Genomic DNA, 141,216 nt, shown 5'->3' on the forward strand with positions numbered 1-141,216 from the left:
ACCAATCTTAAACTGGCACTCAGCATCTCCTGACTGTAATCCTCCATCCCCAGACTCAATTTCATGTCTTCTCATTCTCTTCAAACCACCAACATTCTTAGATCATGTCCTTGTTTCACTGAAAAAACAACAGCACTAAGAAGAGAACCTCCTCCACTCCTCCACCAAATCCACCATCCAATCCCTGCTTCCCCAAACACACATTACTCAACTCAGGGATCTTCAGTGATTAACTTCATGTAAAAACTTAAATAATGCTATTTTTTAATCTTGACTTTAGAGATGGTTGACTTCCTACAATGGAAGGAGTTAGCTTCTCTTAACTGTCTTTCCTGCAACGTGTAATCACCCCCACCCTCGACACCCACATTTCCTCTATTAGTCTCCCTAAAGAGTTTAATATAATATTGGCTGAAACCTGCATTCACAGTTTAGTATAACTATGTTTACCATTTGCTGTTGAGCCCTTTATTAGTTTATGACTATATTTCCTTTAGGTATAATTGTTGATTTTTCCTGGAGTTAATAATTGAATTTTTTTTCATTTGATTGGTTTTCTATGCTCCTGTCACTACTTCACTTCCCTAAGTGTAAAGCTCTTCCCAACAAAGTCATGTGCATCAGGCAGTATGCTCCACTTTCTCTTAGAGATGATCCTCTGGGAACCCTGTCTTCCTGCCGTAGCTTGGACATTTCCTGGATTCTGAATAATATTTTCCTCTTCCTTGGTTTTCTCTTGATAAAGCCTGTCCTTTAGTAGCCTTCTGAGCTTGAATATCTAAAATGTCTTTATTTCTACTGTAATATTATCAAATATATATTTGGTCTTTGCCTCTGCGTTCTGACATGCAACTCCTAAAATCCTTGGAATCTGCAAAATGTCTTTTTATATGCTAGTAAGATGACTGATGGCTGGCAGCACCTATGTAGTTTCAGGATAGGGACTGGTCATCTGAAAGACCAGAACATGATCTAGAGGGGTTGGAACTTTGAGCCCACCCCCTAAACTCCCAGAGGCTGGGGGAGAGGGACTGAAAGTACGTTGATCATCAGTGGCCAATGATTTAATCCATCATGCCTGTGTAATGAAGCCTCCTAAAAACCCAAAAGGACAGAGTTCAGAGAGCTTGTGGATAGCCAGATGTGTGGGGGCTTCCAGAAAGGTGGACAAGAACATGTCCACATGGCGGGAGAATGGCACACCCCAGCACCTTGCAGACAGAAGCTCCTGCTCTCGGGACCCTTCTAGACCTCACCGTGTGTATCTTTTCATCTGGCTGTTTATTTGTAGCCTTTATCCTCTGTAATAAACGTGTGTTTCCCTGAGTTCTGTGAACTGCTCTAGCAAATTAAAGCCAAGGAAGGGGTCATGGGAACCCAGAAGGACAGGTAAAACAACCTGGGGCTTGTGATTGACACTGGACGTGGGGCTCAGTCTTGTGGGACGAAGTCCTCAACTTGTGTGATCTGCTGCTATCTCCAGATACACGGTGCAGGACTGAAGCAGATACCTGGCTGGTGTCTGCTGCAGAACTGATTGCTTGCTTGCTGATGGGAAGAAATCCTTTACATCTGGTGTCAAAAGCATGTTGTGAGAGTAAAGAAATGGGTTTTCTTTTTTTTTTTTTTTTGACTTATCCTTATGTTTGATTCATCATTTGAATGGGAATAGAATTTTAGATTGCAAATCATTCCCTTGTGTTTTTGCTTTTTTGTTGCCAGAAATTCTTGAGATCACCTCTATTCCTGATGGTCTCAAATTTCTCAACAACATTACTTGATATGTTGCCTCCCCACCCCCTCACCAACCCCTGCCCAATTTATTGTGCTTGGTATTTTGTAGTCCTTTTTCCTAGTTTTTATTGCTATTGAACAAATTATCCAAATATAGTAGCTTAAATTTGCGGAGGATTCAGCTGGGCAGCTTTCTCTTGGGATCTCTCATGCAACTGCAGTCAGGTATTGCCTGAGGTTACAGTCATCTGAAGGCTTGACTGGATCAGCTGTCCACGATGGATCACTTGCATGGCTGGAGGTAATGTTGCACTGTTTTCCTCAAATGTCTGGCTCATGCTGATGACAGGGCTCTAAGGAGCTTGTTGGAAACTGTGTCAATGGGTACACAGCCTGACAGCTAATAGGTTTCTGTTTTGCTACTGGGTCATAGTTGCCAGTGTTTGCAGGATGTTTCTTGTGGACCAGCTGCTCCAGAGGAATCCTTCCACTTCTATCTCATGCTATCTGGCTGAGTGGGAGAAGTGAGCCTGGACCCACATGTGTAGACTTTCACTTAATTCCTCTGCTTTCAGTGGCCCTCAGCTATGCCTCATGCCTGAGGTCACATCTACTCTGATTCAACTGCAGGCTTCCTCCACCCAAGAGAGGGGAATCTATGGTCACACTGTTCTTACAAAAATTTTCCACCAGTTATTCCAATTTCGACACCTTCCTGGTGTTCGCTGGCAGGACTGGTCTCTTTCTTCTTGACTTCACCCACAAATATTAAGTTTCAACTTTGTCTGGCTAAGTCAGTTATAACTTCTTCATCCATTCCCTGCCTCTGTAATTTTGTTGACTTCTCTTGCTTACTGGTGTCTCCTCTCCCATTCTTTGTGGGTTTTTATGTCTTTTATTACTTAAGTGAGTAGGGTTTGGGCAGGAAGTGGAAGTTAATGCCTATGCTCAATCTGCCATGTTTAACTGGAAATTTCTTTTAAAACTGCCATTAGAGTTTTCTCCCCATGTCTCCTGAGATAGCTCGTCAGTCACCAATACATTGCTTTGTTACATCCAATAATACTTCAGTCTTCATTTTGCAATCCCTTCAAAGCCTCAGCAAAGATCACCATATCTTCACGTATATTATGTCTACATATTCTTCTGGTTTTCCTTCTCTCTGTGGCCACTCCTCTATACTGGAAAAGGTTGGTGCCCCAGGGCTCCTGCTGGAATTCTCTTTTTAGTATGTGCATTTCCTAGTTGATCTTGTCCAATCTCATGATTTCAAACACTACCTGAAAGCAGATGACTCCCAAATACCTGTCTCTAGCATTATCTTCTCTCCTGAATGCCAGCCTACTCAGCATTTCACTTGAATATCTAATAAGCATCGCTAGTATAACTTGTCCCTACTTAAACTGAACTTTCCAATCAAACTTTCCCTATTTTAGGCCAGATGTGGTGGCTCATGCCTATAATCCCAACACTTTGGAAGGCTAAAGTGGGAGGACTGCTTGCGGCCAGGAGTTCGAGACCATCCTGGACAATGTAGTAAGACCCATGTCTCTAACAAACTTAAAAATTAGCCAGGTGGCCGGACGCGGTGGCTCACGCCTGTAATCCCAGCACTTTGGGAGGCCGAAGCGGGTGGATCACGAGGTCAAGAGATCGAGACCATCTTGGTTAGCATGGTGAAACCCTGTCTCTACTAAAAATACAAAAAATTAGCTGGGCATGGTGGCGCGTGCCTGTAATCCCAGCTACTCAGGAGGGGAAGGAGAATTGCCTACCCTACTCAGCTGAGGAAGGAGAATTGCCTGAACCCAGGAGGCGGAGGTTGCGGTGAGCGGAGATCGCGCCATTGCACTCCAGCCTGGGTAACAAGAGCGAAACTCCGTCTCAAAAAAAAAAAAAAATTAGCCAGGTATGGTGGCACAGGCCTGTAGTCCCAGCTGTTCGGGAGGCTGAGCCCAGAGGATCACTTAAGCCCTGGAGTTTGAGGCTGCAGTGAGCTAATGATTGTGCCACTGCATCCCCACCTGGGTGACAGACTGAGATCCTGTCTCTAAATAAGTAAAAGACACCTTCTCTATTTTAGTAAATGACCAGCACCATATACCCAATTGTTCAGACCAAAATCCTCAGAGCCTTAGAATCTGGCTTAATAAACAAGCTGGATGTGGCAGTATGTAAGCAGATAGAAGCATTGTTTTTTCTCATGACTGCCCCTAGAAGCTTACCTGTGTCAATTCTCAGACGTATTTTACAGTTTTTTCTTTTCTTTTAAATATGAAAAAGGTGGGTTATTTTACTCATAAAAAAGTCCAGTCCACTAAAATATCAAAACTAAAACTCTTTTCCCATTGAAACCTCTTCCCTCACCTAGCTTTGCCAGATTCAGAGTCTGAGATTCCATGCAGGCTGAAGCCCCTTATTCCTCCTCTTCATGTTTCTACATGGAGGGATTTACCTGGAGAAAAACTTTCAGTCTCTTTCTGCTTCCAGAGAAGTGGAGTGACTATTTGGTTGTATTTCAGAGAACAGATAGGGTGGAGTGCGCTCAGGTCCCTCTGAGTGTTCTTTCTGGGGTCTGTGGTTTGACTGGGGCGCGGGGCAGAGGTGTCTTCTAGTCGGCACTCAATTGCATAGAGCTTGATGAGGCAGCTCTATGGCCCAGAGGCTGGGGGATACGTTTTTCTGATTCAGGGGTGATTTCGTAGCCTGACCTCTTGCTTTTTTAAATCTTGCAGATTTAAGCTTTGTCCTTCAAACTAGCTTTTTATTTGTGGCAAGGCTGACATTTTGATATCCACCCATCTTATCGCTGTGTCTTTTTCATTTGTTTCTGAACTGGGATAGGAAGAGTTGAGTATCCTCGATTGTGTAAACCCGCTATTCCACTGCGGGAAGGTGCCTGCGGGTGGTTTTCCTTTTGTCCACTCTCCCTTCCAACTTTCGGGCAGGAATTGAGAGGTGGCTGCAGAGACGCTCATTAGGCTGGGGCAGTAGTGACCGGATGTTAGGGATTCTGTGGGGCAGATGCAGACGCGCTGGGGTCTTCCGGGTCCTTGACCTGACTTCGGGCCCACGGTTGCAGCCTGCAGACGTCGGCCACGTTTCCAGCAGCCACGTTTCCACCCCCCCCCCCCCGACAGCCCTGATGCGCCCGGCTGTCCCTTCCAAGCGCGGTCACCTCCTTCTGCTGCTCAGGTTTTCACCTTCAGTTTCTCCTGGGGTCCCCCCGAACTCCAGCGGCCCCGTGAGCTCTCCCGCGCTTGGCCCCGGCCGACGACGCAGCCCTTCCCCGCCCGGGGCTCCAGGGCTTCTGGCCCCTCGGCCTCACCACGACGCACACACGCCCCGGGCGAAGACCGCGCCGGTCTCGGCTTCCCAGGGACGCCCGGCGGCGCCCTCCGCTCCTCCCCGCCCTCCGCCTGGTCTCGCCCGGGCGCCTCCTGCCCGCGCCCACTTTACCTCAGGGCGGCCTCCCACCCCCACCCCGGGCCCTGGCGTCCCGGCAAATCCTGCAGCGCAAGAGCGACTCCCTGCCACCTGACCTCCGCACCGTCCCTCGCTCGAGCCTCGCTCCCCACATCGTCCTTCCCTCTGACCTCCGGCGGGACCCTCCTGACCGGACCCTCAGAGATACCCTCACCTCAGAGCGCGGCGCACCGGGCTAAGCTCCCGGGACACACTGCCCCTGAAGGCGCGCGAGAGGCCCCGCCCCCTGTCGCCAGTCCCACCCACCTTCCCCGCCCCACGCCCCACCCACCGGCCCGCCCCACGCCCCCCCACTAGCCCCACCCACGCCCCCCCACCGGCCCCGCCCCTCCGCCCCCGCCAACAAGGCCCTACCCACCTCCCCCCGCCCCGTCGGCTCCACCCGCCAGCCCCGCCCCTCAGTCCCCGCCAACAGGGCCCCACCCACCTCCCCCCGCCCCGTCGGCTCCACCCACCACCCCGCCCCCACCGCCCCACCCACTAGCCCTGCCCCTCATGCCCCGCCCCACTCCGCGTGGGGCGCCGCGCGCTCAGCCACTGTGGTCGCCTGGCACACCCCGGGCGCACGCTCGCGGGGCTCTGATTGGTTGCGCGGGCATCGGCCCACCTGGGCCTGAGCGTCGGCCGAGGCCGGCGCCTGCGTAGTGCGCGTGAGGGAGGCGGGGCCGGGCGGCCTGTCCGGGAGCGGGCGGCGTGCGGCGTGCGGCGTAGAGCTCGGCCGCGGCGACGGCGGGCGGCACGTGAGTCCCCGCGCCCCGGGCCCCTGGCGAATGCGGGGTGGTCCTGGGTGCTGAGGAGAGCGCGCCGCGGGCAGTGGGCCAGCGGCCGGGGGGGCGGGGCCGGGGTCGCTGATGGCCGGTGGCCCTCAGGTGTCTGCGGCGCCGAGGGGGCCCCTACAAGACCGAGCCCGCCACTGACCTCGGGCGCTGGCGGCTCAGCTGCGAGATGGGCCGGCAGACGTGGACCTACCTGCAGGACGAGCGCGCCGGCCGCGGGCAGACCGGCCTGGAGGCCCACGCCCTGGGGCTGGACACCGTAAGTGGCGTCCGCGAGCGCTGGGACCCCGCGGGGCGCTGAGCGGGGAGCCGCGAGGAGCTGGTTTCTCTCGGAAGGGTGGGTGCTGCGAGCGCCCGGGAGAGCTGCGAGCGCGGCCCCTTCGTCTCCATGTCACGCACAGGACACTCCTGATGTTGTTTTTTAGCATCTTATTTTGAGATAATTTCTGACTTACAAAGACACTTGTAACTTTTTTTTTTTTTTTTGAAGACGGGGTTTCACCATGTTGGTCAGGCCAGTCTTGAACTCCCGACCTCAGGTGATCCGCCCGCTTTGGCCTCCAAAGTGCTTGGATTACAGGCGTGAGCCACCGCGCCCGGCCGTAATTTTGTTTTTATGCACAAAAAGTTTTTGGACCCAGTGTCTTAGTTGCGTGCGTTGTAAGAGATTTGGCTGGTCTCCGCCAAGCCCTGGCCGCCGTGGGAGAGGCTGTGCCATCCTTTGGGCCCTTTCTGAGAGGCTCGAGTCCAGGACCCAGGGGGCATCCGTGCCCCGCCCCACCCTTTGGTGCCTGGTTTATACAGACATCTTGGAGAAGTTGTGAAGAATCCGTGACTGGAAAGTAAAGCAATGAAAATGTGGAACTGTCCTTTTACTTTGCTGAGATGTGATACGCGCATCAGAGTTTCATACTTTTGATGGAAACAGCTGAAACTTTTGCAGTAATTTAGATTCACTATTTTGACTTGGGCTGTGTGTGAGGAGGGCTCCTCTGGCCGGGCAGCAGGACCCTCAGCTCGCTCTCTCTCTCTCTCTCTTTTTTTTTTTTTTTTTGGTCTCTTTACAGAAGAATTACTTTAAGGACTTGCCCAAAGCCCACACCGCCTGCGAGGGGGCTCTGAACGGGATGACGTTTTACATGGGGCTGCAGGCTGAGGATGGGCACTGGACGGGTGATTACGGTGGCCCACTTTTCCTCCTGCCAGGTAGGAGTGTGCTGCCCCAGCCTGAGGGTGCGGCCACCCTGGGTCATCCTTGGGATCCTGGCCCAGCCTGGTCTAGGGTTTTGATGAAGAGGTGAAAATCCGGGAGCTTACATAGGAAAGGACTAGCAAACTCTGCCCCGTGTCAAAGTCCACCTGCTGTCGGTGCTAGGGGATCAGCTAGCCTTGGCCATGTAGGATGACAGGCCCTCTGATAAGGGAAGCAAGTGGTTCTCTAGGGGTCTGTTGCCTTGAGGGAGGAGGAAGGTGGGCTTTGAAGTCTCAGCACAGAGTGGGATGGGCATTCCAGGTGGAAGGCCCAGCCTATGCCAAGGGGCTGTAGGTGGGCCGAGTGGTGGGTGGGAAGCTGATAACTGCTGTGAACTTATCTTGAGCTATTGCAGGGGAGCTCATGCAGGGGAGCTTCAGGTTCAGGCCAGTGAGTAGGAGGGGGATAGCAGTTGGACTGCCTGGGTACTGAACTGCTTTGGCTACACGAGACTATTTTGCATCCTGGGAGTGTTTCTTCACAGAAATCCTCAGCCTTGTAAAATGGGAAATTCCCTACGCAATAGGACCTTTTCCCTAGGACTTGTGATCACATTGTTTCACTGACGTGAGTTCCTACATAAGTAGGGTTTCTTTCCGTGATAGCTCATTGATACGTCGTTTTCTTTTACCACGCTGTCGATTTAAAGTTCTTATATACCTTCGTCGCCTTTCTTTTTAAAACATCTCTTAGCTGTGTCTATCCATTTACTCATCCAAATTGCCTTTATCCTGATTCTGTCCCAGAATAAAACCTGTTGGGACTTTGAATGAAGTTGCATCGGGCTTACGTGTTAGTTTGGGAAGAGTTGGCCTTTAATGTTAAAAATGGTTCCATGGTGTTTACTGCAGTCCAAGCCCTCCTCAAGGCCTGCTCTTCTTTTAGTCCTTAGAATAAGCCTAATGGGATCCATTAGGAAACCGAGGCATATTTATTCCAGGCCACCAGACTAGCAAGACGAGCACTGGGATTCCATCTCTGCTTTGACTCCCAGCCCTGCTGCCACCTGGACTGTACAGCACTGAGTTTTTCTGTCCTGGGATTTGAGGGCCTGTCGTTAGGGGAAGTTGAGGTGCTCTTTCTTCCCTTGGCTCATGGTAAGACGATGACATAGAGTTGGTCAGGAGATGAGTCAGCCTCACTTTGCCTCTGTAGCCTCATCTGTGACTGGATTGGAATCAGGTTTGGTTATGTGCAGTGTCAGGCACGCTGTGGTGTTTGGTCAGTGGGGTTACAGTGTTGTTTTGTTCTTGCTGCTTTGGCTCTGGGCTGAGCTTGCTGGGACCCTTCCTGTGGGCTGGCTGTGAGTTGGGTCTTTTCTTCCTTCTTTCTGGACTTTGGAAAATGCTCCTGGAGTCCACGATCCTGTGTAGACAGCTCCCGTCGAGTGTGCCTGTGTGGCACTGGCAGCACTGTGGTGAGCACTGAAAGGGGTCTGACCTAGCCCCACCATTTACTGGCTGTGCCTCAGTTTCCTTGCCTGTAAGATCAGGAAGATGCTGGCTCTGCAGACCGGCTCTGCTCCTGTCTGCACATTTCCCTGTCCTAACAGCATCATAACTGATAGGAAGAGACGGGCGTGTTTTGGGATAGCTCATTTTATGTGAACCCGTGCAGTGTTTCTCAGCCCATCTCTCCTTCCAGGGCATGTCTGTATGCTTTGTCCACTAGGGCTTCTGATGCTCTAAGCCAGAGTCAGGCATTCATTCCATGGCACATGTGGCTGGGGTCTGCCCTGAGACCTGCCCCATGCCAGGCTCTGGGGGCGCATGGCTGATGGAACCAAGCATGGGGAGTGGAGGTGGAGGGTGGCCTGTGAGCACCGTGCCTGAGAGGACCAGGCTGGGGACGGAGGTTCTTAGTAGATAATATTTATTGTCGCTCCCTCCCCACTGACATTTGCAAAGCGGCATATGCTTATAAAAAATCTATGAAACAGAAAAATATGAATAAGCAAGTAGGTATTACCCCATCCAAGGGTGAGCAGTTTTGTATTTTTTTCCCAGCAGATGTTAAAGCAAGACCAACACTCTCCCCTCATGGAGGGTCCACTGATCTAAAGTGCTGGTTCCTTTTGGACCTTCGGGGCACTTGGGGGAGGCCTTCCTGAGGTGCTGTGCAGTGTTTGGTGTTTCTCTGACCCAGAGGGTCATGCGAGCCAGGCGTGGCTGAGTGGGCTCTGCAGGCCCTAGGCAGGGAGCATCGCCTGTGCTGTGGCTGACGTCTTCTCTGGCCCTGTGCCCAAAGTGCCTGTTGGCCTGGGAGGAATTGCCTTTCCAGGGGTGTTTTTATGGGAAGTAGGTAGCTCCCTGTTGGAGTGGGGTACTCAGGAGGAAAGGGGCCTGGTCTTAGCAGCGATGCCCACCTCCCCAAAGCGAGGAACATCTCTCCTGCCACACAGGCCTCCTGATCACTTGCCACGTGGCATGCATCCCTCTGCCAGCCGGATACAGAGAAGAGATTGCGCGGTATCTGCGGTCAGTGCAGCTACCCGACGGCGGCTGGGGCCTGTGAGTGTGCCTGCCCCGGTGTCACTGCACACGCACGTGTGCGTTCTCATGTGGGAGATGCTTGGGTTTCCAGGCAGCTGCCAGGGGGGTAGGAGGATGGCAGCTATGGGCCTGGGGTCGGTTGGGGAGAGCCTAGCAGGACGGGAGTGGGCTGAGGCTGTGCAGGTGGGGCCTTGGCGTCATAGTTATTCCTATATATGGTCATAAAGAATCCCATAGCTATTCACATTAATCATAAATATACGTATAGACAATCGTGTAATCTTTAATCTCACTAATAAGTCTCAGGTCAAGAAGTATGGAACCGAAGTGGTGTTGGGAAAGAGGTGACCCTAAGGTAGATACTCTAAGCCCTCTGTCACGCCCGCATAAGGGCTGCTGGAGGATGCCTCGGCCGTGCGGCAGTGCCAGCGCTGGGAAAGTGCCTGCTGTTTAGCCAGCTAGGGACGGAGACGTCCAAGATGACTGAGACGTCGCCTTCCTCGGGGGAGTGAGGAGAAAACTCCACTTCTCCAAGCTCTTGTGGTAGGCCTGGCGGCTGTCAGGGAGGCCTGCAGACATCCGGGGGACTTAATTGTCTCTGTGTGACGCTGTGCCTCAGCGGTCACGTTCCATGTCTACTTTCACGTTCTGCGTCAGCACCTGGTTCTTCTCTTTCTTCTCAGATAAGAATTAGTAATAGTAAAATAAATTTTAATGTCCTTGATATTCTTGACAAGTGTGAAAAAAGTGCTGACGCCTTAGGTTTTCTCCTCGCCTCGGCTTCTTGAAAATCCTGAGCCCCTGTCTCCAAGACATGTGACTTACCTGACCCTGTCACTGACCACCGTTGCCTCAGCCTTTCTACCCTGCTTCCTGCTTAGTACTCAGTAAAAGTCAGAGTGTCCAGGCCCTCGGGTGCACCGCTGGTCTCCAAGATTTGGTAGTGGTGGACCCCTGGCCCAAACTCTCTTTTCTCTATCTCTGTGTCTTGTGTCTTTATTTCCACAGTTTCTTGTCTTCACACCTGGAGAGAAGGACTACTTCATGACCTGAGACTTACTAGTAAAATTAGAGATGATATGATTGTATATATGTATATATTTATGATTACATGTAAATAGTTATGTGATTATGATTATATATAGGAATAACTATGTAACTATATCTCTAATTCTTTTCTAATTCAGTATTTATATGAAAACTGACTGAGGCCTCAGACTCTTGCCTCAGCTCTTGCAGGGCTTCCCCACACGGACTCTGGGCTGGCAGCAGGTGGAGGCAGCTGGACAGCTTTCCTGCAGCGTGGCACACACTGGGAGCAGAGCCGTAGCCCAGAGTGGACCGCCCTCGGGAAGGTGTCGAGCAGGCGGGCTAGGTGGATGGAGCGGGGCTCGGGTGGCGTGGGAGGTGCATGAACTGGAGAGCGGCCGCTCAGGTGTCTCCTGTGTTGGCGTGTTATGTCAGGGTAAGGGATGTTGGCATTTTTAGTTTGCTGAGGAAACTCCAGAAAGTTTTGCTTTATTTCTTAGAAGTAAGGACAGATACCAGTTTCCCACCTGTGCTCTGCTCCCGTAGGCACATTGAGGATAAGTCCACTGTGTTTGGGACTGCACTCAACTATGTCTGTCTCAGAATTCTGGGTGTTGGGCCTGATGATCCTGACGTGGTACGCGCCCGGAACCTTCTTCACAAGAAAGGTATGCCCCGTGCAGCACGTGCTGGGTCAAGGGATCATGTCAGCTCTATAACGAGCTCTCACAAACGAGATATAGAAAGGTGCACCTCCAGATGAAACAGTGGGCAAAACACATCAACAGGGAATTTGTCAAAGCAGAAATAGGCAGAAACTGTTTAACTGATGCATAATTTCTTAAAAAGCAAATTGAGAGCCAGGTACAGTGGCTCATGCCTGTAATTCCAGCACTTTGGGAGACTAAGGTGAGCCTAGGAGTTTGAGGCCAGCCTGGGCAACATAGTGAGACCCTGTCTTTACAAAAACAATAAAATATTAGCCAGGTGTGATGGTATGCACCTGTGGTCCCAGCTACTTGTAGGCTAATAAGGCAGGAGGATCACTTGAGCCCAGGAGTTCTGGGTTGCAGTGAGCTGATTGTACCACTGCACTCCAGCCTGGGTGGCAGAGTGAGACCGTGTCTCTTAAAAAAAAAAAAAAAAAAGCAAAGCAAATTAAGACAACCAGGTAATTATTTGTTTCCTGAATTGACCAAGACTTAAACGAAACACATTAATATGTTGCTTGAGGAAGAACACAGAAGCCACCTTCTGGGGGCAGCCTGGCTGCAGGCGGGGGCAGCCGTGCAGCTTGCACCTGTCAAGCCTGGCCTGGCTACCTCTCCTCTTGCCTGTCGGCCCTGACGGTGATTTCAGCCGAGGGAATCCATGGCTCCTGCTGCTCCAAGAAAGTCTAGCTCATGTTGTGGCTCTGCAGAGCCTGGCCTGGTTTTTGCCCCCGGCCTTTCCCAGACCTTCCGTAGCCCATCATGCCTGCCTGCTCTCTGCTGCATGCACAGGGGTGACCTGTGAGCTCCTCAAAGGTCCTTACTACACCAGGGCTCACCATGCACTGGAGCCTCTTACCTTCCACTCCCACCCCGGTGGCTCACAGTTGCAGTGTTACTTCTTCGAGGGCCCCTTCCTGACCTGCCGTGCCAGGTGGAGTGTCCTGTAATGCATTCCCATGAGACCCTGCCTCCTTCCTTCATGAGCTTGTCACTCTTGTCATCAGTTCACTGTCAGCCTTTGGTGTCTTCGATGCTGTGTTCCCAAGGCTGCTGACTGGTTCCCCGCCACAGTCCTGGCGCCTGCCTGGTGGAGGAATGTGCTCAGGCTGCACTTCAGCAGCTTCGTGGGTGTTGCTGGCTTTTGCATACCCTTTGGGGTTTGGAGCAGGGACTCCTCAGCAGTATGTTTAGACAGCATGGCTGTGCCGGAACTGAGTGCTGCTGGAAGTGGCTCTGGCACGTGGGGCCAGTGTGCCGGAGCTGCTCTGGAGTCTGGGGCTTGTCATTGTTCCCGTGCAGGACCAGTCTGCCAAGTGGACATGACAGACTGGGGCAGCTCAGGCTTGGCTCAGAGTGCGAGGCTGAGTGCGTGCTCTGACTGCCGCTCATCGCCTTCTCCAGGCACGTGTGCACCTGGGCCCCTCGCTCGCCTGAGCACTGAGGTGTCCCTGGACCTTCCAGGTGGCTGTCTTCATGTGCTCCTTCCTGGGGCCAGGGGTTGGAAACACCTCTCCTGGGGCTGGAAACACTCCCAGGAAAGCCACTGGTTTCACCTAGGGGCCGTGCGTCCAGGGCATTTCTGAGCACTCTGGAACCTGCTTCTCACATGGGCTTGCAAGATCGCATGAGGCTGCCCTTGGCTCATGGAGAGGGGCACGCTTGACTCCTGGAGGGCGAAGCTTCCCAGCTACAGACAGCGTGGGCTCTGCTGACAAGAAGCAGATGACACGGGCCTATTCTCTTTCCTCTCAGGTGGTGCTGTGGCCATCCCCTCCTGGGGGAAGTTCTGGCTGGCTGTCCTGAATGTTTACAGCTGGGAAGGCCTCAATACCCTGTTCCCAGAGATGTGGTATGCCTGCTGTTGGCTTGGTCGTCGGGTGGCTGCTGCTTCCCTGAAGAGTAGAGTGACAGGGACAGTGGTCAGGTGCAGGCTGTTAGACAGAGAGGGGTGGTGGTTCTGTGGGTGGGTGCAGTTAGGCTCCCGGCAGGGTCCTTGATCGAGCTGAGTCCTACAGGGATACAGAAAGGGGGTTCCCAGCTTGGCAGGAAGGCGGCTGTGCTGTGGATGGGGGTACCCTGAGTCAGGCTACAGGCAGGGTGGGGTGGCTTGCATCTTGTGGGAAACTGAGCATCTGTAGAAGTAGAAGGAGCTGTCCCTCCTGCAGCCTGCGCAGGGGCGTCCCGTGCTGCTGTTGCTGACCTTGTCTCCTTTGCTGTGGAATGTGAAACGTGTCCCAGCGTCACACCTCACCTGCGGACCCAGTGTGCTTGCCTTTAAAAGATCAGTGTTTGTTTTTCTAAACAGAACCGAATGCTTTTAAATACCCAGCAAAGCCAACATTAATTTCTTACTATCTAGTGTCTTTTTTTTTTTTTTTTTTTTTTTGTGACAGAGTCTCGCTCTGTCACTCAGGCTGGAGTGCAGTGGCATGATCTCAGGTCACTGCAACCTCTGGCTCCTGGGTTCAAGTGATTCTCCTGCCTCAGCCTCCCAAGTAGCTCAGACTACAGCCATGCGCCATCGTGCCCAGCTAATTTTTGTATTTTTATTGGAGACAGGGTTTCACGATGTTGGCCAGGATGGTCTTGATCTCTTGATCTCGTGATCCGCCCACCTCAGCCTCTCAAAGTGCTAGGATTGCCTAGCCTAAAAGTAAACTTTAAATTTTGGAATAGTTTCCAATTTCTGGAAAAGTTGCAAAGAGAGCCAAGAGTATTCGCTGGGGCCCTCACCCCATATTCCCCTTGTTGATGTTTTACGTTACCAAGGTATGTTTGTTGCAGCTAAGAAACCCACAGACAATCCTAAGCATTTAGGAGCTCCCTCACCTGGCTGTAGGGTACAAAATGCTAACTGAACCAGGAGGTGCAGCTCCTTGGGGAGTGCACCGATGGCTCGACTGTCCCCCTCAGCAGCACGGTTGAGAAATGCCGCAGGTGCACTGATGCGGTGGGGAACAGCCACCCACCTGTGTCCGTGCTTGGAAGGGCCCAAGGTGTGGATCCTGGCGGAGTGGCAGGCTTCAGTCTTGCGGGTCTCCCACTGACTCCTGCTGTTGCCCCAGGCTGTTTCCTGACTGGGCACCGGCACACCCCTCCACACTGTGGTGCCACTGCCGGCAGGTCTACCTGCCCATGAGCTACTGCTACGCTGTTCGGCTGAGTGCCACGGAGGACCCGCTCATCCAGAGCCTCCGCCAGGTAGGACCTCATCAGGGAACAAAGCGAAGGCTTCTGGGGCTGGGACCCATAGGGCCTGGGGCTCCTGGAATCTCACCACACCTGTCCGCTCACCTGGGGGCCCTGTGGAACCGAGAGCCCTGTGAGCACAGTGGGCCTCCACCTTCCTCCAAGCTCTGCCCAGAGGGGACTCGTGCTATGGGACAGGCAGCAGCCGTTGCCCGGGGTTCTTAGGGGGACATCCAGGACTCAAGAGATGCAGGAGGCAGATGTGCACTGTGTCCTCAGGAAGCAGGCCCTGAGGCGGGGTTTGAGGTGCAGGATGTCTATCAGGCCTGCCCTGGGGAAGGAGGAGGGGCAGAGGGAGGAAATGAGCTTCTGGGTAGGCCTGGGGCTCATGGAGTTGGGGAACTCCACAGAGTGGTCCGCACATAGCCACAATGGCCAGGCCTTCATGTACCTTCAGGGTCAGTTGCTGGAGGGCCCCCCGACACACACCCAGGAAGGGGCTGGTCCAGGGCCCTGAGGGTGGGTGGTGGGAGACTGCCCCTCCCGGTTTGAGCCAGGCTAGCCAGCTGCCCCCACCAGGAGCTCTATGTGGAGGACTTCGCCAGCATCAACTGGCGAAGGGGCAGAGGAACAACGTGGCCCCAGATGAGCTGTATACACCGCACAGCTGGCTGCTCCACGTGGTATATGGTGAGTGCCTCCTGAGGGGCTGGCAGGGCAGCCTGTGGTCGGGCTGTCCCACTCATTCATGAACTCATCCTCTGCCAGTGGCACTGGGCCATCTTTGTGCCAGGCCCCAGGAGGCGGGCCCTTCCACCGAACCGGCAGGGCTGACTTCCAGTCTCAGGAGCTCATTCCGAGCAAGGGTGTGTGTAGGAGGTGTGGGGCGCCCCTCCTGGGCAGGGAAGGAGGAGCTCAGCAACCAAGTCTGGCGGTGGGGAAGGGGAACCCTGGGGAAGGGCAGGTCCAGGTGCGCGGGGCTCCAGGCGGAGGCCAGGGTCCTGGTGCCTGGCGTCCACTGACCCCCGTCCCCTGCAGCGTTCCTCAACCTGTACGAGAGCCACCACAGTGTCCGCCTGCGGGAGCAGGCCGTGCAGCAGCTGTATGAACACATCGCGGCTGACGACCGATTCACCAAGAGCATCAGCATCGGCCCGGTCAGTGCCTCCGCCGGCCTCCGGCTGCAGCCGCTGGGGGTTGGGGTCCAGAGTAAAGTCCATGAGCTGGGAGTAGGGTCTCCTGGAGCCTAGTGCACCGCCATCTGGGAGGTGGCCCTCAGATCCCACAGGCGTTTGAGGACTTCTGTCCTGGTTCCCTGCACGCCCAGCTCAGCGAAGCCGCCCCCCCACACTCGACCCTCCCTCCTGTTCTCCAGTTGCTCTTGTCCTGGGGGGTGCCTGGTCCTCTCCTGGAGGCCCTTCCTGAGATCTTTCTGGCCAGCTGGGAGGGGCGTTTTTTCTCACTTGGTTCCTTCCGAATTCCCCTCCCCAAATAGTTGATTATTTGTCCTTCTCCCAGGGGGTTTAGAGACGCCCAGGGTGGGTGGGAGTAGCAGGGTCCTCGGGTTCCACTCCTGATTCCTCCTGCCTAACCAGGGACTCGGACCTCTCTCTTCTGTGGGGCCCGCGGGGGGCCAGGTATGGGCTAGTTCAGTGACCTTGGAGGGTGCAGTCCCCGGGCTGTGCTGGCGCAGGGCCGCCTCCTGACAGAGTCAGCAGCCCCTGGGCTGTGCCGTAGCTGCTGTGGTGTAGTGGGTTGGCCTTGGCATTCTCTGGATGTACCCCGGTGGCACTGGGCCACCGAGTCCCACCCTGATGCCGCATCTCGGGTTTTCTGGGCCTGATGCCACCTCAGTGAATCACAAATCCCGACTGACCTTGCAGCAGGTCCTCTGTTTTCCGGTCAGCAGTGACGTGGTTCTGTGTGGGTTTCGGTTCAATCCCATATAGAGCACATCTGTACTAAGCACGTTAGAAACATGCTTGCAATTGGATCTTGACTTGTAAGATCCATAAATAAGAAGTTGGGGCCTCTGGAACAGTCTGCTCTGAGGAAGGAGGGGAGCAGACATTTCCTGCTACTGCAGTCCCATGTCCACACCTCTTCCTGGACCCCTCGGGCCCTGCCTCTGTCCCCTGTGTTGTTTCTAAGGCGCCTGACAGCCCATGCCCCTCTGGTTGTGGGCTGACCCCTGTGGCTTCTCCTGGAACCCTTCACTTCTCACTGATGGAGTGCGGTCCCTCCTCATCCTAAGCCAGGCCATGGCCTTAGCTGACACTGCCTGTGTCTGAGTCGGGTCCTGGGTACACAGTTGTTGTCCATCCTCGCTCGGTCCCGCCCGTTAGAGCAGAAGGCCCCTTTCCTGGCCCTGAGTGAGCTGCATGGGACCCTGTCCCTGGGGGCTGCTGTGGGTCTGGATCAGAGCCCTGACAGGGGCGTGTCTCCGGCAGATCTCGAAAACCATCAACATGCTTGTGCGCTGGTATGTGGACGGGCCCACCTCCCCTGCCTTCCAGGAGCACGTCTCCAGAATCCTGGACTATCTCTGGTGAGTGTGGCTGGGATGTGCTGGTGAGGCCTCTCAGTGCAGCCATACGAAGGCTGGATCTGAGCCTTGGCCGTATCCCAGTGAGGGGGCCACCACAGTGCCATCTGGGAACACCGCCAGGGAACACCGCTAAGGAACACCACCAGGGAACACCACCAGGGAGCACCCACCACCAGGGAACACCACCAGGGAGCACCCACCACCAGGGAACACTGCTAAGGAACACCACCAGGGAACACCAACAAGGAACACCGCCAGGGAACACCAACAAGGAACACCACCAGGGAACACCGCCAGGGAACACCGCCAGGGAACACTGCTAAGGAACACCACCAGGGAACGCCACCAGGGACCAGTAGTGTCACCGAGGGTTGTAGAAGCCACCGAGGGTTGTCTTTGACTTGGAAGATTTGCCACCCAGTCGAAGAGTGGGGTGGTCCTAGAAGGTAGAGTGAGGAGGGGCGTGGTGGGCAGCAGGGCAGATGCAGGTTGGCGTCAGGAAGGCCTGTGGACAAGGGGAGCTTGTCAGCCATGGAGTATGCCCTGAAGGTGGGCCCCTGTCATGGATGGCACAGCACGGTCCCATGGTGGGAAGCCCTGGTTGGTCCCACAGCACCGAACACAGGCAGCAGGGCTGAGGCGGCCTGGGGTCGGGGGTCGGGGGTTGGGGAGCCTCCTGCCGCCCTTTGGCTTGGGTGCGCCCTTCCTGGGTGAGTGTGTCCTGTCTTCTCTAGCGTGTGGGCCTCACGCCCAGGAGTCTAGCAGCCCAGCTGGGGCGGCATCCAGGCCAGTGCCAGGCCTTGGGGGAGGGGACAGATGCCCTCCCTGGGACCTCCCTGAGTGCAGGGTCTGGGTAGCCGGCTGGGCTTCCAGCTTTCTCCTCGTGCCTGACTTGGGCATTTTTGTCCTCACAGGATGGGCCTTGACGGCATGAAAATGCAGGTAAGGGCTGCAGGACTGCGGCTGCCGGATTCCTTTGCAGTCATTTCTACCCTTCATTACTTTTCCTTCTGGGTTCATTAAGATGCAGAAATAACTCCTCCTGGACCAAGTCCCGGCAGCGTGTGACCGGACGCTGAGTCAGTCGAGGCCTCTGGCTGTGTCCCCGTGGGTGCCGTCGGTCCCTGTGTGGGTGCCCACAGTTCTCGAGTGTCTGTCTGCAGCTGTCCTGTTTGCTCTTTGCCCTGATGGTCCGAGTAGGCCCACCCGTGTAACGACAGACCCGGAGCTGCAGACGCTCTCCTCTTGTTACCGTGGCAGGAGGCGGCTCTGGTTAGTGGGGGCCTCTCCTCCATGCACTCTTTTTGCTGCTGTTGTTGAGATGGAGTCTCGCTCTATTGCCCAGGCTGGAGTGCAGTGGCTCAATCTCGGCTCACTGCAACCTCCACCTCCCAGGTTCAGGTGATTCTCCTGCCTTAGCTTCCCTAGTAGCTGGGATTACAGGCATGCAGCACCACGCCCGGCTAATTTTTGTATTTTAGTAGAGACAAGGGTTTCACCATGTTGGCCAGGCTGGTCTCGAACTCCTGACCTCAGGTGATACGCCTGCCTTAGTCTCCCAAAGTGCTGGCATTACAGGCGTGAGCCATTGCGCCCAGCGACACTCTTAAGAGGCTCCTTCTTAAGGTTGTGGGTGCACAGGACAGGAGCCTGGAGGGCCGTGGTGGCGTGTGGCTGGGCCTGGGAGCTGCCTGGGAACTTGCCCTGAGTGGGCTGGAACCCAGTCATGAGGGGCACCAAGCACGAGGGAGGGAGGCAGGCAGCCATCGCCACGTCCAGGGAGAGGAGGAGCAGGCGGGTGTGCTGGACACTTGGCCACGTGGCGATAGTCGGTTTCTTTCTGGATCCTTCCCTGAGCTTTTAGAAGATACAATTGTTTCCAGGCACGGATGCCTGACCGTGTCCTTGCCCTCCAGGGGTTGTGCGTCTGCCACCACTGTGGAGGAGGCCCGAGGTGTCTCAGATTTCCCAGAAGTCTGTGGGCTAGAGTAGCCGAGAGCTGCGTTAGGAAGGGCCAGCGCTGTGTTCTGCTATACGGTCTGTGACGTCGGAAGCATCCGCCTGGGTGTGGCCTGCTCCGGGTGGAGGTTGTGGTGGTCTCCAGGTCATTGCTCTACGGAGCGGGTTGGTCATCGAGGTGGGAGGAGAACAGCCCGCTGCACAGGAACCGTGGGCTCCCTGCCTGCACTGTCTATGCCGTGTACTGCGGGTCCTTCTCTACGCCGTCCCGCTCAGCGTCTAGATTTTGTAGATGGTGCTGTCCTGGGTGTGGCCCTGGGGGCAGCAGGGCAGTGTTGAGGGCGGGGTCCTGGCTGACCCTGGTCCTGTCCTGGCTCTGGGGGCCCTGTAGACCCCAGTTCTGTCCAGCTGGGCTGAGCCTGTGCCCCTTTGTGCATTATCACAGTGGGTGTGTCAGAAGCCCAGACAGTGTTGCCCTGTGTGTTGTGGTCTGGTGAGGGTTATGCCCTGCGGGTCTGTCTTCTGTCCCCCACCTGGTTCAGTGTGGAAATGTGGAGTCTCCAGAGGTGTCCGGGGTGTCATGTTTGTGATGGACACACAGGGGCCCAGCACTGCCCGCCCCAGGGCTACTCTTGATGCCAGGTTTCCCCAGCCATGGGCTTTCACCCAGCTGGCCTTGAGCTCCCCCGAGGCTCCCTGGACACGGTCCATGTTTTGTGAAATGGTTTTCTAAACACATGCAAAGTGGATGAGTTACATGAGTAACGGCCCCAGAGCAGGCCCTGGCCTCCCTGCCCCTCCCTGACCAGCCCCCCGCTGCGCCCTCTCTTCAGTGCACCTCGGGCTAATGAGGGCCTCTGTGTTTTTACAGAGTTGCTCTGTGGTTGTCACACCCAGCAAACTTCACAACGGTTCCCGGGTGTAGTCCTCACGTTGCCGTTGGTGCGTGTGAGTCAGGGTTCAGGCCAGGCCCACACGGGCCTTCGCGTGTTGGTATCTGAGCTCCTGTTCGTCCACAGCAGTCTCCCGTGGCCTCTTTTCTCCTCCCTGAAGGGCTTCACGTTCCGGATCTGACCGGTTGCTCCCTCTGTTCTCTGAGTTTTTGTGAACTGGTCATGCACTGAGGCTTTATCCCGTTGTGTTTCTTTGGCGAGAGTGCTTTTCTGGTGGTCGCTGGCTCGTTCCTCCAGTGCATGACGTCTGGATGCCTCTGCCCCCTGCCGCCCCCTGCCACCATCCCCATGTCTGTTGCGGTCAGTGTCCAGCTCTGTCTCACTGGGGTTTGGTCACCGGCCCTTTGAATTGAGACCAGCGTATGTATCTGGGAGTCCAGGTCCGGGGTGACATTTGAGGTAGGGCCTTCCCAGCCTTGTGCAGAGTTTCCATCACCTCAGGTATACTTAGAAATGGGGTCATTTCCAGGCATCACCATGACTGAGGTGCACTGCTCTGACTGGGCGAGGGCAGCTGGATGCTCTGTGTGTGGGTGCTTGAGCCTCTGGGGGATTGTCCAGTCCTACAGGTGTCCTGAGAGGGACACTGTCCTGCCTGGTGGCCCATGAAGAAAGGTGGGGTTCCCTGATCCATGTCTGCCTGCAGGACTCAGCCTTCTCTGAGGCCCTTGTCAGCCATGAGGGGTGCACAGGGCTCAGAGCCTGAGGTTGAGTGTTGGCTGGATAGGAGCCCCCGCACCCAGCCCTCGGGCCTGTCAGCTCCTGGAGGCCGTAGGTGGGAGTGGGGGAGGCTGCTGCTGCTGTAACGCCCGTCTTTTGTGTGTAGGGTACCAACGGCTCACAGATCTGGGACACTGCCTTCGCCATCCAAGCTCTGCTAGAGGTTCGTGGCTCATTCTCTTTTCTCAGCCTCAGCTGACCTTCCTTCCTGTGCACATGAGCCCTCGCGTCCACCTGAGGGCAGCACTGCTGGCCACACACTTGTGGCTCCTTGAAGTTTCCAGTGACCTGGGCTCTGGCCTCTGGTTTGAGATGGTGGTGCTGTGGATGGGGCGGCCTTGCCCAGCAACCCTGGGTGTTGGGCTGGGTCAGAGGCTTTGGGAGGGCAGGAGCTGGAGGCCGTGTGCGCAGGGGAGCCTGGTGAAGGCTGTTTCTCAGCGTGGGCAGGAGGGGGACTCCAGCCTCTTGGAACTGGAACTGCTCATTATGGGCATTCTCCAGCCAATACTGCAGAGAAACAACAGTGGATTTTTATGCTGGTGGGAATGAGGTTGGTGGGATTCTGAAGGTGTTTCTGGAGTGCCCTGAGGGCTGGGCCATTCAAAGGACCTGCCCACGCCGAGGTGCTGGAGATCCTCTGGGCATAGACGCTCACTGGGCAGGTGGGGTGCTGGCACCCATAGATGGTCTCTTCTGCTCCCTTCCGTCTTGTCATATCTCATGGACCTTTGATTTTTTGTCTTTAAAGGTAAGTGCAGCAAGAAACCCTGGCACTCTCTGGAGATATCTGCCAGTTTCATTCTGGTTCCCAGTCGGGGCAGGATGTGGCCAGGACCATCGGGGACCCACTCAGCCATGGTGGCCGTGCAAGGGCGGCTCAGCCTCTCTGTCCTGCTGTCTCTTCCAGGCGGGTGGACACCACAGGCCCGAGTTTTCGTCCTGCCTGCAGAAGGCACATGAGTTTCTGCGGCTCTCGCAGGTGAGGCCTGTGCCTGGGGCCCTGAGGGGGCTGAAGAGGGGGATCAGGGCTGGGATCTCCTACAGGCAGAAGTGCCCGCCTCACCTCCACCCTGCCCCGTTCCCTGCGCTGGTTTCTCAGGTTGCCCCTCCCCACCCCTGTTCCATCCACCCGTCCTTGGGCTGGCCTCACCCGGAGCAGCTCTGTGAGGCTTGCGGGGTGCCTGGGGTGCTGGGGGTGCTGGCAGTTCTGCATCCTGCTCCCGTTGGAGCCATGGTGTGCAGGAGCCAGGCACAGGTAGGGGCCATTTACCCTGAGCTGCGCAGCCTAGACTCCACCTCTGGGTCTCTGAAGCACCTTCTGCCCACAGAGGTGATGCCAGCCTGTGGACGTTCCCTCCTGAGACTGTTTGCAGCGAAAACCCCTGTCCATCCTGCTAGATCAGCTGCCCACAGACGGTGCCCCAGCCCCTAGTTTGACCTCAGTGTCTCACACACGCCTACACCCCAGTCTGCAGCCACAGTCATCCCATACATGCGCCCTAACCTCCCATGTCTCCCACTGTCCCTGCCACGGCCTCAGCCAGTGTCCTTCTGCCTGGAACAGCTGCCCCTCTCCCCCCCAGCCCGTCTCACCATGTCCCTTCAGATGTCATCAGGACGTTGCTTCTGCAGGCCCTCTGGGTGTTCCTGGCCTCCGTGTGGCCAAGGCTGGCACTCGTCTGGGGCTCAGGGAGGGGAGGGGCGTTGTCCTGCTGTGGCTGACCCTACAGCGGACTGCTCCTGCCTCCTGCCTCCTACCCAGGACTTGCTCTGGTTGATGGAGACTTGGGGAGGTTGACTGAACCCTACTACAGTCCAGGCCTCTTCCCTTCTCATTAAGGCAGGAGAGACGGCCCAGGAGCTGAGGTCCACGAAGCTGGGGTTGTTTAGGAGGCAGCGGGAGCCCCTGGCAGAGCACACCACAGAGGCCTGGGCCACCTCCTTGCCTCCCGGCCAGTGGGGAGATCACAGGGGAGGCACGTGCCTCCCGTCTGGGCTAGTTTCAGCCCTTGCTGGCCAGTCACATTTCCCAGCAGCAGTGGGTGGTGAGCTCTCGGTTTGGGCCCTTGGTGCCTCGCAGCACCAGCGGGGGCTGTGGCCGGCACGTCCTGCCTCTCCAGTCCTGCCCCGTCTGTCTCAGTGATGTCCCCGGTGCTGACATGTTCTCTGCTTCCACATTCGCCCTCCATGCTGCCCAGGTCCCAGATAACCCTCCCGACTACCAGAAGTACTACCGCCAGATGAGCAAGGTATGCGGGAGCCGGCCCCGTCCCTGCCCCGTCCCTGCCCCGTCCCAGCCCCGTCCCTGCCCCGTCCCTGCCCCATCCCCCGGGGAGGCTGCCCTCAGCAGGTTGGTCCTTCCCTTTGAAGGCGGGACTCTTCCCTTGGCGTCTTTGGGTGTGCCTCGCATAGGGGCCCATGCCTCATGTTGCTGAGCTGCCTGGCACATGGGGGCACCATTTGCTTGCACATGTGGCCGTGCCTTAGAGCGGTTCAGGTGGTCATGGCACATATAGGCTTCAGGACGCCCTGTAGCCAGGGCGTCCGGGGAAGGCAGAGGGAAGAGACCTCAGCCGGGGTGGGCTGTGACCACAGGTGCGTTCTGTTCTGTGAAATTAGGCATGAGCACAGCTGCTGCTGCGTGTTTACAGTGGGGGTGGGGGACACCTGTGCCCCGTCCTGTCCCGTTGTGAGATCTGAAGGTGTTGAGGGTGTGAGCTGCCGCCCTGAGGGTCTCTGTGCTGGAAGCTGGAGTTCCATCTAGATGTGCCCAGCTTGGGCCCCTGGCCGCACCCACACCTTTGGTGGATAGGCCCCCGTCCTGACTGGGTGCTCTGTGGTGGGGAGTGATGTGTGTGGCTGTGGGGTGGCTCCGAGGACTGGGGTGTGGACACCCTCAGCCTAGGGTCACGGGTCGTGTTCTGCAGGGCGGCTTCTCCTTCAGCACGCTGGACTGTGGCTGGATTGTTGCTGACTGCACGGCTGAGGCCTTGAAGGCCGTGCTGCTCCTGCAGGAGAAGTGTCCCTATGTAACCGAGCACATCCCCCGAGAGCGGCTCTGCGATGCGGTGGCCGTGGTAAGGCTGTGGTCCTAGCAGTCCCGTCCACAGCTCATGTCTGCAGATGAGCTGCGTGCTCACCTCCACTCCCACGAGCCCGACCCCCCCACAATCCGGCCGGGCTGTAGGAGCTTGTCCTTGGACGGCGTTTGCATGTGGAGAACTGTGAGCTCTGGCTGGACCCCTAGGGCTTGCTGTGCTGTTTGCACAGGGCCCTGCACAGCAGGGCTGGTGTCCAGCTCAGCGCGATGCTTGCGGGAGCCGGTGTGGCCCCCGGGTTTCTCTCTGGTGCTTCCCACTGGGTGTCTGAAGGAGGAGTTTCCGTTGGTTTTGGTGCCACATTCTTTCAGCACATCTGGCTGTTGCGTGTGTTTCTGGCAGCAGCACACACTTGGTTTCTAAGTCATGGGCACGTGTAGGGGCGTGTTCCCAGGTGGCTGCGCGTGGAGGCCCTGACGGCTGAGGTTGCAGCTGCTGCTCGGGGCACCCGAGGGCTTGGTTAACGTGGAAATCGGCTTCTTGCCCCCGTTCCTGCCCCACTGGTTGTCAGCCCTAGTGTTGCCTCTAGAAAGCTCCACTGTGGCCTGGGCGTCTGCGTGTGCTCATCGTGTGGGTGAGTTCTCGGGTGCTCTGTGATTTCAGCTGCTGAACATGAGGAATCCCGACGGAGGGTTCTCCACCTACGAGACCAAGCGTGGGGGGCGCTTGCTGGAGCTGCTGAACCCCTCGGAGGTCTTTGGTGAGTGGTCGGCCAGCACCGTGGTACACAAACCCTGGAGCCAGCTTTTCCCCCTTGCCCGAGGCTGCAAGGGCCCAGGTTCACCAGCAGATCTGTCTGGAGTCCTCCCTCAGCCCAGGCTGTTCTGTGTTCCTCCATCCCTAGGGGTGTCCGGATCCCTGTGTTGTGGATAGGAGGGCATCAGGTCAGGCCTAGGGGATGGGATGGTGGAGGGTTCCAGTGAGGTGCACAGCCTGGGCTGGCTCCTGCTCAGTCCACAGGGCTTATGTTCTGTGGAGGCTGCTGTGTGTTGCGAGCCCACTTCGTGGATCCCAGAGCGCCTGCAGGGAGGTGTCTGTGGGGACTGAGGGGACCCACGTCATGGGCTGGTAGGCTGCTGTGTGTGCATGGCTGCCACTGTACTGGTCTGGGGGCAGGATCTCACCCCTGGTCCACCTTTGGGCACCTCACATGCCCCCTTCCTGGTCCCCTACCCATCACACATAGCTTTTTGGGCTGGGATTGCAGCTTTCTGCTGCATTCCCCTCATCTTTGCTCTCTCGTAGTACAGGTGTGTGTCCTGGGCCGGCCAGTGTTTGCTCTGGAGGTTGGTCGGGGAGGCAGCATCCAGGCACGGGTTCTGCACACAGCGACACTCTTGCTTGTCGTGATTTGGCCTGAGTTGTAGGCCCTGGGCAGCCAGGGTGAGACTCAGCACCTTGGTTCTTCCTTCCCTTCCCCAGGGGACATCATGATTGACTACACGTATGTGGAGTGCACCTCGGCCGTGATGCAGGCACTTAAGCATTTCCACAAGCATTTCCCAGACCACAGGGCAGCCGAGATCAGGTACGCAGGGCCTCGGCCCAGGATGCTCTCACTCAGTGTGGGGGCTGCCAAGTTGGGGGCCAAGGCCCTGACACAGCATTCTGTAGCACAGCCCTGCGGCCCATCTCAGAAACAAAACTCACGTAGACGTGGGAGCCTGCAGAGGTTATTGAATGCAGTTATATGCCCTAAAGCCTACAAAGTATCTACTGGGGCTCAGAATAGCATAATTACAACACAAAACTGGATTTTCTCCCTATCTTGTAATAATGTTAAAAAGACATTTCATCCGCGGCTCCACCTGTGTTCCAGTAGCAGTTTTTAAGGGTGGCAAATATTCAAGAAAGTGCACAGGTTGATCTTCTGAAGCAAACAGGTCCCGGTGCCAACGTCGAACATGGCGATGCCACCAGAGCCCTCAGGCGTCCCCATGAGGGGGCCGCCCGCACGCCTGCCAGGCTGTGGGTTTCTGTTGCTCGCTCTGAACCTTGTCTAGGTGGAACCCTGAGGTGTGGACTGCGTGTTGCCTTCTCATCTGCTCGAGGTTAGCCAGGTGGCTGGGGTAGCAGCAGCGTCCTCTCCCTCGGGCCTCTGGTTGAATGCAGGTGCCGTGCTGTCTAGCTGCCTGTCCTCAGCACCGGGGAGGATTTCAGTCTGGGTTTTTACGAAGCGTCTCCTGTGAACACTCTTGGCTCCTGGGTACTTACTTCTCACGGTCATGTACCTCGGAGTGTCGTTGCTATGTCACAGGGTACGTTAAAGGGCATGTGGTTTTTGCGGGTTCGTTATCCTACTATGATTACAGTTTTTACTTTTGTTAAACCTGGTGTAGACTCACCTTGGTCATGATGCACTCTTTATATAGTGCTAGATTCAATTTGAGGAATATTTTGTTAGGAGTTTAACAGCTCTGGTTACTAGAGACAATGGTCTATAATTTTCTTTCTTTTTTTTAAAGATGGGGTTTCACCATGTTGGCCACCAGGATGGTCTCAATCTCTTGACCTTGTGATCCGCCCACCTCGGCCTCCCAAAGTGCTGAGATTACAGGCGTGAGCCACAGCGCCCGGCCTATAATTTTCTTTACATAAAATTATATGAAATTTTCTTTACATAATGTCTTTGTGAGGTTCTCCTGTTAAGATGATACTGAACTCAGAAAAGCAGTTGGAAAATGTTTTTTAAAATACTCTTTGGAAGAATTTATGTAATGTTTGTAATATTTTTGCCTTAAATATTTGGGAAAAATTACTGGAAATGTCAGTTGGGCCTGGAGTTTTCTTTGAGGAAAGGTTTTAAATTAGAAGCTCAATTTCTTTTTTTTTTTTTTTGAGATGGGTTCTTGCTCTGTCACCCAGGCTGGAGTGCAGTGTAATTTCTTTAATAGTTTATAGGACTGAGTAGATGTTCCATTTTTGTGTCGGTCTGGGAGTCTTCCTTTTTCCACTCAGTTTTATACTGATGGGCGCAGAGTGTTCCGTGTCCTCTTAGATGGCTCTGAGCTCAACGCTGACATCCTCTTCTTTCTTCTGAGATCTTATGCCGATCTTTTGAAAAACAAAAACAAAAACCGTCTTAGTCTTTGATTCTGTTTTTTAGGAGAGTTTATTTTTTGTTTCATCAATTTCTTTTCTTTGTTCTTTTCTTTTCTTTTTTATATTTTTTGAGGTGGAGTCTTGCTGTGTCACTCAGGCTGGAGTGCAGTGGTGTGATCTCAGTTCATTGCAACCTCTGCCTCCTGGGTTCAAGTGATTCTCCTGCCTCAGCCCCCCGAGTAGCTGGGAATACAGGTGCTCGCCACAATGCCCAGCTAAATTTTTGGTATTTTTAGTAGAGACAGGGTTTCACCATGTTGGTCAAGCTGGTCTCAAATTCCTGACCTCAGGTGATTCACCTTCCTTGGCCTCCCAAAGTGCTGGGATTACAGGTGTGAGGCACCACACCTGGCCTTTGCTATTTTCTTTCTCCTTTATTTTTCTAACTTGAATGCTTAGATATTTGATTTCAGGTTTGTATTGAAATATGCACTTGAGGCTATAAACGAGTTTTGATATATCGTTCAATTAAAACTGTTGTTTGGTGCTGGCTGCGGCAGCACAAATACTGAAAGTGTTTTCTGTTTCTACTGTTCTTCTCTGACCCTGAGTTACGTGGGAGTGTGCTGCTTCTTTTAACATCTGAGGATATTCTGGTTGTGTTTTTGTTGGAAGCCGTGGGTGGAGCAGGGGTTTTCTTGTGCTTCGCAGGTGCAAGCACTGTGTTCATTGTCTTCCATGGCCTGGCACGGCCTTTGGCCACGTGCTGCCCGGCGGTGTGGAGTGGGGTTGGCCTGGCACGGCCCTTGGCCACGTGCTGCCCGGCGGTGTGGAGTGGGGTTGGCCTGGCACGGCCCTTGGCCACGTGCTGCCCGGCGGTGTGGAGTGGGGTTGGCCTGGCACGGCCCTTGGCCACGTGCTGCCCGGCGGTGTGGAGTGGGGTTGGCCTGGCACGGCCCTTGGCCACGTGCTGCCCGGCGGTGTGGAGTGGGGTTGGCCTGGCACGGCCCTTGGCCACGTGCTGCCCGGCGGTGTGGAGTGGGGTTGGCCTGGCACGGCCCTTGGCCACGTGCTGCCCGGCGGTGTGGAGTGGTCGTGCGTTGTCCTCAGCCACACTCACAGAATTGGCCTTTTAAAAAATATATTACCTTTTAAAAATCACTGTAATAAAAGTAAAGCAGGTGCTTTACAAACAAGACTTGCAAAATACAGAAAAATGCAAAGAAGAGGCTAAGTTGCCCCCTCCTCGCCCCTGAGTAAGAATCTGCCGCTGCTGTTGGTCTGCACATTTCCATGGTGGTCTGCCGCCCCTCTTCAGGCCTGGCCCACTCTGTGCCTGGGTGGGGTTTCTAAAAGCCCCACCATTGAGCGTGCTCCTCCAGCACAGGCGTCGTGTCATTTCACTCGGTAGCCTCTGGGCTGTTTTTCCGTTTTCATTGTTGTTTTTAGCTTTTTCCCCAGTTTAACCTTAACCGGTATTTTCTTGGTAAATATGTATTCATGACCATTATTATTCCCTAGAGCTGTATGGCTTGGGGTCTGCCTGCCTGGGTGGGCCCCCAACCCTCCCTCTTCCTGGCTGACCTGGCCTGGTCACTTCTCTGCCCATCTCTTTCCCTGCCTGCATGGGCAAGAGTACAGCCTGGCAGAGTGGAGGGACTGTGAGAGGTGCCAGGGAAGCGCATGTCAGCTGTTGTCACTGTGTAGAAACGGATCCTGGATGTGGCACACGGGGGGCCGTGGTGACTTCATCATGGGTTTCCTCTGCATTTCTTTGGTGACTTCCAAGTTAGAACATTTTTTTTATAATTTATTTTTTTAGACAGAGTCTTATTCTGTTATCCAGGCTGGAGTACAGTGGTGAAATCATGGCTCACCACAGCCTCAAGCTCCTGGGCTCAAGCAATCCTCCCACCTCAGCCTCCTGAGTAGCTGGGAATAAAGGTGCATACTGTTATGCCTGGCTAATTTTGAAAATGTTCTGTAGAGATGGGGTCTAGCTCTGCTGCTCAGGCTGGTCTTGAACTCCTGGGCTCAAGTAATCATCCTCCCACCTCAGCCTCCCCAAATGCTGGGATTACATGGTAAGCCACCACCCCCAGCCATTTTTAAAATTTTCACTAGGATGGTTTTTCTTTCATTTTTAAGCACAATAAAGTATTTGTGTATTATGTTACAGATATTTTCTCCTCAATTTCTTTGTTCTTTTTATCACTTTAGGGTGTTTGAACCTAAGTGTTAAACTTTTATTTATTTATTTTTATTTTTATTTTTGAGATGAAGTCCTGCTCTGTCGCCCAGGCTGGAGTGTAGTGGCGCGATCTTGGCTCACTGCAACCTCCGCCTCCCAGGTTCGAGGGATTCTCCTGCTTCAGCCTCCTGAGTAGCTGTGACTAAAGGTGTGTTCCACCACGCCCAGCTAATTTTTTTTTATTTTTGTATTTTTAGTAGAGTTGGAGTTTTACCATGTTGGCCAGGATGGTCTCGATCTCTTGGCCTCGTGATCCACCTGCCTTGGCCTCCCAGAGTGCTGGGATTACAGGCGTGAGCCACCGCACCCGGCCAAGTTTTTAACTTTTAAATGGTTAAATATATTAGTCTGATTTTTATATTAAGATTTTAAATTTACCTAGAGAATTTTTGAGATGCAGTTTGGGGTTGCCAGTTACTTTAACACTACTTATATGGAATATTCTGTTTTACTACGCAGACTTAAATTCTCCCCTAAATTTACAAATTTATAGAAAAGTTGCAAAATCAGTAAAAAGTGCTCCTGTTACCTCTTACTAGGATTCCTCTCCTCTGAGGCTTCACTGCCTTCCCTCCCTCGCGCTCGAGATGCTCTTTCTTGAACCACTGGAGAAGTTGCAGAGAGGATGTACTATGTTTCTAACTGCATGAGTATTTCTTTTGTGCAAGTGTAGGTCAGAATGTTAATGTTGATGCAGTACTAATCTGCAGGCCTTGTTCAAATTGGCCTAATTGTTCCAATAATGTCCTTTGTGGCAAAATTTTTCCTCAAGCTTTAATCCGATATTTAAGGTTGCATTTGTTTATTTTTTTTATTTTTATTTTTTTGAGACAGAGTTCCATTCTGTCACCAGGTGCCAGGCTGCAGTGCAGTGGCATGACCTCGGCTCACTTAATTATTTTTCTTTTTTCCTTATCCTTCTTTTTTTTTTTTTTTTTTTTTTTGCAAAAAACAAAACAAAACAAAAAACTGCTAAAAATATTTTTCATTATCTCAGAAGCTCTTATTGCATTTTTTTTTTTACTTTTGTGGCTTTTCTTTGTGGGGGATATCTCCAATATAATGTAAAATAATCAGTTAATTTTTGTGTTCTGGATTCAGTCATCTTTACTACCATGTTCAATTACTTCTAAGTCATATATTTTTTTCTCTACATTTTAGCATCTCTGAAACTAGAATGCATTTTTCGATTAAGGATGTATCACAGTTTAATTGGCAACATTTCTTTAGTGGTAGAAAAATTAACAAAGTCCTAGATTTTATAAAATGTGGCATTTTATTTTTATTTTATTTTATTTTTTTAAAGAAAAAGGAAGAAAGAGAGAAAGAAAAAAAAAGAATGAAGAAGAGGGAGAGAGAATGGGAATATTGCTCTATTGCCCAGGCTAGAATGCAGTCTAAAAATGGGAATTGAAAACCTCTTTTATGCCAATAATTGTGCTTAACAATGGAGACAGGAAGGAATAAGGGAAGAAAATAACAAACAAGCAGCCAACCAATATTTCATTTAAACCTATGAAATGCTATGCAATTACTGAGGAGTGATTTACTTCCAATTATGTAGTCACTTTTGGAATAGGTGTGATGTGGTACTGATAAGAATGTGTGTTTTGTGTATTTAAAGTGGAGAGTTCTATAAATGTTTATTAAGTTTACTTGTTCCGGGTCTGAGTTCAAGTCCTGGATATCCTGTTAATTTTCTATCTCGTTGATCTGTCTAGTATTGACAATGTGATGTTACAGTCTCCCACTATTATTGTGTGGGAGGCTAAGTCTCTTTATAAGTCATTAAGAACTTGTCTTATGTATCTGGGTGCTCCTGTATTGGGTGCGTGTATATTTAGGATCGTTAGCTCTTCTTGTTGCATTGATCCTTTGACCATTATATAATGTCCTTCTTTGCCTCTTTTGATCTTTGTTGCTTTAAAGTCTATTTTATCAGAGGTGAGAATTGCAACTCCTGCTTTTTATTTATTTATTTATGTTTGCTCTCCGTTTGGTTGGTAAATCTTCCTCTGTCCCTTTGAGTCTTTGTGTATCGTTGCATGTGAGATGGGTCTGGATACAGCGTACCGATGGGTTTTGGCTTTTTATCCAGTTAATAATATATATGAGTTTAATACTGCCATTTGATGCTAGCTGGATATATTTTTGGAAAGGCTGATACTGGTTGTTCGTTTATATGTGTAGTGCTTCTTTCAGAAGCTTCTGCAAAGCAGGCCTGGTGATGGTAAAATCTCTAAGTACTTGCTTGTTTGCAAAAGATTTTATTTTTCCTTCACTTGTGAAGCTCAGTTTGGCTGGATATGAAATTCTGGGTTGAAAGTTGTTTTCTTTAAGGATGTTGAATATTGGCCCCCACTCTTTTCTGGCTTGTAGGGTTTCTGCTGAGAGATCTGCTCTAAGTCTGATAGGTTTCCCTTTGTGGGTAACCTGACCTTTCTCTCTGGCTGCCCTTAGTGTTTTCTCCTTCATTTCAACCCTAATAAATCTGGCGATTATGTGCCTTGGGGTTGGTCTTCTTGAGGAATATCTTTGTGGTGTTCTCTGTATTACCTGGAGTTGAATATTGTCCTGTCTTACTAGATTGGGAAAGTTTTCCTGAATAATCTCCTGAAGAGTATTTTCCAACTTGGATTCATTCTCTATGTCACATTCAGGTACACCTATCAAACGTAGATTAGGTCTTTTCACATAATCCTGTATTTCTTGGAGCCTTTGCTCATTCTTTTTTATCCTTTTTTCTCTAATCTTGACTTCTCGTTTTATTTCATTAAGTTGGTCTTCGAACTCTGATATCCTTTCTTCTGCTTGATCAATTTGACTGTTAAAACTTGTGCATTCTTTGCGAAGTTCTCCTGTTGTGTTTTTCAGCTCCATTAATTCACTTATATTCCTCTCCAAATTGTCTATTCTCGTTAGCATTTCGTCAAACCTTTTTTCAAAGTTCTTAGTTTCTTTGCATTGGATTAGAACAAGTTCTTTTAATTCACAGAAGTTTCTTATCATCCACCTTCTGAAGCCTACTTCTGTTAATGGAACGCACTTGTTCTCCATCAGGGCTTGTTCCGTTGCTGATGAGGAACTGTGATCCCCTGTAGAGGGAGAGGCATTCTGATTTTGGGTATTCTCAGCCTTTTTACGCTGGTTTCTTCCCATCAGTGTAAATTTATCCACCTGTCGTCTTTGTGATTTCCGACTTTCAAATTAGGTTTCTGAGTGGACATCCAACTTGTTGATTCCCAGCGCCGAAATCTGAGCAATCCACTGCGCCGGCCAAAACAGCGGTGTTAAGATTGATGGTGCTTTTCTGCCCGGGAATCGGCCAAAAGGGGACCCAGTCCCGCTCACTCTGCACCAAGAACTGCCGCGCTGAGGCACCAGCAAAACCGCCGCACCGGCCACAAGAGTCGCGCTGGCGACCCGTGGGGCTCCTCCGCTGGGAATCTCCTGGTCCGTGAGCAACAAAAATTCGTCTGAAAGTGTGGCGTCCTCTCGTTCTCTGCACCTTCACCAGGAGCCCCCATCCCAAGCCGCTGGTGGTCGGCCATCGTGGATCCCCTCCTTCCTTATCCTGCTTACTGTGCACATGGGTTGCATTTAGTTATAACACTGACACTCTTTTAACCTGGAATAATTCCTTAGTCTTTCCTTGTGTTTGATGACTATGTCATTTTTGAATTGTTCAGCAAGTTATTTTGTAGAATATTCTCAGTGTTTTTTTTCTTTTTTTTTCTGGTGTCTCATGATTAGATTCGGGTTATGAAGTTGTACATTTTTGTCAGGAATATTGCAGAAGAAGTGGGGCCTTCTCTTGCATCTTACTAGGAAGCACACATCCACTCTGGCCCCTTGATGGGGTGGTGGCCACTGTACTTAGTTTCTCCACTGTGAAGTTGCTGTTTTTTTATTGGGAGACAGTTTTAGGCTACGTAAATGTCCTATTTCTCATCAGACTTACACCCGTTACTGTTAGCATTTGATGATGTTTCTTGCCTGAATCAATTATTTGCGTAATGCTTGCAAAATTGTCATTCCCCATATGTGTTGGTTGGTGTTCTTCCAAAAGCTTTTCCTTCGCCTCTGTTTATTTACTTATTTATTATCACTGTGGACTCATAGATTCCTATGCAATTGATTTTGATACTGATCTCATAGCTAGACAATTTGCTAAACTTTAAAAAAAAATTATGGCCGGGCGCGGTGGCTCACGCCTGTAATCCCAGCACTTTGGGAGGCCGAGGCGGGTGGATCACGAGGTCAAGAGATCGAGACCATCCTGGTCAACATGGTGAAACCCCGTCTCTACTAAAAATACAAAAAATTAGCTGGGCACGGTGGCGCGTGCCTGTAATCCCAGCTACTCAGGAGGCTGAGGCAGGAGAATTGCCTGAACCCAGGAGGCGGAGGTTGTGGTGAGCCGAGATCGCGCCATTGCACTCCAGCCTGGGTAAAAAGAGCGAAACTCCGTCTCAAAAAAAAAAAACCCCTTAGTAGCAAACACTGATATTTTTACTGTCTCCATGGTTTTGCCTTTCAGACTGGCCTCTTTCACTTAATAATAAGCATTTAAGGTTCCTCCGTGTCTTTCTATGGCTCGATAGCACATTTCTTTTTAGTGCCGAATAATGTTCCATCGTCTGCGTGTGCCACAGTTTATCCATTCACCTGCTGAGGTGAGTGCCTTACTTGCTTCCAAGTTTTGGCAACTATGAATAAAGTTGCCATCCATGTTAGCGTACGTGGAAGTTTTCAGCTCATTTGGGTAAATGCCAAGGAGCGTGATTGCTGGATCCCATGGTAAGAGCGTGTTCTGTAAGAAGCTACCAAGCTGTATTCTAAAGTGGCTGCGCCGTCTGCATTTCCGCCAGCAACGATGAGCCTTCCTGTTCCACATCCTCACCAGCACTGGGTGTTGTGTTTTGGGTTTAGCTGTTCTGAGAGGTGCGCAGTGCTATCTCCTCGTTCAGTTTGCAGTTCCCAAGTGACGCTCTGTTAAAATCTTCTCATACAGTATTTGCCACCGGTGTATCTTTTTCAGTGAAGTGTCTGTTAAAGTCTTTGGTTCATTTTTAAGTTGGGTTTTCTTATTGTTGAGTTTTAGTTCTTTGTATATTTTGACTGCCAGCCCTTTATCAGCTACGTCTTTCGCAGATGTTTTCTGCCAGTCTGTGTCTTGTTTCTTCATTCTATTAATAGTATCTTTTGCAGAGCCAGTTTTTATTTTAATGGAGTCCCGCTTGTCAGTGTTCTGTTTCACGTATCATGTTTTTGGTGTTGTATCTGAAAAGCTGCTGCCAAGCCCAGGTGCCTGGAGTGTTTGCCACGTTACATTCTAGGAGCTGTCAAGCTGTGCGCTTTACATCTGGCTCCATGGTTCCTTTTGAGTTCGCCGTTGGGAAGGGCTTATGGCTCGTGTCTAGATTTGGTTGCATGTGGATGTCCAGTTGTTTTGGCACCATCTGTCCAGAAGACTTTTTTTGCGCCATTTTGTTGCCTTTGCTCCTTTGTAAAAAATCAGTTGACTGCATTTACGTGGGTCTATTTCTGAGCTCTCTGTTCTGTTCCACTGGTCTATTTGTTCTTTTCGCCGGTACCACCCTGTCTGGGTTCCTGTAGCTCTGTAGAAGGCCTTGAACTCAGTGTCAGTGTTCTCTTTCAACAGTGCATTGGCTATTCTGGGTTTTTTTCCCTCTCCATATACATTTTAGAATCAGTCTGTTGATATTTACAAAATGCTGGGACTTTGGTTGGGAATCCATCGAATCTAGAGCTCAAGTTGGGAAGATCTTTTATTTCTTTCATCAGAATTGTGTAGATGTCATCATATATAGATCTTGTACATATTTTGTTGTTTATACCTAAGGATTTCAATTTTTTGGAGCTAATGTAAATGGCATTGTGTTCTTCTTTTTTTTTTTTTTTTGATATGGAGTTTCGCTCTTGTTACCCAGATTGGAGTGCAATGGCGCGATCTTGGCTCACCGCAACCTCCGCCTCCTGGGTTCAGGCAATTCTCCTGCCTCAGCCTCCTGAGTAGCTGGGATTACAGGCACGCGCCACCATGCCCAACTAATTTTTTGTATTTTTAGTAGAGATGGGGTTTCACCATGTTGACCAGGATAGTCTCGATCTCTTGACCTCGTGATCCACCCGCCTCGGCCTCCCAAAGTGCTAAAATCTAATTGTTCATTGCTTGAAGGAAAGCAATCAACTCTTCTTTTTTTTTTAAGAGATGGGGTCTTACTCTGTTGCCCAGGCTGGAGTGCAGTGGTGCCATCATAGCTCACTGTAGCCTCAAACTCCTAGGCTCAAGGAATCCTCCTGTCTCAGCCTCCTGAGTAGCTAAGACCACAAGCATGCACCATGCTCAGCTAATTTTTAAATTTTTTATAGAGATGGGGTCTTGCTCTGTTTCCCAGGCTGGTCTCACACTACGCTGTCTGCTTTGAGATGATTATATATTTGTGTCATTTGTTAATTTGTAGAGAGGATTATTATGGATTTTTCTAATGTTAAGACGCCTTTGTATTTCTGAGATAGACCTTCGTATTGGTCTGTATTTAAGACAGTATTCAGTTTCTCAGTTTTAATTTAGAGTTTTGCATCTGTGTTCATGAGTGAAATAGCCTGAAAATTTCACTTTTCCATATCTTATTTCTCTGGGTTCCTGGAACGAACTAGAGAGTGTTCCTCCTCCTTCTATTCTCTGGAAGAGTTTGTGTGAGATTAGAATGAGTGTGCCTGATAACTTAGTCGCATTCACTTATAAAATTCCTAGGCCTAGAGTTTTTTTTCTGGGAAAAGTTTAGATTTTGACTCATTCTTTTAATAGTTTTAGGACTGTTTAGATTCTCTGTTTCTTGATTGAGGCAGTTTTGATAAGTTAATTTTTCTAATTTGTACATTTTGTCTGAGTTTTCAAATGTAATACATAAAATGTTCTTATTTCTCGCCATATCTGTGTAGTCCTGTCGCTTCTTTTATTGCTTTTATGAATTTGTACGTTGACTCTGTTTCACCTATTGCTGGGTGACAATGTTAGTACAAACCTAGTGGCTTAGAAGAACACACATTTATTACTTCACCGTTTCTGTCAGTCAGAAGTCCAGGCGCAGCCTCGCAGGTCCTCGGCCTCAGGGTCCCGCCGGAGCTTCCAGTGAGGAAGGCTCTGCCTCTGAGCACTCGGGGTCCTCGGCAGGATCCCCTTCCTCAGCTGGAAGCTGCTGACTGCCTTTTGCTGCAGGGGCCTCTCTAGATGGCATCTCACAAAAGCCAGAAGGGAGAGTTGGTAGAGGGAGTTGGCGAGCATGATGGGAGCTGCAGTCACATGGACCTTAGTCCCAGGACCGACACCCATCAGTCCTGCTTGACCTGCTGGTTAAAGATGAGTCTCACGTCCCGCAGGCTGACACCAGAGTAGACACTTCACTCCAGCCTTTTGGAGAACCGGTTGTCTTTGGAAATACCAGTTAGATTTAGGATGGGTCTTCTTTGTCTTCTAAATGTGTTGTTTTCTCTCTAATTGATTTTTTCCTGTTCTTACTAGTTCCCTTTGTTTGCTTTGCTCAAGCCTGGGCTGCTGGGTCTCAGTGATACTGCTCCTGTTCGCAGCCGTGTCTGCGGGGCTCCCCCCGGGGCCTTGCTTTCCTCGCCATCCCTTTTTCAGACTCTGCCAGTCTGCTTCCCGCTCTGGTGTCCTGTACTTGCTTCGTTTAAAAACCCTCATAGGTCTGTGTAAACTGTTTATTTTTATGTGGTTTTTAAGGGAGACCGTGCTCATTGTTTTGAGACCCTGAAATGGGTGGAATTGGGATAGGCAAACTGCCGTTTTGCCGGATTGTTCATTGGGCCAATCTCCTGTGTTCCAGGGAGACCCTCGAGCGGGGCTTAGAGTTCTGTCGGCGGCAGCAGAGGGCTGACGGCTCCTGGGAAGGGTGAGTGAGCCCCGCCCATGAGTGCAGACACGCGTGGGATCCGGAGGTTTCTGCTGTCACGCGCTGCCTTCATAAATGTTGGGTGGTATGCTGGTGCTGAACCAGACGTTTCTGGAAGTGCGCTGCCAGGCCATGACCTCTGGGGGACCTTGTTCCTTTTTGGCATGCCTGGCCCCCGCCTTGGTGAAATTGCTTGGCATGTTGCTGGGTGCAGCCAGGCTGTGTTGGACGTGCACTGTCGCCTGAGTGTGGCTGTTCCCCTCCACCCTCACTGCTCGTTCTCGGGTGTCTGGCTGGTGGGCCCAGCAGATGGAGCTGCTGTCTTCCGTGGCCCTGACGCCTGAGGCACTGGAGTTGGTGGGCTGGCTGGGCACGTGTGAATGTCGCAGAATGCCTGTGGTTTCACACACCGGCTGTGAACGTGGGTTGAAGGGCTGAGGCTCTCCTCGTCTCCCTCCAGGTCCTGGGGGGTGTGCTTCACCTACGGCACCTGGTTTGGCCTGGAGGCCTTCGCCTGCATGGGGCAGAGCTACCGAGATGGGTGAGTGAGTGAGTGCCTGTCCTCTGGTGGGCGGGGGTCTCAGCCCAATCCCCCGACGGGAGTGTTGTTGGCTTTGATGTTTGATTATAGGGGTGTTTTTTTCTTTTTCTTTTTCTTTTTTTTTTTTCGAGACAGAGTCTCGCTCTGTCAACACGGCTGACATGCAGTGGCATGATCCAGGCTCACTGTAGTCTCGAACTCCTGGGCTCAAGCGATCCTCCCAAATAGCTGGGACCACAGGTGCACGCCACCACACCTGACTCATTTTTTTTCTTTTTTTTTGTTGCACACCTGATTTTTTAAAACTTTTATGCAGACACGGTGTCTTGCTGTGTTGCTCACACTGGTCTGGGCTCAAGCAATCTTCCTACCTCGGCCTCCCAAAGTGCTGGGTTACAGGCATCAACCACTGCGCCTGGCCTGTTTTTAATATTTTTAAACAGTGAGATAAGATTGGTTTCTCAGACAAGGTCCCAGGTTGAAATGAGGATGCTTCCCTGGTCCCACGGCTCTCCAGAGCTTCCTGACGGAGCCCCTCCAGGCACACAGATACCTCCCAACCCTGAGTAGGAGGATTAGGGTCCAGGCGCCCCCAGACCGGGTTAGAAGGCAAGAGGCCTCCGGTCCCAGCCCTGTCTCCAGCTGCCCTGCTTTTTCCCGTATGGGTGTTTGGGGGTGGGGAGCACTGTGCTTGCCTGGATGCAGCTTATAAGGCACTGCTCCCAAGCACTGCAGACCTCACTCAGTCTGACACGTCTGTGAGGCCATCTGCAGTACTCGCATGTCCCTTTGTCACCCTAACGACTCTGGGAGCCAGGAGTATCTGTTCCCAGTTCACATCTGTGGAACTCAAGCTCAGGGGTTTCAGTAGTGGTCCATGGCCCTCACATAGGGCAGCCCTATAGCGTAGGCTCCTCCCCACACCCTAAGGCAGCCTGCCAGGGTGAGAAGCTAGGGGTCCTTCCCTGGTGTGATGGTGTCTACTGTCTCTGGTCTCTACAGGACTGCCTGTGCAGAGGTCTCCCGAGCCTGTGACTTCTTGCTGTCCCGGCAAATGGCAGACGGAGGCTGGGGGGAGGACTTTGAGTCCTGCGAGCAGCGGCGTTACGTGCAGAGCGCCCAGTCCCAGATCCACAACACCTGCTGGGCCCTGATGGGGCTGATGGCCGTTCGGTGGGGATGACAGGCCCCATCCCTGAGCCCTGGGTTTGGGTAGAGGAGGGACACTCAGCTGTGAGCAAGTGGCCTGGGCTGAGTGAATGTAGAGGGGAGTAGGGGAGGCCTGTGGGCCAGGGGCGATTCAGCTGCCACTCAGGGAACAGAGATGTCTACCAAGAGCCACGTGCCAGGTTCCTGGGGCAAGGAGATGGGTCACTCTGACCACATGGGGCCCTGCAGAGAGGCTCGCCTCTTAGAAGTGAACCACCCACCATTAGCAGTGTTCGTAGCAGAGCGTCAGCATCAGGGACCCCTGGAAATGGTGAGGTGGGCTGTGATGAGGACGCTGCTTCCTGGTGTGGTAGTGATGGCGGCCATGGCAGCTGCTCTCTGTGGCCCTCCTGTGTCCACAGCTGGTGCCAAGCCACATGTGTGCCTGGTACATACATGCGCAGCTGCACGCAGGTGTTCATGTGCACACACTGATGTGCACACACAGACATACGTACATGGAGACAGATGAACACAGTACGTATGCACACACGTACACGTGCACAGGCACCTGTGTACACACACAGATGCACCCACAGCGTCCCGTCTGTGCCACACACAGAGATATGTACATGGAGACAGATGCACACACACACAGTATGTATGCGCACAGGCACCTGTGTACCCACACACACACCCACAGCATCCCATCTGTGCCACACACAGAGATACGTACATGGAGACAGATGCACACACACACAGTGTGTATGCGCACAGGCACCTGTGTACCCACACACACACCCACAGCATCCCATCTGTGCCGCACACAGAGATACGTACATACATGGAGACAGATACACACACACACAGGTCTATGCACACACGTACACGTGCACAGGCACCTGTGTACACACACACACACCCCCACAGCGTCCCATCTGTGCCGCACATAGACATACGTACATACATGGAGACAGATGCACACACACACAGGTCTATGCACACACGTACACGTGCACAGGCACCTGTGTACCCACACACACACCCACAGCGTCCCATCTGTGCCGCACATAGACATACGTACATACATGGAGACAGATGCACACACACACAGGTCTATGCACACACGTACGCGTGCACAGGCACCTGTGTACCCACACACACACCCACAGCATCCCATCTGTGCCGCACATAGACATACGTACATACATGGAGACAGATGCACACACACACAGGTCTATGCACACACGTACGCGTGCACAGGCACCTGTGTACCCACACACACCCACAGCATCCCATCTGTGCCGCACATAGACATACGTACATACGTGGAGACAGATGCACACACACACAGGTCTATGCACACACGTACGCGTGCACAGGCACCTGTGTACACACACACAGATGCACCCACAGCATCTCATCTGTGCTGCCCTATTAGGTTTGTGGCCATCTGGGGAATCTTCCTAAAAGCTAGAGCAGGTCTGTTTGAGCAGGAGCAGCAGGGTCTGGGGGACCCCTGAGGGCAGCACAGTCAGGGACCCACAGTTAAGCTGGGCCCGCTGAGCCCTGGGTCCTGCTTGGTATCTCGTCCTGGCCAGCAAGCAAGTGTGAGCTCCTGTGGCTTCTGGTCTCCAGAGGCCCATGAGGACCAGTGGGCCGGGTGGGAATAGTCTTGGGCTCCTCTTTGGGGGGAACAGAAGAGCATCTTGTGCTGGAGCCACTCAGGGCAGGCCTCAGGAGGCCTGTGTCCCCAGCCTGTCGTCACCGTGGCTCCGCTTCTCAGGGAGCCTAGGACAGGTGCGGCAGGAGCCCGAGGTGCTGACTGCGCCTGGTGGGGCCTGTGGGTGTCTGTTTGGGTGCATCCGTTCTCACTGCAGCATTCCAGGGCTTGTCCTTAGACTCGGCCGCGTGAGGGTGAGGATGATGCTCGGGGGCGTGTTTCAGCCTCCTCTTCCGCCAGGCATCCTGACGTCAAGGCCCAGGAGAGAGGAGTCCGGTGTCTGCTTGAGAAACAGCTCCCCAACAGCGACTGGCCCCAGGTATGCTACCAGGGGCCTGAGCACATAAGGCCCAGCACCAGCCTCCATCGTGCGCGGCTGTTTCCACATCCGCTTGTTCTGTGTCTTCTTTGGGGTACTTCGGACGTTTGGGGGGCGTCAACTCTGCCAGCGAATGCCAGAGTTGGTGGCAGGTCTGTGGTAGGTTGTTGGGTCCTAACGTCCAGGTCTTGCTGTTTTTGTAAGTGATGCTTTGGCTGGGGGAGGAGCTGGATGGGAGAAGCCAGTGGATGGGAAGCCCTTTCATTCCAGGACAGACCCTCCAGCTCCAGACGACCTGGTGGCCCCTCACTGAGCCGGAAGGGCAGGAGGCGGCCTTTTTTTATCCCTGTAGTGTGGGTGTCATGAGATCCTGTAAGGCCAACTACCCTCCCCTGGGATGAGGCTGAGTTGGTGGAAGCTGACGTGGTCGTGAGGGGCTGGTGACCCCGGCTCAGTTTGCTGCAGGGCGGGGAGTCTGAGCTGAGCTGATGGTGCCTGACTGACGTGGGATGCGCTACCTGCTTTCCCATGTTCTCGCTTAGTCAACCCTTCCCAGGCTCACCCACGAGCCAGCCAAGCCGGCAGCCAGGGTGCAGTTCAGGGACTAGCCCTCAGCTGACCGGTGGAGCCTTTGTGTTTATTTCTCTGTGTTCTTTCAGGAAAACATCTCCGGGGTCTTCAACAAGTCCTGCGCCATCTCCTACACGAGCTACAGGAACATCTTCCCCATCTGGGCCCTTGGCCGCTTCTCCCAGCTGTACCCTGAGAGAGCCCTTGCTGGCCACCCCTGAGAACATGCCTGCCTGCTGGGTGCCATCTGTGCGGTCCAGTAAGGCCAAGGGGTCCTGGCCGAGTGGGGGAGCCCTCCCATAACCCTGTCGCTGGCTCCAGCCCCTCAATCTCTGCCTCACAGATGTGAGTCTGGGGACCAGGCTGGAGGCAGGGATGGGGACAGGGTGGGTATCTTAGACTCTTAATTTTTACCATAGGTTCATTTCTGAGAGTAGCTTGTCAGGCTTGGGTGAGGAGGGGGCGCAGGAGCCACAGCCCTGAGGAGGCACAGTGCCTTTTGCCGCCTCTGGGCACAGCCTCCCCAAGGGAGTGAGGCTAGCAGGGTTTTTCTGACCAATAGCTGAGTTGGGAGAGGAATGGCTGTACCTGTGCGATTCCTACCTGGCACTGTCATGTGGGCTCTGGGTTGGGGTTGGCCCTGGGCACCTTCTGTCTGCCAGGCTGAGGGACACGAGGGCGATTCTCACAGTGGCACGTACAGTGCGCATCCGTGAACAGCCCAGTGCAGGGGGTGCTCCTGGAGCATCTCGAGGCTGTGCAGCAGGGAACCCCGTGCCCCTGGGCCGGGAGCTTGCCTGCGGAATGGTGGGCGGAGCCTCCATACCCCTGGGTTGTGAACTCACCCGCGTGGAATGCGGTTTGTGAGGTGCCTGCAGGGTTTATAGTGGCCTTATCACAGAAATGCACACGGGAGGCACAGCGTAACCAGGGGTGAGGGGCAGACAGCAGTCGTGGTCACTATCGCAGGGCACTGCTCTGTACAGGGACAGCCAGCGCGCAGCCCATCACCGCTCCCTGGGCTGGCTGGGCAGGATGGCACCCTGGGGGCCTAGCATACGCCCAGGGCTCCCCTACAGCTGCCGCCAGTCTCACGCCCAGGCAGGTGCTCTGGGCTGGAGTGAGGGCCAGGTGTTGAGGGAGGCTTCTCTGGGTGATCCTCGGAGCTCCTGTCTAGCTTCTGACCCAGCTGCTCTGGCTTGCATGGATGTAGGGCTTAGGATAGGAAGTTCAGGTCCTGGCTATGCCTTTGACTGATGTGGATTAGCCATTCACGTGCTCAGGGCCACCTGAGACTGTCACTGTTCTCCTGGCCGTCTGGAGGAGTCACTGAGAACTTCCTCACCACTGCTGCCTTGCCCAGGGCACACCCTCCGCCTCCTCATCTGCTCTTCCTCCCTCCCTGCCGCCTCCCGGCCCCTCCCCCTGGCTGACTGTCCTCCCTCAGGCAGTGGAGGTCTGTGTCTGGACACCCTCAGAGCCTGTCATTTCCTGCCTGGAGTCCTTCAGGGCCACCCCTGTGTCTTGGTGCGGGGTCCAGGGCTCTCACCCAGGCCCCGTGCCCTCTGGGGTCTCCTGCCCAGCTCCCTTGACCCCTGGGCTGTCACTTACCCTCCTTGGGACTCGCCTGCCTACCCGGAGCATGCAGGGCCTGGTCGGCCGCACGTGCAGGCAGCTGCCTGTAGAGTGTCAGCGCTTTCCTACACATCTTGAAACTAGGGTTTAGTTTGGCTGAAGGACTGTGTTGGGACCCTTGGCATCTGTCAGGTTTGCACGTGCTGTTTTTTTCCTCAGCCCATGTGTTCTCCCTACCTGGGGCAGCAACAGGACAGACAGTGAATCCCAGAGCCTGCCTGCAGCAGCGGCTGCTGTCCCTGGGCCTCCTAGCCACGGCCAGATCACTGTACAAAATACCAGTTTTCCGGAAATGAAATGTAAATCCATCTTTATACTGAAAATGTTATTGAAGACACGTTTATGAACAACTACTTTATAAACAGCCATTAGACATTTGATTCCCTTAGCAGAAGCCTGTCATGCTGTGTTTCTTTCATCCTGGGGAGCAATGGCAGATCTGGGGTTTCTGGCTGTCCTGCCTCACCCGCCTGTGGGATGAGTGGGATGCCCAGCCTGGTTCAGGGAACAGGAGTAGGGTGAGGAATCGCAGGGCGCGTCTCCAGTTATCCGAGGAAAATATGTCTCTCTTTTAAGAGATAATAGCTAGCCTATCTTAGTATCTTTTAAAGCCTGTAAACATATCTAGAAAGATAAATGAGAGACATGTCCACATAGGAGGAACTTTCTTTCACTGCATTGTTTTCCTTCACAGTGGCCTTCAAGTCACAGGACACAGCGGTTCCCTGCCACCTTCAGTGTTACTAACACATGCAGGACTTCAGTGTCACTGTCCTGCCCTGTCTCCTCCTTTATAAATCACATCCGTGTTCAGTCTGTTGTTTAAAGCGAGTGTATTTTTCCTGTCCCACGAAGAGGCCTTCTTGTTCACAGTTGGATCATGATGCAGAGGAGTCTGTTCCTCCCCTGTCCACGTCTCGGTGCCGGGAGGATGACCTGTCCCAGAGGACTCATCACCGTGATGTGCTCTTGGCAAAGGAAGCCACCAGGAAGAGATGGCGGCTGCGCCTGTGCAGCCTCTGTCTGAGGGGATACTTGCCTCAATGTGATTAAAAATCAAGTTTGCTATCCTGAGTAACTCATTAAAGATTTTTGAGTTCAAATTATTTTTATCAGGGACAGATACTGAACATCCTGAAATCTCTTCCCTGGTGCCATCGGAGGTTTTCTTTGTTCGCTATGATGTAAAGTTTCACTCTTGATATTCTTAATATCAACATAGACTGTAGGACAAGGAATGATACCAGAAATAAGAGATGATAAGAGGATCAGTTTATCCGGACGTAACAGTCCTAAGTGTATATGCATCTCATGACAGCTTCAAAATACATGAACAAAACTGCAGAATTGAAGAACATGACATAAGTTCACAATTTTAATGGGAGAAACAACATCATTACCCACTGACACAGGCATGGGCTATTGAGAGGATACTTCACCCAACACTGGTGAAGGACACGCTTTTCAAGAGCCTGTGGCCCGTGTGCTCAGGTGGACCATGAGATGAGTCTCAGGATGCTAGAAAGGACTGACGTCACGCAGGGCGTACGTCCCGCCGCGCCGGACTTAAGCTGAACTGAAAATCAGTGGCAAAGGAGCAAAGGCAATTCAATGGCGAAAGGACAGTCTTCCACAAATGATGCTGAAACAACCGAACTCCATTCAGCCCCTGTGCTCAGCCTCTGGCCATGGGTCCTCTGAACAGCCTTGGTGTTTTCCAGGCTCTCGGGCTTGGCTTGGAGTGGCCCCTCGGGCCTTGGCTGGGGCGGTGCCATGGCTCACCCTCTGTCCATATAATGGGGCCTAAGGTGTCCACTGTGCTGGGCCAGCCTGGGGAGGCCCAGTGGTCAGAGGCTGAACCCCACCTGGCAGTGCCACCCCCTAGGCTGCAGGTGCATGTGGGACTTTCTGGAGGGCTCTCTTGCAGAGAGGGTGGAGCCCATGCCTGGACTTTTTCTTACTGTGCTATTAAAATGAGGAGAAATGGGAACGGGGCGAGGAGGGTGGCCCTGGGGTGGCTGGTGTGGCCGTGTCTTCTGGGGTCGCACCTACACCCTGGACACCCATCTTTCTGTCTGTAGATGGGAGGGCAGTGAGCTTCTGGGGACAACGTCCGCCTGCTGGGACGAGGTGGGCACCGGCCCAGGTGAACTCTGGGACTCTCCTGGTGGGACACCTCTCTCCTGCACACAGGGGCTGTATTCAGTCATTTACTTATGGCACCACAATGTCTGTCTCATACTCTGGGCTAGAAAAGTGCTCTGGGCTCACTGTGTGTGACCTGCCTGGCCGGGAAATCAGGAGCCCTGCCTGGCCACTGGGGAGTGATGGTGGAAACCCTGGTGTGGGCCCGGCTGAGATTCTTTCTCCTGTAAGTGGGGTCCCTTAGGGCCCCCTATTCTGGAGCTATTTACAGCACCTGCCAGCATTTCTAATGTCTCAGAGCTGCCCCCGAGAACCAGCACTGGCCTCACGACGCCCCGTTTCCTCTCGTGTGTGTTCTCAGCTGTAGCCAAGCCCTGGCGAAGCCGCTGGGTCGGAATCCCTGCCGGGGCCTCCCGCCCCCAACCCTCTCTCCTGACAGGCGATTTGCTGGGCCTGAGGACAGGGCCAGGTCTTGGTGTTGGCGCCGGGTCACGAGCAGATGGTTCCGGTCACTCCGCTGTGGCGCGAGGATGAAGGTGGCGACCCGTGTGGGCGACCCTCGCAGCCGGCATGTTCCAACGCCCCGCACCTCGGGACCTTGGATACCTGCCACTGCCGTCACAAAGTACCACAGACCCAGCAGCTTAGACCACAGAAATTTATTCTGTCACAGTTCTGGAGCCCCAAACTACAAGATCAGAGTGTCTCTGTCCGTCTGAGGCCTCTCTGCTTGGCCTGCAGGCGGCTGCCTCCCTGCCTGTCCTCTCCTGGTCTTTTCTCTCCCGCTTCACCTCCCCGTCCATCGCCACATTCGGTTCAGTCTGCAGTGCTGGGGGTCAGGGCTTCTGCAGATGGTTTCTGGAGGGGATGCAGTGCAGCCCTCAGCAGACTCCATCCTCCCCTCCCGGCCTCCACAGAACCCTGACCCATCCTCCCCTCCCGGCCTCCACAGAACCCTGTCCCATCCTCCCCCCCGGCCTCCACAGAACCCTGACCCATCCTCCCCTCCCGGCCTCCACAGAGCCCTGACCCATCCTCCCCTCCCAGAGTCCAGACATGGATCCCTGACCCCATCCTCCCCTCCTGGCCTCCACAGAGCCCTGACCCATCCTCCCCTCCCGGAGTCCAGACATGGATCCCTGACCCCATCCTCCCCTGCCGGCCTCTACAGAGCCCTGACCCATCCTCCCCTCCCAGCCTCCACAGAGCCCTGACCCATCCACCCCTCCCGGCCTCCACAGAGCTCTGACCCATCCTCCCCTCCCGGCCTCCACAGAGCCCTGACCCATCCTCCCCTCCCGGTCTCCACAGAGCCCTGACCCATCCTCCCCTCCCAGCCTCCACAGAGCCCTGACCCATCCTCCCCTCCCGGCCTCCACAGAGCCCTGACCCATCCTCCCCTCCCGGCCTCCACAGAACCCTGTCCCATCCTCCCCCCCGGCCTCCACAGAACCCTGACCCATCCTCCCCTCCCGGCCTCCACAGAGCCCTGACCCATCCTCCCCTCCCAGAGTCCAGACATGGATCCCTGACCCCATCCTCCCCTCCTGGCCTCCACAGAGCCCTGACCCATCCTCCCCTCCCGGAGTCCAGACATGGATCCCTGACCCCATCCTCCCCTGCCGGCCTCTACAGAGCCCTGACCCATCCTCCCCTCCCAGCCTCCACAGAGCCCTGACCCATCCACCCCTCCCGGCCTCCACAGAGCTCTGACCCATCCTCCCCTCCCGGCCTCCACAGAGCCCTGACCCATCCTCCCCTCCCGGTCTCCACAGAGCCCTGACCCATCCTCCCCTCCCGGCCTCCACAGAGCCCTGACCCATCCTCCCCTCCCGGCCTCCACAGAGCCCTGACCCATCCTCCCCTCTCGGCCTCCACAGAGCCCTGACCCATCCTCCCCTCCCGGCCTCCACAGAGCCCTGACCCATCCTCCCCTCCCGGCCTCTGGACATGGAGCCATGGCCAGGGAACTCTGTGTGCCCCTAGCCTCTGAAGGTTTCTGGGCTTACATGGCTCCTCTGTCATCCCAGTCACCCTGAGTAGCCACAGAGGTGGGGTCCCTTAGGCCCCCGTGGCTGGGGGTTCCATTAAGAACTTCAAGTGGGGCTGGGCTCAGTAGCTCACACCTGGAATTCCAGCACTTTGGGAGGCCAAGGCAGGAGGATCGCTTGAGCCCAGGAGTCTGAGACCGGCCTGGGTAACATGGCGAGACCTCGTGTGTATTAGTCTGTTCTCATGCTGCTAATAAAGACGTACCCAAGACTGGGTAATTTATAAAGAAAAAGAGGTTTAATGGACTCACAGTTCCACGAGGCTGGGGAGGCCTCACAGTCATGGCAGAAGGCAAGGAGGAGCAGAGGCACGTCTTGCTAGAGTGCGCAGGGGCCTGCCCTTATAAAACCAGCACACCTCACAAGACCGTTCACTATCAGGAGACCAGCACGGAAAAACCCGCCCCCATCATCCCCTTACCTCCTACCGGCCTTCCTGCGACACGTGGGGATTGTGGGAGCGACACAGCCAGACCACGTCACCGTGTCTACAAAAACTGAAAATTTAGCCGGTGTGGTGGTGCGTGCCTGTGGTCCCGGCTGCTCAGGAGGCTGAGGTGAAAGAATCGCATGAGTCCCAGGGCCGAGGCTGCCGTGAGCCGTGACTGTGCCACCGCCCTGCAGCCTGGGCGGCAGAGTGTGGCTTTGTCTCAACAACAACAAAAACGAGAAAATAACGAAAGCAGTGCAAGTGGGCAGCGGCCAAACGTGGAGACGCGAGGTCTCCCTGGTGCCACTGACGTTGTGGGGCGCCTCCAGCCGGGGGAGCAGCTGCTGGGGAGAGCTGGGGCCTCAGCATCATGCCTGCCCACGCTCACGTGTATCCACCTCACTCTCACATGTGTGCTCCCTGCCCCACGCTCACGTGCATCCAGCCTCACATGCACGTTCCCTGCCCCACACTCATGTGTATCCACCTCACTCTCACACGCGTGCTCCCTGCCCCACGCTTACATGTATCCAGCCTCACATGCATGTTCCCTGCCCCACACTCATGTGTATCCACCTCACTCTCACACGCGTGCTCCCTGCCCCACGCTTACATGTACCCACCCTCACATGTATGTTCCCTGCCCCACGCTCACGTGTATCCACCTCACATGCATGTTCCCTGCCCCACGCTTACATGTATCCAGCCTCACATGCATGTTCCCTGCCCCACACTCAGGTGTATCCACCTCACACGTGCTCCCTGCCCCACGCTTACATGTGTCCACCCTCACATGTATGTTCCCTGCCCCATGCTCACGTGTATCCACCTCACTCTCACACGCGTGCTCCCTGCCCCACGCTTACATGTATCCACCCTCACATGCATGTTCCCTGCCCCACGCTCACGTGTATCCACCTCACTCTCACACGCGTGCTCCCTGCCCCACGCTTACATGTATCCACCCTCACATGCATGTTCCCTGCCCCACGCTCACGTTTATCCACCTCACTCTCACATGTGTGCTCCCTGCCCCACGCTTACATGTATCCACCCTCACATGCATGTTCCCTGCCCCACGCTCACGTGTATCCACCTCACTCTCACACGCATGCTCCCTGCCCCACGCTTACATGTATCCACCCTCACATGCATGTTCCCTGCCCCACGCTCACGTGTATCCACCTCACTCTCACACGTGTGCTCCATGCCCCACGCTTACATGTATCCACCCTCACGTGCATGTTCCCTGCCCCACGCTCACGTGTATCCACCTCACTCCCACGCGTGCTCCCTGCCCCACACTTACATGTATCCACCCTCACATGCATGTTCCCTGCCCCACGCTCACGTGTATCCACCTCACTCTCACATGTGTGCTCCCTGCCCCATGCTTACATGTATCCACCCTCACATGTATGTTCCCTGCCCCACGCTCACGTGTATCCATCTCACTCTCACATGTGTGCTCCCTGCCCCACACTTACATGTATCCACCCTCACATGCATGTTCCCTGCCCCACGCTCACGTGTATCCATGTCACTCTCACACGCGTGCTCCCTGCGTTGTGCTCATGTGTATCCGTGCTCACTCTCACACGCCTGCTCCCCTGAACACTCCTGTCTGAGCTGAGCTGAGCTTGGTTGGGTGCTGCAAGCCAGGGCCTCACACCGGCCTCTCGCCCTCCACGGTCTTGAGTTCCAGGCTCCTTCAGGAGCAAGCGCAGGCCCCAGGTGTGGCCTGGAAGGTCTCTCAGAAAGCAGCACAGGGTCACAGGGGTCACTGGCAGGGGCACAGGGAGGCCTCATCACGCCGGGGTTCCAGCCAGGCTGGCCTGATGCTCCTGGGGGCCCTCAGCGCCCACCCCTCCGCCCCGGCACGTGCTGCTTTCTGGGGAACCCACACTGGCTGAGTGGAGCCGCCCCCTCCAGGTGGACAGCACCCAGCATGGCTCTGCAGCGCCCGCCCCGTGCCTGCGCAGGGACCGTGGCCCCACTGCTCCTCGTGGTGACTCGCTGGTTAATGAGCAGCTGTGGGAGGTGCTGCCGGAGGCTGTATAAAGGTCCTGGCTGTGGCTGGGAGCCCTGGCCCCTGCTGCTGTCTGCCCCAGAGAGTAGCGTCTAGATCGAGGTACTGGCCATGTCCCAGCTGGTGGAGTGCATCCCCAACTTCTCCGAGGGGAAGAACCAGGAGGTGAGACCCCGAGGAGCGGCTGGAGCATGCAGGGGCCAGTGGGGCAGCTGAGGCCCAGGCCGTGGAGGGGCGGTGGGCTTGGTGTGGCGTGGCCTGGCAGGGGAGGAGCCGCTCTCCATGGGCCTTAAGGATATCCTGTGGTTGGGGGGACGTGGGAGTGCCAGACCCAGGGGTAGGTGGAACACGACGGCGGGCTGTAGGCGCTGAGGCCTGGCTGTGCTTCCCGTGGGGGTCTGGGCAGATCTCTGGACCTCAAAGGGCCTTGTTCCCCTACTGAAACTGAAGCCCCTAACGCTGATGAAAAGGGCTGCATGGGGTCACATGAGGCCACCCTGCCTCCACTGGGGCTGGCGTAAATGACCGAGCCCCCGCCCTGAAGCCTGGTGAGGCAGCTGCCGCCACCATCCCCGCTGGACCCGAAAGGAGACAGCACAGAGGGGTCAGGCAGGCCCCCAGGTCGGGCCTCTCGCCCTCCATGGTTCTGAGGTCCAGGCTCCTCCAGGAACAAGTGCAGGCCCCACAGGCCGCCTGGAAGGCCTCCCGGAGGGCAGCGCCGGGTCACAGCGGTCACTTGCAGGGGTTCAGGGAGGCCTCATCACGCCGGGATCCCAGCCCCCACCAAGGCCCGGGGACGTGGAGATTTGAGGCCGAGCCCCTGCTCCCAGCTGTCCTGCCGCCTGGAAGTTTCCAGGCCCTTCTGGCCCCTCCTCTGCTCGGGGGTTGGGGCCTGGCCCTCTGTGCCCTGTGCCTGTGGTCACCTTCTTGCCTCCAGCATCTGCCAGTGGGGACAGAACCTGGGGCGTTTCTCCTGGAGGCACGGCCTGCAGCGCCTCCTTGTAGGGGCCGGGCTTGGGCCCCTGTGAAAGTCCCGGGGCAGCCGCTGTTTGCGGGGGGAGCAGCAGGTGTTTGCGGGGGGAGCGCAGCTCGTCGGGGGGTCCCCAAAGGCTTGGCCCGCCTCCTCAGCCCACGTTTGGGTGTCGGGGTGCGGCCACCTCCAAGCTCCTTTTCCTTCTTTCAAATGGGGAGGCTGAGGTGTGGGGGCCGGGCCTGTGTCCAGGTGATCGATGCCATCTCGGGAGCCATCGCACAGACCCCTGGCTGCGTGCTGCTGGACGTGGACGCCGGCCCCTCCACCAACCGCACCGTGTAAACCTTTGTGGGGCCGCCGGCGTGCGTGGTGGAGGGGGCCCTCAATGCGGCCCACGCTGCCTCCCGGCTCATTGACATGAGCGAGCACCGAGGTGAGGCTCTGGGCTCTCCCATGGCCGCCACGTCGCGGGGTGTCAGGGCTGAGCCCTGTCCCGGTGTCCTGGGAGGGGAAGGAGGCCCAGGGCCCAGGCACGGAATGTGGGGTCCAGCGGGGCTGGCTCTGGCTCTCCTTGGAGGACCCTGGAGTGTGGGGGTCACAGTCCCCCGACTGCAGGCTGTGCTCTGGGGACCCCAGGTCGCCAAGCTCCAAGGCTGGGTGGGGGAGGGGCCGTGCCGGGGAAGGTCTGTGGGCCCGGCCACCTGCCCACACGCCAGGGGGGCCGAGAGCCGGTCTTGCAGCAGGCCCTGGATGGGGAAGGGCTGCCCGGAAGCTGACCTGCCAACAGCCCACAAGCCAAACACCTCGGTGGGCGGGCAGGGTCAAAGGTGTGTGGACACACAGGCGCTGGCCAGGGGCTGGGCGGTGGGCTGCTCCTGAGAGGCCGGGGCTCACAGTGACCCCTAGAGGTGGAAGGACGAGAAGCTTATCGCAAAGCAACCAGCCCCGGGCAGTGGAGGCAAAGGCGAGGCTGGCGTCCAGGGGTGGGCTCTGCCCCACAGGCTGGTGGAGCCACAGCAGGGGACTCGGCTAGTGAGAAGAACGCTCGGGAAACAGTGTGGCTTCCCCGCTTCAGGGAGTCTCTAAGCCTGGCCAGGGGCAGCCGTTAGAAAGTTATTCTTGTGACTTAGGAGAGGGACAGGTTTATCCCAAAGATGCCAAACCGCCTGCTCAGGCTGCTGCTTCTGGACCGAGCGGCCTCCGACACTGGCTGGGAGGACTGTCCAGGAATGTCCGTCGTCCCGGAGGGACTGATGCTGCCGCTGGGGCAGGGCTGGGAGTGCCCAGGGCCGGCCTCCTCCCTGTGGTCAGCGTGAGCTGCTAGCTGGGTGTGTGGATGGGGGGCTGCCCAGGCCGGAGAGGACAGAGGGTCTGAGAGTCCCGCGGGGCTCCCACCCACGGCCACTCCCAGCCTCCTGCCCGGCCTTGCCATCTCTCTGCAGGGGAGCACCCCCGCATGGGGGCCCTGGATGTCTGCCCCTTCATCCCCGTGAGGGGCGTCAGCATGGACGACTGTGTGCTCTGCGCCCAGACCTTTGGCCGGCGGCTGGCAGAGGAGCTGGCCGTGCCAGGTGAGCGTGCCCCACCCTCCGCGCTCCCTCCCGTCTCATTGGCGCGGGTTCAGTGCCCGCAGTTCTCTGCCCTCGACTGCTCTTGCCAGGGCAGGTTGTTCCGAAACGCCAAGCTGCAGAAGGGCAGCTCCCTCAGTACCGAAAGAAACGCAGCCTCACCTGTGGCCGTGCGGGCCCGGGGCCCCTGAAACTGTCCCGCGGCACAGCTGGGCCGGCGAGCCAAGAGCCTTCTAGAGTACGATCATTTCACCTGGAGAATTCAATCTAAGCGAGAAAATGATACCGAACACACAGAGACAAACCCGGGCGGAGTGCACACCCGCCCCTGGGCTGAGAAACCCAGCGCCCCCTGGAAGGAACCCCGAGGCAGGGGCATACGTCACTATCACACTGGCATGCAGGACATATGTAACCCACATCACATCACACAGGCATGCAGGGCACACGTAATCCATGGCACAGTCACGCTGTCATGCAGGACACACGTAACCCATGGCACTGTCACGCTGCCATGCAGGACACACGTAACCCATGGCACTGTCAGGCTGCCATGCAGGACACACGTAACCCAAGGCACTGTCACGCTGCCATGCAGGACATATGTAACCCACGTCACAGTCACACTGGCATGGAGGGCACACGTAACTCACGTCACATCACACAGGCATGCAGGGCACACGTAACCCATGGCACAGTCACGCTGCCATGCAGGACATATGTAACCCACGTCACATCACACAGGCGTGCAGGGAACACGACTTTTTCCTTTTCGCTGTGGTTATATTTATGTGGTCGCTTGTCGTTCTGTTTATTATACAAGGAAAACAGAAGCGTGAGCGTCCGGCGTCACCATGTCCCACGTGTTCTATCCTAACCCTGCAATTTGACTTTTCAAGGCCTTGTGAGCCGGGGGGTGGGTGGGGGTGCTGGCTGAGGGTCCACCGGGACCACCCATATCCATCCGAGGTGGACAGCGGGTGCAGCCGGGAGAGGGCATGGTGGGGCCCATCCCCAGGTTTAGGCTGGAGAGAACCCCTCCGCCTGGGTCCTCCAGGAACTGAGTCCTGGACCCCCCGGACTGCCTGCCAACGCCTGACCGCTGGGCTCTCCTGCAGTCTACCTGTATGGCGAGGCGGCCAGGATGGACAGTCGTCGGACCCTGTCGGCCATCCGGGCTGGGGAGTATGAGGCCCTCCCTAAGAAGGTGCCCCCACCCCAGCGGTTGAGCCTGGGAAGGAGGGGGACCTGCCCCTTTGTCCTGGCTGGGGTGGCTGGGCTGGGCCCCTCCTTCCCGGGAACTGGGACCCTGGTGGGGCTGCTCCCTCCCTTGGGGGTCATTTCACCCCGGGGTGAACTTGCCCACAGCTCGAGCAGGCCGAGTGGGCACCTGACTTTGGCCCCAGCTCCTTTGTCCCCAGCTGGGGGGCCACGGCCACAGGGGCCAGGAAGTTCCTCATCGCTTTCAACATCAACCTGCTCAGCACGAAGGAGCAAGCCCACCGCATTGCCCTCAACCTGCGGGAGCAGGGCCGTGGGACGGACCAGGTGACCCCCTCACAACCCCCACCCAGCCCCTCAACCTGTGGGAGCAGGGCGGTGGGAAGGACCAGGTGACCCTGTTCACTGACCCCCACCTGGCCCCTCAGGAAAGGGTCAGAGGCTGAGTGCCTCAGGCAGGGTGGTCGGGGTGTGGACGGGGCACTGGCCAGACAGGACTTGGCCTTCCCCTTCCAGGCTGGCCCAGCCTCAGCGTCCGCACCCTGCGGGGGCAGCACAGGTCCCCAGGTTGGCAGGTCAGGGGTGGAGTGAAGCTGAGGACTCCGGCTCCAAGGGGATTTTCCATGGAAGGAGGCAGGGCTTCCTTTTGTTAAAACGAGGCAGCATTTCCATCCTCCTGGGAAACAGCTACTTCCAGAGTCACAGGTGCCCTCAGGGGCCCCCCACATCCTTCCAGATGCCTTGGGGGCCCCAACACCCCTGCGGACCTTCAGGTGCCCCCAGGCCTTTCTCCTCCAAGTCTGCACAGCAGAGATCGCCCTGTCTGAGCGTCACCCTGGCACAGATGGTGTAGATATCTGGAGACAGAGGTGGAGGGACTCCCTGCCCACCTGTTCCCCACTCAGAGACCCGGGTCCCACAGGCAGCTGAGGTCCTGGGGCCCGGCTTCCCAACCTGCGGACTCAGCACAAAAGCATAGTGACCTCCAAGTCTCGCTTCATGCCCCAGCCGAAGGCGGAGGTCAGAGTCCCCCCATGTGGACTGAGTCGCCGTGAGGAGTTCGGGACTGAGGGGACGTGTCGGGGAGCAGGTGGATGGGAGAGCGGCGTGGTGGTCCATGGGGCCCCACCCTGCAGCATTTCCCCACATCTAGGGCAGAGCGTGGCTGGGAGGCAGGGCCTGGGCTGAGCGGGGCCTGCAGGGGTGGGTGCCGGCGTCTGACCCTTGTGGTCAGTTTCCCTGTGGCAAGCGAAGTCTCTCTGCCCCTCCCTGGCCAACTTGGGGCGGGAGGGAGGAGAACCACAGCATCCACCCGGGCACAGGCTCTGCCCCATCCAGCTGGGGGATGCGAGCACCAGGAGAAGCTGGCAGGGCCAGGCAGGACGAGCTTCTAGCCCAGGCTGGGGAACGCTCTTCCTTTGCAGCCGGGACTTCTGAAAAAGGTTCAGGGCATCGGCTGGTACCTGGATGAGAAGAACCTGGCTCAGGTGTCCACCAACCTCCTGGACTTTGAGGTCACGGCGCTGCACACGGTCTACGAGGAGACCTGCCGAGAGGCGCGGGTGAGCCCGCCAGGAGCAGCCACTGCTGCTGTGAGGGGCGCGCAGATCCCTCCTGTGGGCAGGGCGGGGGCCCCACGTCCCCGATGTCCAGCCAGGGCGGTTCTCCGCCTGCCCCACGTGCTGACACCACCTGTGCTTCGGCAGGAGCTGAGCCTCCCGGTGGTGGGCTCACAGCTGGTCGGCCTGGTGCCCCTGAAGGCTCTGCTAGATGCAGCCGCCTTCTACTGCAAGAAGGAGAACCTCTTCATCCTGGAGGAGGCGCACCGGATCAGGCTGGTGGGCCGGGCTGCCGAGGACGGTGGGGGCCCGCGGGAGGGTGGGCGGCGGCTGCGGCTGCTCACATCCCCGGGAGGCTGCGGCCGGCGCTCACACCGGATCAGGCTGGTGGGCCGGGCTGCCGCCCCGACGGGTCGGACAGGGGCGTGTGGGAAGGTGGGGAGGCTGCGGTGGAGCTCACACCCCTGGGGCCCAGCTTTCCTTCCCCTCCCTCTCTTCGTTTTATTGACTCGTGTTCAGAAGATGAGATTCCACTTTTCATTTTCATTTTGGGAACTTTCCTGAGGTTTTTTTTTGTGACCTATAATACGCTCACTTGTGCAAGTTCCACAGAGAGGACAGCACCCCTCTCTGCCGGGTCTCGACTCCTGGGCCGGCTGTGCTCCCGTGGAGGGACCTGCGCCTCCTCCCACCACCTCCACGGGGGCTCCCTGCACCCCCGGAACGGGCGGCTTATGGATGTGTGTGTGGCTCCAGCTATGGGGTGCAGATCTCCTCCCACGGAGCGGCTCCTTCAGAAAGTGATTCCCATCGTCTTGTGGACACCTAGGCCTCAGGCCCCCGGAGTCTGGGTTCCGGGGGACCCAGGTCCTGCTGGGGTGTGGCAGCGTCTGCAGAGACGCTCTCCACCCTTATCTGTCCTTTCACTCGAGGCCACTTCGTTCCAGGTGTGTTTTTCACAATGAGCACAATCCGCTTGACGGGATGTTTGGGAGAGCTTTTGCTTTTTGGCGGTTGGTTTTGACCCTGCTCGTGTCTTACTGACGTGGCTCTCGTGGCTGGTGGACTCCGTCCTTGCGTCGGCTCAGGCACGTTTTCTCCTGTGAGATCGGTCGCTGAGCCAGTTACTTAGTACTCTAACGTAGGGACACTGCGAGCCCGCAGCAGCTTCGATGTCGCCTCTGCCTCCGTCTTCACGCCTCTGCACCTCTTCCTCCTGCATTCACAGCGCTTTTCTGAAACCCAGCCAGCCTCTCCATCACGGCACGTTTGTGGCATAGTCTACTGTATTCCTGGCTGTTACAATGTGTTTTTTTTGAGATGGAGTCTCGCTCTGTCACCCAGGCTGGAGTGCAGTGGCACGATCTCGGTTCACCGCAACCTCCGCCTCCCGGGTTCAAGCGATTCTCCTGCCTCAGCCTCCCCAGTAGCTGGGATTACAGGCGTGTGCCACCTCGACCAGCTAATTTTTTATATTTTTAGAAGGGATGGGGTTTCACCATGTTAGCCAGGATGGTCTCGATCTCCTGACCTCGTGACCTGCCTGTCATGGCCTCCCAAAGTGCTGGGATTACAGGCGTGAGCCACTGTGCCCGGCCGCAGAATTTTTTGTGACTTTAAATTTTGTACAATTTCTCACAGAGAAGATACGGGTGGCTCTCCACTCCTGCCCTCCACCCATGTTTTCCAAGTGCTTGGATTTTGCCCCATGTATTTGTGCATCATCATATTATATTTTTTTCTGGACTATTTAAAAGTTGGGTTGAAGACACTGTGATCTTTTACCCCTAATTTATTAAGGCTGTGCTTCTTAAGAACAAAGACATTCTCTTACATAACCACACTGTAATGATCAAAATCAGGAAATTCAACACTGACACAATCCTACTACCTAGTAACCGTCAGGCCGCAACCAAATCGCATCAGTGTCGGAGTTATTCGCATCATAGTGGTTTCTCCTTCAACCCACCATCCAGCTCCCGGAACACAGAGCACTGAGCCGGCCTTGCCTCCTGTCGTCCAGAGCTATTCCCCGTCTTCCTTGACCCTCACTGGCCTTGACATAGTTTAAAAGGACAGGCTTTTCAAAGCGCCTCAGTGAGGACCGGTCTGACGAAGCTTGTGACCAGATGTAGTTGTGCATTTTAAATTTAAATTAAATTAAATTAATTAATTCTTTTGAGACAGGGTCTTGCTCTGTCACCCAGGCTGGAGTACAGTGGCGCAGTCACAGCTCACTGCAGCCCCAACCTCCAGGGCTCAGGAGATCTTGCCACCCCAGCCTCCCAAATCCACTCCTGGCTAACTGTGAACAGATGGGGTTTTGCTGGTCTCAAACTCCTGGACTCAAGCAATCCACTCACGTCAGCCTCCCAAAGTGCTGGGACGACAGGCGCGCCCCACCACGCCCGGCCAGTTACGCACTTCCGGCAGGAAGAGCATAAATGCTGTGTGTTCCCCTGAGAGAAGCCAGCTCCCCACGACGCGCGTTTTCTCAGGGTGCCCACGTGGACCAGGCACGCGGTCAGTGCGGCGCCCTTCCTCCTGGGCCCTTCACTGCAATGTTACTGTTTTTCCTTTTGCCATCATCACTTTGTGGGAGTACTTGAAGGTGTTTAAAGTATCGTGTAGGTAGATAAATGCCTGTTTATCTGCTGAAATTCCAGCCTAAGTTTTAGTAGCCAGTGACAGACAGCCTTCCAGCGTCGTCTTCTCTAAGCAGCAGCTGTTGCTCCTGCACACGGCCTTGTCTTCCTACGTGTGAGGCCCCCTGTGCTTTCCAGCATGGGGTTTTGGGTTTTGTCTTTTTTTTTTTTTTTTTTTTTTGAGACAGAGTCTTGCTCTGCCTCCCAAGCTGGAGCGTGTAGTGGCGCGATCTTGGCTCACTGCAACCTCCACCTCATGGGTTCAAGCAATTCTCTGCCTCAGTCTCCCAAATAGCTGGGATTACAGGCACCCGTCGCCACCCTCGGCTAATTATTCTATTTTTTTTTTTAAGTAGAAACGGGGTTTCACCATCTTGGCCAGGCTGGTCTTGAACTCCTGACCTCGTGATCCACCCGCCTGGGACTCCCAATGTACTGGGATTGCAGGCGTGAGCCACCGCGCCCGGGCCGAGTTTTGTCTTCTTTCCCCGAAGGGTCCCGGGCCTGCGGCCTGCGCGCGTCTGGGGGCGCCCGTGGCTCCATGCTGCCTCCTGGTGGTGAGGCTGCTTCGCGTTCTGTGCTGTGAGTTTTGCTTGTGAATGCGGGCTCCTTGGAATTTCATGTGGTAATTCCTGGACACAAGATTGACCCTCCTCCAAGGAGGGTTTGTGCGAGCGCTCCCGGACACTGCGCCACAGACCCCGAAGCTGAGCTTTCGGCTTGGAGCCTTGGAACCACACAGGAGCGAACTCCGTGTCGGGTGAGGCCCGTAGCCCTGTCGGAGATTTTTTTTCCTGCTTCACCCAAAGGGAAGGCAGGGACTGGGAAGTACCTCGACTGCTTCCTCCGGCGGGTGCTGTTTCTAATTCATCCTTGGGAATGTGACTTTCCAGGGGTCTCCAGTGGTACTCCACTCTGAAGGCCGAGACCCCCCCCACTCATGGGGGGCTGCCAGAGGGGGGCAGTTGCCCCAGAGCGGACCCAGCTCCAGGCTAGCGGGCCGTTCGGACTCGCCTTTCTGCTCACGCCTGGTCCCGGATGATTTCCTGTCTTTTAGCTTGGCCGAGCCTTTAAAAGACCGCGCGTCTTCCTGGGGTTTCCTGGCAGGAGGCTTTGCCTTGGGGCTTGCTGGTCTGTGGCCACCAGGGAGGCGGGGGAGGCGGCCTCCACCCACCGGGCTCCAGGCCGCAGGAGCGCGGGCTGCTGTTCCCCTCTGTGGGGTGGGGTCGCATAGCCAGCGCGTTCTGAATGGGTTTCGCAGAATGAATTCTAATCTTAAATGCGACTGTTGCAACTTTATTTTGAATGTGGGTAAAATTCCCTTTTCTGGGTAAGAGTTTCTTTGTGGGTGACGCGGGGCTGTTCCGGGCTTTCAGGACTTGTTAGACGTGAAGACGTGGAGAATTAAGCTGTTTGCCCGCGGCTGACAGCGATGGGCTGAGCGGGGTGAGGGGCGGTGAGAGATGAGTGACAGTTAGCTTAGGGGTCATCAGGGGACGACTCCTTTCTCGGGGCCTCAGTTTCCCCAAGGGCAACCCAGGGTGAGTGTCTGTATGGGGTGCCTGCTGGGGGGACACAGGGCTCCTGGTGGGGCAGGGGTGAGGGTGGGGGGTGCCAGCCACGCTTCTGCCCTGCTCCCCGCAAAGCGCCCGTGAGCTCAGGACGGGGGCGGCTGCAGCAAGGGTGGGACCCGCAGGGTGGAGGCTGTCCTGGGGGTGGAGACGCGCCGGGCCGTTTCTACTCCAAGCCGCTTTTCCAGGTGGTGAACCGGCTGGGCCTGGACTCGCTGTCCCCCTTCAACCCCAAGGAGCGGATCATCGAGTGAGCCTCTGCCCTCCCCGCTCTTACCCTCCCTGCTCGGCACCCCCTCCCCCCACCCGGCCCTGGGGGCCCCAGTTTCCGCGTGGAGACGGCTCAGTCTTCCCAGCGCCTCCCCGCGGGCGCCGCCTCCGCGGCCGGTGCCAAGCCCGGGTCTGGGGGTGAGGGGGGCGCAGAGACCCCGCGGGTCCCACTGCTCCTCCCCTGAGGACGCGCTCCCCCACACCCCTGAGGACGCGCTCTCCCCCCCGTCCCCGGAGGACGCGCTCCCCACCCCACATCCCGAGGACGCGCTTCCCCCCCCCAGAGGGCGTGCTCCCCTCCCCCGGCAGAGGACGCGCTCCCCCCCCTCCCCGGAGGACGCGCTTCCCCCACTCCCCTCTCCGGGACCCCGCCCGCCGCTGAGCCGCGCTCACCCCGCAGGTACCTGGTCCCTGACTCCCGCCCTGAGCGCGGCCTGGGCGACAAGTCCCTGCGCGCCTTCGTTGACGAGGTGGGCGCCCGCTCGGCGGCTCCCGGGGGCGGTTCGGTGGCGGCGGCCGCTGCGGCCATGGTGAGCCCGGGGGTGGGTGGGGGCAAAACGAGGTGGCAGGGAGGGGGCAGTTGTGGGGGAGGGTTGGGGCCGCCCCGGGCGGGCGGAGACGCGGGGCCACACGGGCGGGACCCTCGGCCGGACGCAGCAGGGAGCACGCGGGTCCCTCTCTGCTCCTGGGGCGTCCCGGGCGTCTGGGGTCCCCGCGCCCCCCGCAGCCGCGCCCCCCACAGTCTCCCCTCCCGCAGGGCGCGGCGCTGGGCTCCATGGTGGGGCTCATGACCTACGGGCGGCGCCAGTTCCAGCCCCTGGACGCCACGATGCGGCGCCTGATCCCGCCGTTCCGCGAGGCCGCGGCCAAGCTGACCGCGCTGGTGGACGCGGACGCCGAGGCCTTCGCCGCCTGCCTGGTGAGTGGCGCCCACAGCAGCGCCCCGGGGCGCCCCTGCCTCCCCGGGCCCAACCACAGCGAACCCCCCGCCGGGGCCCAGTGAGAAGCGGGTCAGCCTCCGGCCGGGGAGGGGCTGGGGGGTCACAACTGGCGCCGTCTGGGCCTCGACAACCAGCTCCGCCCTCACCCCTGCGAGTGCGGGGCCCAGCGGGGTTTGCGGGTTTGGCCAGGGTGACCCCACACTCACGGGCCGTGGCCGGGGTACAAGGGACAGGCGCCTCCCGGAGGGGAGCCCAGGTTTGGGGGGCAGCTCTCTGCCGTGCGGAGACCTGACCGCACAGACCCGGGGCGGTGACCGCACCTCCCTGCAGACGGGTGCTGGCGCTCGGAGCCCAGGGCAAGGGCCAGAGAGCCCGGGAAAAGGCAGAGAAAGGTCAGGAAGCCTCCGGAGCAGGGCAGTGCGGAGCCCCACGGACCTGTTTGAAGGGAGGTGTAGACGCGGAACACCTTTTCCAGCCGTTTTTAAGCTCAGGTTCATTTATTTACTTTTACAATGGATGGGCCTTCGGGGGGTTCACCTTCCCGTCCCTCGAGTTTTCAGAAGCCCCCAGCGGCGACGCTGCTCACGGAGCCTCTTGTTCTGGGACGCGCTTCCCTTTACCAGGGAGGTAAAGCGTTTTCCAGACGTCAGGATACGTTTCAACCCGTTTCCTCTTAGGTTTCCCTTGGGCCTTTCCCTGCGTTGTGGGGCTTCTTTATTTACTGGGGGAACCAGGCCTCGTTCTGGGTGCAGCTCCCCAGTAAATAAAGCTCCCCGATGTGTCCTTCATCATCGTTGGACTTTGCTTGTGGGGGCTTCTTAAGCTTTAGGCCGTCAAATGTACCAATCCTGACTCTTTTCCGGGTCTTGTATCACAGTTTAAAAGGCCTCCCCAGGACAACATGATCTTTTCTAGACTTTAATGGGTTGATGAACTTTAGACCTGGAGAGGCATTTAAAAACAATCACCAATTTAAATATACATATTAGAAATAGGCCAGGCGTGGCAGCTCACACCTGTAACCCCAGCACTTTGGGAGGTCAAGGTGGAGAAGCCCTTGAGCTCAGGAGTTTGAAACCAGCCCGGGCAACCACGTGTCTACCAAAAGAAAAAAGAGAAAAAAGAAATAGCCAGGCGCGGTAGCAGTTGCCTGTGGCCCCAGCTACTCAGGAGGCTTAGGTTAGGGCGGGGGTAGCGTGAGGGCAGGAGTCTGAGGCTGCAGTGAGCTGTGATTGCACCACTGCATTCCAGCCTGGGCGGCAGAACGAGACCGTCTCTGCAGTAAATGTATATGTTTATATATGTGTTTGTGTATGCATAGGTTTATATGTGTGTTTACGTATGCATAGGTTTATATGTGTGTTTACGTATGCATAGGTTTATATGTGTGTTTACGTATGCATAGGTTTATATGTGTGTTTATGTATGCATACGTTTACATATATATATAATGTAGAGACAATTTTAAATTTAGAAGTAAAATAAGAAATAAGATGAATAGTTGGATAATTAAAAAACAAGTAGAGAGAAAAAGTCCGTAAATGAAAATGTAATCAAGAGACAGGAAAGGAGCAGAAATGCCAGGCGTATAGTTTAGAGGAACACGGGTGGGGACGGGGGGCTGCGCCAGGCATCAGCGGTCACTGTGGCGGGTGAGGGGCTGGATTGTTCACACTCCCTGTGAGCAACACGAAGCTGGACTTTTGAAAAAAGTAAGGAGACATTCTTACCTTGCACCAAATACATAAGTGATTTCCAGATGGAATAGAAAGCTGTGTTTCCCCATCACCAAAAAAACCCAGCCTCACAATGAATCAGAGGAAACGCTGCCACCTTGGCGGGCGGCCTCGGCCGGTCACAGACGTGGCCGCGTGAAGCACATGCTCAGCCCGGGGAGGCTGTGGACACCGCAGGGTCTGGCCGAGGGGGTGTTCATAGCACTAATCACGGCGTGGGGATGGCGTCCCGCCTCTGTGCGAAACTCTGCAGACCCTGGGTCGGGAGAGGGCTGCGGCCAGGAGGCATGGTCCCGACAACGCCCAACCGGTCAGGGAGACACTGGGCATTTCTGCTCCTCGATCATCGCTGTTGGGACGGTCATAGAATCCAGTTCTGGCCGGGGCCCAGGGAGCGTTTGCTCCCGTCCATGGCAGGGGGAAGGGGCCGTTGATGATGACTTTCTGGCGGAGATTAGGCTGAATCTTCAAGATGAAGTGCGCACGTTCCCCACCGACCGCCCCTGAGGCTGGGACTCTGGTCACAGCGGGGTGTGAGCAGGGCTCCCAGGGGGTCCCTGTGCTCAGTCTTGTCCTAGGAAGTCGGCCTGTGACCCGAGCCAAGCTTGCCCACCTCGGGCGGGTCTGAGGAGCCAAGTGCCTTCAGGTGTTGCCATGAGCCACACCTGTGAGCCCTCAGAAAGGCCAGTGCCTGTGGCCGGGGAGGGGCGCGAGGGGATTTGGAGTTTGCTTAGTCCGTCTGCACAGTCTGAGCCTCTTAGACCCAGGCTTGGGGTGCTGCAGCTGCTTATGTTAGAGACCCCAGCCCGGAGCTGCTCCTGCCTTACAGGTTCGAGGGCTCCTTATCTGAGAATAAGGGCCCTGAGGGAACTGCCTGCCCCTCTTCACATCCCCGTCTTCTCCGACCACCTGCTGTGCCCCTGACCCCGCTCCACCCCAACCATCCACCGGGCCTGACGCCAAGGGCTGTAAACCACAGGCCCGACGGATGCTGAAGCTCCGTTTGCTGAGAACTTGCCCCTGCCTGGGACACAGTCCTCGCCCACAGCCCCTCATGGGAGCTCAGAGGGCGTGGCTGCTCCCCCCATGGTCACTCGCCCGGCGCTTCTGTCTGTTTCTGGCAGGAAGCAATGAAGCTGCCCAAGAATACACCTGAGGAAAAGGACAGGTGAGCCCGGCCGCCACCCTGGGGCCTGCGTCTGGGGAGCTGGTGGCCAGGATCCTGGGTGCCCATGGCCTCTGCGTCTGGGGAGCTGGTGGCCAGGACCCCGGGCGCCCAGGGCCTCTGCATCGGGGAGTTGGTGGCCAGGATCCCGGGTGCCCGTGGCCTCTGTGTCTGGGGAGTTAGTGGCCAGGACCCCAGGTGTCTGGGCGCTGTGACAGAGGTGGTTGCCCTGGGCGTGCTGGGTGTTTGGATGACTTTCAGTCGCCCACGTCCGCTGCCTGCTCAACCCATTGGGGTGCAGCGTGGCCACTGCCTGCCCATGTGGCCCCGTGCCCAGGCTCTCCTCTTGCCCCTTCCAGGCGCACGGCGGCCCTGCAGGAGGGACTGAGGCGGGCAGTCTCTGTGCCCCTGACGCTGGCGGAGACGGTGGCCTCACTCTGGCCGGCGCTGCAGGAACTGGCCCAGTGTGGGAACCTGGCCTGTCGTTCAGACCTCCAGGTAGGGGGACTCTGGGAACCCCAGGTTTCCTGCTGTAGAGCAGGAAGCAGTTGTTGGGGCTCAGTTGCTGGAGAGCAGGGTGATTTGCTGGGCTGAGCTGGGCTGAGCCGGGCTGGAGACCTCAGTTCGCAGGCACTTCCCGGGACTTGGGCCTCCTCCATCAGGGCCCACGTGTCTGCTGAGTTCTAAGATTTCATTCATGGTCACACCACAGATAGGCAGGAACCCAAATGTGTCTGCTGAGCCCACCCTGACCACTGTATACGTTGGTCCACCTCCCCCAAGACCCCCGTATCACCCCACCCTCTGTTCTAGAAGCCACTGGGAACGGTGGCTCATGCCTGTGGTCCCAGCACTTCGGGAGGCTGAGGCGGGAGGATCACTTGAGTACAGGAGGTGGAGACCAGCCCGGGCAACATAGTGGCCCCTGTCTGTACAACAGATACGTTCGCCAGGCACGGAGGTGCCTGTGGTCCCTGCTACTTGGGAGGCCGAGGCGGGAGAATTGCTTGAGCACAGGAGGTCGAGGCTGCAGTGAGCTGTGATCACGCCACTGCATTCCAGCCTCGGTGACAGAGCAAGACCCTGTCTCAAAAACAACAAAACAGTAGAAAACACACATGACAACTCCTGGAAATGGACGCATCGCACTGGCAGTCGCCAGGGCCGGGCAGTGGCTCCGGGGTGAGGAGCGCCCGTCTCATGGGCTCAGCTGCCCTGAGGCCTCGTGCTCTTTGGCTTCTTTACAGGAGAGACACCGTTTTCTGTGTCTGGTCCCAGAGAAGTGTCCCCTCAGTCCCCGGGAAGTGGCCCTGGGCGGTGGACGGGCCGTTAGCCCGAGGCTGCCTCCGGGGGGCCTCTGGGAGATGACTTTGCCTCTAGAACCGAGGTCCCGGCTCCTAGATTGGCAGAGCCACCAGGAGCCCTGCTTGGGTAAGAGGAGGTGTCTAGGCTCAGTGGGGGAGGAAGCCAGGAGCCCTGCTGAGCGTGGGCCCCCGTCTGTCGGGGGAGCTCGGGGACTGCGCTGGGCTCCTCGTGGTGTGGACGACGAAGCCCAGCCCTCCGGGACCCTCAGGCAGAGACCCTCCTCCCGGCAGATTTTGCAGTTTTATCTGTGTAGACCAGCTCTGCCTTTGGCGAGCACGATCCCCGGGGTCCTTGCAGGTGGCGGCCAAAGCCCTGGAGATGGGTGTGTTTGGCGCCTATTTCAACGTGCTCATCAACCTGAGGGACATCACGGACGAGGCGTTTAAGGACCAGGTGGGCAGAAGGCAGGCGCGGGGCCCGGGACTCGCACAGGGCCTGGATGCACAGCCTTGGGGTGGCTGCCGACTGGCCGTGGGCAGCAGGGATCCGAGGTTGCTCTTTCCGTGTGTCCGTCAGATCTGCCATCGCGCCTCCGGCCTCCTGCAGGAAGCCAAGACCCGGGCTGCGCTGGTGCTGGACAGCCTGGAGGCCCGGCAGGAGTGACCTCGCCGGAGGCCTCTCGGGGGTCTGTGGCCCCTCCGTCACCCATCCCCAGAGGGCACAGCTGTGACCTTGGTCGGGACACAGCTTGTCTGTGTGGGCCCTGGAGGATAGAGGGTGGGCAGCGGGGCATCTCCCGGGAACAGAAGTGCTGGCAGGGACAGGTGACCCCTTAGTCTCATGTGAGCTCCAGTAAAGTCTTGGCACCAAATGTTGTGTGTTTGCGGTTTGCGGGTCAGGGCTGAGAGCTGAGCTGCGAGTCTTGGGGCAGGGGCAAGACACATGGTCAGGGGGCCATGGGAGCTGGGGTTGGAGGGAGTGGGGTCGCAGCGTGAGGAGACCCAGCGCCAGGGTCCCCAGATGCCCGGTGCAGCCATGGCAGGCAGGGTCCCAGGTATTCGGGGCACTGGGGGTTTAGTGCAGGTCCCTGGGCCACGAGTCCCCTCATCTGCGGGAAGGGGCCTGGTTGCGCATGGGACAGAGGCCCTGGGGACAGCAGGACTTTCGGCGCTGGAAGGAGAGCCCCGAGTCACAGGTGCAGCTCCCCGGCAGGTCCGGACAGCCCCCTGGAGCTGCACTGGCTCCATCCTCGGTTCAAGTCCACCCTTCAGCCAGCAGCTTCCTGGGGACGTTTCCTCCCCGCTGGGAGCCTCCTGCTTCCAGAGGAATTCTCCATTAAAAAGTAACTTGGAAAAATCATGATACCCTCAAATTACTTCCAGATGGACTATGATGTGATAGGCGAAGTATGAATGTACGTGTTAGACCGCAATGCAGGATATTAAATAGATTATTGGGGACTCTGTCCTTGAGTTAGGCAGAAAACTCAAATGCATTATTGCAGAGATTTCCCATTCTGCAAACAGAACACACTTGCTCCTGGAAAAAGATGCTGTCACCAAGACAAATGGCAAGAATCCCGCAGGGAGAAAAAACACCCAAGGTGTGTGCAGGCACAGGGCCACCATCACTCGGCATCTCCAGTTTCCACACATTCAGCTGGGGGGGAGCGCCGGGGTGTGGACGCTGGGGAGGGGAGGCTGGGCGGGGAAACTGGTGAGGGGACATTGGTGTTGGGATGGTGAGGGGACATTTGTGAGGGGACATTGGTGTTGGGCTGGTGAGGGGACATTTGTGAGGGGACATTGGTGTTGGGACGGTGAGGGGACATTTGTGAGGGGACATTGGTGTTGGGATGGTGAGGGGACATTTGTGAGGGGACATTGGTGTTGGGATGGTGAGGGGACATTTGTGAGGGGCCATTGGTGTTGGGCTGGTGAGGGGACATTTGTGAAGGGACATTGGTGTTGGGATGGTGAGGGGACATTTGTGAGGGGACATTTGTGAGGGGACATTTGTGAGGGGACATTGGTGTTGGGCTGGTGAGGGGACATTTGTGAGGGGACATTGGTGTTGGGATGGTGAGGGGACATTTGTGAGGGGCCATTGGTGTTGGGATGGTGAGGGGACATTTGTGAAGGGACATTGGTGTTGGGATGGTGAGGGGACATTTGTGAGGGGACATTTGTGAGGGGACATTTGTGAGGGGACATTGGTGTTGGGCTGGTGAGGGGACATTTGTGAGGGGACATTGGTGTTGGGACGGTGAGGGGACATTTGTGAGGGGACATTGGTGTTGGGCTGGTGAGGGGACATTTGTGAGGGTACATTGGTGTTGGGCTGGTGAGGGGACATTTGTGAGGGGACATTGGTGTTGGGACAGTGAGGGGACATTGGTGTTGGGACGGTGAGGGGACATTTGTGAGGGGCCATTGGTGTTGGGACGGTGAGGGTCATTTGTGAGGGGCCATTGGTGTTGGGCTGGTGAGGGGACATTTGTGAGGGGCCATTGGTGTTGGGATGGTGAGGGGACATTTGTGAGGGGACATTTGTGAGGGGACATTGGTGTTGGGCTGGTGAGGGGACATTTGTGAGGGGACATTTGTGAGGGGACATTGGTGTTGGGCTGGTGAGGGGACATTTGTGAGGGGACATTGGTGTTGGGATGGTGAGGGGACATTGGTGTTGGGATGGTGAGGGGACATTGGTGTTGGGATGGTGAGGGGACATTTGTGAGGGGACATTGGTGTTGGGACGGTGAGGGGACATTTGTGAGGGGACATTGGTGTTGGGATGGTGAGGGGACATTGGTGTTGGGCTGGTGAGGGGACATTGGTGTTGGGCTGGTGAGGGGACATTTGTGAGGGAACATTGGTGTTGGGACGGTGAGGAGACATTTGTGAGGGGACATTGGTGTTGGGCTGGTGAGGGGACATTTGTGAGGGGCCATTGGTGTTGGGACGGTGAGGGTCATTTGTGAGGGGCCATTGGTGTTGGGACGGTGAGGGGACATTTGTGAGGGGACATTGGTGTTGGGCTGGCCAGGGGACATTTGTGAGGGACGCTGGTGAGGGGACATTGATGTGGTATAATTATTGGTGAAGGGCCAGTGGTGGGGGCAGTTGCTGGGTGGAATTGTGGGGTGGAGCCTGTGGGTATCTGAAGTTCCTTCCAGTGGGACTGACATTCCTGCCCTGCAGGATCTGAGGCTACACACACGGGAGCTGGCATTACAGAGGGTAGTACCCTTTCCCTGCAGAGGCCCTGGGTGCACACGGGAGCTGGTACCACGGAGGGGAGTGCCCTCTCCCTGCAGAGACCCTGGGCGCCCTCCTGCAGGCGGACCTTGTGCACCTGCAGGGGCCTCTGCCTCCTCCACCTGCAGGAACTGGGTGTTCACCTGGAGCACAGGGATTTGAGGGCTGGCGCTCAGGGCGCAGGGTCGAGCGACACAGGCGGGCTGTCTCTTCCTGGCATTTGCATCGCTTTTTTGTGGGATGGGAAAGAAGGAGAGAAAGAGAAAATAGCCGAAGTCCTTCCCTGGAGCTGCAGGATGTGTGGTCAGATGAGGAAGAGGTGGAGCATGGAGAAAAGAGTGAGTCTTCCCAAAGGACAACAGGGTTTCGGGGTGTATTGGGGTGAACTGCATCCCCCAGGTTTCACGTTAACCCCTAACCTTAACCCTACCTCCAGACCTCTGGCTGTGACCTTGTTTGGAAATGGGGTCTTGCAGATGTAGTGAGCTAAGGGGAGCTCATCTAAGAGCAGGCTGAGCCCTGGTCCCGTGTGACTCGGGTGAGCTCACCTTAGAGCAGGCTGAGCCCCGGTCCCGTGTGACTCGGGTGAGCTAACCTTAGAGCAGGCTGAGCCCCGGTCCCGTGTGACTCGGGTGAGCTCACCTTAGAGCAGGCTGAGCCCCGGTCCCGTGTGACTCGGGTGAGCTCACCTTAGAGCAGGCTGAGCCCTGGTCCCGTGTGACTCGGGTGAGCTCATCTTAGAGCAGGCTGAGCCCTGGTTCCGTGTCTCGGATCAGCTCATCTTAGAGCACGCTGACCCCTGGTCCAGTGTTGTGACTTGCGTCCTTATCCAAAGGGGACTTGGACACAGAGACGCTCACAGGAGTGGGCCATGGTAAGCTGCAGCAAGGCTGCCAGGAGCTCAGGAACCCCGGGACGCTGGGGAGAGGCTGGGGCAGGCCTTTCTCTAGGCCTCCAAAGGGAGCCCAGCCTGGCTGACGCCTCCAGAGCTGTGGCCGATGCCGGGAGTTGTCCAAGCTGCGGTCTGTGGTGCCCTGTAATGGCCGCCAAGGCCACTCCTGCCAGGCCAGTGCCTGCCCATGGAGCCTGTGGTTTACCGAGGCGCCACTGAGCTGAGCCCGAAGGACCCTGGGGATCTGAACAGAAAAAAGTCACTGAGACGGTCACACAAAACAAGCCCGAAACCTGCTGTCTCTCTGTCGGCCGTCAATCACGCGTCCTCCCACAGAAGATCCTCCCTGCGCAGTGATGCTCTCAGAGCACGGTGGCCCTGGCTGGGGCTGGGGCTGGAAGGAGAGAGTTTGCCCATCAAGGCTGCCGGGTCTGCACAGGTGGGGTCAGCCAGCACCTGCGGGGGATGTCCCAGGAGGGCTGGGCTGGGCCGGGGGAGCCATGGACCCTGGTGGGCGAGTGACAGCTGGAGCGGTCCCTCCTGGGCGCAGGACAGCTTCGGGGTCCCTCCTGAGCACAGATGCAGCGAGCAGGCACACGGTGGGTTCAAAGCGTTTTTATTGGGTCAGGGCTTGCTGCGGAGTTGAGGGCCGGGCAGGTCAGGAGCCTCGGGAGGGCTGCAGGGGGTGGAGGGAGGCCGGGCTAGGCGGGGGACCTGGGGGCGGGGCGGCCCGGGCGGGCCTAGCAGATCCAGCGGATGAAGCGGTCGAAGAAGCCGGGCCGCGCCAGGCTGTCGAAGTCCTTCTCGCGGAACACGGCGGCGCGGTCGCCCAGGCTGAGCGTGGTGAGCACGTCCGCGTCCACGTCGCCGCCCACGGCCACCACGGTGGGCACCACGTTCTGCTTGCGCATGGAGTGCACGGCCTCCTGCAGGCTGGCGTTGCCCGTGACGCCGTCCGTGAGGAACACGAACGACAGCTCCGCGTGCCTCCGCGCCCCGCCGCGCGCCCGCACGATGGCGTTGACCGCGTGCACGACCCCCGCGCCCACGTGCGAGAAGGAGTTGAGGTAGCGCGTGGCCTCCAGCGCCTCGTGGATGGCCGTGAGGTTGTGGCTCAGCGGGAAGGCCACCTGCTGCTCCCCGGGGCCCCCGAACTGCAGCAGCGCCACGCGCGCGTTCAGGGGGTCGTCCTCCCTCCGCGCCAGCGTCAGCCGCCGCGCCGCCTCCTCCACGAAGCGCCGGGCCTTGTGGAAGTTCTGCTCGCCCAGCCGCTCGGAGCCGTCCAGCAGGAACACCACGTCCACGGGCCGCTGTGTGCACTGCGCCACCGCCAGCTCTGCGGGGAGACGGGGCGCGGGCTGGGCGGGGCGGCTGGCAGGACCCGGCAGGTGCCAGCCCTGCGCCCGCCCCTCCACCCGCACCCGCCCGATGGGCCCCGTGGACGGCCGGGCTCTGTGAGGCAGTCCTGGGTGCGGGTCCTCGGCCCCAGCCCCTTCAGAGCCACCACCTCCCCTGCGGGTGCTCCCAGGCCCCAGGCCCTGTCCACCTGCTGAGCGCCATCTCTACCCAGGCTGGCCTCTTGGGAGGGAAGGGGCCCCAAGGTATCTTCTCGTGGCCCAAGAATTTGCTGCCCACCAAAGGGCCACTGTCTGTGTGGTGTGGGAGGGACTTCAGGAGGACCCCCACACCCCCAGCCTGACCGCCCACTGGCTGGATCCCAGAGCTGCCCAGAACCCCTAGAGCTGACTGGGCCTCATCCCTCCCAGAAAGACCAGGAGCCCCTGTCCCGGCCATGGTGGGCAGCAGTGGGCACAGGGGCAGCCCAGGCGGGCTCTGCCCTAGGACTCCTTGTTACTGAGAGGGGCTGCCACCTGCCTGGGTGGTCACCAGCCCTGGGCACCCTGGACAGTGTGAGGGTGGGCCACAGCCACAGCCCAGGCAGCACACCACCTGTGTGGGTGTCACATGGGGCCGGAGACCACAGGATGGGACATGGACAGTCCACACGCATAGAGCCGGCCCTGCGGCCTCACTAGCACCTCAGCTCCTGGGATGGGGAGGGGAGGGGCAGAGCCAGTTTCCCCAAGGGCATCTGCTCCTCAGCCCACCCCCCGGACATGGTCACAGCTGGTACACGGACCCCCAGGAATCCCTCAGGAGCGAGGTCCTGACCCGAAACTCGGCTTCTGGGGGCCCTGGAGGTACAGAGTCCAAGCCCTGCCGGCAGTGAGCAAACCTCTGAACACAGCAGCGTGACCTCACGGGCACTTCAGCCTTTACAGAACGCTCCAGACACGCGGACCGCGTCTGAGCACGCATGGGCTGGCACACGGGGTTCTCGGTGAGCTTACGAGTGACGCAGCTTATTCAGTGAAAGGAAGGGCAGCCTCCCTAGTGAGGCCCACACCTTGGAACATGCTTAAATGTCCAGAAAGTTCTCAGGCACCGCTGGGCTTCCCAAACCTCCTCAAAACTAATAAACATTTTCACAGCTGTCACTACGCACACGGAGACAGACATGGGGGGGGCGGCTGGTTTTGGGGGTCTCTCTCCAGGCATCAGTGTCTGTGGGGCCTAGAGAGATGGGAGGCCATGGGGGCTGGCTGGGCACAGGGAGGCTGAGGCTGTCGGGTTGTGTGTGGACTCTGCTCTCCTTCTGGGGGGGATCCTTTATCCCCACAGTGGGAGTCTGGCCTGGCCCACCCTGTGGGGTGTGGAGCCGAGAACCTGGCCATGAGAAACGGCCACAGCCCTGCCCGGTGGGATCCCAGCCTAGACGAACGTCAGGATCCGAGCTGGACGTGGGGGCCGCGCCCTTTGGATGGTGACCCCTGCCACTCCCTCACGTCGTGGCCCCTGGGGTTCCCTACTCAGGCCTCCGAGGACAGCAGACGTCATGCCTGGTGAACGCTCTCCCAACTGTGCTTCTGGGAACCCAAAGGCTGGGCTGAAAGGGTGCAGGCACCCCAGGTCTGCAGCTGCTGGCAGGCAGCTGTGGCCATTTGACCCAGGGGGCGTGACGCCAGCCCAGACATATCATGGCGCCAGAACTGCCAGGTCCTAGGAATATCTGCTGCCCAACCCGAATGCCTTCACCCACCACCAGGTGGGCTGAGTGCCCACACCCCAGCAAGGCTCTCCAGCCTCTGGGGCCTGTTTCTGAGGCTCCACTGGAACCCAGAGGGGGAGACATCCCCAGCACTCAGGCTGCACCCCTCCTCAGCCCCACCCTGACGCACGCAGCCCAGCTGGGTCACTAAGTAAAGGCCCCAGAGATTTCCACGCCCAAGCCCTGGAGCCTGTGAGGGTGACCTGAGGGACAAAGAAGGACTCTGCAGACAGGAGCGAGTTAAGGGTCTTGCGAGAACGCATCCTGGACTTGGGGGCCTGAAATTCAGTGACTGGTGTTCTTATAAAAAGTGGAGAGGCCACAGGAAGACGGAGGGAGGCAGGAAGATGAAGCCGCAGCCCAGGGACACGGCAGCCACCAGGGCGGGAAGAGGCAGAAGGCGCCCCAGAGCCTCTGGAGGGACCGCGGCCCTGCTGACCCTCCGCTGAGAGCCAGCCTGCAGGGGCAGCCCTGGGAAGCTAGACGGCAGGGAGGGGCCGGCCAGGCTGGGCGGCCGCCGGGGCTTCAGCAGAGGGCCAGCGCAGTCTCGGGGTCCCCCACGATGTCCCTGTGCACCAGCTTAAAGGTGTCAATAAACAGCTCCATCCAGTCCTGCCGCTCAACCCCGGTGGCGAACTTGGCCTGCTCTGCGGTGTAGACCAGCACGGCCACCAGCTGGGAGTAGGCGGCTGGGTCCTGTGTGAACTCCGTGGCGTTTAGCAACTGTTGGATCGGGGGATGGTCCTGGGGAAGGTGGCGTCCGGCCCCTCTTCCGTGCGGAGGAAGGTGACCAGGGGCTCGCCGCCAGGCCACGGTGCATCTGCAAGGGAGCGTCCAGAGAAGACTTTAAGGCCGGGGGCGGGCATGGCCCGCAGCTGCTCCCGGAAGACCCGCTCCGCGACACCAGACAGAGGAGCTGGCACCTGGGCCGGCGAGGCGGTGGCGGAGACACAGGCGGGGCGTGGGGCGGTGTGTGGCTCGGCCTTGGCAGGAGGCATGGGGGCAGTGGGGGGTGGCGGGGAGCGGGCAGCGGGGGGGACAGGAGCTAGGAGAGGCGGCCAACGTGGCGGCACCTCTGGGGGACACCACAGACCCCAAGAAAACCTTTCGGCTCAAAACAGCTCCGTTCAAACCTGTGCCGAGAGGCGCCCCAGGCCCTGCTGCCAGGAAGACCCCGGCTGGCCACCCTTCAGGAGCCCGCCCGGGGAAGCCTGCAGGGGGAAACCCTTCCTCAGCCCCTGAGATGCGAGTCCTCGACTCCAGAACTTTCCTCCCCTGAGCAGACTGGGCCCCTGGAACGCCTTTGCTTTTTCTCTCCACCGGGCAGAGCTCAGCTTGTGCCTCGGCCCCGTGCAGCTCTTATGGCTGACTGCGCTCTGCCTCGACTGCCTTCCACTGCCTCTGGCTTGTTTCTCCAGCACCGTCCGGCCCCCACGCAACCGAGACATCCACAGGCGGGTGCAGGCCCGGGGCGGGGCTGGGCTTCGGGGTGGCCGGGGCTGTCTGGAGAAAAGCCCACAGCCAGCAGCATCCATCCAGCGCCCAGGAGGGCCAAGGAGGACGCCAGGCCTGCACGCTGGTGAGAGCCGATTTAACGCTGACCCTGCTGTAGCTCCTGGAGCCACAGGGTCAAGTTCACTTTGAAAGTGCAAATAGTTTGAACGGAGGATGTGCTCTGGGTGTACTGCAGGGGTCGGGGAGGCCGGGGGGAGGGGAGGGGCTCGATGGGGGCTGCTCCAACTCACTGTCATGTCCTGGAGGCCTCAGAGGAGGCCAGAGCTTCAGGGCCCCTGTGTCCTTCCTGGCTGCTTTCCCTGTGGCGCTCTGGTGGCCTGAGTGACCCACTCCCAGGAGGGAGAATTGGCTCACCCCAGGTCACCGTCTCTGGGGGAGTCACCATGGAACCCTATGAGACCTGGGTCACCCTGAGGCCTGAACCAGAGACATCACAGGAAAGTGCAGGCCGATGTCACTGATAAGTGCAAACCCTCAGGAAGGCATCAGCAAATCAGGCCCACACGCGTAAACGGAGCTACTCCCAATGCCCAGGTGGGTTATCCCAGGCATGCAAGGTTGGCTCAACATCTGAAAATCAACAAAGCTCAATGGCTAACTCCCAACTGCAATGATAGTCCAAAGAGGAAAGGTAACATGACGTCCACAGACGCAGAGAAAGGACCTGCCAAGATGGCAGCACCCACTCACGGCAGAACCCGGAGTGGAGGAAAAGCTCCCAGCGCCCACTCACACTAGAGCCCGGAGTGGAGGAAAAGCTCCCAGCGCCCACTCACACTAGAACCTGGAGTGGAGGGAAGCCTCAGCACCCACTCATGATAGAACCCAGAATGCAGGGAAGCTGCAGAGCCCACTCATAGAACCCGGAATGGAGAGAAGCCTCCGTCCAACAGAGAGCAGAGTCCACAGTGAACGTTGCCATGTCGCCCATCACGGGGCCTGAGGAATGAGGGTGGAGGGGCCAAGGTCTGGTTCCTGCCCTCAGGGTCCAGCTGCCCTGGTGCTGGTGCAGGCCCTGGGGAGGATGCCTGCACCCCAGCAGAGGCACAGCCCATGTGTTGTGGGGCCCGAGGCTGCCACGTGCTGAAGGGCAGCCAGACCCAGGAGCAGCCTCCAGTGTGGCGAACCCTGGCCCCAAGTTCACGGCTCCTCCCCTGGGGTGGCCTCAGGGCCTGTGAATATGCTCCATGGCCCTCCTCACCCACCAGGAGCTCCCCACGAAACGGCTGAATGCACACCCTGACCCACGTGTGCGAGGAAGTGCTGACTTCGCACCGCAGACCCTGAGAGATTTCCTCCCCCTGGTCCTCCGGGTCGGACCCTCCCACCCTGTCTCCATGGCGTCCCCACCTTACACTCTGGGAGGGGATGGCTCGTGGAGGGGGACTCAGCTCCTCATGCCCCTGGGCACCTCCTGTGGGCCCAGTTACGGTGAAGCAGTTACCGTGGGGTCAGTGCCACAGCCAGCAGAGCCTGGATGGCACCCTAAGCCCTGGGCATGGGCAGAACCTCTGCCTCGGGCACCCCCAGTCCAGCTTCGCACCCACGTGGACCACGTCCAGGACAAGGGCTCCCGAGAGCGAGCTGCCTCCACCCCCAGAGATGAGAGCCGCGGCCGAAGCTCTGAGGCCGGGCAGGGTGGGAGCAGGACGGGCTGGCACTGGTGGGTGTCAGTGCCTCTGCACCGTTCTGAACAGGATGGTTCTGTACCAGCTATTTCATTCACTGAATCCAGGGCTTCCTCCCAGTGCCATGTGCACGGCCAGCTCATGGGAGCTGGGGGGCAGCTGGGGGAAGACTGCAGGGCCCACAGTGGGTGGAGACCAGCGGCCACAGGCCCAGCACAGCGCCAGGCCAGCAGCCCCCGTGCCGGGCCTCATGACGCCGACCTGTGTTCCCTCCCCTGTGCCCTGGGCGGGGTCGGGGGGCGTCTCATTGAGGAGCAGCCTCAGCAGCGGTTCCTTCACAGCCCCTCCCCCGGCCCAGCCCTGGAGGAGGAAGGACACCGGGACGCTCTGCTAGTCTGGGGTGGGGACTGGGTGCCCTGCGTTACCTGTTTGGCAGGGAAGGTCTGGGCACATGATCTGAGGGTCTGGAAGAGAGGAGAGAGGCCGGGGCGAGGTCAGCCCCTAGCGGGCCCTCAGCGGCCGCCCACGGATCTGCCCAGACAGGCTCAGGGTCCCCAGAGGCCGACCCCTTCCCACTCGGAGCCCGGTACCCCGGGCTGCACGTTCGTCCCTCGGGTGAGGGTGTCCTGGGGCCCGTGCTCCGGGCCGGCTGCCCTGCCCCCACGCGCTCACCCGGGCAGAGGACGTCCTCCATGTCGTCGATGAACTTCTCGGCCACCAGGTCGGAGAACAGCGTCATGTTGCGCACCTGCTGTGGCTTGTCGCAGGCGATGGAGTAGAGATTCTTGCTCTCGTGCTTCTCGTGGAACATGTCCCCGATGCCGATGGCCGTCACCGTGACGTCGCGGTCGCACAGCGCCCGCAGGTTGAGGTCGTCGTCCCGAGGGTCGTGGCGCCCGTCCGTGATGACCACTGCGAACACGCGTGTCTTCTGGCGCCGGCTCTCCTTGATGAGGCGGTCGTAGGCAAACTTGAGGGCCGAGGGCGTCCAGGTGCCGCCCACGATCCACTCGAGGTTCTTGACGGCCTCCTTGAAGCTCGACAGGGAGTCGATGCGCTCGTCGTCCAGCTGGATGGCCTCGAAGGTGCCCTCGTGGCTGTACTGCACCACACCCACGCGCGTCCCTGCAAGGCGCACGCGGGAGGGCGTCACCTGCGGCCTCGGGGTCTGGGGCGTCCCGGCCGGGCAGAGGCCCTCATCGGAGGGACGCGTCCGGACTTCCCCTGCCCCTCGCCTCCCATGTCCCGTCCCTGCCGCGCTGACCCGTCTCGGACTTGGGGTCCTTAGCGATGGCGCCCAGCCTGTTGACCACGTTGATGACAAAGTTCTTCTCCAGCGTGAAGTTGGTGTACCCAATGCTCTCGGAGCTGTCGATGACGAAGACCACGTCCAGGGCGCCACAGCGCTTCTCACAGTCTGGGGAGTGGCAGGGTCAGCGGTGCGCACCGGGAGACCTCGGACCCCAGGGCCGGGCACACGTGGAGGACCCAGCGACGCCCCGCCCTGCCGCGCTCCCGCCCTCCACCCGGTACTGGCCCGACCCCGCCGTGGGCAGTGCCTCACCGCAGCACCCGCAGGTCTCTCTCACGTAGGTCATGACGTCACACTCCTGCAATGCAGGCATCAGGCAGGGCAGTCCCCCGGGGCCCAGAGGAGTTTCCACAGCAAGGTGCTGGCCCGGGGGCCCCAGGACACTCCGGTCCATGCGTGGAGGCAGCCAAGCGGGGAGGCAGGGAGGTCCTGTCCCCCTGCCAACCTCACTGCCACCCTCCTCTCCCACCATCCTTGCCCTCTGACCTCCCCCTGCTGACCTCCCCCTCCTGACCTCCCCCTGCCGGCCTCCCCCTGCCGACCTCCCCCTCCTCACCTCCCCCTGTGACCTCCCCCTGTGACCTCCCTCTGTTGACCTCCCCCTGTGACCTCCCCTGCCGACCTCCCCCTGCCGACCTCCCTCTGTTGACCTCCCTCTGCCGACCTCCCCCTGTGACCTTCCCCTGCCGACCTCCCCCTGCTGACCTCCCCGTGACCCCCCCCTGTGGCCTCCCCCTGCCAACCTCTCCCTCTGGCCTCCCCGTGACCTCCCTCTGCCGACCTCCCCCTGTGACCTCCCCGTGGCCTCCCCCTGCCGACCTCTCCCTCTGGCCTCCCCATGTGACCTCCCTCTGCCGACCTCCCCCTGCCGACCTCCCCCGTGGCCTCCCCCTGTGACCTCCCCCTGTGGCCTCCCCCGGCCTCCCTCTGCTGACCTCCCCCTGTGACCTCCCCCTGCTGACCTCCCCCTGTGACCTCCCCCATGGCCTCCCCCTGTGACCTCCCCCTGTGGCCTTCCCCTGTGACCTCCCCCTGTGGCCTCCCTCTGTGACCTCCCCCTGTGGCCTCCCCCTGTGACCTCCCTCTGCCGACCTCCCCCGTGACCTCCCCCTGCCGACCTCCCTGTGACCTCCCCCTGTGGCCTCCCCCTGTGACCTCCCCCTGTGGCCTCCCCCTGTGACCTCCCCCTGTGGCCTCCCTCTGCTGACCTCCCCCTGTGGCCTCCCCCTGTGGCCTCCCTCTGCTGACCTCCCCTTGCCCCTGCTGCTCTCAGTCTCTAGGTTTGCAGGGAGGACAACAGTCCTGTCCCATGTGACACCTACCGTGAGGCCGGGGTCTCCAGGAGGGCCGGGCTCACCCTGGGGAAGAAAGGATGAGGCTGAGATGCCGGGTCCCAAGCTGGGCCGCCGAGTCGCTTACAGGCCATCGCCCACTGTCCACCGTGGGCAGAACCACGAGGCTTGGGTGTGCGTTGGCTTGGCAGGCTGGGGGGCTGAGGTCTGGAGGGCATGGGGACTGGTCACTCGCCTACCTCGGGTCCTGGGACTCCTCTTGGTCCCCGGACGCCTGGCTCACCAGGGGGACCAGGATCCGCCTGAGAAAGAACAAGGGCAGGTGGCTTCAGTGGCCACAGGGACGGTCTCTGCACACAGCAGGCCCCAACCACAGGTCCTGCCTTGGGGGGCCTGACAGGTGCAGGGAGTGAGGCGAGGCTGTGCCCCCACCTTCCCTGTGCTGGCACCAGAGCTGGGAAGGCCATGAGTGGCAACCATCAGAGCCTGGCCCACCAGAGGGGTAGGGGCCTGGCAGAGCTGGGTGTCCCAGAAATAGCAGCCAAAATAGGTCATTCCAATCCATGGTTATTCCACCCACCCACCCACTAACCCATCCACCCACCCATCCATCCATCTATCCATCCACCCACCCACTAACCCACTAACCCATGCACCCATCTATCCACCCACCCACCCACCTACTCACCCACCCATCTATCCACCCACTCACCCATCCACCCATCCACCCACCCACCCATTCATTCACCTATACATCTTTGTCCACCCACCCACTAACCCATCCACCCACCCACTAACCCATCCACCCACTCACCCACTAACCCATCCACCCATCCATTCATCCACCCACCCACTCATCCCTTCAGCTATCCATCCGTCCACCCACCATCCACTCACCCATCCATCCATCCATCCACCCACCCACTAACCCATCCACCCATCTATCCATCCACCCACCCACCCATCCATCCATCCACCCATCCACACACCCACCCACCCATCCATCCATCCACCCATTCACACACCCACCCACTAACCCATCCATCCATCCATCCACCCACTCATCCTTTCAGCTATCCATCCGTCCACCCACCATCCACTCACCCATCCATCCATCCATCCACCCACCCACTAACCCATCCACCCACCCATCCATCCATCCACACACCCACCCACCCATCCATCCATCCACCCACCCACTAACCCATCCACCCATATCCATCCACCCACCCATCCATCCATCCATCCACACATCCACCCACCCATCCATCCATCCACCCATTCACACACCCACCCACTAACCCATCCATCCATCCATCCACCCACTCATCCTTTCAGCTATCCATCCGTCCACCCACCATCCACTCACCCACCCACTCACCCATCCATCCGTCCATCCTCTATCCTCCCACTCAACCACCCACTCACCCACCCACCCACTCACCCATCCATTCATCCATCCTCTATCCTCCCACTCACCCATTCATCCATCCATCCACTCATCCCTTCAGCTATCCATCTGTCCACCCACCATCCACTCACCCACCCACTCACTCACCCATCCACCCATGCATCCACCCGCTCATCCCTTCAGCTATCTATCCGTCCACCCACCATCCACTCACCCACCATCCACTCACCCACCCACTCACCCACCCACTCACTCACCCATCCACCCATCCATCCACCTGCTCATCCCTTCAGCTATCTATCCATCCACCCACCATCCACTCACCCACCCACCCATCCATCCATCCACCCATTCACACACCCACCCACTAACCCATCCATCCACCCATCCATCCACCCGCTCATCCCTTCAGCTATCTATCCATCCACCCACCATCCACTCACCCACCCACCCACTCACCCACTAACCCATCCATCCACCCATCCATCCACCCGCTCATCCCTTCAGCTATCTATCCGTCCACCCACCATCCACTCACCCACCCACCCACTCACCCATCGATCCATCCATCCCCTATCCTCCCACTCACCCCCCCCGTCCAGCCTCCCATCCACCTGTTTGCCCACCCCCACCTGCCTGCCTATCCATCCATCATTATCCATCCCTTGTCTTGTGCTCACTCAGTTCCAGACCAACCTGCAGTCCTTGCTAAACCAGGCTAGGGATTTGGAGGCACAGAGCACCTGCTGGTGGATATCTGTGGTGGGGGACACTAGGGAGGGGATGCTGGGACAGGGTGCTGTGGGGGATGCTGTGTGTGCCACACTGGGGGAGGGACCCTTGGGGAATGCTGTGTGTGGGAACTCTGAGGGGGATGCTATGTGGGAGGATCCCTGGGGGAAAGGGCCCCTGAAGGGGATGCTGTGTTGGGGTTGCTCTGCGGGGAATGCCGTGTGGTGGTGGAGGGGGGCACTGCCGGGAAGGGGATCCTTGGGGGATGTAGTGGGAGGGTCACGGGGGAGGGGAGGGGAACCCTGGGGGATGCTGGAAGTGAGGGTGGGTGGAGGGAGGAGGCCCCGAGCCAGCCATTCCCTTCAGGAAGGTGGGAGCGGTGCTTATGGCTGGGGCCAAGCTGCCTGGCGTCCTCCCACTCTCAGCCTCAGGGCCCCTCCCCGCCTCTGCCCAGCTGCTGTGGGCTGCAGGACGGCGACACTCACAGGCTCTCCTTTCTCTCCTTTCGTCCCGGGTCCTCCTTTCAAGCCAAAGTCGCCTCGGCCTCCCTGTGACAGGGGACACATGTTAGCCTGGGACGGAGGAGCCGCCTCTACCTGGGACACCAGTGTGCTTTTTACGTGGAAAGATTGATCTGGCATTTTGGGGTCCTTTCAATGGCAACATCTATGTGGTTTGTTTTGGCAAAGCCTGAACTTTGCTTGGAAAGGGACCAGCTGGTGGCTGGCAGCTCCCCCAGGGCTCAGCATGGCTGGCATGGCTGGGACCTGGGGAGCCAGGACCATCCCGTGGCAGTGTGTTCCCAGCCACAGTGCGGGGCACGCAGACCCCCACCCCAGGTGGGCACAGCTGGCCAGGACCCGTACGTACCTCAGGGCCTCGTGGGCCGGGCTCGCCTTTTTCTCCCTGTGAAGCAAAGAGAAGTCAGGGAGGCTCAGCCTCAGATCCCAGTGCTCCTTCCTCCCTCCCGGCACCTTCCTGCAGCCCCATCTCCCCGCCCCACAGGCACGCTCTGGGCGAGGCCTCCCTGCCGCGTTCTGAGCCGCACTCTTCTGATTCCGGGCTGGCCCTGTCCTTCGCCGAGTCACCCAGAGCCTTCTCGCCCCTCCGACTCCCAGGAGGGACCTCACTTTCTTCTGACGCCTTGAGGGAACCACCAGGAATCTCCAGGGCCCTTGGGACAATATCCACCCCCTGCTGGGAGCTGCCGTCCCAGCCTGAGACTCACGGGTGCTCCTCGGGGTCCTGGGTAGCTGAATCCAGGCCTGCCGGGGTCTCCCTGGAAGAGGAGGTTGAGTGGGTCAGTGTGGTCACAGGATGGGGTGGGGCTGGGCGGCTGTGCTGGGCAGGGTCTATGGTGCACACTGGGGTGGAACGGGGCTGAGGTGCTGTCCAGGGCTGGTGTGAGCAGGGGCCTGGCAGCCTCCCGCCTTCCACCTCCAGTGGGAGCTGGACCTGCCTAGAGGCCTGGGACTGCCGCCCGCCCACACATGTGGAGAACCCAGCTCTGCCTCGGGAAGGTCCTGCCGCCCACACCCAAGGCTCACTGCTGATGGGGAGAGCCGGGAGGGCTCCCTGGCCCCACCCCACCGATGCACCCCTCACTCCAGAGCTGAGAACAGGAGGCACAGGCCCGGCCCAAGGCATGTCTGAAGGCAACAGGCCCCCCAAGCTGGCCCCCCGGTCCTGCTCTTCCGGCAGCTGCCCTGAACCCCCAACACGTCCTGCTGGGGGGAGGGGCACATACCTTGGGGCCTGGCTGGCCTGAGTCTCCACGGGGCCCCGCATCACCGGGATCTCCCCGAGATCCCTGAGGGCAGGAGAGAAATTCAGAAGTCAGCACAGGCAGGGACCGGCCTGACATGCCCCGTCCAGCCCTGACCACCAGGTCACGTGGCCCCAGCTCCTCGTCTGCCCTTGGCCCATCCAGGCCCTCAGGCCCACCGCCTTGCCCCCGACTCCCCGACCGAGGTCCTTGAGGGCAGGACCAGGGGCTGGGGCTGAGGGGGCGTGTGAGGTACTCAGGGTCTAAGGGAGCAGGTCCTCGCTTCTGGGTCCAGGACCTGCTGCCTGGGTTTGCTATGGGGACGATGGCTGGCAGCAGTCTGCCCCCCACGGACAAAAAGGGAGTGGACCATGGGGTCGGAGGGCACGGGCCGCACCGCTAGCCTGGGGCCACAGGCGCTCTGCACTGACCTGCTTTCCTGGCTCCCCAAGAGCACCCTGGGGGCCTCTCGGTCCAGGCAAGCCTCGGTCTCCCTGGAAGAAAAGGGAGGAGGTTGGGGTCCTCTTGACTGACAGCGGCATCTTGGAGACCCCGAAATCAATCCTGTGGACACCGGCAGGGCCTGGGGTGTGAGGCGGGTGTGGCCTCACAGCAGCAGTCCGGACCCCAGGAGGGGTGCATCGGTGACCCTCCTGGAGGCTGCGGCTCCTCCTGACCCTCAGCCCTGCCACACTGCAGGGAGCAGGCCGGGTTCTGGGTGTAGCTCCTGCCTCCCTCGTGGTACAACCCCTGCCCGGGTCCCTCCCCTTGGACTGCAGCCCCTGTCGTTCCCCTACCTTAGGGTGTGGCCCCTCCTACCTTGGGGTGCAGCCCCCGTTGACTCCCCCTACCTTGGCTCCTTTGTTGCCGACCTCTCCAGCCAGGCCTCGGGGCCCCTCAGGGCCAGGGTCCCCCTGTGGGAAGGGAAGGGAGGCCCCGTGGATCTCAGCTGAGGCCTTGGACCTGGGTCCATGTGAGAGGCGGGTGTGTCCAGGGGCGGGGGAGGGGCCCCGGGGTAAGCGGTGCCTCAGTGGGCCGGGGGTGAGTGGTGCCTGCACAGCTGTGTGGGGTGTGCCTGGCGAGTGGTGGAGCTCCCTCAGCAGGGAATGGGGCATGGGGATCTCAGGGCTGCGTTCCCAGACTCTGCAGGGAGTGACCCCCGGAGGGTGAGGCCCTGGAGCTCTGTTCTGGGGAGGAATTGGGCCAGGCCCTCACCAGCAGGGCCACGGGCAGCACAGCGGACCCCGCAGCGCCTCCAGCAAGGACTCACCTTCTCCCCCTTGGTGCCATTGATGCCTGGGCTGCCCTTGGCGCCGGGGTCTCCCCTGCGCCCCTACAGAGAACAGGCGTGTGGGTGAGTGGGGGCTGCAGCCAAGCCCAGAGACCTGGAGGGTGGAGGCGTGCCTGCGGCCGCGCCAGGACCAGTGCTCCGTTCTCTCCGTGAGCCTCCAGTTTTGGGACCTGAGACCTGGATCTCTGGGCTCCTTCCCGACGGCCTCAGCCTGCCCCGGGCTGTGCTGCCAGCCCTCCACCCTTTGCTGGGTGCCTCCCGCCCATTCGACGATTTAAGAATGATATGGGGAGGCTCCGGGTTGAGTCGGATGTCCTGGGAGTGGTGTTTGAGGTGATGGGCTGGGGCCCGGCGGGGACCTGGTGCCATCCAGTCACTCTGGTCACTCCCAGGCAGGCCCCGAGCTTGGACTGCGTCAGAGTGGAGGGGTCAGCACTGGACGGGCCGTGCCCATCCCTTGCAGGAAGCTCTGGGCAGCTGGTGCTGGGTTAGGGAACGCCATGGGGGACCCACTTGGGCCTCCCCTCTAAGTTCAGCCCTGGGGTTCTGTGGGGTGGTCCAGTCCCATATCTCGGGATGGGGGCCTGGCTGTGGCTGGCCAGCTGGGGGTCCTCCTCGAGCTGCAAGGCGGGGTGCAGGGGCTCAGAGGGGGCCCTGAGGCAGGGACTCACGGGCTCGCCTTTGGGTCCTCGGGGCCCGGGCCCGCCCTTCGCTCCTTTCAGGCCTGGACTTCCTGGGGATCCGTCATTGCCTTGATAGCCCTGGGGATGGAGGGGGCAGCACAGTCACTCCGGGGCAGGGGCCATGGCAGGGCCCGATGCTGGGCCCTGAGGTGCAGTCACTCCTGGCGTGTGGCGTGAAGCCCCTGCTGTCTTCAGCAGAACCTGCTTGCCGGGCATGTGGGGGCCCTGCAGGGCTCCCTGGAGCTGGCTCGGCCCCATGAGGAGGGCACAGGTTGGAGGGGCTGGTGGCTCAGGGTACATGGCCCATCCTTCCTGTCCCTCCCCACGTCCCCAGAGCCCAAGGGGCATCATGGTGACAGCAGAGATGGTGGCCAGTGTGCCCCTCCGCCCAGGCCGTGGGCGTGAGTGTGGCCAGCTGAGCTGCAGGCAGAGGCAGAGGAGCTCACCTTGCTTCCCTTGGCCCCGCTGTCTCCCGGGGGCCCTCTGCGTCCTGGGCGGCCAGGTTCCCCCTGGAAGGGTTTGCAGAATCAGTCTGATGTTTTTTGGCAGGGAAAGGGGCTGCAGGACCCATGGTCAGCCTTGGGGCTGCATCCGGGATGCCAGATGCTGGGGGGCTGCCGGAACCTCCATGCTGGCAGAGGGCAGAGTGTGGGTCAAGGGCAGGGCCTCAGTGCATCTGCACAGTGGACTCAGCCAGATTTGGGCTCAGGTTGAGGGAAGGTGGACAGGAAGTGGGTGGCCCCAGGTCCAAGAGCTCCCAGAGAAAAGCCACCCGTGGGGATCCTGGGGCAGCCAGGGACAGGGCGACACTGCAGGCGGCCCAGGAGAACAGAGCCCCCGTGGCACAGAGAGCGTTCCCATGGGAGCTCCAGGAGATGCTGGGGGGCTTCCTGGGGCTCCACTCAGGAGGAGGTGGGCTTGCTGCTGAGGCCTAGGTGGGCAGCCGTGGAGCTCCCCAAGCTGGATGAGCAGCCCCGGGTGAGAAGCAAGTTGATGAAGCCCCGGGTGGGCACCGCTGCATCTCACGGCCATTGACTCCTCACTGAGCAGTGTTTCGGGAGAGGCCTTCTCTGCTCAGCTTCTCAGCTGGGGCTGCCTCCAGGAGGCCCCTCATGGGGTCAGGGAGGCCCCTGGAGGCTGGTGACCACGCCGTCCCGGCCGTCTGCACCCTGGGAAGGCCACTTACCTTGCCACCTTGGTCTCCTCGCTCCCCCGGGCTCCCTGCTTCCCCCGGGTAACCATCGGGGCCCTGAGAGAGAAGTGAGAGGTGGAGCCTGGCTCACAGCGAGCTTCTCCCCACGAGCCAGGGCCCGAGCCCCTATGTCCCACCCTCTCTTAGAGGCCAGGCCCGGACTGCTGTGCAGGGAAATGGAGCTGTGCAGACACCGAAGCCTGGGACGCCTCAGCTCCCAGGGGGATTTCCTCACATAACCCCGACCCGAAAGAATGCTGGGCTTGGGGTGATGGGGTGCAGGGCGAACTCAAGCTCCCATGGCAGCCGCGGCCATCCTCCCGCTCCGCCAGGCACCCGTGCCCCCAGAGCCAAGGCTGAAGGAGGGGTGTGAGTGGCCCTTACCCGGTTTCCGGGGTCTCCCTTGCAGCCAGGAGGTCCGATGCGCCCCAGCTTGCCCTGAAGAAGGGGGCGGGAGGAGTCTCAGGGCGGGGCTCTGGGGCCTGGGCAGGTTCTGCACCTTGGGACTGCAGCGCCCCCTCCCGGCACATGGGGTGCACAATGAGGCCACGGCTGCTGAGGAGCCTCTTGGGAGGCAGAGTGGCCGGTGCCATCCCCGAGGGCAGAGCTAGAGCTCCCTGGGCACAGAGGACGTTCCCCTCTGGAGGAGGGCAGAGCTAGAGCTCCCCAGAAGGAGTGGGTGGGGCTCTCCTGTGGCTCCAGCAGGGAGGGGGTGGGCTTGTTGCCGGCCTCTGTGGGCAGCTGTGGAACCGCCCCAAGACAGGACGTGCAGCCTTGAATTAGATGCAGGCTGGTGAAGCCTGGAAGTTGGAGTGACCTTGCACAGCGTGTGTGTGCGTGTGTGCGTGCGTGCACGTGCGTGTTGGTGTGCATGTGTGCAAGTTTGTGTGCACACGTGTGCACGTGTGATGCATGTGGGTGTGTGCACACACGTGTGCGTTGTGGTGGGTGTGATATGTGTGTGTGCATGTGCGTGTGCATGTCTGTGTGGTGTGTGGGTGTTTGCACATGTGTGTGTGCATGTGTGTGTGATGTGTGTGGGTGTTTGTGTGTGTATGTGTGTGTGATGTGTGTGGGTGTATGCATGTGCATGTGTTTATGGGTGTGTGCATGTGTGTGGTGCATGGGTGTGCATGCACGTGTGTGGTATGTGTGGTGCGTGGATGTCTGTGTGCACGCAAGTGTGTGTGGGCATGTGTGTGCATATGTATATGTGTGATGTGTGTGGGTGTGTGCATGCACGTGTGTATGTGCATGTGTGTGGGTGTGTGCGTGTGTGGGTGTTTGTGTGCATGTGTGCATGTGCGAGTGTGCTCCTGTGTGCATGGGTGTGGCGTGTGTGTGGTGCATGGGTGTGTGCAAGCACGTGTGTGTGCATGTGTGTGGATGTTTGTGTGCATGCACGTGTGTGCATGTGCATGTGTGGGGGTGTTTGCGTGTGCATGCATGTGTGTGTGCATGTGCAAGCGTGTTTGTGTGTGCACACACGTGTGTGTAAGCTGATAGCTCAGACTTGATCTGAGGGCTCTGCAGAGGCTGGAGGCCCAGCTGTGAGCCTGAGGCTCCCTCTACCTTCTGTCCATCGGTCCCATTCTTGCCAGCCAGGCCGGAGGCCCCCTGGAGAGAGGAAGAGCGGACTCCGTTAGCCCCGGTCCTTCTGCCCTCTGAGTAGCAGAAAGAAGGGGCTCTGCCCACCCTGCCAGCCTACCTTGCGACCGTCGGCTCCAAATTCGCCCTGCAGAAGGAAAGTCAGGGCAGTTAGCTTGGTGTCTCAAAGCATCATGGGCATTGCTGTCTCTGGGGGGGCCAAGCTCAAGGCCACAGGATCCCCCAGAAACCCCCAAAGCTACCACTGAGAAAAGCCCAGCCTGGTGCCCCAGGAGCAATGACGGGCTTCAGCAAGCACTGCGAGGTGGGTCTGGTCTGGGCCAAGGCGATGCAGGTCTCAGGTCTGTTAGCCTTCTCTCCTTTGAAGCCAGGAACACCCTGGGGGCAGGAGGAGAGAGGGGCGTTAGTGAGGGGCTCTGCGGAGACACAGGAAGGGAAGGGCTGGCCCTGCAGGCTGAGGGGAGTGCTCCGGGGGCTGCTGGCATCCGGAATTCTCGACAAAGAGTCTGTGGAGGAGGCTGAGCCCAGAGTTGGGCCAGAGGCTGGGTTTTGGGGCGGCCATCAAGCTATCGAGGCGCTTCTGTTCCTTGGTAGCTGGCAGGAGGGTGGTAGGGGCTGGGGCTGAGGCTGAGGCTGGGCTCGGGGGGAGCCTGCCTGGCAGTGCTGGGGCCGCATGGTGGAGCCAGGCCCTTGTCGAGCTCACTCACCTTGGGTCCTGGGAATCCAATGGGGCCTTCGATGCCTGGGTCTCCCTGTGAAGGACAAAGCAGCTGTGTGAGCCCATCCCTGGGCGCTGGGCTGCAGGCAAGGCAGGTGTGGGGCAAGGACACTCACCTGTCTTCCCTTCTGGCCTGGCTCTCCCGGCTCACCCATGTTGCCCTTGGCACCCTGAAAGCAGACAACAGAGAAAAGGGTAAACTGAGGCAGGGTTGGCAGGTGGGGACCCCACCCAGGTGGAGATGTCTTGGTGTCAGCTGCTCCCCAGGGGCCCAGCCTCTGTCAGACTGGGGCTTGCTTTGACTCATTTCTTCCAGCTCTGAGGGAAGCTTCCCAGAAAACCACCTGCAAGATGGAGCCAGAACAGCAGCCTGGGGGTGGGGTGCCTGGCCCATGGCGGGTGCCTTCTGCACCCAGGGGCTGTGACCATGGCCAACACTGGCCTCCAATTCTCCAGTGATGCCCAGGTCTCATCACTACAAAGATTAATTCCTTTATCTAAGTCACTTTAGACAGATTAGGACTTCAGAAAACCACATAAAGTTTACACTCCCTTGGAATTAAAATTTTAACCTATGACACAGAATTTTATTGAATAAGTTCATCTATTTATTGATATGCTCCCAATTTAAGTGCAAAGAGGAGGAGAGGAAAGGGGAGGAATTAGGAGGTCAAAGGGAAGAAAAGGGGGGACACTCAGGGCAGGGGGTGAGGTGGGCAGAGGCTTCTGGAACACCACAGCTGTGCTCTGTCCTGGGCTCCCATTGGCACCTTGTCACCCCTCAAACTCTAACCACTAGTGATCCCTGTGGCAGCCTCCAGTGGCCCTGCCCACAGGACGGGTCATTGCACCTCTCTGTGCAGTCAAGGCTGCCCCAAGTGGCAAATTCATTGCCAGCTGTGGTGGGGTAGGCATTGCCGCCAGGATTGGAGAAGCCAGGGAAGGAGGTGGCAGGATTTGGCCTGCAGCCTGGAGATGTCTCATCTTGGAGAAAGTACATCCAGAAACCTCCTGGTTTAGACAGCTGTCATCCAAATTTAGAGAAACACGAGCTACTTAGCAGTGACTTCCTCTGTAACGGCCAGTTCCTTATTTCTTCTCCTCAGAAGGTGCTCTCTCCTCCTACGCCTTTCTTCATAATTTTTGACAGATGTGAATTACTGGAGTTTCACATACTCTGTTAGTGAGTTTTTCAAGGATTTTATTTTATGTACCTGTTAGGAAAACGTGTGGGTAACAGACGCCATGGGCACCGAGGAGGAAGAACTGTCCAGACCCCGGGTACAATTAGTGCATGAGGAATATCTTACAGTGTTATTACTCAGCTGTTTCCTTTATATATAATCATACCTTAGTTTATAGAATCAGTGCCTGAAGCATAACTTACTGCTTACATATATCTAGTTTATATATCATACTTAATACTTATATCTGGCATACTTAGTTCCATATAATCTTTCTATATAATCATACAGGTGTTGTAGCCGGAGCTGCACTGACACATTCAGTGCTGATTTATGGAATCCTTCCATATAACCATATGGTAGTTTGTAGCAGGAGGAATGCCTAGAGCAGTCACAGAACAGAAGCCGTACATGGGAAAACAGCCAGACCAGGACGAGAACCAAAGACCCGGCACACGCTGTATGGCAGGCTTGGAGCAGGAGCCTCTCCTCCTGATAAAGGAGTTGTAGCACCTTGCGTCCAGTTCCTGTGGAAAGTCGGCCTCAGGCCTGAGATCCTGGAAGTAACCGAGGGAGAGGAACCCCTCTGGTGTGACCACTCACGGTGGCTGTACACCCTGTCAGTCTTTTCTCGCTTCTGTGCTGGCTCAAAGAATCCTCCCATAAATATCTTAAGAGAAGAGCACAAGTCTGTCAGCTCCCACTGCATTGGCTTAGAGTATCCTTCTGTTAGAAATCCTTTGAAGTCTCCAGCCCCCAGATAAGAAGTGTTGCGCATGACACCTGTTGCACACAGCCCACCTCCTTGCCTCGGTGACCTAACGGGGGTGGACGCCTTTTCTGCACACGACCCTCTACTACTGCACACGGCACGGCATGGACCCCTACTGCACACGCCCCACCTCTACTGCACACGGCCCACCTCCTTGCCTCGGTGACCTAACGGGGGTGGACGCCTTTTCTGCACACGACCCTCTACTACTGCACATGGCACAGGCCCCTACTGTGTACGGCCCCCCTCTCTGCCCAGGTGACATATGGGGTGGCCCCCTCACTTGTGACTCACGTGATTATGTGTGCCCTATCGCTAAGCCTGTAGATGATGACCTGACTTAGGACCTTTGCCCCTGCCTGTACCTAATAAATACATATATTTCTGCGTGTTCAGTGCCTCGCCTGTCCCCGCTCATAGGTGGTGTGGCCCCCAAGTCCAGCTGCTCTTCCCCAGTTCTTCAGTGTCCTGTTTCCTGCTCGGATCCTGCACCTCAGCACAGTGCAAGGGACACCCCACGACCCTGTGGTGCCCAACAGCCCTACAAAACACAGGGACATTCAAACCAGACTCCCTAAAACTACTTACGTAATGAACCACAAAAGAGGTTCGTTCATATCAATGAGCAATCATATTTTAACTGTAATGCATCTCACATTTTATTTACTTACTTGAAGATGCTTGCTTACAAAAGCATTTTAATGGCATAGCTTAATAATTTTTTAAAAGTTTCTGCTTTTCTCAATATACCATTTAAAAGGAATTAGACAAAAAAGAATTTTAGTTCCTCTAGGGTCAGAAGTATTGAGACCATCGGAGGCACGGCTGGCCTTAAATGTGGATTTCAAAATAAATCGGGGCTTCCCAGTGAGCAGATCCCACGGGCGGTCTGGGCATCTTACCTTCTGTCCACGGTAGCCCTTGGGGCCAGGGGGCCCAGGGATTTCCAGGCAGCTCACCTTGTAGCACTGAAACGAGGAAGCAGAGACAGACGGTCACATGGGTGGGACAGTCCCCAGGTGGCAGGGCAGGGGCTCAGCACGTGTAGCCCACGACCCTCGGCAGGGGCCAAGGAGACGCTGAGATGCCCTGAGACCCCGGGCTGGGCTGAAGGAGCAGACGTGGGGCGCTGTGAGGCTCCGCCCCCACCAGGGACAAGCCAGAGAGTTTGGTTATGTCAAGTGTTCTAAGCAAGTTCTGGAAAACCAAGGCTGGCTTAAGCCATGACAGAAAACAGAAGGGAAGAAAGGCTGGGACCCGACGGTGCCAGTTCCTTCCCCATGACCTGCTGGGCTGGGCTTGGGCCTTGAGTCCCGGGCGGATGGACCCTGCCCGCCTGGGGGCCGGACCCTCGACTGCTCCTTGTAACACGTGCTCTGTGGGTGACCCTAACGCTGATCCCCAGGGGATCTAAACAGCCTGGCTTTGGCCGGGAGCCAGCTGTCCAGACCCAAAGGCCTCAGGTCCAACGCGGAGCAGGGGGCTCCCTCTGCTCCTCTCATCTGTCCAGCCTGGAGGTGCCAGGAGTTGGCAGCCCAGCGTGCTCATGTCTGCTGTGTCAGAGGTCGCCAGCATGGGCAGGAAAGGACGCCCACTCACCTCTCCGTAGGCTTCATGTTTCTGCAGAAAAGATGGAAGTGCTGGTTAGCTCTGGGGTGGCTGCACCTTGAGTCTGGGTGGGGGTCGAGGGACACCTGCGTGGCCCAGGTCCTGCCCGGAGCCTCCTCCTTCTGCCTCCGGGTAAAGTGAGGCTGGGAGTGGGTGGACTCCCCACCGCCGCCCGCGGCCCGTGGCTCACCATGACCTGGATGATGCGGTTGATGTTGTCCTGGTCGATCTCGGTGGAGTCGGGCAGCATGGTGGCGTAGTCGCTGCGGTAGAGCTCGTGTGGCGTGCTGGCGATCTCCCGCAGGCCCTGCTCCTTCAGGTTCTGGTTGGGGGCCACCGCGAACAGCCGGATGCCCTCCTCACGGGCCCGCTCGGCCTGCAGCTTGATGCCGCCACAGGGGCTGCCGGTGACGTGGCCGTCGGTGATGACCACGGCGAAGCGGACGGTGCCCTTGCTCCCGTGCAGCCGGATCTGCTCCGTCATGTTGGCCAGCGTGCAGTCGGTGAACGTGCCGCGGCGGAAGGAGCTGATGCCCTGCAGGCTCCTGATGAAGGAGGCCCGGTCGCTGCCCGGCGGGCTGAACACCTCCACCTGGTCGGAGAAGTGCAGGCCGCCGTAGCGCCAGCTCAGCGCCACCTGGTCCAGGTAGAACTCGTTCTGCAGCTGGCTGATGAACTGTGGCACGAACTGCTTCATGTGGAAGAGCAGGATGTCCGTGGGGGACTGCATGGTGACGCTCTCCGACGTGTCCAGCACGAAGTACACGTTGATGGGGCAGTCGGTCTTCTCTGTGGGGGCACAGGACCTGTCTCGAGCCAGCCCCGACTCCTGGTCCCGTGCCTGTGGTTTGTCCTGACTGCCCCCTGCACGCCCTGAGCCCCCGGACCCCAACCTCTGGCACCTGGGCAGTTGTTGTTTCTCTCGGCTGTGTCTGGTGAGATGACCTCCTGCTGCTGGGCCCAGATGACCCCCAGGATTCCCCAGAGCAGGAGCGTGGAGCGCGGACCCTGGAGCATCTCGGCGGGAGCTGTGGCCTTGAAGTCCTGCAAGGAGGGTGGGGTCACTGCGGATGCCCCATGCCCCCCTCCTGCACCCCTCCCCATGGCAGGTGCACACACAAGGTCGGTGGGATCAGGGGCACTGCCCTCAGTCTTTAAGGAAGCAGGGTCTGCGCCTGGCGCACACCGTCACCAGCATCTGGACTCGGGGGCTGTGCCCTCTCGCTCTGCCCTGGGTGGGATTTGGGTGTTCAAGGCCCCTCCATGCCCTCCAGAGCTGGGTGGAGTAGGCAGTTGGGCCGCTGGCACGGAATGGAATGGAGCACCACTGTCTGGAGCCCGCCCCCCTGCCCGGGGCTGTCTCGGAAGCAGCACAGAGGGGAGGGCGGGCGAAAGATGCCAGCTTCCCCACACGGGCTCCTCTGTAGAGCCAGGCACTCTCTCTCCAGCCTGGCTCCAATCCCTTTAAACAGGACCTTCATAAGGAGGGGGGAGGACCCTGTGAAGTGTGGGGACATGGCCATCATTAGCCTGGTTTTCCTTTCTGCAGGTCTGTCCTCCCTGGTGCCCTGTGGCTTGGCCTGAGCTCCAGCTCCAGGAGGCCGTCAGGAAGGGCCTCGTGCCTGCTGGCTCCGCAGAGTGGGGCTGGCAGTAGCTGGGTGGAATGGGCACAGGGCTGGTTCCGAGCATGTAGATCCAGGACGATGCAGGGGTCTGAGTGCTGCCCTCCCCCCGGTGCAGACGGATGCGTGTCCTAGCACTGGAACCGGGGAGGGGCTGCAGGAGAGGGCCCTGAAGGGTTGCTGTGATGCTGCGGCTTCGTCAATGACGAGGTGACGCAGGCCAGACCCACCGAGCCTGGGGCCCGGGGAGGAATGAAGTCCCTTCACAAACGCCAGCTCAGGCAGTTTGTGGGTGAGTTCTTTCACGCTTTCAAGGACTAGCACTTCTATGCTATTTAGCTTGTTTTAGAACATACAAAGACAAACATTTTCCCAATTCATTTTTAAACCTGGCATAACCCGTGACCAAAGCTTGATTAAAACAAAATCCCTAAAAGTAACTCTACAGATAAATATCACTATAAATATTACTGATGGCAGTGGCATGCCATCTGGTGTGGCCGCTGCCATCACGCTGGCTGCTTGGGGAAGGCACGGGGAAGAGGCAGACACCCCCCAACCCCGCAGACTGCCTCCCTGGGGGCTGCTGCGATGAGGCCGGGTCGGGTGGCATGCCGGGTGAAGGGGAGCTTGCAGCGGCGTCGCCCCTGCCCGGGATGCAGGCCTAGGTCCAGTAAAGGCCTGGGGTGAGAGAGTGTGGCCAGGTGCCAAGCTCCGTGGAGCCAGCAGGAGCTGGGACAAGTGGGAGCCCTGCCCCTTCCAGGTTGGTGGTGCGGGAGCTCCTTGGGCACAAATGCAGCCACCTAAGTCGTGGCTGTGATCCGGGCCTCGTGCTCCGTGGAGCAGGCAGGAGCCTGCCCCACCCCGGCGCAGCTGGAGCAGCCAAAACTAGGGCTGCTGATCCAGGCATCCCTGCACTCTTGGGGGGCCAGGGAAGGCCCCTCTTGCCCTTGTAGGCTTGGGTGCCTGCTCCTGCTGCCCAGCCTCTTCCCGCTCCAGACACCCGCTCCAGTCTCAGAGCAGAGTCGGGGCAGAGCCCAGGTGCTGTCACAGCCTGGCTGTGTGTGCACATGCTTGCGGCCATGCTGACATGCCAGCCCCCTGCTGCTTTGGCCCCTTCAGACTTTGGGCACTGAGGAGCGCAGGAGGGGAAGCTTGTGGGGGGTGCTGAGGGCAGCTGGGTGCTGGCCTGCAGGTGCCCCTTGGTGCCAGCAGCCTGGGCACCATGGATGGCTGCAGGAGGCAGACAGGCTCCTGGGAAGAAAGAGGTGGGTCCCCAGTGAAGTCCCACCTTCCCGCTGGGGCAGGTCTGAAGCCTGGGGGCCAGGCTGCCAGTTCTATGGACTTGAGGGGGCACTCATGGTGCTTTTTTCTAGGCCTGCACATGGCTGCCCATGGACCAATCAGCACACACTTCCCCACTCTGAGGCCCACAAAAGCCCCAGGCTGATTCAGAGCAGGGCACAGGGTGGGACAACCAGCTGCAGAGAGGAGCTACCCTCTCCAGGGCCTCCTCTCTGCTGAGAGCTGAACACTTGACAAGGCAACCTGCCTACAGAGAGGGCTGCCCGCTGCGGGTCTCCTGTGAGCCGTCCTAACATTCAGTAAAGCTTCCCTTTGTCTTGCTCACCCTCCACTTGTCTGCGTACCTCATTCTTCCTGCATACAGGACAAGAACTTGGGCAAAGGTGCCACCAGCCACAGAGGATTCAGGCCAGAAAAGTAACACCCTAAAGATCCCATAACGTTATCACAAAAATCCTAGCCAATCTTAAAAACTAAGATCTAATAGTATGTTAAGGGCCGCTATACCAGAACTATAATAGGAAGTTGGTTAAAAATACAGTGATTCCACAAACACTAGGGAATATGTTAATATCACATCAACATAAGAAGAAGAAAATATGCAATTGCTTCAGTAGGTCCCCAAAACGTCCATTTCTAATTAAGAAGCAATAACAACCAGACAAGGTAGAACCTGTAAGAAATTTGGGAGTAGAAATAACGTTATAAAGGATACACATTTCAAATCAAGAGCTCACATCGTATTTTACAGGAAAAGCTAAAGTAGTGGTTCTTATCTTTGTGGTCATGGACCTTTTAAGAGTCTAGACAATTTCACCTTACTGAAATGCATAGATACTCATATACAGAAATTATGTACAGGAATTTGGGGATTCCATTCATAGATCTAACCCTGGGTTAAAAATTCCTGCACGAGAAGGATGATGCTTATTAGATGCTTATTAGGTGCATTAAAAAAACGGGGTGGGGGAAAGAATGCTGATCTTACTCTACTATTCAGTGTTGCGTTGGAAGCCAATGCAATAAGACAGTAAAAAGAAACGAAGCATAAATGTTGGAAAAGAAGAGACAAAGCTGTCCTTGTTAAAGATAGGATCGTCTACCCAGAAAATCAACTGAACAAAGTTTTTTTTTTAAAGTGAAAGCGAGGGAGAGAAAGAAAGCAGGGGAGAGAAAGACAATGAATTTAGTGAGTCACTTAGATAAATATACTATTGATGAAAAGAGTCAAATTCTGTAAAATATTTGAAGAGATTTATTCTGAGCCAAATATGAATGATCATGGCCTGTGACACGGCTCTCAGGAGGTCCTGAGAACATGTGCCCAAGGTGGCTGGGGTACAGCTAGGTTTTATTCATTTTAGGGAGGCATGAGCCATCAATCAAATACATTTGAGAAATACATTGGTTTGGTCCAGAAAGGCGGGACAATTCAAAGTGGGGAGGGGCAGCTTCCAGACTACAGGAGAATTTAAACATTTTCTGGTTGACAATTGATTGAGTTTGTCTAAAGACCTGGGATTAATAGAAAGGAAATGTTCAGGTTAAGATAAAAGATTGTGGAGACCAGGGTTCTTTTGAAGTCTTATAGTGGCTGCCCTTAGAAACAATAGATGACAAATGTTTCCTATTCAGATCTTTAAAACGTGCTAGACTCTTAATATCTTCAGGATTGGGAAGGCCTGGAAGAAAAAGATCTAGCTATGTTACTAGAGATTCTTTACAGATGCAAATTTTCCCCAATAAAGGATGGCTTTGCAGGGCCATTTCAAAATGTGGCAAAGAAATATTTTTGGTGGTAAAATATTTTGATTTTCTTCTTTGTCACATAATGTTATGCCAGAGTCAGACTGGAAAGTAAGTCATGACATACAGCGTTAGATAAAACCCATCTGATGAGAATGATGGTTTGTAGGGCATGACTCTCCAGACCCCTTAGATAGGAATATAGGCAAGATAAGAAAACCAGAACTTAGTCCTCAATATACAAAGAGTTATTGATATTCTTCTATCAGTAACAACCAGTTAGAAAACGTTGCAGAAAAAATGCTATTTACACTAGCAATAAAAACAACAAAAACTCAAGGAATTAACTGAATAAAAATGTGCAAGACTTAGGAAAAAAACTCAATTTTTTTTTTTTTTTTTTAGGAATATATTGGAGAAACAAACCTTGTTTTGGATAAGAAACCATCCCACTATCTTAAACTGATATTTAAAAATATCAGTTATTTCTTGGCCGGGCGCGGTGGCTCAAGCCTGTAATCCCAGCACTTTGGGAGGCCGAGGCGGGTGGATCACGAGGTCAAGAGATCGAGACCATCCTGGTCAACATGGTGAAACCCTGTCTCTACTAATACAAAAAAAAAATTAGCTGGGCATGGTGGCGCGTGCCTGTAATCCCAGCTACTCAGGAGGCTGAGGCAGGAGAATTGCCTGAACCCAGGAGGTGGAGGTTGCGGTGAGCCGAGATCGCGCCATTGCGCTCCAGCCTGGGTAACAAGAGCAAAACTCCGGCTCAAAAAAAAAAAAAAAAAAAAAAAAAAAAATCAGTTATTTCTAAATGAATCTATAATTGAATGTAATTTTAATTAAAATTTCCAAGAAATTGTTTTTGCTTTTTTTGTGGATAGGAGTTTGCAAAATGAAAGTTTCACTTGGAAGTAAAAGCAAGAGTAGTTGAGCAAAATAAAAATAAAGAGTGATGAGAAAACTTGTGCTATCAAGTGCAAATGAAACAATAAAATCACAGTTTTGGTTTTGGTGCCGGAACAGGCCGATAGTACACACAACAATGGGCATAACAACACATGAGAGCTTAAAAACACACGAGAACCTAATTAGCAACGCACGAGAGCTTAACAATGCACGAGAGCTTAACACACGAGAGCTTAACAACACACGAGAACCTAATAACGCACGAGAGCTTAACGCACGAGAGCTTAACAACACACGAGAACCTAACAACACATGAGAGCTTAACAACACACGAGAACCTAACAATGCATGAGAACTTAACAACGCACGAGAGCTTAACACACGAGAACTTAACAACACACGAGAACCTAATAACGCACGAGAGCTTAACGCACGAGAGCTTAACAATGCACGAGAGCTTAACGCACGAGAGCTTAACAACACACGAGAACCTAATAACGCACGAGAGCTTAACGCACGAGAGCTTAACAATGCACGAGAGCTTAACACACGAGAGCTTAACAACACACGAGAACCTAACAACACACGAGAGCTTAACAACACACGAGAACCTAACAATGCATGAGAACTTAACAACGCATGAGAGCTTAACACACGAGAGCTTAACAACACACGAGAACCTAATAACGCACGAGAGCTTAACGCACGAGAGCTTAACAATGCACGAGAGCTTAACACACGAGAGCTTAACAACACACGAGAACCTAATAACGCACGAGAGCTTAATGCACGAGAGCTTAACAACACACGAGAACCTAACAACACACGAGAACCTAATAACGCACGAGAGCTTAACGCACGAGAGCTTAACAACACACGAGAACCTAACAACGCACGAGAGCTTAACAATGCACGAGAGCTTAAAAACACACGAGAACCTAACAACACATGAGAACCTAACAAGACACGAGAGCTTAACAACACACGAGAACCTAATAATGCACGAGAACTTAACAACACACGAGAACTTAACAACGCACGAAAGCTTAACACACGAGAACCTAACAACACACGAGAACCTAACAATACACGAGAACCTAACAACACATGAGAGCCTAACAACGCATGAGAACCTAACAACACACGAGAACCTAACAATACACGAGAACCTAACAACGCATGAGAACCTAACAACACACGAGAACCTAACAGTACACGAGAACCTAACAACACACGAGAACCTAACAACACACGAGAGCTTAAAAACACACGAGAACCTAACAACACATGAGAGCTTAACAACGCACGAGAGCTTAACAACGCACGAGAACCTAACAACGCATGAGAGCCTAACAACACACGAGAGCCTAAAAACACACGAGAACCTAATAACACGAGAGCTTAACAATGCACGAGAACCTAACAACACGCGAGAGCTTAACAACACACAAGAACCTGACAACACACGAGAGCTTAACAACACGCGAGAGCTTAACAACACATGGAACTTAACAATGCACGAGAGCTTAACAACACACGAGAACCTAACAACACAGGAGAACTTAACAACATGTGAGAACTTCGGCTATGACACGGTGGCCTCTCAGAATGGTGGAAGCAGGCTGGGATGGGGGCTCACCCTGTGACTGGAAATAAAGTTAATCCTACCTCACATGGTACACCCAAATAAATTTCAGGAAAAGTAAGTATCTGAGGGCAAAACATGAACCAAAGGGTCTTTGAAGAAAACAGAATGTATAAAATGTCAATGAAAAATCGATAATTATTTAGTACCAGATACTGTCCCACATCCCTTCATTTACCATTCACCGTTGGACCTGTGACCTTGGACACAGGTACTATTGTCATCCCCACTCCAACAGCTGAGGAAACCAAGGCCTAGTGTAGGTGACTTGCCCAAGGCACTCAGCTGATAGCTGACGTCTGAAGTCTGGCAGTGTGGGCTCAAGTCTGCACTCTTGATACTGAGCTCCCACATATGACCATCATTCCAACAAAAGCAACACGTGCAGGCTGGAAGCGACTAAGAGCCAGCAACAATCTTCCCAATGTAAGACATGGTTATTAGGTGCATAATTATTCATAATTATTACATCTTGCTGTATCGAGCCTTTTATTAATATATAATGTCCTTTTCCTCTTGTAACCTTTTCTGATTGAAAGCCTGTTTTTCCTGATGTTAGCATAGCTACTCTTGCTCTCTTTTGGTTACTGTTTGCATAGCATATCATTGCCCATCCTTTCACTGTCAACCTATTTATATTTTTGGATATAAGGTGAATCTCTTGTAGAGAGCATATAGTTGAATTTGGCTTTCTAAATCCATTCTGCCAATCTCTGTCTTTTTGCAGAGAGAGTTTGGAGAGTTTAATCCATTTACATTTAAAGTAATTACTGATAAAGAGGGACTTCTTTAATTTTGCATTTGTTTTCTGTATACCTTATAGATTTTTTTTTGGTCCCCTCCAGTATTACTGTCTTCTTTTGTGTTTAATTTTTTTTGGGGGGTGAAACATTTTAATCCCTTTCTCATTTCCTTTTTAAATTTATTCCTTAGTTATTTTCTTTGTAGTTACCATGGGGATTGCATTTAACATCCTAAAATTGTATCAGTCTAAATTGGATTAATACCAGTTTAGCTTCAATGGCATAATAAAACTCTCCTCCTTGAATGGCTCTGTCCCCAGCCCTTTTAGTTTTTGATGTCACAAAATTATACTGAGGAAGAAGACCCCCTTCTCCGAGCCTGTGCTTGGAGAAAAGGAGGAAGTAAAAGTTAAAAGTCAGCCAGATGAGGTCAGTGGAAGGACCGGGTGGTGCCACTGGCCAAGTCTAAAGGTTAAAGATTAAACCCCCTACTCTTAACCACAATCTTAGCTATAGATCACTGACATGGTTTGGAGGAATATTCCCCAGAAGGCATTGTTCTTGCTCAACTGCTCAGACCCCTACCTAGTCACGTCTCCCACGCTTGCCTAACGGATCACGACCCTCCCACATGTGTACCTCTTAGATTGTAAGCCTTTAAAAGGGCCAGGATTTTCTTTGTCAGGGAGCTTGGTTGTTAACGCTTTAGCCAGCTGCAGCTCCCAGCCGAATAAACTGCCACTTCCTTCCCCAGTTCGGTGTTTGAGAGGTTTTGTTCATGGCCGCTCTTGCTACAATACCTTTATACATTATGTGGCTAAAACTGTAAACTAATGTTATTTTAAAATAATTAGTCTCTTAAATTATGTTGAAAACAAAAAGCATTACACACCATTGTTACAGCAATACTAACTTTTATAGTTGTCTATAATTTACCTTTACTGAGATATTTACTTACTTAGAGACAAGTCTTGCTCTGTTGCCCAGGCTGGAGTGCAGTGGTGTGGTGATAGTGCACTGTAGTTCCAACCTGCCAGGCCCAAGCAACTCTGCCCCCCCAGCCTCCGAAGTAGTTGGGACCACAGGTATGCGCCACCATGCTCGGCCAATTTTTAAAATTATTTTTATTTTGTAGAGACAGGGTCTCCCTATGTTGCTCAGGCTGGTCTTGAACTCCTGGGCTCAAGTTATCCTCCTGCCTTGGACTCCCAAAGTGATGAGATTACAGGTGTCAGCCACTATTCCTGGCCGAGATCTTCATTTCTTCATACAACTTCGAGTTACTGTCTATCATCCTTTTATTTCAACCTCCAAGACTCCCTTTGGCATTTCCCATAGGGCAGGTCTAGTGGTGATTAACCCTCTCAGCTTTTGTTGATCTGAGAATGTCTTAATTTGTCCCTTACTTTTAAAGGACAGTTTTGCTGGATATGGGCTTCTTGGTAGACAGTATTTATTTTATTTATTTATTTATTTACTTTTGAGACAGTCTTGCATTGTCACCCAGGCTGGAGTGCAATGGCGTGATCTCTGCCCCTCTGTCCCCCAGGTTCAAGGGATTCTCCTGCCTCAGCCTCCCAAGTAGCTGGGATTACAGGTGCCCACCACCATGCCTGGCTAGGTCTTGAACTCCTGACTTCATGATCCAGCCACCTTGACCTCCCAAAGTGCTGGGATTACAGGCATGAGCCACTGCACCCAGGTGACAGTTTTTATTCTTTTAGCACTTTGGATATATTGGTCCACTGCTTTCTGGCCTTCAAAGTTTCTGATCAGAAATCTGCTAAGTCTTATTGAGGATTCCTTACATGTGATGAGTCATTCTCTCTTGCTGTTTTCAAAAGCTTTGTCTGTGGGTTTTGACAATTTGATTAGAATGTTTCAGTGTGGGTCTTTAAGTTCATCCTGATTGGAGTTTTTTGAACTTCTCAGATGGTCATATTCATGTCATTCATCATATTTCAGAAATTTTCAGCCATTATTTCTTTAAATAGTCTCTCTGCTCCCTTTGCTCACTCTTCTTCTGGGGCTCCTACCATGTTTATGCTGGTTTGCTTGATGGTGTGCTACAGGCCCCTTAGGCTCTGTTCACCTTTCTTCAATCTTTTTATTTCTACTCTTCAGACTCAATAATTTCCATTGTCCTACTTCAAGTTCCCTGATTCTTTATTCTGCCTGCTGAAATCTGCCTTTGCATTTCTCTAGTGAATTTTAAATTTCAGTTATTGTACTTTTCAGCTCCAGAATTTCTTTTTGGTTTCTATTTAAGTTTTCTAGCTTTTTATTGACATTTTCATTTGTTCCTACATTGTCTTCTGGACTTTCTCCACATTTTCCCTTAGTTATCTGAGTACCTTTAAGATAGTTCTTTGAAAGCCTTTGTCTAGTAGATCTACCACCAAGTCTTTTTCGCTGACAATTTCTATTGGGGTTTATTTTTTTTTCTTTGAAATAAGAAAGTTTCTTTGTATGTTTTGTGAAATCAGAATCTCTTTCCTCCCCAGATGTTGCCAGTTTTTCTTGTTTTTATCATTTTGACTGTTGTAGGCTGTCTCTGTGCTAGGGATCAACATAAAGTGTAAACTTACGGTCTTTTTAGGTCTTTTCTGAGCCTGTGACTTCCCCTGAGCAAATACAATGACTTTTTAATTTTCTCCAAATATATGGTTGCTTTTCAATCTGCTAGACTTCAATGTCTACCTCTCAAAAGGAGAAAATAGAAAAATGAAGGGAAAAAAGGGTGCCAAGCCCTTTCAATCTCCTGGAAGTTACTTCAACCAGAGGGAGAAGGGCTTGCAATGATGGGGGCAGTTGCAACAACAAAGTCTGTGTCAACAGATTTTGAAAGGTCTACGTTATACAAGACATCTTTTCAGACCACAAGGGAGTAAAGTTGAAAATCAGTAACAAGAACATTTTAAAAATCACAAATTTGTGCAAATTAAATACCTTGTTAAATAACCAAGGATCAAAGAAGAAATCACAAGGGAAATTATAAAATACTTAGAGATGAATGGTAATGAAAACATAAATTTAAAAACTTGTGGTACATGAAAGCAGTGCAAAGGGAGAAACTCCTGACTATACATGCTTACACTGAAAAAGAAAGATCTCAAACAGGAACTTAACTTTACAATGTAAGGAACTAGAAGAAGAACAAATGAAACCCCAAGCTAGCAGAAAGAAGGCAACAATAAAGATCAGACCAGAGATAAACAAAACAGAGAACAGACAAATAATAGAGAAAATAAAATACAACAAAAGTTGGTTCTTTGAAAAGATCAACAGAATCCACCAGCCTTTAGCTAGATGGACTGAAAAAAAGAAGAAAATCAAATTACCAAAATTGTAAGTGAAAGTGGCAACACTGTTACCAATTCCACAGAAATAAAAAATACTGTAAGACTACTACGAGCAACTACATGCCAACAATTTGAATAACACAGATAAAATGGAAAAATTTCCAGAAACACAAAACCTATCAAGACAAAATCATGAAGAAATAGAAAATCTGAATAGACTTATAACTAGCAAGGAGATTGAATCAATAATCAAAAATCTCCTGACAAAGAGCTTCTGGACCTGATGGCTGCACTGGTGAATTCTATGAAACACATAAAGAACTAACACCAAACCCTCTCAAATTTTTTCAAAATACTTGAAGAGAAGGGAACACTATTTAACTCATTCTTGTGAGGCCACCATTACTCTGATACCAAAGCCAGACAAAGATATTGCAAGAGAAGAAAACTGCAATTCCTTATGAAAATTGATGCAAAAATCCTAAAGAAAATACTATTAATAGTAAACTAAATTCAGTATCGTTTGATACAATTAATGAATTGACCAAGTGGGATTTATTTCTGGAATGCAAGGATAGTTCAACATGCAAAAAATCAATCAATGTAACACACATTAACAGAATGAAGGAGGAAAAAAAACCTCTCACGTGGTCATTGCAGTTGATGCAGAGAAGGCATATGACAAAATTCAGTAGCTTTTCGTGACAAAAACGTACAACGAATTAGGAACAGAAGGAAACTACCTCAACATAATAAAAGCCACATTATATGAAAAAGTCACAGTGAACATCATACTCAGTGGTGAAGGACTGAAAGCTTTTCCTCTAAGGTCAGAAATAAAGAAAGGATGCCTGCTTCACTGCTTCTGTTAACACTGTACTGGAAGTTCTAGCCAGAGCAATTGGGCAAGAAAAAGAAAGAAAAGGCATCCAAATTGGAAAGAAAGAAGTAAATCGTCTCTGTTCACTGATGATTTGACCTCATATGTAGAAAACCCTAAGAATTCCACTAAAACTGTTGTAACTAATAAACAAATTCAGCAAAATAGCACAATACATAGTCAACACATAAAAATCAGTTGTATTTCTGTTCACCAACAATGAACAATCCAAAGGAAATTAAGAAAACAATTCTATTTACTATAATATCAAAAAGAATAAAGTACTTAAATTGACTTAGGAGGTGAAAGACTGTACGATGAAAACTACAAAATATTTCTGAAAGAAATTGAAGAAGACGTTAAAAAAGACATCCTTGTTCATGGATTGAAATACTTGTCAATATCACCCAAATTCCAAATATGGAATCTTAAGGGACCCCGAATAGCCAAAACAGACAAACAAACAAACAAAAATCCTTAAAGAAAACAACAAAGCTGGAGGACTCACATCTCCTAATTTCAAAACTTACTACAAAGCTGCAGTCATCAACAGTGAGACACTGGCATCAAGACAGACATACAGACCAACGGAATAAAATAGCCCAGAAAGAAACCCTTGGACATACGACTTTCGAGCAGGCTGCCAAGACCATTAATAAACACAGTCTTTTCAACAAATGGTGTTGAGAAAACTAGATGTCCACATGCAAAAGAATGAAGTTAGACCCTCACCTAATACCATACATAAAAATTAACTCAAAATGGATCCGTGCCCCAGATCTTTAGGTTTTAAGACCTAAAACTTTAAAACCCTTCGAAGAAAACATGGGCAACACCCTCATGACGTTGGTTTGAGCGATGATTTCTTGGGTATGACGATAAGGGCACAGGCAACAAAAGAAAAAATAAATAAACTGGGTGACACCAACATTTAAAAACGTTCTTTGCGTCTATCTAGTGACAGGACACCATCAACAGAGTAAAAAGGCAACCCAGAGAATGAGAGAAAATATCTGTAAGTTGTGTATCTAATAAGAGATTAATATCCAGAATATATAAAGAGCTCCTAAAATTCAACAACAATAAAAACAACCGACCTGATTCAAAAATGGGTCAAGGACTTAAACAGGTATTTCTCCCAAGAGATATATAAATGGCTGATAAGCACGTGACAAGATGCTCAGTGTCACTAATCACGAGGGAAATGCGTCAAAACCACAATCAGGTACCACCTCACACCCACTGGGATGGTTAACATAAAACAAAAAAAAACCCAGAAAATGACACCTATTGGTGCGGATATGGAGAAGCTGGACCTGGGTGCCCCGCTGGTGGGAAACCAAAATGTGCAGCCACTGTGGGAAACTGAGGCAATTCCTCAAAAATACTAAAAAATCGAATGATCTGCAATTGCACTTCCGGGTACACACTCGAAAGAACCGAGAGTAGGATCCGGAAGAATCGTGTGCCTGTCTTCACAGCGGCGTCATTCACGGTGGCAACCCGCGTGTGCAGGGACAGACGGATGTGGATAAACAACAGGTACCCCGTGCAGTAGGACATGATGCAGCGTTAAAAATGAAGGACGTGATAACATACGTTACCGCATGGACGGATCTGGAGGACATTAAGCCAGTGACAAAAGGAGAATTTCGTACTTTTTCACTCCTGTGAGTCACCTGAGTGGCCAAATTCGTGGAAGCAGAGAGCGGCATGGTGGCTGCCAGGGGCTGCGGGAAGGAGCGGTGGAGCTGGCGCTCCATGGGCTTGCGTTTGACAAGAACGTCCTTTAGGAACCTGGGGAAATTGACACTAACGCGGTCAGTGATTAAATAGCCCAAATAACCCTGAGCTGCACAAAACCGAAGACGCGCGGAACGAACGGCAACCAGGCGTCATCCTCATCCACGAAACGGGAGAGGAAGCAGTGCTCCCATCCGCCGTGGAGGCGGGTTCCGCCACCTCCGGGTGCGCCTCTGTGGGAGAGAGCTGGACTCCCACGGCCCAGGCCGCGCTGCTCCGCTGGGCGGGGCTGGGGTTCGCATCCCGGGCGGCCCCGCGCAGCGAGCGCCCCGAGGGCCGGGACCCCTGCTCGTTGAGGGGCGCCCGCAGCAGGCCCCGACTTTGCGTAGCGCGAGAGGCCGCGGGAGGCAGCAAGTCAGGGCGCAGGGCCGCGTTTAAACCAAAGCGTCTCTTTCCTCCCTTTTTTTTTTTTTTTTTTTTGGCAACGTCGTGGTCTCGGCTCCAGGCTCGGCGCTCCCAGATCGCTGGGATTACAGGCGCGAGCCACCGCGCCCGGCCCGGCCTCCCTTCAAATAATCTCCAGAGCGGACGCGCGAGGGGCACCCGAGCCGGAAGAAGAAGGAAACGCGCGCGCCGCAGGCCCCTCCGCTCCGGGTGTGGAGCCCACAGGGCGGGTCCTCGTCCAGGGAGGGAACCGCTCACAGGCAGCGATCCGCGTGGCTGCCGGCAGTGGAGACCCGGGCCCGGGGCGGGTGGGGGCGGCCGCGTAGGGGCTGGGGTCGCTGTCAGCCCGTGTCCCGCCTCCCCGTGGAGCCGCCCCCGTCCGCGGTCTCTCCTGGGCCTGGGGGCTCCCGTCGGGGAGGGCGCAGCGATGGGGCGTCGGCTCCACCCGCGTTCGCGTCCCCGCCCTCCCCGTCCCGCCCTCGGGCACCCAAGGCTCCCCCGCCCCCGCCCCCGCCCCCGCCCCTTCCCTCCGAACCCGGGAGAGGCCCTGCGCCCCCGGAGGTCCCGCTCAGCCGGGCGTCTTCCCCGCGGGCGGGAGCTGGACGCAGGCCCTGGGGAGGCGCGCGGTGCCGGGGTCCTCCGGGGAGCGGGGGTCCCAACGCGGAGCTCGGGCGCGGAGAGGGGCCCCCACCCCGTCCAGGCGGGCTCCGCCCCAGAAGAGGCCGCGGGGAGGTGGCCCGGGGCGCGGGCCGAGGGCTCGGACCCCGGAGACGCGGGGCCGCCAGGGCGGGGAGGAGCCCGAATCCTCGCGCGCCGTCCCTGGGGCTGGAGTCCCCTTCCCGGGGCCCGAGGGACGCAGCCGTCGCCTTCCCGAGACTCGGGGTCGCCGCCGCGGGCCCAGCGGCTTCCAGGCTGGGGGCTCCGGGACGCGCTCACCTGGTCCCGAGGAGGCTCCGGTCCGGACGGCCCGGGGCGCGGCGCGAGGAAGCAGGAGGGAGGGACGGGGCCGCGGCCGCCCACTTTATACCCGCCCCGCCCGCCGGACCCGGCCCGACACCAGGAGGCGCTGCGGCCCCGCAGATGGGACGGGCGGGGCGAGGGGGGACGGGGGGGGGGAGAGGATGGGGGAAGGGGGGACCCTTGAGGAGGGCGGGGCGGGAAGAGGCGGAGCGGCGGGGACCCCTCGGCAGCCCGGGCCGAGTCCCCTCGCCATCCCCTGCCCGCCGCAGGCGCTGCTCGGACTTCACGTCCCCGCCCCTTTTCCCGGGCGACCTGGCGGGGCTGTGTTACCTCCGGGGCTCTGGGTGTTGGGGACCGCGCCCCCCCACGCCCGGCCGAGGGGGCCCTAGGACTCGCCCCTCGGTAGGAGCTGCCCTGGGGGGTGCAGGCTTCTTCGCGCACCCCGTGTGGACCCCGCGAGAGGCCCTGGGCGCGGGTTCGGGCAGGACCCGGGCATCGGTGACCACCCCTGCCAGCCTTTTCCACGGGGGGGCCTGTGCTGGGCCCTGGGACCACCGTGAGGCCCCCACCTGAGCCCAGCAGGGGACGAGTGAGAGGGGCCCCTGGGAGGGCTGTGCCTGGGATCCCCACTCCCCACCCTGCTCACAGCCTGGAGGTGAGGTGCAGGCTGGGCTGGGGAGACGACCCTGGGCTCTGGGGCCGGGCCCCCTTCAGAGCTGTCCCGGAAGGGGGCGGAGCAGTTGGGGTGAGGCCCCCCTTCGGATGAGCAGGTTTGCAAACGGCTGCTTTAGCCCCTTCCCCAGAGGAGAGGGTCCCTGAGCTGCGCGGTGGCCCTTGCGCCCTCTGGTCTTCAGAGCCTTCTCTCTCTGCCCCTGAGGACAGGCCCCCGCTCATCTGTCTCCTTTCCTGGTGGATGGTAGGTTGGCTGGGGTGGGGGTCTGTGGCGGTGTCTTGTGCTCCCAGTGTGCCCAGGCGGTGGGGAACTTCCCAGTGTAGGGAGTGGAAAGCCACCGTCCACCGGATGCCCGGGAGCTCGTCCCCAAATGCCCCTGCCTGGCGTCCACAGGGCCTGCAAGGTCCACCCCGGCCCCAGCCTGGAAGCTAATGGCCTCCCGTCTGTCCTGGTGTCTGGACTCGGGCTAGACCACTCCACAGCTCGTGCCAGCTGTGCCTGCACCACCTTTTACGGCCCACACCTCCCACGGCAGCGGCAGGCACATCCATCCTCTGCCCAGCGGGCCCTTGAGTGGGTGGTGGTGCCTGGAGCCAGGGGTGTGAAAGGAGAGGTGGCGTGAGTGTGCAAGTGAGTGTGTGTCTGTGTGTGAGCATGTGGTGTACTGTCTGCATCTGAGTGCGAGTGTGTGTGCATCTGTGAATGTGTGTAGTGTGTGCATCTGTGAGTGTGAGTGGTGTGTGTCTGCATGAGTGTGTGGTGTGTGCATCTGTGAGTGTGTGGTGTGGTGTGTCTGCATCTGAGTGTGAGTGTGTGCATCTGTGAGCGTGAGTGGTGTGTGTCTGCATCTGTGTGTGTGTGCATCTGTGAGCGTGAGTGGTGTGTCTGCATCTGAGTGTGAGTGTGTGTGCATCTGTGAGTGTGAGTGGTGTGTGTCTGCATCTGAGTGTGAGTGTGTGTGCATCTGTGAGCGTGAGTGATGTGTGTCTGCATCTGAGTGTGAGTGTGTGTGCATCTGTGAGCGTGAGTGGTGTGTGTCTGCATCTGAGTGTGAATGTGTGTGCATCTGTGAGCATGAGTGGTGTGTGTCTGCATCTGAGTGTGAGTGTGTGTGCATCTGTGAGTGTGAGTGGTGTGTGTCTGCATCTGAGTGTGAGTGTGTGTGCATCTGTGAGCATGAGTGGTGTGTGTCTGCATCTGTGTGAGTGTGTGTGCATCTGTGAGCGTGAGTGGTGTGTGTCTGCATCTGAGTGTGAGTGTGTGCATCTGCGAGCATGAGTGCTGTGTGTCTGTATCTGTGTGTGTGTGCATCTGTGAGAGTGAGTGCCGTGTGCATCTGTGTGTGCATCTGTGAGAGTGAGTGGTGTGTGTCTGCATCTGAGTGTGAGTGTGTGCATCTGTGAGTGTGAGTGGTGTGTGTCTGCATCTGTGAGCGTGAGTGGTGTGTCTGCATCTGAGTGTGAGTGTGTGCATCTGTGAGAGTGAGTGCTGTGTGTCTGCATCTGTGTGTGTGCATCTGTGAGCGTGAGTGGTGTGTGTCTGCATCTGAGTGAGTGTGTGTGCATCTGTGAGCGTGAGTGGTGTGTGTCTGCATCTGAGTGTTTGCATCTGTGAGTGTGAGTGGTGTGTCTGCATCTGAGTGTGAGTGTGTATGCATCTGTGAGAGTGAGTGCTGTGTGTCTGCATCTGTGTGAGCATCTGTGAGCGTGAGTGGTGTGTGTCTGCATCTGTGGTGTGTGCATCTGTGAGCGTGAGTGGTGTGTGTCTGCATCTGTGTGTGTGTGCATCTGTGAGCGTGAGTGGTGTGTCTGCATCTGAGTGTGAGTGTGTGTGCATCTGTGAGCGTGAGTGGTGTGTCTGCATCTGAGTGTGAGTGTGTGTGCATCTGTGAGCATGAGTGGTGTGTCTGCATCTGAGTGTGAGTGTGTGTGCATCTGTGAGCGTGAGTGGTGTGTCTGCATCTGAGTGTGAGTGTGTGTGCATCTGTGAGCGTGAGTGGTGTGTGTCTGCATCTGAGTGTGAGTGTGTGTGCATCTGTGAGCGTGAGTGGTGTGTGTCCGCATCTGAGTGTGAGTGTGTGTGCATCTGTGAGTGTGAGTGGTGTGTGTCTGCATCTGAGTGTGAGTGTGTGTGCATCTGAGCATGAGTGGTGTGTGTCCGCATCTGAGTGTGAGTGTGTGTGCATCTGTGAGCGTGAGTAGTGTGTGTCTGCATCTGAGTGTGAGTGTGTGTGCATCTGTGAGCGTGAGTGGTGTGTGTCTGCATCTGAGTGTGAGTGTGTGCGCATCTGAGCGTGAGTGGTGTGTGTCTGCATCTGAGTGTGTGGTGTGTGCATCTGCGAGCATGTGGTGTGGTGTGTCTGCATCTGAGTGTGAGTGTGTATGCATCTGTGTGCGTGAGTGGTGTGTGTCTGCATCTGTGTGAGTGTGTGTGCATCTGTGAGCGTGAGTGGTGTGTGTCTGCATCTGAGTGTGAGTGTGTGCATCTGTGAGCGTGAGTGGTGTGTGTCTGCATCTGAGTGTGAGTGTGCATCTGTGAGTGAGTGGTGTGTCTGCATCTGAGTGTGAGTGTGTGCATCTGTGAGTGTGAGTGGTGTGTGTCTGCATCTGAGTGTGTGCATCTGTGAGCGTGAGTGGTGTGTGTCTGCATCTGTGTGTGTGTGCATCTGTGAGCGTGAGTGGTGTGTGTCTGCATCTGTGTGTGTAGTGTGTGCATCTGTGAGCGTGAGTGGTGTGTGTCTGCATCTGAGTGTGAGTGTGTGCATCTGTGAGTGTGAGTGGTGTGTGTCTGCATCTGTGTGTGTGCATCTGTGAGCGTGAGTGGTGTGTGTCTGCATCTGTGTGTGTGTGTATCTGTGAGCGTGAGTGGTGTGTGTCTGCATCTGAGTGTGTGGTGTGTGCATCTGTGAGTGTGTGCTGTGTTTGCATCTGAGGCCGAGTGTGAGTGTGCGTGTCTGTGTCTAAGTGTGCCTGAGTGTGGCAGCCACGTGGTGGCTCTCTCCTGAGAGCCCTGGAGGGACGCGGCTCTGGCCTTACTGCCTCCTTGTGTGAGGAGCGTTCCCTCCTCTGTCCCACTCGGGTGGGGCTGTCGTTCTAGCCTTGCTGGTGGGTTCGGGTCTGCTCCCCCTCGTCACGCCCTTCTCAGTGTTCTCATTTTGAGACTGAAGTTGGGTGATTGCTCTTTTTCTCAGAGTGGTTGGGTGCAGCAGGTTGTGGAGGGGCGCTGAGGTAGTCCGGCCTCCACCAGGGTTCCCAGGACCTGAGGCCCCAGTGTGGCCCTGAGCAGGCTGCAGGCTGCCCCACGGACACCATCCCTCGGCACCACAAACGGCACTGCTGAGGTTGGTGGCCGGTGCTCACGGCACCTCCAGGCATGGTTCTTAACCAGCAAGCTGATGCCAAGGTCACATGACTGTGAGTTTTGGGCTGCGTTCCATCCTGTTTGTGGGGAGACAGTGGGAGGGGAGCAACATGGGTGTGTGTTCACGCTTAGGGGGCTAACTGGGAGCTACAGTAAGACGCATGCATGCCTTTAGGGAAGGAGCTTTCTCTGTCTGGGCTGTGGGTGCTCATGGGCCTGGCCTGGAGGAGGAGGAAGTCGGGCTGTTCCTTTTCTGCCCGTGTTCCCAGGCTGAGGCAGGCCTTAAGTGGCTCCGTGTGGAAAAGCTCTTCATGGCTTTCTCATCACACTCTGGGCACCACGTGGGCCACTCAGGGCGGGACGTTGCTCTGGGTTTGCAGCCTTTTACTTCACGGACACTTGAGAAGATGCCTCTGCCGTCAGACTTTCCTCTGCTTACTCACGGAGCCGACAGACAGAACTAACGTTCTCCCAGCCACACTCGATCACAACTTTCTCCAGGGACAACTCAGAAAAAAACGAAAAATGGCAAAACCTGCCATTCATGGGCAACTGCACATGAGTCAGTTTGTGTCACAGGGTGTGTGTTCAGAGTTGGCGGTAGATCCTCGGGCTGTTATTTATTAAGCCAGAGTCGCCACACTGTTCGTAGTAATCTCACCAGGTTCTTCGGCTGCCGAGCACTTGTATTTTTGCCTTTTAGTTTCACAGCAACGCAAGAGTGCTGGAGAACGTGGCGTGGACCATAGTTTACATTCTCAGTGGAAACCAGAGGCTGCGTGCTCGGGGCCCAGCTGGGGTGACACCAGGTAGCAGGAAATTCGGGGGACAAAGGCTGCGGGTGAGAGCCTCATCGGTCCTGCAGCCAGGAGGAGCCAGGGGAGGCTGCCCTGTCCCACAGAGAGGAGACCGAGGCTCCCGGAGGAGCACCAGTGGCCGGGAAGAAAATTGCAGGCCTTTTATCTCTCAGTCCGGGGTGCTGTGCTTCCCCACCCCACCTCGGAGGTTATCTAAACTACATGGGATTCTATTATAAATATTTCAAAATGTTTATGCCTGAATAAAACCTCCCTCTTAAGCAGCTGTGCGGTGCTAACTGAAGGGGTCACACGAATGTCATGCAACTCAGTTCTCTGCTGGCTCAGGAAGGTCACACTAACAAACACTTTGGTGGTTGACATGACCTGTTTGTGACGTGAGAATGCCAGGTAAGCACAGCATGGGGCTTCTCACCATGGGTCCAACCCAGAGTGTGGTGCCACAAGTCCCCAGCCTGAACAAAACTGTCTATTTTCCTGGGAAGAGGGCCCGGAGAATTAATTGGATTCTCAAAGGTACATGTGACTCCAAAGACAACACACGGTTTCAAAGAACTGTAGCACAACAACACACACACAATCCACGTCAGCAAAGTTCAGTTTTTCTCTGATGATGTAGGGGGTCCAGAGTTGTCACTGCCACCAGTAATTCCATGATCATTTCCACCACCACCATCACTACCATCACCACCATCACCACCATCACCTCCACCAACCACCATCACCTCCACCAACCATCACCTCCATCACCATCACTACCATCACCACCATCACCACCACCATCACCACCACCATCACCACCACCACCATCACCACCACCATCACCACCACCACCATCACCACCACCATCACCACCACCATCACCACCACCATCACTACCATCACCACCATCACCTCCACCAACCACCATCACCTCCACCAACCATCACCTCCACCACCATCACTACCATCAGCACCATCACCACCACTACCACCACCTCCACCCAACTATCACCACCATCACCACCACCACCATCACCTCCACCAACCATCACCTCCACCACCATCACTACCATCACCACCACCATCACCATCACCACCATCACCTCCACCAACCATCACCTCCACCACCATCAGCACCACCACCACCACCACCACCATCACCTCCACCACCATCACTTCCACCAACCATCACCACCATCACCTCCACCAACCATCACCTCCATCACTACCATCACCACCATCACCACCACTACCACCACCTCCACCCAACTATCACCACCACCACCATCACCACCATCGCCACCACCACCATCATCATCACCACCACCACCATCATCATCACCACCACCACCATCACCACCATCACCATCACTACCACCTCCACCATCCATCACCACCACCACCATCATGATCACCACCACCACCATCACTACCATCACCACCATCACCACCACTACCACCACCTCCACCCAACTATCACCATCACCACCACCACCATCACCACCACCACCACCACCATCACCACCATCACCACCACCACCATCACCATCACCACCACCACCATCACCACCACCACCACCATCATGATCACCACCACCACCATCACCACCATCACCATCACCACCACCACCATCACCACCATCACCACCACCATGATCACCATCACCACCACCACCGTCATCATCACCATGAGCTCCCCACTGCTGTCACTACTGCAGCCATCACCATTACCCTCACCCTTCCTGTCACCACAGTCCCTATCACGATCTGAATCAGTTATCTATTTCTCCATAGCAAACCATCCAAACACTTAATGGCTTAAAATAATCACCCATTTAATTTGCTCTTTTTTTGTGGGTTGACACTTTGGACTGGGCTCAGTTGGGCAGCTCATCTGAAGGCTGCACCTGAACTCATTATGTGGTGCCCATCTGCTGACGGTTTGGAGGGGGCCGGTCTCGTAGGGCAGGCCGTTGGTCAGGGTGCCTTGGTTCTCCGCCATGTGACGTCTCTGAAAGTCTAACTCCCAACAGACTTGTTTACATGGCGTCAGTATTCCAAGAGAATGAGAGCAGAAGCTGCAAAGATTCTTGAGATCTGGGCCCAGAAGTCACAGTACATTGCTTTGCCACGTTTCGTTGGTCAAAGCAAGTGACAAGGCCAGCCAGGATCCAGGGCATGGAGAAGTAGGTTCCAGCTCCCAATGAGAAGAGCCGCAAAGATTTCGTGACTCTTTTCAGTCTAGCACCACCACCACGACCACCAACAGCATCACCATTTCCCATTCCCATAACCCTTGTCTAGCCCCACCACCCTCTCCTAAAGGCAAGCACTGACCATTTCAGGAGATTGGATCGTAGAAAGATGCAGCCTCTGGTCGTAAAGGTCAGGCCATGCGGCTGAAGACATACATATTCGAGATGGGCGGATAAGGGTGTTGCAAATCTCTGAACATGCTCTTCACTGGCACTGAAAAGCTCCCTTAAGGGAGGAAGGGCAGGAGTGCTGGGTGACTGTCATCTTCTGTCTCGGAGGCGGGGCCTCCGTCTGATATGGGAGAAGGCTGTGTCCACCTGCAGAGTGCCCTGTTTCTTAGGGTCATGTTTACAGTTACTGTTCTTTGCCTTTTGTTATTAATTTGTATAGTTTACTAGTGATTGGTATTAAATTATGATATTATTGTTTATTTTTGAGAAGATAATGCATGCTCACCGTGCAAAATTCAAAAGACACAAAAGGGTATAAGGTGAAAGGGCCTCCCGCTAGCCCTTCCTGCAAGGCTGGAGTGGGGGAGAATGACTTCGTGCTCACTCGTGCAGCTGTGGCTGGCCTCTGCCCCTGCTGTCTGGAGACACCAGTTTCTCACTACAGCTCCCCACGTGCAATACAGAGACCTGTTTGCCCCAGAGTGGGAGCTCTGAGAGAGAAAGCTGGCAAGAGAGATGGTGGCCCAGCAAGACAGAAGCAAACAACTTTTTTAGGCTAGTCTTCAAATGACATCTCATCCCTTTTGCTGTAATCTCTTTGTTAGCAGGGAGTCACTACGTCCAGCCTCCACTCAGGTGGAGAGGGTTACACAGGGTGAACACCCGGAGGCTGGATCGTTGGGGGCCGTTTTAGAGACTGCCTAGTGTGGGTCTGTTAGCAATACCTTCTCTCAGTTTCCACGGGTCTCAACAGCCTTTATTTAACCGCCAGTTTTGAAAGATATTTCCCTAGGTAAGAATTCCAGCTTAGCGGTTATTTTCTTTTCATATTCTGAAGATGACATTCCATTATCTTCTGGCTTTCAGATTTGTGGGAAAAAATCTGCCTTCCTGTTACTTCTTTAAAGAAAATGTGCTTTTTTGCTCTGGTTTCTTTCAAGGTTTTCTCACTGCCTTTGATTCACAGCAGTTTTATAATGTACCTACGTATGCCATCCTTTCTGTGTAGATTTTTTTTGAATTTGTGGTAAGACATCTTCTATCAGTTTTAGAGAAATTCTTGGCTACTATCTCTTCAGATGTTGCCTCTGCCCCCTTCTGTCTTTATTTTCCTCCTGGCCTTAAATTTTACGCACATTGGAGCCTTTCATCATCTGCCATGCATCTCTTTTGTGCTTTTCTGTATTTTCTGTCTTTGTCCTTCAGTCGGCCCGTTTCCTTTTGACCTGTTTTCAAATTAACTTATTCTCCCTTCTCCTGTGTCTAATCCGCTACTTATCCCTTGAACAACAGTTATTGCATTTTTTACTTTTAGAATTTCTGTTTTATCTTCAGTATCAATTACTTTTTAAAATACCATTGTCTATCTCACCTTCTAATGTCTCATGAATCATACTAATTTTAAGGTTCATGTCTGATAACTCCCAGATCATCTTGAATTGTATCCCCACATGTTGGGGGAGGAAGCTTGTGGGGATGATTAGATCATGGAGGTGGTTCCCTCATGATGTTCTCATTCTCATGCTAGTGGGTAAGTTCTCCGGAGATCTGAAGGTTTTATACGGGCTTTTACTCCCCTCACTCTGCACTTCTCTCTCCTGCCACCATGTGAAGAGGGTGTTGGCTTCCGCTTCTGCATGACTGTAAGTTTCCTGAGGCCTCCCCAGTCATGTGAAACTGTGAGTCAGTTAAACTCCTTTCCTGTATAAATTACCCAGTCTTGGGCAGTTCTTTACAGCAACGTGAGAGCAGACCGATACACCTCTGCTTTCCATTATGTACACCTTTCTTTCTTTTTCTCACCTTTATTCGCTGGTTAAATGTCCAGTACATGTCAAATAGCAATGGTGAGAATGGACCTCCTTAGCATATTCCTGAATTGAGAGAGAAAGTCTTCTGCCTTTCACATAAATTAGCTACAGGGTGGCTGGTGATGTTGCTCTTTATTATGATGAGAAAGTTAACTTCTTTTGTTTTTAGTTTTTATTTTAGAGAAAGTTAACTTCAGTTCCTAGTTTTCTTAGAGTCCTTTCACAAACAGGCATTGCATTTTGTCAAATATGCTTTCTGCATTTATTGAGGTGATCAAATTGTTCATCACCTCTATTCTGCTATTACTCCAAATTATATTGTTTGATTTTAAAAATCTTAAGCCAAAATTGTGTAAGCCCAGTTGGCTGGTATAGTATCCTTTGTATAAATTGGCAGGTTCAATTTGCTAACACTTTGTTAAGGAATGTTGTGTTTATGTTCATTTGGGATGTTGATCTGTTTTTCTTTTCTTTTTTCTTGTCTGGTTTGGGCATCAGGATGATTATGGCCTCATCAAATAAATTTTGAAATGTTCCCTTCCCTTCTATATTCTGAAAGGGTTTATTCAGAAATGGTATCACTTCTTTCTTAAGTGTTTGATAGAATTCTCCAGTGAAGCCCTCTCACACAAGGAATTCAATTTTCTTAATAACTATAGGAATATTTTGGAGTTAATTTAGATAAGTTATGTATTTCAAGGAATCTGTTTATTTTATATAAGTTGCCTAAATTTATTTGCATAAAGTTGGTCATCATATTTATTGTCCTTTTAATGTCTGTCAGATTCACAGTGATGTCTCCTATTTAATTTCTCTTAATAATTTGTGACTCCTCTCTTTTGAAAAATCAGTACAGATAGTGTTGTATCAAGTGTACTGATCTTGTCAGAGTCAGTTTCTGTTTTGCTGATTTTCTCTGTCGTTTGCCTGTTTTCTAGTTCAAGGTCGTGTGGCTGAGCCTGTCATTTTACTCGGGATGATGACCAAGTTTGAAGGCCCCGACTCAGCCCAGGTCAGCCCGAATGAGGAGACCAGGGCCACTGACTGGCCCATGATGACAGTGGCTGGGATGGTGTGGCAAAGGCAGCCAAGTGACCAGTCACAGGGGCAGGGCCTGGGAGTCACACCTGTGCCCTGGCTATGTCACTGCTCCTCCTCTGTCACAGCGGACTCTTCACCGCACTTGGGTCGGGCGAGCTGCCCCCTGTGAGGAACTTCCCAGGGTGCCAGGGTTGGGCTGGTGGGAGCTGCAGGCAGGTTTGCCTGGCTCACTGCAGGGGTGAGCCCTCTGAGTGCACGTGCCTGCTGGCTGACATGATGGGGTGAAAACCGCACTCAGCCAAACCCAGAGGCACCTGAGTGTCCTCGATGGAGGGGAGAGGCGAGAAATTCTGTGACTGGTTTAAGAGAGGCTGGAAACACATGTTAACAAAACCCAATATCTACCTCTAAGGAGCCTTATTCTCACGTTATTAGAATTGTACATTCACTCTGATCCCGGGGTCAGCTTCATGGCGAAACCCAGGGTGGCCTTGTCCTCTCCTGACTCCTCCCCACCCAGGGACCCATCCTTCAGGGTGGCCTGGGCTCCCCTGTGGACCTGGCGTCCGGTGCAGCCTCTGGGTGTGGCCATTCGCAGTTCTCACTAACCCTCCCCGGCACCACTGCACTCGGTCAGCGCTTCCCCCCGCCCTCAGGACGGCAGGAACATTCAGATGGGGGCACGGGAGCAGACGGGTCTGGGGCTGCTCACAGGAAGCTGCTGGCGTGCAGGGTCAGAGCGAGCTGACAGCAGCCACAGGGCCGGTGTGGGGCGGTCACACCGCCTGTGACCTTTCTCCAGCTTTAGAGGAGAGGGGACGTCGAAGAGCTCAGGACGGGGCCCTGGTCCTCCCCCATAGCTGCACTAGGGGCCTGGGGCCACGGCTAGCTGGGTGGGGTCAGGCACAGGGACTGGACATCCGGCCGCAAAGCCAGGCTATTGCTACTGACACCTCCTCTGCCCCGTGTGTGGGTGGGGGTGGGAAGCAGCTCCCCAGCTCCACAGCCACCAGGAGCGGCCACAGCCCCTGCAGTGAGCGACATGGATGACGCATCCCCGGAAGTTGGGAAAACGGCCTGGAAGGGACCCAGGAGCTGCCTGCGGCGGGACGGCCATTCCGCATCCTCAGGGTGCAGGACCGGCTCCACCGGCCTCTCCCCTGCAGGCCCAGGACGCGAGGCCTCGTCCTGAGATGGGGAGGAGGGGCAGCGTGCCCTGCCGAGTTTCTCTGGGGGCACTGGTCCTCCTGGCTCCTGGGCAGCCCCTGCCCTGGTCTGAGGCGCTCACGCTGCCCTCGGCCCCTCCTGCTCTGTGGGCTGAGGTCTTGGAAGCCTCAGTGACATCAGCCGCAGAGGAGCCTCGCTTCCCTTTGATGGAGCGGCTTTCGGGCGGGAGTCAGCCCTAAGCAGAACCAGCTGCCCGAGGATTAACAGCCTTGAGAGCTGGAACAAGGAGGTGGGCGGCAGCGGGAGGGCTGGGGACGCCAGCTGGAAGCCACTTCGGGAGGGCTCAATTCCAGGGCCCACGGAAATCGCGGGGGTGGGATTTTCTGGGGCTGGGATTTTCTGGGGCTGGTTTCACCGAAATGCCCCAGAGTCGGGCCCCACTGGAGGCTGCCGCCTGCCCTCCCCCGGGTCTCAGACGGGCCTTGGACGGCAAACCTCCTCTCCGTGAGCCCACGCGGTTGGGGGGAGACCGGCGACGTGTGGCCACCTCCCGCTCGACCCACTCAACTACCCAAGTCACTTATTAGCGCCCCACACTGTGGATGTGGGGCAGGCAGGGGTGGCTGCGGGGGCGGCCCGGGGTCTCCTGATAAGAAGCCCTGCCTGGGAGCAGCTTGCCTGCCCGGCAGCCCAGGTCACCTCTTCCAAGCTCAGGTTCCGCTGGCCAAGACTCTGAGTCCCCCACCCCACCCAACTCGCCAGGGCCCCCCGACCGGCTCAGAGACCCCCCTTTACCAGGCACCCCACCCTGCCCCCACGAATGCTCAGGGTCCCGATCTCTGCCAGCATGACCTCTGGCCTCAGCTTACGCCCCAGGACCACTCCAGGGGGAGCCCTGGGAGGCCCCAGCTGCAGAGACCCTGAGGCTCCCCCTTCCCTGCTCTGGGCCCACCCCTCAGTCCCTAGGGCTGGGGACGGGGGTCTTCAGTGGGGCGCGGGGGAGGTTTCACAGTATGTCCCTGCCTCACTGCTGGGCGGATGCAGGGCTGTGCCCTCCAGGCCAGCTAAACCACCGTGGCCGTTCCTGTTAATGACACTTTCCAGAGTCTGGGCCGTGAGGTCGCATTCATCACTCGGAGAAAATGTTCCGAAGGTGGCCGGGTCCAGGTGAATGTGTCATAGCACGTTTATCAGGAAGGAATTTGGGCTATTGGTGACTGGTAACGGTCAGACACCCACGTTTTCTGCAGAACAGGCCTTCTGTGTCTGAACGTGGGGGACGTCCTGGTGCCCAGAGGAGACGGCCGTTTCCGGGGCAGACGTGTGGCCTCACTCCTCAAGCGCCCTCTTGATCCTGTTGATCCCGAGGCCTGTGGGGCTCTGTGGTGTCTCTGCTGGCTCACTTAGTGTCCTCTCCTGGGCGGTGGGCAGGAGACTGCGTGGCCGGGCCTTTGCCCTGGTGTCACGCCTGCGCTGTGACATCCCGTTTGCAGAGTGGTTGGGACCCTCATAGGTGGGAGGTCACTGGGTGGACCTGGGCTCACGACGGGAGGCCTATGGCACCTCGGGTGGGGGCAGAAGGGAAGTCGTAGGGTTGGAAGCACCTGGGGGCTCCTGTGAGGGGCTGGGGGCCTGTTGCCGAGGGCGAGGGCTGAGCTCAGTTCTGGTCCCCAGAAGACATTCCCAAAGCTGCCGGGAACCGGGAATGGGTGGGCTGTCAGCCAAGTGAGAATGGGGATGGCCAGCCCTCTGGCCCAGGACCAGGCTGCAGTCGCTACATGAGACTGGCTGACCCCGGACTCCTGGCCTGCAGGCTGGGCTGCAGTGGGAGCTGGAGAGGCCACAAGTCTGCTGCTTTTGTCTGCACATACAGCCCAGGCGCTCGGGGGCTTCCTGCCAGCGCCCCTCGTCACCTTCCGGCCTCGGCAGCTGCACCCCAGCACCACCCCGGGCCCTGCAGGCTTAGCTGCTGTCTGTGACCCCCCGGGGCTGTGCCTGGGACCTCACGTGACACTCACTGAATGTGCTTCTCCATCCCCACGAGACGCTCACTGCGACTCCCTGGGTATCTGCTGGGAAGCCTGTGGCCACGTGGCCAGAACCTCACATCTGGACCTGCTTCCAGGGAGGAGGAGGGGACGCGAGGAGGAGAATAGGGGGCAGCCACGCTGACGGGACGAGTCTGGGAGCAGGCAGCACACCGCACCACGGGGCCCACCGCTCGGCACCCCCAGGTAGCCCCCGCGACATCCCCTGAGGCACCCACAAAGCACCTCCGCGGCCCCCCCACGGCACCCCGTGCCACACCCCCTCTTGAGCCCACAGAGCAGGGGTGGCATCTCCCTGGGAGTGAGGGAGTCCCGCTGTTGCTTCTGCAGGGGGCCCTGGACCAGGTGTTGGGAGCCCTGAGAGGTCACTGCAGTGCACTGTTATCCTGTGTCCTGGGTGGCCATGAGGGGCTGGTCGGAACACACTGTGTGTGTGTGTGTGTGTGTGTGTGTGTGTATGTATGTGTAAGTGCAAGTATGCTTATACCCACACATGTGTATATGTGTGTGTATGTGCATGCAGGTGTAAGTGCATGTGAGTATACACACATGACCACACACACAGGCATATGCACACACGTGTATGTGCACATGTATGCATGTGTACACGTGTGTGCCTGTATGTGCATGCATGCATGCATATGTGTGCATAATGTGAGCGTGCATGTGCATGCACACACATACATGTGTCTGTGCATGTGCATGTGTGTATGTGTGCACACGTGTTTGTATGTGCACATGTGTGTATGTGTATGTGTGCATGAATATGTGTGCACACATGTGTATGTGTGTGCATGCATACGTGCATGTGTAGCCAGGTGCTGTTGGCTACATGTGTGGGAACAGAACCTTCCAGGACACCCTGGCCGATGAGCTCAGCGATGTGGCTGACACGTCAGTGGGACAGAGCAGGGGCTCACAGGAAGCCAGTCCCTTGTGAAAACTCCAAGGAGGGCCTGTGAGAGCTGGGGCAGGGCAGGATTCCTCTGAGTCACATGCAGCGTCTGTTTCTAATTATGAACATAGCTGCCAGGGACGGCATGTGTCTGAGCAGCGAGCTCATGGCTCTGTAGACTCCTCAGACCCCCAGTCCCTGCTGGACCAGGAGAGCGCTGAGGGCAGGGAGGCCAGTGACCTGGCTGATCCCAAAGTCTGAGAGCAGCTTTGGGGCTCTGACTCCACATCTGGGACCACGTGGCCTGAATCCTGGGGTTTAGTTGATAAGTTCCAGCTCAGTGGGTCTGCGGTCTCTTCTGCAAGTGCAGGCTTGTGGGTCCCCTGGGCATCCTGTGTACCCCTGCAGGGCCCGGTCACCCCACTGCATCCCATGGGCAGTGGTGCCAGACGCCACCTTCCTTGTTTCCACATAACTTGGCTCAGTGGCATTCATGCCTCCATGCGCCAGGGTCCACGCCTCTTTCAACTTCATCAGCAGGAGTTTTCTGACCCTTCCTCGGGGCATGAGGGCTGGGGGGCCTTTGCTCAGCCAGGTCCTGAGCCTCAGCCTCAACCCCAGCGTTTCCGCAGCTAAGGTCCCTCAGGGATGCGGGTGCCTGGCTCAGGCTCTGAGCTGGGTGTGGGGACTCTGGGTGACCCTGCTGTGGGTCCCTTGTGCCCGCCCAGGACAGGCTGACTTGGGGCCCTGCCAGCCTCGGAGCCACCACGAGGGTGAGGGCTGAGCCCGAACCTGGACACAGTCCCCAGAAGACACAGTCCCGAGGCTGCCGGGAACGCGTCGGCCGCTCTGTGGTCTCGTCACTTCCCCGCTGAGTCCACCCTCTCCAGCTCAGCCTGTGCCACGCGGGATCTTTGCTGGAGGTGCCTCTCCACCCCGGTACTTCCACTCCCCTCGGAGCCTAAGCCTGCGACGCACACACCCTGGAATACGGCTTTCTTTCTGGTGCTTTCTCCGGGGTCGTGGGCGCTGGCAGCCCCTCTGGCCGTGCAGGGCGCCTGTGGTGGCTGCTCTGGGTGTCCCCCTAGTCCCGAGTGAGGAGAAAGCACAGGAGAAGGGCTGGTGCGGGAGGCGCCCAGAGTACAGTGAGAGCCTCGGCAGGTGCCGGGTGGAGGACCCTGCAAGCCTGTCGTCTCTTGGGACCCTGTGTCTCGCCTGGTGTGGACACCCCACGGCCTCACCGCAGTGCTCCAGGGACAGGACTCGCCCAGGGGTGGGCAGAAGTAGCCTCCCCGTGTCCCAGCGTGGCCCCCCCACTCTGGTGTGTCTGCGTCTCAGCTCCTCTCCTTATGTGGACGCCTGTCAGACTGGATTAGGGCTACACCATGACTATTGGGAGTGACCACTTCAACACATGAGCTTGGCAGTTATGCAGTTCCACCCCCGGGGGAGGCAGGAAGGCCGTGTGCCCCCCACCGTGGCCCCTGTCACCACTGAGTCCTGTCAAGCAGAGAGAGGAGCCTTGGATTGGTGCTGCCCTCTGCAGAGACTGGGGACCCCGCAAAGGGAGTGAACGTGTTGAGCAGAGGCGGATGGCCCGAGCGCCCGGTTTCTGGAGCACCGTGAGGAAGCCCTTTCCTCACCCCTTTCCCTGGGTCCACCTGGAGGCTCTGTCATTTCACTGGGGCACCCAGACCCAAGCAGGAGACCCATAGGTGTCCCAGGGGCAGGTCCAGCCCTCCTGGCTGGAATGATCTTTATTGGTGCGTGAAGAGCTGAGGTGTCCACATGGAAGGTCTTCATGGGTACCTGCCATGTTCTGAGGATTCCCTAGAAGCAGAGACCACCTGCACGTTTCAGACATGCTCTTACCCAGTGTCCAAAACCACTGTCGTGAGAAGGACCAAGAGCTCCGGCTGCCACACTTCCCATCTGCCCCAGCACGGGGACCCAGCAGTGGTGACCTGGCAAAATGGTTCATTCTGTCAAACAGCCATGGAAGTTCGAATCTCCTAAATTACGGAGTAGACACATTTGATGAATTTCTCTTTGTGCCGAGAGAATTTTATTACATAACATCTGACTCACAGTCAGTGCTCCAGGAACCGGGATGTCTTGTAGCTCTGTAGGATTAGGTGGCCTAATCTAACGGCTGGTGTCCACGTAAGAAGACGAGATGAACACACAGACACAGAGACACACGCAGAAGCCGGGACATGAACACACAGACACAGAGACACACGCAGAAGCCGGGACATGAACACACAGACACAGAGACACACGCAGAAGCCGGGACATGAACACACAGACACAGAGACACACGCAGAAGCCGGGAGATGAACACACAGACACAGAGACACACGCAGAAGCCGGGACATGAACACACAGACACAGAGACACACGCAGAAGCCGGGACATGAACACACAGACACAGAGACACACGCAGAAGCCGGGACATGAACACACAGACACAGAGACACACGCAGAAGCCGGGACATGAACACACAGACACAGAGACACACGCAGAAGCCGGGACATGAACACACAGACACAGAGACACACGCAGAAGCCGGGACATGAACACACAGACACAGAGACACACGCAGAAGCCGGGAGATGAACACACAGACACAGAGACACACGCAGAAGCCGGGACATGAACACACAGACACAGAGACACACGCAGAAGCCGGGACATGAACACACAGACACAGAGACACACGCAGAAGCCGGGAGATGAACACACAGACACAGAGACACGCAGAAGCCGGGACATGAACACACAGACACAGAAACACACGCAGAAGCCGGGACATGAACACACAGACACAGAAACACACGCAGAAGCCGGGAGATGAACACACAGACACAGAGACACACGCAGAAGCCGGGACATGAACACACAGACACAGAGACACACGCAGAAGCCGGGACATGAACACACAGACACAGAGACACACGCAGAAGCTGGGACATGAACACACAGACACAGAGACACACGCAGAAGCCGGGACATGAACACACAGACACAGAGACACACGCAGAAGCCGGGAGATGAACACACAGACACAGAGACACACGCAGAAGCCGGGAGATGAACACACAGACACAGAGACACACGCAGAAGCCGGGACATGAACACACAGACACAGAGACACACGCAGAAGCCGGGAGATGAACACACAGACACAGAGACACACGCAGAAGCCGGGACATGAACACACAGACACAGAGACACACGCAGAAGCCGGGACATGAACACACAGACACAGAGACACACGCAGAAGCCGGGACATGAACACACAGACACAGAGACACACGCAGAAGCCGGGACATGAACACACAGACACAGAAACACACGCAGAAGCCGGGAGATGAACACACAGACACAGAGACACACGCAGAAGCCGGGAGATGAACACACAGACACAGAGACACACGCAGAAGCCGGGACATGAACACACAGACACAGAGACACACGCAGAAGCCGGGACATGAACACACAGACACAGAGACACACGCAGAAGCCGGGACATGAACACACAGACACAGAGACACACGCAGAAGCCGGGACATGAACACACAGACACAGAGACACACGCAGAAGCCGGGACATGAACACACAGACACAGAGACACACGCAGAAGCCGGGACATGAACACACAGACACAGAGACACACGCAGAAGCCGGGACATGAACACACAGACACAGAGACACACGCAGAAGCCGGGACATGAACACACAGACACAGAGACACACGCAGAAGCCGGGAGATGAACACACAGACACAGAGACACGCAGAAGCCGGGACATGAACACACAGACACAGAGACACACGCAGAAGCCGGGACATGAACACACAGACACAGAAACACACGCAGAAGCCGGGAGATGAACACACAGACACAGAGACACACGCAGAAGCCGGGACATGAACACACAGACACAGAGACACACGCAGAAGCCGGGACATGAACACACAGACACAGAGACACACGCAGAAGCCGGGAGATGAACACACAGACACAGAGACACACGCAGAAGCCGGGACATGAACACACAGACACAGAGACACACGCAGAAGCTGGGACATGAACACACAGACACAGAGACACACGCAGAAGCCGGGACATGAACACACAGACACAGAGACACACGCAGAAGCCGGGACATGAACACACAGACACAGAGACACACGCAGAAGCCGGGAGATGAACACACAGACACAGAGACACACGCAGAAGCCGGGACATGAACACACAGACACAGAGACACACGCAGAAGCCGGGAGATGAACACACAGACACAGAGACACACGCAGAAGCCGGGACATGAACACACAGACACAGAGACACACGCAGAAGCCGGGACATGAACACACAGACACAGAGACACACGCAGAAGCCGGGAGATGAACACACAGACACAGAGACACACGCAGAAGCCGGGACATGAACACACAGACAAAAACACATGCAGAAGCCGGGAGATGAAGACACAGACACAGAGACACACACAGAAGCTGGGAGTATTTTATTTAAATTTTAAGTTGTAGGGTCCATGGACGGGACGTGCAGGTTTCTTACACAGGCGAACGTGTGCCATGGTGGTTTGCTGCACCTGGCAACCTGTCATCTCGGTATTCAGCCCGGCATGCGTTAGCCATTTCTCCTGGTGCTCTCCCTCCCCACACCCCCCATCCTGACAGGCCCCAGTGTGTGATGTTCCCCTCTCTGTGTTCGTATATTCGGATTGTTCAGCTCCCAGTTATCAGTGAGAACACTTGGTGTTTGGTGTTCTGTTCATGCACATGCACACATGTCCCCACATGCAAACCCCCACACATGCACACCCCCACACACATGCACACGCAGTACACACATGCACACACACACATACACAAGTGCATGCACACATGCATATATGTACACCCACACACACATGCACACAGATATGCATACACACACACCCATGGACACACACATGAACACGTGCACACATGTCCCCACATGCAATCCCCCACACATGCACACCCCCCCACATGTACACGCAGTACACACATGCACACATGCACACACATGCATGGACACACATGCACACACATATATACACACACGCATGCGCACATGCATATATGTACACCCACATACACACATGCACACAGACATGCAAACATACATACACCCATGCGCACATGCACACACATGCATGGACACACATGCACACACACATACACACGTGCACGCACACATGCATATATGTACAGCCACATACACACATGCACACAGACATGCAAACATACATACACACTCATGCACACATGCATGCGTGTGCATGCACACACACACACAGGCGCGTTGATGGGCAGGAAGGAGACCTCCACTGTTGTTTGACCGGGTGGCTGTGGACTGCAGAAAGGAAGAGGCTCAGCCGCTTTCGAGACGACTGGTCGCAGAGTCTGAATCTGTTCATCAGACACTAAAATGGCAGTGAGGTCCCCTACTAGACTGGGGCTTTCGATGAGGGAGGCTCCTGTGGGGTGCAGGGTCTGGGCTGAAGAGTGGGGCTTGCGGGGGTCGAGGAGGCTCCTGTCTGTGCATTATCAGGCTCTCCTATGTGTTCATCCCACTGGGAAGAACTGATGTGTCCAGGAACCCACAGCTGGGGGCAGAAGTGCCCGCTCCCTGTGGCTCCGGGCAGCCCTGGGAGAATGTGGTGCTTCCTGCCCTGCACCTCTGACCTTTGCAGGGTTGAGGGTCTTGTCCTCGGAGTCCCACTGGACCCAATGTTCCATCTGCCACCAGGGCATTTGGACTCCTTATGTCCCGGGACCAGCAGGCGAGAAGAGGAGTCACTTGGCAGGAGGCACTGGCCGGGGGCACACGTGTGAAACCCAGATGGCTCACCTGGTGCCCCGTGAGCCTTGTACCTGTGAATGTGCGGGGCAGCATCCGACGCAGGAGGTCTTGGGCCACGCCCCTGGGGAGCCTTGAGACTTGCCTGGGTGACAGCAGCCGCGGGTGGGGGATGCAGGAATGGAGGGAGGGGTGCACATCAGTTGTGGCCCCAAGACCCCCGGCAGGGAGGAGAGGCCGGTGAGAGCCTTGGAGTGGCTCTGGGCAACGCCCAGGGGAGTGAGTGGGGTAGCTGGGAGTGCACTGTGAAGGGAGTGGAATGATGGGCAGCCCCGGCTCCTCCACTGCCAGCTCCTTCACCACAGCTGCTCCTCCACCCCTGGCTCCTCCACCCCCAGCTCCTCCACCACAGCAGCTCCTCCACCCCTGGCTCCTCCACCCCCGGCTCCTCCATCACAGCAGCTCCTCCACCCCAGCTCCTCCACCACAACAGCTCCTCCACCCCCGGCTCCTCCATCACAACAGCTCCTCCACCCCCGGCTCCTCCACCACAGCTGCTCCTCCACCCCCAGCTCCTCCACCCCCGGCTCCTCCATCACAACAGCTCCTCCACCCCCGGCTCCTCCACCACAGCAGCTCCTCCACCACAGCTGCTCCTCCATCCCTGGCTCCTCCACCCCCGGCTCCTCCACCACAGCTGCTCCTCCACCCCCAGCTCCTCCACCCTCGGCTCCTCCACCCCCGGCTCCTCCACCACAGCTGCTCCTCCACCCCTGGCTCCTCCACCCCCAGCTCCTCCATCACAGCAGCTCCTCCACCCCCGGCTCCTCCATCACAGCAGCTCCTCCACCCCCGGCTCCTCCATCACAGCTGCTCCTCCACCCCAGCTCCTCCACCACAACAGCTCCTCCACCCCCGGCTCCTCCACCACAGCTGCTCCTCCACCCCCGACTCCTCCACCCTCGGCTCCTCCACCCCCGGCTCCTCCACCCTCGGCTCCTCCACCCCCGGCTCCTCCACCACAGCTGCTCCTCCACCCCCAGCTCCTCCACCCTCGGCTCCTCCACCCCTGGCTCCTCCACCACAGCTGCTCCTCCACCCCTGGCTCCTCCACCCCCAGCTCCTCCATCACAGCAGCTCCTCCACCCCCGGCTCCTCCATCACAGCAGCTCCTCCACCCCCAGCTCCTCCACCACAACAGCTCCTCCACCCCCGGCTCCTCCATCACAACAGCTCCTCCACCCCCGGCTCCTCCACCACAGCTGCTCCTCCACCCCCGGCTCCTCCACCACAGCTGCTCCTCCACCCCCAGCTCCTCCACCCTCGGCTCCTCCACCCCCGGCTCCTCCACCACAGCTGCTCCTCCACCCCCGGCTCCTCCACCCTCGGCTCCTCCACCCCCGGCTCCTCCACCACAGCTGCTCCTCCACCCCCAGCTCCTCCACCCCCGGCTCCTCCACCCTCGGATCCTCCACCCCCGGCTCCTCCACCACAGCTGCTCCTCCACCCCTGGCTCCTCCACCCCAAGCTCCTCCATCACAGCAGCTCCTCCACCCCCGGCTCCTCCATCACAGCAGCTCCTCCACCACAGCTGCTCCACCCTTGGCTCCTCCACCACGGCGGCCTGGCTGCACGTCCCACTCTTTCTCGGGACACACAGGACCCCATACAGTGGTGAGCTGGGCTGGAGAGCCCTGTCAGCCTCCAGGCTGAGCTCTCCCACTGGTGCTGCCATCCCAGGCCCCACTCCCACCAACTCCGGGCTCAGCTGCTCCCTCCCCCTCCCTCCGCAGCTGCCTCCACATCCGGCCCCATGGGCCTCCGCCTCTGCAAGGGCCTGGGCCAGTACCTCTCGTCTCTCTTCTGAGGGGTGGCATTTTAAAGATGAATTCCAGTGATTTTCTTTATTCAGTGTTTTGAGGGAGGTCTCTGGCCAAGTGCCTCATTCTTAGGGTCATGTTGGAACTGAGAGGGTCCTTCTCAGCCAGATGAAGGGAGTTATGTGTCCGTCACACTCCAGCATGCGGCAGGGAGGCCTCATGGGTCGCGATCTGGCATGTGGGGCGGGAGCGGAGACCCTGGATGGGAGCAGAGACTGTGGCAGAGCCAGACGTCCCGGAGTCCCCAGCTGTGGCTGTGGCCCCAGGGACCCACCTTCACAGAGACTGGAGCATGGGGTGTCTATGCCCCAACAGCCCCAGGCCCTCCCTCCCTCTGGCCCCGTGTCCTGGGCCTGGGTCCCTTGCAGGAGGGGAGCCAGACACCCCTGTGCTTCTGCTGGCTTCTCTGCGGCAGCTCAGCCTCTCTCCTGGCCCCCAGATTGCACGCATATTTAAAGAAAGGTGTGGAATCTCTAGCCCAGATACGGTTCTAAAGGGCTCCTGGATGGGAGAGTCAGAAGCTGCTTTTCAAATTATTATTTTCCTTGAAATTCTGTCCGCCAACCTTCCTGTGAAGGTTGTAAAGCGCTGTCTATTACCTCTGTCTATGCTTGCATCCGATGCGTGGCTGGTGCTCCGTAACACAAAGTGTTTGCTTAGAGAACAAGGGCCCGCTCCAGAGTCCAGCGTCCTTCCCTCCAGCAGAGCCCAGAGGGGCAGAACCATTGTCAACAGTGGCCCAGCCACGCAGCTGGGCGTACCCGCTGCGATCGCACGGCCTGGTGGACACCTGGAGATTTTAACAGTTGTTTGATATTATCGTTTCCTTTGGGTGTAAGAATAAGGACATATATTTATATGTGTTGCCCAGGCTGGATTGCAGTGGTGTGATCTCGGCTCACTGCAACCTCTGCCTCCCGGGTTCAAGCAGTTCTCTGCCTCAGCCTCCCAAGTAGCTGGGATTACAGGTGGCCGCCACCATGCCCGGCTATTTTTCTTGCATTTTTAGTAGAGCTCCTGACCTCATGATCCACTTGCCTCAGCCTCCCAAAGTGCTAGGATTACAGGCGTGAGCCACCGTGCCTGGCCAGAATAAGGACGTAAATATTAAATTGTGTTTGCTCAGAGGCCAAAGCAACGACATTCTCACCCTGCAGAACGCTGCGGAGGGTCGGGGAGCTTTCCACGCAGACGCATGAGCCGCGCGTGCGGCCCGGGGGCACGTCACCTTGTCCCCGCAGCGACTCGTCCCACATCGGCTCATCCCTGTGTCGGCTTGTCGGAGGGCAGGGGCCGGAGCTCCCTGGGCAGCACCAGGCCTTCTGCCCCCGGCCCCCCACACTGCGCTTTGCTCTCAGTAGGTGCTGAACAGCCATCTGGTGAATTAGTGAAGGATGGGAACTCGGCCGATACGCTGTGTGTTAGGAAAATTTGTGTTGTCAGAATATGTACTTGGGTTTCAAAACTGGGTAGAAACGTGGAATTCTTTGTTTAGAACAAAAATAGGACAAGTCAGCAGGGACAGAATTGTAGGAGCAGCTGCTCTGGGTCCCGGGGCGCCGCCAGCTCGCAGGGCTGCCAGGCCGGAAGGTTGCGCGGGAAGACAGCTGGGAATGAGGGTTCTGCATTCTGCTCTGCCGCTCCGTCGCTGTGTGGCTTTCTCTTTGCTCCTGGATCCATAATTTTGCAACGAGAAGGCTGGAATAAGGGCTCCCTGCCTTCCTGGCAACACGTTCTCAGGACAGGAATCTTCCGCGTGGTGTGGACGCAGCGCTGTTTCTCATTTGCTTCATTTCCTGCCAGCAGAGGTCTGGGGAGAAGCCTCTTCTGTGGGGTGGAGGCAGCAGCCCCGTTCCTTCTCCTGGGGGCCTGGAGGAGGCATTTCCCACCCAGTTCTGTGGCGGGGCCGGGGTGCGGCCTGGACCTCTGGAGCCCCAGCCCTGGGTGTCTGCTGGAAAATGCAGCAGGGAGCCAGGTGACACAGCTGTGTGTGTTTGTTTTTGAGGTTACCAGAGAGACAAGAGGGAAAGTAAAAAAATAAAGTTTCTGCAAAAATCCAGACCGACTTCCAAAGCGTCTGAGCGCGTGGATGCAACACACTTGGCTCGTTCTGCCCCTCGGCCCACGCCCGGCGCCCACAGGAAGCCGGAGAGGAGCTGGCTTTTCCGTGGGGAGAGGGCCGGGCTTCGTCTCGGCGGCTCCACGTGACCTGACGGCCTGGGCCGGGGACACACCGCACGACTGTTAGCTCAGACACAGCAGCAGCCACGGGGGGAAGTCGAGGCACGGCTGCGCGGGTGTGTGTGGGAGGGAGGGTCCCGTTAGCACAGAGCGCCAGCAGTCTGGCCCACAGCCAGAGGACCCACGTCGAGGGTGGCGGGGTGCAGGCACTGCCAGCGTGCTCCCAAGCAGTGGGTTGAGGCCGTCTCCCCGCAGCCAGGCCCCAGGAAGGGGCGCACACACGGGGCCAGGCAAGCTGCCAACTGGTCACCTGGGCAGTCCCTGGCTCTCCCCTCCCTGTAAAGTGGCTGGGTGCCCCCTCTGGGCCTGGGCACATTTATTCCGTCTCTCAGGTACTACCCCCTGTGCCATCCTCCATGCCTCCCAGGGGAGCGGAGCGCCCTCAGATGACCGGTGTCAGGCACCCACCATGGGAGGCCCCAACAGGCCTCTCTCTCCCTGTTCCTTCCTCCCTCCCCCACTCCCTCCCTCCCCCTTCCTCCTTCCCTCCTTCCTTCCCTCCTGGTCCATCCGCCCTTCCTCCCTCCCTCCCTCCCTCCCTTCCTTCCCTCCTTCCTTCCTTCCTCTCTCCCTCCCACCTCCCTCCCACCTCCCTCCCTCTCTCTCTCTCTCACTCACTTCCTCACTTCCTAATTGAGATAAAATTTAGGATTCATCATTTTAACCTTTTTTAATTGAGATAGAATTGAGGCCCCGTCGTTTTAACCTTCTGAAGTGCTTCTCTTTCGTGTCTGAGTGAGACTCCCTTGCGTGGATAGACACGTTTTCTTTAACCGTTCATCCACTGGGGATGCGTGAATTGCTTCCACCTTTGGCTGCTGTGAAAAACACTGCTGTGGCCCCCCTTTCTCTTGAGTCCTGTGAAATCAGTTGAGTAGAGGGAGCAGAGATGGCGGGTGTGCCTTCTGAGCAGGCACAGACCCTGGATGACTCCAGGCAGGCTGGGCAGGACCCTCAGCATCTGCTGGTGTCTCCACAACCAGCCAGTGGAACCTACACCCCAGATGCTGCTGGGCTTCCTGGGGCCTCTGGTGCCAGGTCTGTGTGACTTCTGACAGTGCAGGGCGTCCTCCTGCTGGGTACAGGTGACTTGGACAGGCACAGAACTTCTGCCTCTGTGGGTGGGGAGGTTCTGGCCTCCCCCTCAGGTGAGAGGGCCAGGCTGCCTACCCTCTTCTTGAGCATATTTGGGGTCAGAGGACCTCTGTGGGGCTGCGGGCATGTGTGGGCTCCTAGGTCGGGTCGTGGGTGCTGCTATGTTAGTCGGGCCTGAAGCTGCCTCCATGTGTGTGAACTGCGACGTGACTCCGGATGGACACAAGTCACAACCTAACAGAGTGTTCGGGTTCCCTGACCATGGTTTGATTCGTGATTTTTTTTGTTATTTTACAATGGGTTTATTGGGGCATCAAGTGCATTTTCTTGACTCATGATTTTTTTCTACTTACGATGCATTTATTGGGCCATAACCTTGTTGTAAGTTGAGGGGCTTCTGGTATTCTTTTAACAGGTAGCTGAGCTTCAGCCAATCACAGGCTGCCAACAGGTCACAGCACACCCATATGAGGCGGGCGTCCAGCTGCGGCCAGTCAGGCTGTTCTGTGCCTCACTTCCAGATTCTGTCCGTGCTGCCTGCCCGTGTTGCTGGGTGGAACTTGCTGGACCTCTCGAGGTGCTGGTGCCGCCCGGCTCACGGATTGTTTGCTCAAGTAAACGATTCATGCTAAATTAATGCTAAATTTAATTTGTCCAAAGACTTTTTAAACGGTGCTTGAGAGCTGCAATTTAGCAGGTGGGAATGGGCCAGGGTCCTTCTCTTCCTGAGTTTCAGGCTAGACGCCCGGCCACGCTGCTCTGTAGTCCTGGAGCCGAATGACCATACGTGGTGGAGGCAGAGCTGCCCGCTTCAGCGTTTGTTGCTGGGCTTACTACAGCCCATAACTGATGAGGAGTGGGGTGGCCACGGAAGACACAGCGAAGGAGAAAGCCCTGTGAGAGGCAGTATCCGCCAGGGCCGCACACCTGAGGTCATGTAGCCTGCCTCTCCAACCTGCTCTGAGCGGCGTAAGCCAGAAGGCAACCGGAGGAAGGTTCCTAGTGAAATCTCCAGGGTCTCGAGGGTTAAGCCTTAAAGAGTTAGAGCCTTTATCCCAAGATTTAGAACAATTCCAAGTGCTGTGTATTCCTCCATGTGCTTCTCACAGCTTAATGAGAAGCAAATACCACAAACAAAGCAGTGACTGATTCTTGTTACCAAAATGCTGGCTCCACTTAGCTGTGTTTTCTTCAAATTTGCATTTTCTCCTTTTGTAGACGGTGCTCGACGGGGCGGGTGAAGAGGACACCGAGGGAGGACGAGGGGAGGGTGCCCAGCTCCCTTCATTGCAGCTTGACTCGGTTTGACCTGCAAATGCTTCTGGCCAGACAAGAGGCTGTGGTGCTTCTCAGCTTCCCATGGAGCTCAGCATGCGATTTCGCCCTTTCATGCACCTTTCTGGGAACCTAGAACTTGAGTCTGTGCTACATACATAGCTGGGAGTTAGGGAAATTTCTGTCTGATTTGGAGAAAACCTAAGAATGGTTTACAACAGCCAAAACAGGGGTCTTGTATGGGGCCTAACATGATATGGGAAGGGGAAGAGTGGGTGGAGATGAGACGCCTCCACCGAGGAGGATTCTACACTGACAGTGGTTGGATGGTTTAAGGCAGAGAGTGCCCCAAGCACAGCCCCGAGATGGAGCCTGGGGGCTCTGGCATTGCAATGGCACCAGGGCACATCCTAGTCAGGAAGGAGGAAAGTGTTGCCTGGGGGGTTGTTCCTGCCCCCTGCACAGACAAACCAATTCACAGAGACCAGAGCTTTGCAATAAAGAGTTTAATTTACATGGGGCTGGCCACGCCACGTGGGAAACAGTGTCACTACTCGAATCCGTCTCCCTGAAAATTTAGAGGCTAGGGATTTTCAACAGTGGTTTGGTGAGCAGGAGTCTGGGGAATGGGTGCTGCTGATTGGCTGGGGATGCAGTCATAGGGGTGTGGGAAAGGGTCCTCATGCACGGAGTCCACTTCTGGATGGGGGCTGCAGAAGCAGCTGTGCCAAGAGTCACGGGTCAGACAGGGACAATCAGTCATCAGAAATGGAAAGTCTGTACAGACATCTCAAAAGGCCGATCTCAGGTTCGATAATAGTGATGTCATTGGCAGGAGTCACTGGGAAACGCTGCAAATCTTGCGACCTCCCAACCTGATTCCATCCTCCTAACTTCATCCCATCATCCTAACTTCATCCCATCCCCCTAACCTCATCCCATGTTCCTAACCTGATCACATCCTCCTAACCTCATCCCATCCTCCTAACCTCATCCCATGTTCCTAACCGGATCACATCCTCCTAACCTCATCCCATCCTCCTAACCTCATCCCATCCTCCTAACCTCATCTCATCCTCCTAACCTGATCACATCCTCCTAACCTCATCCCATCCTCTTAACCTGATCACATCCTCCTAACCTCATCCCATCCTCCTAACTTTATCCCATCCTCATAACCTCACCCCATCCTCCTAACCTGATCACATTCTCCTAACTGCATCCCATCCTCCTAACCTCATCCCATCCTCCTAAGCTCATCCCATCCTCCTAAGCTCATCCCATCCTCCTAACCTCATCCCATCCTCCTAACCTCATCCCATCCTCCTAACTTCATCCCATCCTCCTAACCTCATCCCATCCTCCTAACCTCATCCCATCCTCCTAACCTCATCCCATCCTCCTAACCTCATCCCATCCTCGTAACTTCGTCTCATCCTCCTAACCTCATCTCATCCTCCTAACCTCGTCTCATCCTCCTAACCTCATCCCATCCTCCTAACCTCATCCCATCCTCCTAACCTCATCTCATCTTCCTAACCTCATCCCATCCTCCTAACCTGCTCATCATTCATTAGGATTAAAAAGGTGGTTTAGTTTTGGGAAAGGGGAATTATAATTTAAACGATAGCTTCCCAAGCCCAGCGTTGACCAAGGGCAGTTTGGAGGTTAAAGGTGACATGGGATTGGTTAGATATGAGCTGTTTCACTCTATAATCTCCCCACTGCTATAATTTTTCAAAGGTGGCTCTGTCCCTGAGCACCTGAGTTCAGGAGTCAGTGACACCACCAGTACTGGAGGTTCCCTGTCAAAGGGACCCTTTCTGTTCGCCAAGGACAGAGCACGAGGTCTCCGTCCCTCCTTTCTCTCATTTCTTCACTCATGTCTGAAGTGTGCCCCACCCATCACCATCCGTTTCCAACTCAACCATCTTTCGAGACCTGGAAGGCACTCTCGCATGAGAGCTTCTTCCAATACCATCCACACTTATGTGGCCTCTTGCCTCCTTTGAGATGATGAACAGAGTCAGGCCAACAGACAAGGAAAAGCTTAGTAAACATTTATTTCAAATAGTTTTCCACTGCATTGACTTCCTTAAGTGTTCCCACTGGGATGGACCACCTCATCCTCCTTGAGTCAGAACTAGAGACTTTCCAGTGGAAATCCCCAGGGTACCCAGGGGGCCGAGGGAGACAGGGGCTGAGCCTCTCCAGCATGACTCACTGTGGTCACCCTGTGACCCACTTCCACTGTGAGTTTTGGCTAAATGGGTTCTCATGATCCTTGTTTCTCCACAGTCACCTCCTCACTGGAAAGGCAAGGCTAAATGAAGCCAGTCAGAGCCAAATGCAGAGCTCGGCAAGCCTTGGGGGTGCCCTGACCCTCTGTAGAACTGCGGGTCCCATGACGAATGGGGACAGAGACCAGGGTGGGGAACGGTGGCCTGCCTGAACACCCCGAGGCTGCAGATCCAGAGCGGGTCCACAGCCCTCCTCCCTCAGAGCCCCGTGGCCTATACATCAGGAAAAGCGAAGCATAGGCTCTCTCGGAAGAACTTCTAAAACTGAATTCTTCAACGTGACTTACTAACTTTTTAGTAAATACTTTCACCCATGCAAGCCTTTAACCTTTAGAAAATGCTGGATGTGGCCGCTTTGGCGGCTTCTGTGACCCTGGTGTGTGAGAGCTCCTTGTGCTTGCTGAAGGCAGGTGGGGCTGGTGACCCGACTCTCAGTCCAGGGCCAAGAAGCAACCCCTTAAATTCGAAAGACAAAGCATCCCTTCACTTCCACAAAACTCAGAGTATGAAACATACAGTGCCACTAAGCAAACCTGAAAACAACCACTGCTTCTTTTTGACAGCTCCACGTGGGAAAAAGAACAATGAGGAGAAAGAAACAACTGTATGACCTGTCCACACAGACACCGAGGGACGGGCTGAGAAGAACGTCCATGTCCACGCCACCTGTCCACACAGACACTGAGGAATGGGCTGAGAAGAACGTCCATGTCCACGCCACCTGTCCACACAGACACTGAGGAACGGGCTGAGAAGAACGTCCATGTCCACGCCACCTGTCCACACAGACACTGAGGAACGGGCTGAGAAGAACGTCCATGTCCATACCACTTGACCACAGAGACACTGAGGGACGGGCTCAGGTGAGCTCCATGTCCACATAGCCTGTCCACAGGGCCACTGAAGAATGGGGCTCAGGGGAAAGACACCTGCCTTTAGGGGGAATCCCCTCCTGGGACTGTGGATGGTGGAAGCTGAGGTTCTGTGCCTGCAGCTGGCTGGGGGAGTGACAGGGAGCTGTGGGCTCTGCCCCAAAGCCACTGAAGTCCTGAGTGGTGCTGGGGGACTATGGTCCTGTGGTCCTGGAGAAGCTGTGGAGCAGGCAGTTTCTGGATGCTGGGCCTTGCTGGGTGTGTGCACTGTGGCACATATGAGGCAGGTGTGGGCCTGGGGTGGGTTTAGGGCATGCTGCCTTTGCTTACCTGGCTGCAGATGTCCAGGGCCACTGTAACCACCCAGGCCTGGCACAAGTGCACCCCTGGGTTGGAGCAGAGGCAATGTGGGGGCTCCCTACAGCCCCGTCTGCCACTGTCATGGGCAGGGTGGGGGCTCCCTACAGCCCCGTCTGCCACCGTCATGGGCAGGGTGGGGGCTCCCTACAGCCCCGTCTGCCATCGTCATGGGCAGGGTGGGGGCTCCCTGCACCCCCATCTGCCATCATCATGGGCAGGGTGGGGGCTCCCTACAGCCCCATCTGCCATCGTCATGGGCAGGGTGGGGGCTCCCTGCACCCCTGTCTGCCATTGTCATGGGCAGGGTGGGGGCTCCCTACAGCCCTGTCTGCCACCGTCATGGGCAGGGTGGGGGCTCCCTCCACCCCCATCTGCCATCGTCATGGGCAGGGTGGGGGCTCCCTACAGCCCCATCTGCCACCGTCATGGGCAGGGTGGGGGCTCCCTACAGCCCCGTCTGCCACCGTCATGGGCAGGGTGGGGGTTCCCTACAGCCCCGTCTGCCACCGTCATGGGCAGGGTGGGGGCTCCCTCCACCCCCGTCTGCCACCATCATAGGCAGGGTGGGGGCTCCCTACAGCCCCATCTGCCATCGTCATGGGCAGGGTGGGTCCTGTGTTGAGGGTCCTGTGTGGTGAGACCTGCTGGCTCTCAGGCCCAGACTTTAAACAAACAGAACCAGTGGGCACTGCCCCTGCTGGGCCCACGTTCCTCACTTGGTGGAGGGGCTGGGCAGGAGAGCAGCAGCTCATAGAAGCCCCGGCCGGGCAGGGGCCGTCCATGCAGCCTGCAGGCCCTGACCTCCGCTGCTCCCAGAGAAGCCCTGAGTGGCCGCCCGAGCACTTGAGATTTCCCATCTGTGCGCGCACATCGGGAGGGACTCGGTCTCTCCATAAATGGAAACATTTCGAGGGGGCCACAGACCGCTGCCAGGCGCGGGCGATGACTAAGCCCCCACGGAGGAGAGGGCGTCGCCCGGCCTGATTCCTGGCCCGATTCCTGGCCCGTGTGGGGGCTGTCGCCGGCGCCCAGGGTGGTTAGCTGGCCAGCCCCTCTGAGGGCAGCGGCTGTGCCCATTTAGTCGCCACGTTCCTCAGAGCGGCTTCTGGTGAAGGCTGCGTTTGGAGATTCTCAGCTGGTAGAAGGAGCTCCTCAGAGTTAGGACGAGGAGCCGCCTCTCTGTGGACTCAGACACGGCGTTTGCGGTCGGCACGGGCAACCGAGTGGCCACAGATTTGGCCATTTTAATAAAAATAGGCCAGGGAGAGTTAGTGTTTCTCTAAAACAGCTTTAAATCTCCCGCGATGTGAACTCAGGGTTTAGTTTAAAACCATCATTTCCTTTCTCGTTTTCCATTTTGCCCGCTTTGCTCAGGGCTGTGGGGCCCCAGCCCGGGACTGATGCGACCTTCCGTGGGCCCGCACAAAAGAAACAGGACAGGCAGCGTCAGCGCGGGACACAGGCTGAGCCTTGCGGGAGGGCACGCCTCTGCGAGCGGATGGAGTCTCCGGGCGTCCCCAGCCCGTCAGGCGGTGGTTGGGGGGGGTCTGTCCAGGGTCACTGGGGAGTCCTGGGCTTGAAGCTTTCAGAGAAGCAGCAGAGGGTCAGGCAGGGTCATGCTCCCCTTGCAGAGAGGAGGCCCCGGGAGGCCGCTTGCGCTGAGCCGTGTGGACAGCAGGTAGGGTCCAGATGGGGGCTCCAGGACCCCCGCTGCCCACCCGCCTGTGGGGACACAGCTACACCGGTGTCCCAGGCTCCCCCCGTTGAGCGGTGCCCAGTGATGGCCCGACCGTCCACCCAGCTCCCACCACGCCTGGCTAATTTTTGTACTTTTGTAGAGATGGTCTACATGGGGGTTTCACCCCCCAGGCTGGTCTTAAACTCCTGGGCTCAGGCGATCCACCCACCTTGACCTCCCAAAGTGCTGGGATTACAGGTGTCAGCTACCACAGCCAGCCTATTTTCCTAGCTTCATCCCTAAGTAATACATATTCCTGTCCCCACCCCAGGGTACAGGGGGTTCAAGGAACAGCCCTAGGTGCTAGTCAGGCAGAGCCATCAAGGCCACAGAGCCTGAATCCTCTGGAGAACCACACTGAGCACAGAGGCCCGTCCGGGTTGGGCAGGAGCTGCAGTGAGCCTCTGCGCTGAGATGTCCCCTCCGAGAGCCTCCCGTCCCGTCCCGGCGCCTCCCAGCTCACCAGGCGCTCCTCCTGCGACCCCGAGAACTGCCTCCTGGGCTCCTAGCACTGCCTGCTGGGGCTCTGGGGCTCTGGCTCGGGGGAGGCTCTGAGGGGATGTCAGCCTGAGGTCTCCACGGCAGGACCGACCTGCATGGCTCAGAAGCCCCCAAGGGAGGGTCCAGACCACCAAGGGGTTCTCAGCCCCTTCAGAAGGCACCCAGACTCTCCAGTGGTCTAGGAAAGGCCGAGGGTGGAGAGTGGAGGGTCGGGGGAAACTGTTTCTTCAGGGAGAACTGCTGCTGTGCCTTCAGCTGCCAGCGTGCAGGGGGCTTGGGCTGGCCAGGAACCACTTTGTCCTGAACCTGCAGGATGGCCAGGGGCCTGTGTGGGGCAGAGGGAGGCAGGGGCTGTGGGGGGATAGAGTGAGGCGGGGGCTGTGGGGGGATAGAGGGAAGCAGGGGCTGTGGGGGGATAGAGGGAGGGAGGGGCTGTTGGGGGGATAGAGGGAGGGAGGGGCTGTGGGGGATAGAGGGAGGGAGGGGCTGTGGGGGGATAGAGGGAGGGAGGGGCTGTGGGGGGGCAGAGGGAGGCGGGGGCTGTGGGGGGGCAGAGGGAGGCGGGGGCTGTGGGGGGGCAGAGGGAGGTGGGGACTGTGGGGGGATAGAGGGAGGCGGGGGCTGTGGGGGGATAGAGGGAGGCGGGGGCTGTGGGAGGATAGCCAGATTCCCTTCAGAGACGGAACATAGCGAAAGGAATGTGTGTGTTTGGGCCAGATATGGCCATGTGGGGCGGGAGCTGGGGATTCCTCTGAAGTCCGGCCAGAGGGGGCTGCGGGGGGCTCCGGCACAGACCAGGCCTGGCACAGACTGACCGCAGGGCTTGGAGGTCATGGGTCGGGGGTCAGAGGGCCCACAGGGCGGCGCTGGCTCCTGGCCTGGTGCTGTCGGGGCGTTTCTCCCCGCTCCGCTCTGTGTCTGCATGGGGCTGACCTGCACGCTGCAGACCTGGGAGCCTCGTCGCAGATTCAAGCAGCGAATAAGTGGAAAACAAGACACTTAAAAGGCCTATTGTTTGTAATAGCATCAAGAAAATGTATTAGGGATAAATCTAAGAAAATAGGCCAGGAGCGGTGGCTTATACCTGTAATCTCAGCACTGTGGTGGGCGAGGTTGGTGGATTGCTTGAGCCCAGGAGTCTAAGACCAGCCTTGGCGATGTGGAGAAACCCTGGTCTCTACAAAAAATACAAAAATTAGCCGGGTGGGGTGGCAGGCGCCTGTAGTCCCTGCTACTGGGGAGGCTGAGGTGGGAGGGTGACTTGAGCCCAGGAGACTGAGGCTGCTGTGAGTCAAGATCGCACCCCTGCACCCCAGCCTGGGCGACAGAGGGCAACCCCGTCTCAAGAAAAGAAGAAAGAAAATGGGTAGAAGGTCAGCACACTGCACACTAAAAATCACTGCTGAGGACTGGAGAGCTAAAAGGCAGAGAAATATATTGTATTCATGAATTAGGCTTAGAGTTTTTCCTCAAAACTCATTAAGTCTTTGATATTTTGTTTTAATGTGATGCCAATCAATGTCTTTTTCATGGACATTGAGAAGCTGATTCTAAAATGCATAGGCTTTGAATAGATAAAATAATCTTAGAACAAAGTTGTATCTTTTAAACTACTTAATTTTAAGACTTACTATAAAGCTACAGTAGATAAGAGCATGGTATAGGTGTAATGCCAAATGTGTGTGTGCGCGTGTGCGTGTGCGTGTGGGTGTGTGCGTGTGTGTGGGTGTGCGTGTGCGTGTGTGGGGTGTGTGTGCACGTGTGTGGGTGTGTGCATGTGTGCGTGTGTGGGTGTGTGCGCGTGTGTGGGTGTGTGCGTGTGCGTGTGCATGTGTGGGGTGTGTGTGGGTGTGTGTGCGTGTGTGTGGGTGTGCGTGTGCATGTGTGTGGGGTGTGTGTGCGTGTGTGTGTGCATGTGTGCGTGTGTGGGGGGGGTGTGTGCGTGTGTGTGCGTGTGTGTGCGTGTGTGTGGGTGTGCATGTGCGTGTGGGTGGGTGTGCACGTGTGTGTGCATGTTCGTGTGTGTGTGCATGTGTGTGGGTGTGGGTGCGTGTGGGTATGTGCATGTGCATGTGTGGGGAGTGTGTGTGGGTGTGTGTGCGCATGTGTGGTGTTCGTGTGTATGTGGGTGTGTGCATGTGCATGTGGGTGTGTGTGCACGTGTGTGCGTGTTCGTGTGTGTGTGTGCATGTGTGTGGGTGTGGGTGTGTGTGGGTATGTGCATGTGCATGTGTGGGGAGTGTGTGTGTGTGCATGTGTGTATGTATGTGCGTGTGTGTAGCCTAAGCAGTGTAATGCAAGTTAAAACCACAATGACACATCAATACACACCCACCACAATGTCTAAAATTAACAAGACACCTGGCGTTGGTGGCTTCGGGCCGCAGACGACCCCACAGTGTTGGTGGGAGTTCATGTGTCACAGACACTTGGCTGAGTTTGCCCTCACCTGATGACTCAGCCGTTCCACGCTCGAGGATTTCCCTAAGACAAATGAAACTCATTCCACATGACGATTTGTACAGGGATGTTCATAGCAGCTTTATTGGTAACTGTAGAAATGTGCCAACAGCGCCATCCACCCGCAGAGGGAACCCACACAGGGGGAGGGGTCTGCTCCCAGGACAGGCCCTGCCCAGCCGTGCGTGACCAGTGACTGCCCCACGCGGCAGCAGGGAGGAATCGTGGAGGGCCGGGCCGGCGCGGAGGCATCAGAGCGCAAGATTCCATTTCCATGCACCTCCGGGAGAGGCCAGGGTGGCTGGCAGGACTGAGAGGCAGGGCTGTGGGTGACGGCAGGTTCCACGGCTCCCATGCGGCTGTGTTTCCACGGTGGGTGCACCTGCAGGAAGGCATCGAACGCTACCCTGAAGATGTGCAC

General features: G+C 56.3%; 1 protein-coding gene and 3 pseudogenes across 1 annotated transcript; 3 read left to right on the forward strand and 1 right to left on the reverse strand.

The window, feature by feature from the left end:
- Window positions 1-6,150: 6,150 nt before the first annotated feature.
- LOC135273194 (lanosterol synthase-like) lies at window positions 6,151-41,784 on the forward strand (annotated as a pseudogene).
- Window positions 39,045-40,889, forward strand: LOC135273183 (uncharacterized; annotated as a pseudogene).
- Window positions 41,785-49,872: 8,088 nt separating the features above from the next.
- Window positions 49,873-65,675, forward strand: LOC135273180 (formimidoyltransferase-cyclodeaminase-like; annotated as a pseudogene).
- Window positions 65,676-69,614: 3,939 nt separating this feature from the next.
- LOC135273191 (collagen alpha-2(VI) chain-like) lies at window positions 69,615-104,197 on the reverse strand. Its single transcript, XM_064372107.1, has 28 exons — window positions 104,137-104,197; window positions 91,597-91,738; window positions 90,885-91,483; window positions 90,686-90,706; window positions 89,989-90,054; window positions 87,247-87,300; window positions 87,120-87,164; window positions 86,764-86,790; window positions 86,513-86,539; window positions 86,377-86,421; window positions 85,189-85,242; window positions 84,799-84,861; window positions 84,059-84,121; window positions 83,601-83,690; window positions 82,909-82,971; window positions 82,490-82,552; window positions 82,070-82,132; window positions 81,621-81,683; window positions 81,102-81,152; window positions 80,744-80,779; window positions 80,359-80,421; window positions 77,970-78,032; window positions 77,761-77,796; window positions 76,691-76,736; window positions 76,391-76,543; window positions 75,799-76,251; window positions 75,552-75,590; window positions 69,615-70,210 (listed from the first exon to the last, which is right to left on the reverse strand). Exons 2-28 carry the CDS (start codon window positions 91,709-91,711, stop codon window positions 69,615-69,617), a joined length of 3,057 nt encoding a protein of 1,018 aa, XP_064228177.1. The 5' UTR covers window positions 91,712-91,738; window positions 104,137-104,197.
- Between the last annotated feature and the right edge of the window lie 37,019 nt (window positions 104,198-141,216).

The sequence above is a fragment of the Aotus nancymaae genome, unplaced genomic scaffold, assembly GCF_030222135.1.
Source record: "Aotus nancymaae isolate 86718 unplaced genomic scaffold, 86718_ANA_hifiasm-v0.15.2.pri h1tg000348l, whole genome shotgun sequence".
Taxonomy (NCBI): domain Eukaryota; kingdom Metazoa; phylum Chordata; class Mammalia; order Primates; family Aotidae; genus Aotus; species Aotus nancymaae.

Coding starts and splice junctions, on each gene's coding strand:
- LOC135273191 (XM_064372107.1), bottom strand. CDS start 91,711: ATGCTCCAGGGTCCGCGCTCCACGCTCCTGCTCTGGGGAATCCTGGGG. Junction 90,707..90,884: donor ACCGCATCATCCAGGTCATG/GTGAGCCACGGG, acceptor TCTTTTCTGCAG/AAACATGAAGCCTACGGAGA. Junction 70,211..75,551: donor AGACCTTCCCTGCCAAACAG/GTAACGCAGGGC, acceptor GTCTCCCCGCAG/AGCTGGCGGTGGCGCAGTGC.